At 37.7% G+C, this 144,179-nt stretch overlaps 8 protein-coding genes and 1 long non-coding RNA gene across 10 annotated transcripts; 7 read left to right on the forward strand and 2 right to left on the reverse strand.

The window, feature by feature from the left end:
- Window positions 1-3,231: 3,231 nt before the first annotated feature.
- LOC131334524 (mannosylglycoprotein endo-beta-mannosidase-like) lies at window positions 3,232-21,067 on the reverse strand. Of its 2 annotated transcripts, XM_058369572.1 has the most exons (11): window positions 20,793-21,067; window positions 18,857-18,995; window positions 11,784-12,011; window positions 11,146-11,204; window positions 10,343-10,391; window positions 9,761-9,991; window positions 9,253-9,422; window positions 8,957-9,161; window positions 6,577-7,245; window positions 5,305-5,532; window positions 3,232-4,593 (listed from the first exon to the last, which is right to left on the reverse strand). In XM_058369572.1, the coding sequence occupies exons 1-11, from the start codon at window positions 20,936-20,938 to the stop codon at window positions 3,796-3,798; spliced, it is 2,922 nt and encodes a 973-aa protein (XP_058225555.1). In that variant the 5' UTR covers window positions 20,939-21,067; the 3' UTR covers window positions 3,232-3,795. The 2 variants fall into 2 exon arrangements, with proteins under 2 accessions (XP_058225555.1, XP_058225556.1); XM_058369573.1 differs by lacking the exons at window positions 18,857-18,995; window positions 20,793-21,067 and adding an exon at window positions 13,007-13,137.
- On the forward strand, window positions 16,435-17,258 carry LOC131334526 (uncharacterized). The gene is made up of 2 exons (XM_058369577.1): window positions 16,435-16,776; window positions 16,956-17,258. The coding sequence occupies exons 1-2, from the start codon at window positions 16,456-16,458 to the stop codon at window positions 17,256-17,258; spliced, it is 624 nt and encodes a 207-aa protein (XP_058225560.1). The 5' UTR covers window positions 16,435-16,455.
- Window positions 21,068-24,815: 3,748 nt separating the features above from the next.
- LOC131332922 (protein FAR-RED IMPAIRED RESPONSE 1-like) lies at window positions 24,816-27,224 on the forward strand. Its single transcript, XM_058367231.1, has 2 exons — window positions 24,816-25,978; window positions 26,408-27,224. The coding sequence occupies exons 1-2, from the start codon at window positions 24,816-24,818 to the stop codon at window positions 27,222-27,224; spliced, it is 1,980 nt and encodes a 659-aa protein (XP_058223214.1).
- A 5,824-nt stretch (window positions 27,225-33,048) lies between these two features.
- LOC131334857 (long chain acyl-CoA synthetase 7, peroxisomal) lies at window positions 33,049-51,115 on the forward strand. Its single transcript, XM_058370150.1, has 23 exons — window positions 33,049-33,450; window positions 35,355-35,415; window positions 35,982-36,059; window positions 36,215-36,286; window positions 36,387-36,468; window positions 36,946-37,051; window positions 37,131-37,207; window positions 38,570-38,614; window positions 38,707-38,793; window positions 39,803-39,892; window positions 40,038-40,117; window positions 40,219-40,312; window positions 43,233-43,321; window positions 43,414-43,502; window positions 45,497-45,626; window positions 45,786-45,904; window positions 48,054-48,177; window positions 48,262-48,348; window positions 48,853-48,956; window positions 49,038-49,123; window positions 50,136-50,222; window positions 50,305-50,391; window positions 50,686-51,115. Exons 1-23 carry the CDS (start codon window positions 33,336-33,338, stop codon window positions 50,776-50,778), a joined length of 2,082 nt encoding a protein of 693 aa, XP_058226133.1. The 5' UTR covers window positions 33,049-33,335; the 3' UTR covers window positions 50,779-51,115.
- On the forward strand, window positions 45,911-46,848 carry LOC131334858 (uncharacterized). The gene is made up of 2 exons (XR_009202303.1): window positions 45,911-46,453; window positions 46,701-46,848. It is a non-coding gene; the product is annotated as an uncharacterized LOC131334858 (long non-coding RNA).
- Window positions 51,116-52,785: 1,670 nt separating the features above from the next.
- LOC131334856 (aminopeptidase P2) lies at window positions 52,786-63,323 on the reverse strand. Its single transcript, XM_058370149.1, has 13 exons — window positions 62,938-63,323; window positions 61,915-62,040; window positions 61,708-61,827; window positions 61,106-61,381; window positions 60,788-60,960; window positions 60,216-60,479; window positions 58,912-59,063; window positions 57,868-58,058; window positions 56,112-56,220; window positions 55,842-55,996; window positions 54,243-54,335; window positions 53,861-53,941; window positions 52,786-53,052 (listed from the first exon to the last, which is right to left on the reverse strand). The coding sequence occupies exons 1-13, from the start codon at window positions 63,247-63,249 to the stop codon at window positions 52,981-52,983; spliced, it is 2,124 nt and encodes a 707-aa protein (XP_058226132.1). The 5' UTR covers window positions 63,250-63,323; the 3' UTR covers window positions 52,786-52,980.
- Window positions 63,324-80,159: 16,836 nt separating this feature from the next.
- On the forward strand, window positions 80,160-82,193 carry LOC131334662 (hydroxyproline O-galactosyltransferase GALT3-like). Its single transcript, XM_058369794.1, has one exon. The coding sequence runs from the start codon at window positions 80,247-80,249 to the stop codon at window positions 81,210-81,212; it is 966 nt and encodes a 321-aa protein (XP_058225777.1). The 5' UTR covers window positions 80,160-80,246; the 3' UTR covers window positions 81,213-82,193.
- Window positions 82,194-87,861: 5,668 nt separating this feature from the next.
- On the forward strand, window positions 87,862-98,124 carry LOC131334661 (protein AUXIN RESPONSE 4). Its single transcript, XM_058369793.1, has 2 exons — window positions 87,862-89,160; window positions 97,619-98,124. Exons 1-2 carry the CDS (start codon window positions 87,982-87,984, stop codon window positions 97,877-97,879), a joined length of 1,440 nt encoding a protein of 479 aa, XP_058225776.1. The 5' UTR covers window positions 87,862-87,981; the 3' UTR covers window positions 97,880-98,124.
- Window positions 98,125-110,573: 12,449 nt separating this feature from the next.
- On the forward strand, window positions 110,574-114,480 carry LOC131334663 (F-box protein At1g55000). Its single transcript, XM_058369795.1, has 2 exons — window positions 110,574-111,037; window positions 113,602-114,480. Exons 1-2 carry the CDS (start codon window positions 110,621-110,623, stop codon window positions 113,971-113,973), a joined length of 789 nt encoding a protein of 262 aa, XP_058225778.1. The 5' UTR covers window positions 110,574-110,620; the 3' UTR covers window positions 113,974-114,480.
- Window positions 114,481-144,179: the final 29,699 nt, after the last annotated feature.

Here is a 144,179-nt window from a genome sequence, read left to right on the forward strand (position 1 = left end):
CTAGCTATTATAGCTAAAAACTCCAATTGGCTTAGGCAGTGGGAGATGCTCTAATAGCACCGAATTTGTTTATTCTGGGCGTAAATGATACGTTCGTTAATAACATTACAATGGGCCAGTCCGATTCAAGATTTTGAATATCGTACCGAATAATTTTGCTATTGGTGCGGTATGTACTAGTGTAATATTGGGTACCGTTTCAAAATTTTCGTTATTAATAAATATGCATTGAAATTTTACATCTAATTATAAACTAACTCTTTTTTTTTTCAAACGGAAATTCATGAGCTATTCGGCCCCGTTCCACATTTCAAAATAAGTAATTAAAAATAATAATTTTACGAAAATAATTTTTCATTTTTTTTTGCAGAGATTGAAATCTATCAAATAAGATCTATATTATATATATTTTAATTTGAATAAATCTATTATTTTAAATTTACGAATTACAAATAAATATTTTTTTTAATGGGATAAACCGGAACACCACCTCTCAATTTCACCGGTGATATTTCCCTCATCTTCCCCAAGGACCCAAACCAGTTTATTTTTTCTCGTTCTTTGTTCATATTCTGAAGAAGGGGAAAACCACTCAAGTACAGCAGATCGACCCGTGACCACTGAAGATAGATCGGTTGAAGAGGTGTACAAATCCGAAGATAGATCATAGAAGAAGTCTTCACGCCTAGATCGACCAGTTTTCCGGTTCTCCAGTCATTATCTCTGCTCCGATCTTCTTCCGTTCTCTATTTTCCCTTTATTTCCTCTATTCTTCTAATTTGTACATAACGCCGGAAACCATCAAGATGGCCGGAACTCGCCGGCACCGACGGCAAGCGCCGGAAAGTTCGATGAAACGGAATCATAGCTCTAGTGTACCAGTTTTCCTTCAAAACGGTTCGTACGGACTGGTATGGAACAAGATTCACAACCTTGGCCCGGTTGATTCGATGATTTGCTCCTCACACAATTAAACTATAGTTCATTTTTTTAGATCAGCCGTAAGAAATCGTTTTCTTGTAAATTCTCTAATTTCAATTTGAATGGTCTATTTTGACTGGATTAAGAGTATTTGGGATTTTATGGCACAGGGTCAAGATTCTATGGCACGTATAATTTGAATTTTGTACGTATTGAACCGGAAAAATTAATACAATAACCAAAAAGATAGGCAAATGATAATGCCACGACAGAATTCTTTAGTGGCACGAACATTGTTTGCATATTCCCTTTTTACCCTGGAATCACATATGGGCCTCTCGATCTCTCTCTCTCTACAGCGTCTCAGCTGTCTCCCAACAAGCAAGAAATACCGCCGTCCCGTCCGAATCCCAAACTCCGACCAACCTTTCTGGGACACAAAACCTAAATGGATTGAAGAACCTTCACAATATCAATAAAGCTCCACACTTTGATCTCTGTGTAGTTTTGTGTATTGTACCATATAATCTGGGTTCATTACTAACAAAGCACCATTTTTTTTGTGTATTACAAGAAACAGAGCTCTAACAAGTGACAATCAAAATCTGACCAGAGATGTTCAACTCTATACAACTTGTCTCCGTCTTCTCTAGACTCTAGCACCTCATTCCCCTCCATGTCCGGCTCTCTCACACCTCGTTATGTTATCCATCTCCTGAATCGCAAATCGAAACACAATCACCTTCTTTGGATGGGTTTCTCAATGTCCTTATCCTTTCCGACCTCTTCCCACCTTTGAAGTGCAAGTATGACGATATTATCATAACCCCCAGGAGAGAAATCTTGATCTGTAATCTTCAGAAGTTCCTCGAATCGGTGTCGGTTGAGAATTTCGGTCTTGCTGTAAGGGTGTCGGTTGGGAATTCCCATCTTGCTGAAGGTATCTTGTGTTGTTAGTCTGACCTTGCTCCTTTCGAATCAGAGAGCGAGATGGACGTGAGAATCGAGAAGAAAGTGTAAGATCCAAAGAGAGAAAAAGCCAGGATCGTGGTGCTTGCAAGGGTATAAAGGTCAAGACATCACAACCTGTCGTGGCATTAAAGTTTTTTGTCGTGGCATTATCTCTTCCCAAAAGATATGTCTATTATATATAGAGTATATAACAAAAAAAAAAAAAGAAGCATACCCATTCAGTACAAATCATTTCATCTGCAACTCATCCCTCGATTGCGGATAAAAAAAAATTAAAAAATCCCTCGATTTTTTATATTCTGAGTCATTTTCTTTACGTCCTTGCTTCGAAGGCTTATTGTAAATCAATTTACTAGATTCTTCCGTTTGTAATATCTCTTTATATCTATAAAAGTAAAAATATGAAACTATCCACAAATTTTAATAGAACCTAACGAATTTCAATAGAACCTAATTCTTATAAAAAAAAAATTCAATCTTAAATCGAAAGTATATCAAAACTAAACAATTATACAAGGACTTAGTAGGAAAAACACACAAAAAGAGTCGATAGAGTTCCCTAAAAATACAGTCACAACCTACAAAATGGAGTAATTAATTTTGTCCCAAATTAATCTAGATTTAGGGTTTTTAAATTGGAGTAGGCTTAGCTTTTACCTTAATCAAACTTTGAAACTTTGATTTGATAGAGTTTTCAAATAATAATAATAATAATAATAAAATAACACACCAAAACGTTGCGTTTTGAAGTGGAGTTCAGGAGTGTTTGGAGCAAACCCGCAAAGTTTAGCCTTTTATGCAGTCTTGAAGTGGCGGCCTTAAGATTGATTTGTCGGCCTTAAAGATCAATCTGTCGACATTAAGATTTTTTTTCAGAGTGAGAAGATTGATCTGCTGGCCTTCAGATCGAAATGAAGGCTGACAGATTGATTTCATGGCCGCAAAATCAATTTTACTGGAAATCTGAAAACTTCTTCAACTGTTTGTTTCGGTTCAATCTCTTCAACCCTGATCGTTTCACACTTGTCCAACACGTTCCAAACACTTCAAAAGACGAATTTTGATGAGAAATTAAGAACCATGCAAAACTATTTTAACCTCAAGCGATTGTACATGGGGTAATGAATTGATCTGATATGCAAATAAATTCAATCGGAGGGCCCGGTCTTTTTTCAGAACTCGTTTTTCAACCAGCACGAATACACTTCCAACCTTAGGGATCATTATTCCTCAAAAAAGAAAAAGAAAAAAGGGATCATTAAAAAAAATATCTGCAAACAAATAACGACAAACACTATCGGCAAACGCCGTTTAAAAAAAACAAAAAATACCCCTATCGGCAAACAAAAATAAGCAAGAAGGAAGTAAATATTACAAGCTCAAATCAAGTAAAACCCGGTAAAGAGAGTTGCAAGAAGTACAACAGTTCTGTAGAGAACAGAATGATACAGTTCCTCAAAACATATGCGAGAAGGAAATATATGATTTTGAGTTTTGATAGGGCCAAGGACAGGTCATGAGCTTCGAGAAGGCTTGTCACTGATGACCCCCAACATATGCTTTCTCGTGTTTTCATCACAGGTTCAGATAATGAATCATGTGGTCTCTCATAAGACTACGTGGTTTATTTTTACCTCTATCGCCAACGGTCCGTTGAGCCAATCTACAAAGAGTACTTAAAAGTTACATACAAAGTACATGCAATGTGGAGCATTGCAAACAGACAGCAACTTCATGCTTGGGGAGTAAGTGATTCAGTTGAAGCCAAAGGTATTTGGAAAGTTATCCAAATTCACGGACAGGTATTCCAGCAAGTGCTAGATCCAATAAGGATTCAGACTTTATAACCTCATTATTTCCAACCGTAGGAGTGCTCAAGAGTCAGTGGCATCTCGCACAAGCTCAGAGAATGGTATGCCCAGTATGGTAATTCCACCCATGAAGTGTAACCCGTGGGGTAACACCCGGAGGGACCTCAAATGATAGATTGATGGGCATCTCTTCACCCGGAGCCAACGAGAAATAGTTGTCCGAATAATGAACAGGAAGAATCCTCGTGTCTTCACCTTCTTTATGATCCGGTTTCGAAGCATGAACTGAGAAATGCAGAAAGAATGCAACTCCAACCTCAGTCCCATTCACTTCTGTCACCCTCAAAGCATTGGCTTCGTGCTGGAAGCGACTGAAGATCCTCCGAATTAAACCACCCTCCTTTTTTTCCTCAATTCTGCTATTTACAGGTTCAAGTGATGCCACATCAAAATCACCATCGCTATCTCTTTCAATGAATCTATTCTTGCAGAGCAGATTTTCTGAGTCTGGCTTCTTTGATGTGTTTCGCACATGCATTCGGATTTCATATGCAGACCCGCCGATGAATACTTGGGATGTTATCTTGAGGGGCACTTTTTTCTTCCTGTATGGTTCCAATAGTTTGTAATCTCCACCCGGTAGGTACAACCAGTAAAAGTTTCTGGATAAAATGCCGTAGTCGGATATCTTATATAGTTTGAGGAGAAGGAAGTAGACTGGCGTTTGATTTTTGGACTTTGGATAGTCCATCTCAAAGACGGGTACCGTTCTCTTAGATGGTACAGAGAGGTTCTTGAAAACTTTGTAGTATGGACATTTTCCTTCCAGATCCCACACTGACACTTCTATAGCTACATTAGAAAGTTCGTCTGATGTAGTGTTGACTACCTACATGTCATAGATAATACAGGGCGATGAATCCTCCCAATCCATAACTTTTCCTAAAACAATTGCGTAAGAGGAGAAAGAAGAGAAGACAGGAGTTTTCCAACAATACTATCCTGGTTATCATTTCTAGGATCAGTTTTCTTGAAAATATTATTTGGAACCTATTCTGAAAACAACATTAGTACTCATCACTTTCATATCCTATTACTTTTTTTGCTGTATTTTTGGAGAATATAAACATAACTTTCGTGTTTCTCGGAAACAGGTAGTTTTCCGAAAACAAGTCTTGAAAATCATGAAGACGTTTACCAATAAGTTCTCTGTGTTCTTCAATAAGGAATCCAAAACATAACTTACGACAACTGCAAACAAGCAGGAATAATTGTAGGCTTTGAACTTATACTGCCAATGACTTCCATAGTTCCATATTTGAGAAGGAAATTTCTATGGCGGTTTCTGGTTTATAAGACATTAATACATTTTCAGTTCCCACATGTTCCTATATTATTTAAGGCTTTGAGCTTCAGCAATCTCAACCAAAACCTGTTAGAACCATTTCATTTCCTTTGTCACATTTGGTATAACTTTCTCTAATGACAGATCTTTAGGCTTGACTTATCACATTGTGGTAACATTAACAAGGGAAGTACAATCCGTACATTCCATGACAATCCAATCAGCCATCAAAATTACTAAAATGGCACAAATTACCTCAATGAAATACGTGGCTAGATTCAGCTGGACATGGATTGGTTCAGCTGCAGATCGACATCCATAAAACCCTGCTGTTTGGTCATGGAGATGGTCATAAAACTGACCTCTAAGCCCCGTCCACGGGTTCTGATTTTTCCAAATCAAAACACCAGTGTATTTGCTCCACATGCGGGATGTCCACCCCTCTAATAGAGCTCGGTACTGAACATAGTTAACTAGCTGAGCCTGCAAAGATCATTTAGCTCAAGTTAACACAAGAAACAGAAATTGCATTAGTCTCCAATGGTTTGGTGCAAGGAAAAAATGTGCCTAAGTGATCTTTCATTCTGTGGTTAGTTTGTGTGCAGAAGCTTGCTAGTAAAGATAGACTCAAGCACTGTGGTATGAATGTGGATGATGGCTGTGTCCTCTGCTCCCATTTGTGCTTCAGTTGTATCAACATTGGTAGTTTAACTCATTCACAACCTCGTAAGGGTGTTGAGAATTGTTTTTGCTTTTATTGCCATAAACTTTTCCAAATTTAGGCAAATAGCCTTCAACTCTACAAGTATTTGGGCCAAGGTCTGGGGGAATACTCTCATTGGAAGCAGTACTATGCAGTTATGGGTTGAGTTGGATTATTCAACATGCTGCGGGCTGCATTTTGTAAACTGGCACTAGCAACCACCGTTATGGCACTTGATTAAAGAAAAGTCCAGGATTCTCCATAAGAAATAAAAGGACCAAATGGGATTGCTTAAAACAATTGAACAAGACATAGATATGAACTTGGAAAAAGATCAAGAACTACTACAACATATATCTCCATGTACTGGTTGGGCTACCTATCCAATAATATTACTGATTCAAGTCTTGGAGGAAGGGTGGCTACTAGAAGAGAGGGGTTCAACCCCGTCAAAGTCCTTAGCAAAGGCGGGTGTCCCATCAGGTAACCTCCTGTTGTTTGATTCCGTGCATGAGTAAGTACCCGTAAATCGTAGAGAAGACAAAGTGGGGAAAGGCCAAAAGGCGTAGTCGATGGACGGAGGAGGCTAGGTTAGCCGAAAGATGGTTATCTATTAACGAAGCCTATGCAGTTGTTTGCCAGGTTTCATTTTGTGCTTTTGCCTAGGCTGATAGATATGCGTTTCCTGGGCCAAATGTTAGGCCTGTAGCTAGGGTAAGGTTGTTTTGATGGATATTGGTTATGTTGGTGGAATAAATTTAAGTTACTAAAAAAAAGAATCACTAACCAAAAAAAAAAAAAAAAGAGGAATAAGGGAGGTTTACTTTTAGACAAAAATCGTCAAGATCAGTAGGGGTTCCATACAGCAAAATCTGATCATGAACCAAGCCTGGTTTTGAATAAGGTATGTACTTGTGGTATTCCCACATGGGGTTTGGAACTTCTTCAACATAGCCATCGGATAACTTCTTAAACAATGGAATTTGCCACCCTTCCGGAGGCATGGTTGCTCTGATAGTAGCTGCAACGGGCATCCCCACTGAGCCAACCTCAGGATTGAATCCATATTCATAAAAGTCATCCTTAAAAAAGCTCTCAGGATACTGAATTTCATAAGGGCCGTCACTGAAGTCTCCTTTTCCGTCAGCAAAGCCATCCCACATGGATCCTTGGATGTAGATTCGCGTACCATCAAGATATTGGCTAGGATCATCCAACAATGGGATGATATCTTCCTGTGAGTTTCCACTTTGAGTTGAGATCTGAAAATATGGATGGAGTTTCAGTTCATCTTTTAAAGCCCTGTTGATATCTTCTGGTGGAACTTGTTCATTTCCCCCCACCCAAAGAGCAAGACTAGGATGATTTCTCAGAAGCTTGACGGTGTCCCTTGCACATAGCAAGAAAAGCTCATGGTCCAGGGGACCATCTGGGTTTGATATTGGTATACCTCGTCCATCACAGTCCCCAGTTATCCAGAACTCTTGCCAAACCTACAATGGAAATCTCATAATGGATATGAACTCTGCCACACAAATTTCATGAAATGGACTTAAATAGATTCAACGGCAATATGCATGACAAAGTCCTGAAGATAAACACAATAAGAAAGCTGCCAGTTTGATGCAACCCTCCATAGAGGTTCCAGTTCGATAGGCTATTTAATAGTTTGCAAACCTACAGGGAAAACAGTTCATTTGGATACAAAACCAGATTTTACTCTGTAGGAACCATAAAGAACCTTGTTTAACCCACTCCATCGAGATTAGCAGAAAAAAGTTGATGGAATATAGAATTAAATGTTTCAATCAGCAGGAAAGCACCATGTTTGCAAAAAAACAAAGTACTGCGCAATAATTGTGGCAACCGGCAATACAAGAGAAGATCTATTGAAAACTGGATCCATTATCAGATACTAGATAGTAAGCAATCAAGGGAAAAATGGGTAACATAGATCGCTTATGAGGAAAAAAAAAAAAAAATTGCACCCAGCTTAAAAAAACTTTCCAAAGGTAATAAAAAGAAAGGACGGCCCATGATCTAACAATGAAGTACAGGGCATAGCATACACGTAGGTGATCTAGAGCCAATGGAGAACAGAATTGATTAATGGAAAGATCTTGTGATTCATTAAATGCATGAATGGGTTACTCACAACACTAATCATTAAATGCATGAATTGTGTCACTCACTACACTAATACATGGTTTTACAACAAAATTTCAGCTGAAAACTCACAAAGTGAAACCAATGTCTCAAGAAGAACATACAAAACTAAGAAGCCAAGGACATTTTCTAAGGTGGTACGCGTCTTTTCGGACGCCAACACTGACCAGCTTTGTATGCTTGAGGGACACACATCTCCATGATTGAGATACAAATGAGAAGAAAAATACGAAGTTTGAAAAATACATGCCGAGTTGGCATTAACAGAAGAATAATTACAAGGCACATCAATACCAATTTATCCATATTTAAACTCTTGATTCCTGAAATTTTGTGTTTCATGATTGTACTTCCATGTAGTGCAATCGTAAGTGGATTGCCCCAGGCATGCACCTGCTGATGCACTCATTACTAGGTGGTCAGTCAAGGTCTACGTGGCCTTCCCCTTGAATCTCTCTCTCTCTCTCTCTCTCTCTCTCTCTCTCTCTCCCGCATGTCAATCTCCAACAGTAATTGCATGTCAATCTCCAACAGTAATTCTTCACTTTGTTTCATTCCAATAGAATACCATTGCTAGGTGCAAGATGAAAACCTCATGCTCTAGTGTTAACACCCAGTTCAATGGAGATAAAAGCCACTTTATGCAAGTATTCTAAAAGGTTAAGTGAACCATCCAGACCAGCCCTTCAACCAGATCCCACATTGGAGGGAAAGTAGTTGGTAATGGCTTTTCTTATCTTGTTCTCATCATTCCCCAACTAGATTCAAGTAGCGCAATCACTAAAATACAGTTGAACCAGAATATCAAGGTTTTTGGCAAATTAATCTCTGTATATATAGCAGAATATCAAGGTTTTTGAAAAGATTATCCATGCTTCTGTCTACATTTTCTGGGCATTCCATAATCATCTGTTGAGATAGCTAATCTCTTTATGATGCAGGAATTAATGAAATGTCCCTCTTTTCATCGACCGAAGCCCAAGAACTCCTCCCAACAACTTAAGAAAACCAACCTATATAGAGAGACAGAGAGCTAACCAGCAGGCCATAAATATCACAGTAATGATAGAACTCTGGCCTCTCAGCCAGTCCACCACCCCAACAGCGTATCATGTTGAAGTTCATGTCTGAATGAAATTTAATGTCTGTCTCGTATCTTTTCTTTGAAAGCCGTAGTAACCCATCTGACAATATCCAGTTACCTCCGCGGATAAAGACGGGCTGTCCATTGACCTTGAACAATCTACAAAGTAGATAAAATACATGTTACACGATAGATAAAGAATTTTCCACAGTAGTGTTCCCTCAGGAAAATAAAGTTGAAGATCTCCTACCTTCCTCCAGTTACACTATCAATTTTGCTCTCAATCTTGCGGAAACCGAAACGATGGTTCCACATATCAGACTCCCCAAATCCCTTTACCTCAACACCAATTTCAACATTGTACAGCGACTGCTTTCCCATGCCATTTGGCCACCACAAATGGGGCTTGTAGAAGAACAGCTGCAAATACAGATAATTAACATTTGAACTGGGGTATTCTGTAGAGAACCAACGCAACTGGTATGATATGTCCATGTCAAGCACGCAGGTGCAGTTAGCGACATATATATATACACACACATTCCACTTCCCATAAGGACCACCTTAACTTAATAAAATGCGGACCTCCCTTTTAACTAAAATAAGGACCACCTCATCTGAAAATGACTGTATATCAGTGTGTGTATATATATAGCAACAAGAAGAAATTCCAGGAATATTTGTTTCAGTACATATAGTTAAGAGATAAGATGATGAGAATTGTCTATTAATTTCTGCAAAACGTGACTGACACTGACCTCAGGAAATGTATATTGAACAGATGCTCCAGGAGGGACTGACACATGCTCCGTTCGAAGATGTTCTACCAAGCAAAAACCTCCCTTAACTTCCGTAGTCACTTGGACGTTCAAAGAACACTCAGCAACCCGGGCACTTTTATTTACCAAACCAGTGGTTGCATGCAAATATACCCTCTTGTAATTGTCAAAGAATGATGAAACCAAGTGGGGATCCACTATTTTCACAGGCTGCACAGAAGAATAATGCATTGAAATTAAGAATAGGAGGTTTCTTACAAACTATTGTAAAACAATTTTAGAGTAGGAAGTAGGAACCACTAGGCTTAAAAGTCACACTGAGTACTCTCTTTTTTTTTTTTGCTAAACATCAGAGTTGTGCTTTTATATCTAGTTGATGGTCTTCAATACATGAAGTGATGTTCACTTTATCAGTTGCTCTAGGTGGAACAATGCTTCAGCTTGAATTGATTAGCTTGTGTAACAAGTGTAGAAGTTCAAATTAAAATAGAAAGACAGAATAACAGCATGAGCAGAGTTGTCTAATGATATTAAGCATTTCAAAGTCAAATACAAACTCACCCCAGTAACAGATATTGATACCTCATCCCATATGCCAGTATTCCTATCCCTGTGGCAGTGTTTGATTGGATACCCAGTAAGTGACGCTTCCAGTTAATCAAATTATCAAACTACAAACGCCAAAATAAAAAACAAAGAGAAAGCGACAAGACCCCCTTACACACCTACACTATTGAAGAAGAAACGACAATAGTTAGTCTAAACTTACGTTCCAAAATTGATTATCCGCTATGCTCTACAAGTCATAGGACTTGGTGACAACACGGCATCAGTGCTAAACTATGTAGCACCAACACAGACACACGACACAACACCGACACAGACACACGACACAACACGAACACCACACCAACACTTCGACACAAAATTCCAGAAAATTAAAGGCCACAACCCGTATGATGGCACTTTCAAAAATATATATGTGCAGTACTATATGTATCAAAAATTAAAAATAAGGTTCTAAATTCGACGTATGTAACAGTCAACACCATTTATACCTTATATCATAGTGTCTTTGTAATAAATAAGCCATCATCCTTCACACAAAAAATCAAACTTTCCTAAGTTTTGATTAGAGTCTACTATTGCGTATAACAACCCCGACTTGATTTGCGATCCCGAGAGTGTCCGGAGCAATTTTAGAGTGTCCCTGGAGTGTCCAAACAAAAAACATTGAGAAAAATAGGACAATTTGGATTCAAGTGTCGGACATGCATCAGGAGGGTGTCGGTGTCCCCAACAAGTATCCAACACCAGTACATGACCTTCAACGAAGTGCCCGTGCTACATAGGCTATGACTTACCTTATAGGAATCATCCAGTCCCATCCTTCAACATATTGGGCGGCAATATCTTTCCCAATCTGAAGTAAACAGAAGATGAAATGAAAATGTGGTCCATGAACAAAAACAAGATGGAGAAAATAGAGAACCTATTAATGGATGATGATATTTATGTAGAGAATCGTGCTTTGTATTGTGTCCCAGTGGGATATAAAAGTAAATGCATATGAACTCACAAATGAAACCATCAATGTGGGCTGGACAAACGGCGCAAAGTTCTTGACCAAAATAAATGCATCAAATCTCATGAATAAAAAAATCTTCTCCTCAAGATTCTCAGGTCAAAAAAATTCCACCACTACAAAGCTTTCTGCATCATTCAAATTTTAGAGAGAAAAAATAGTCTTTTGAATGTCAAGAGAGCAACCCTACCCCAACAGAAGCACCTCAGTCATCAGTTAAACTAGAGTAAATATTCTCATTATTTCTTGTCTAGGTCAGCATAACTTTTCCGTATGTCAAAGAGTGATTTTCTTAAGTCATCATTATTCACTAAATGTCCAATTGTTATAGACAAATTATAGTAGTAAGACAGTCAATAAAGTTGGAAACTACTCAATGGTAATTCATCATTAGGTATCAGGAAATGTGAACGTTACCTCATGGTCACCACCTTGACCCCCTTCAGGAGGAATCCTACCAGGGTGATCGGGAGGGTAAACTAGGACCGCAAGCAAATTTTCACCATCAGGATGCACAATATCTGTGACATCAAGAGAATGTCTTCGAAACATCCCCTTCGGCAGGACTTCTTTACGGCCATTCAAATATACCTCCGCGGAATAATTGATTGCCCGGAAATTCAGATCCACGTGCTGGTTTGCTGACTGAAGAAGGTAAGTAAATTGAAAGCGTCATACACGAGAAAACAATGATATAATAATAGATAAAGAGTAAATCAGCAGAAATTTAAGAAAATAGACCAACTACAAAGAAGAATCAAGAACTGTCAACAATGAACCCTCATATGGGAACCGATCCACATTAGGTCCTAATGTGGATCGACCACGCACAGAAAACACGCGGGGCTCACTCCGGATCCCGCACGGATAATCCAAGCCGTTCAATAATTTTAAAACAAATTTTCAAGTGGCAGAGCTCAATCCCAATATGTGTAGGTGCTTGATCCAATCTTCCAATTTCTTCATTTAGATTTCAGGACTCAGGCCACTCAAAAAATTGTTTTAAAATTATTGAATGGCTTGGATTATCCATGCGGGACCCGGAGCGGGCCCGCCTGCCGTATGTTCACGGTTGGTGCACATTAGGTCGGTTCCCATAGCTTTTTCAGTCAACAATAGACATGCAAGCTGGAAAACCTGGCCTCAATTGTAGTTAACTAGAAAATCAAAACTACAGAATCAAAACCGATAATGTACCCACCAATAAGGGTATTAAAACCAAGTTTACAAGAACTAACATCATCCAATGTTGCTTTTTCTAAAACTTGAGCTCCTGTAAACTAGTTGTTCATCTATCAAAATAAAACTTATTCCCCTCCCCAATCTTCAATCATATCGTTCTCCTGTCTTTTTGGGACTAGAAACTAAGAACAAGGTATCTTAGGATATGACACAAGTCATGAGACCTTTTATAGGGAACTGACTTACCATGCCTTCCTAAACCACTGATCAAAACATTTAGTGCACTTAAATGGAGTCTTAAATGCTTATATTGTCAACTAAGTAAAATTGTTTGAAACTACTCTCCAAATATAAAAGAATAAGAAATGGGAAGCATGTACATCTTCCAACACCTAACAGTACAAATGAAAGGTCAAAGCACATCAAGGTTAACCGATCTCCACAAAAAGGATGAGTACATCAGCTCCAACCCCATATTGCCAGCCAGCTGGAAAACTCCGCATATGAAAGTATTGCTCTTAAGCACGTCCAGCAGTTTCTTGGGATTATCCCTTATGATCTTGTTAACTCCACTGGCAGCACAGTCAAGAAAGAATGCTCAAGAAAGGAATTGACAACATAGTTGCATGAGATATGCTGCATCTGTCTTCAAAAGAAAAATGTAATGGCGACTGTATATACAACAATCAGTTGTTACAAGAAAAGAAAACACAGCAGGTACTAAGTTACCTTGACTGCTTATCCTTCCCATCACCATGGTAAATATATGAACGACATTGACACGATCCCAAAAATCCTCATTATTGAAGTGAAAAAGAGATAGAGAGTGCCATCAAACAAGCAACAGAACATAAGATGTGGTATGTGTCAAAAATCTAGCCAGCTTCAACAAAATCAAGCAAAGAAGAATACCCTCAATGGAAATCAACTACATCACAGGTAAATCCTGTAGGGAAACCGTTAGATGATGGATCTATTTGTATCTAGTGTAATTATGTGTCTTATCATGTAATTAGTTTAAGTATCTAGGACCGTAGTGCAATTATTATACAGCTTGTATATATATATTTTACGTTGAATGAAATTAACCCTAATGGGTTTTCTCGCTATTATGATTACCTTAAAACTGAACATGGTATCAGAGCGATAAAACCTGGCGACCTACGACGTTCTTCTCATTGCTGAGTGAACAGTACGCGTGAACAGTACGCGTGAACAGTGTCGTGAACAGTGCTTCGATCAGTCGGGGCTTGCCGTTGCCATCGATCAAATCTACTGCTGTCGCCGTCATTTTTTTTTTCTCGCCGATCAGATCTATTTTTTTTCTTCTCTCACGAAGTTTCAACACTGTTTCAGTCAGATCCGAAGGTATTCAGTTGATTTTTTTGCGGTTATAGGATTTTCGGAACCGTTATTTATTGCTTTTGGAGTTCTAAAGTTGCTGGGAGCATTGTTTATTATTTATTTGGCATTATTGTTCTGCTTTCAAGATGTCAGAAAAGAAAAAACAGGCTTCCTCTAGTGGCAAAAATGAGTTGAGTCATGTAGGGACTCTGGATAACCCTCCACTGGATATTTGTCCCATCAAACTGGATGTAACAAATTATTTACTTTGGTCTCGTACTTTTACATTAGCTATTGAAGTTAAAGGGATGTCTGAGTTCATTGAAGGCCCTGTTGCTGAGCCTACTACTGATGTTGAACTCAAGACGTTTAAGTCTCGTCGATCTTTAGCCATGACCTGGTAGTTTAATTCTATGAAGGCTGATATTCGTAGTCCTTTCTTGCTTCTTAACACTCCATATCAGATTTGGACTATTGCCAAACAGACTTATTCTCAGCAGGGCAATGATGCTCAGTGTTTTGAGTTGCGAAAACGACTTCGTACTATGGATCAACACAATCGATCTGTTGCTATTTACTTTGCTAATCTCAGTGGGGCCTGGCAAGAATTTGATTATTATCAGGGGTTTCAGGCAGTCTGTTCTGTTGATGCTAGTGCTTGGTTAAAAAGAATAGAGAAAGAGCGTGTATATGACTTTCTTGCTGGTCTTGATGTAGAGTATGATCCAATTAGAGTGCAAGTGTTGTGTCGTGTTCCATTTCCATCTTTGGGAGAGGCCTATGCCATTGTTGAACAGGAAAAGAGCAGAAGGGGTGCTATGTTACAAGCTCCTACTTCTGATCGTTCTGCATTGGTTGCTATTCCGCAGGGACAGTTTGGATCTGGCAGTGGAAAGTCTCAGTCTGGTACTACTGGTGGGACCATAGACCGTATGTCACTCCAGTGTGATTATTGCCACAACACTGGACATACTAAGGATTTTTGTTGGAAGTTACAGGGCCGTCCCTCTCGTGGGCGAGGCAGTGGACGTGGAGGTCGAGGTCGTGGTCTCGGGCGTTCTCAGGCTCAGGCACATGTTTCAGAGTTTGCTACCTTATCTGATTCTGGGTTCAGTATGGGAGTTCAGTCACCTTCTGATTCTGTTGGCGGTTTCTCTCAGGAGGAGATGCAAGCTCTCAGGCCTCTTATGGCTCGAGCTGATTCTTCCTCTATTATAGCTCCTCCTTCTACAGCAGCTCCTACTGCATCTTATTTTGCTCATTCAGGTATTCCAGCTAGTGCATTTACTGCCTCCTCCAATATTCTTTGGATTATCGATTCTGGTGCTTCAGATCATATGACAGGTTGTTCCTCTGTTTTTGATTCCTATTCTACTTGTTCTGGTAAGGATAAGGTTCGAATTGCCGATGGGTCATTCTCTGCTATTTCAGAAAAAGGTTCCGTTCGTTATTCTCCCTCTATCTCTCTTTATTCAGTTCTCCATATTCCAAATTTTGCCACTAACCTCTTTTCAGTTAGTAGTTTTACCCATTCTGCAAACTGTTCTGTGACATTTTTTCCTACTCACTGTATCTTTCAGGAACTGGAAACGGGGAAGGTGATTGGTAGTGGTAAAGCACATGGTGGTATCTATTATCTAGAGCATGCCCCTCATCCATCTCAGCCATCTTTATCATGTGGACAAGCTCTACGGGCAGATATGAGTTCGGAGTTCCACTCTTTCTTTGTTACATCGGTGGCACCGTAGATTGGGTCATCCCTCTTTTGGGATATTAGAGAAACTCTTTCCTACTTTAGTTAAACATTGTCCTAGGGATCAGTTTTTTTGTGAAGCTTATGAGTTTGGGAAACATAAACGCTCTTTTTATGCACCTATTAATAAATGAAGTGATTCCCCATTTATGGTTATCCATTCTGATGTTTGGGGTCCTTCTCCTATTACTTCTTTAAAGGGCTATCAATGGTTTGTTACTTTTATTGATTGTTATTCTCGTGCCACATGGGTGTACTTACTCCAGTCAAAAAATGAAGTATTTTCCTGTTTCAAATCTTTTCATAAGATGGTGTGCACTCAGTTTGATACACATATTAAAATTCTTCGGAGTGATAATGGGACTGAGTATATTGATAAGATTTTTCGGACATATCTAGATGATAATGATATTATTTTTCAGACGACTTGCGTTGACACTCCACAACAAAATGGAGTTGCTGAGCGTAAAAATCGTCATCTTGCTGAGGTCGCTCAATCCCTTTTGTTCACTATGAATGTTCCCAAATACTTATGGGGAGAAGCTATTTTAGCTGCCACATATCTGATCAACCGTATGTCATCCAGTGTTCTTAATTTTAAAATACCCATTGAATGTCTGCCAAGCAGTTGTCGGGTTACGACTCTTCCACCTAGGGTGTTTAGTTGTGTGTGTTTTGTTCATGCCCCAAAACCTTTTGGGGGCAAGCTAGGACATAAAGCCCATAAGTGTATTTTTGTTGGGTACTCTTCCACCCAGAAAGGCTATAAGTATTACGATCCTTATTCGAGGAAGATGTTTGTCTCTATGGATGTTACCTTTTGGGAAACAGAGGTTTTTTATTCTCCCTCCAAACCATCTCTTCAGGGGGAGCATCAGCAGGAGGAGGAGATATTTACTTTTTATAATCATAGTGAGGGGGAGAAGGAAAACACTGGAGAGGAACCAATATCTGTTGAAAGGGAAACACAAGATATTGGTGGTGACATTGAAGAACAACTACTTGCACAACTGCAAGGAGCTGGCTTACAGAGGTATGCTAGACGGAAAAATAGACAGTCTTCATGTGCGTTACCACTTAGTCAATCACAATCACCCACTCCAGTTCCAGATTCCTCAGCTGACTCTTCTGGTAATGATTCTTCTCTTATTCAACCCCCTCCTATGGATCCTGATAATCTTCCTATTGCTATTCGAAAAGGTGTTAGATCTTGTACTCAACATCCTATTTCACAGTTTGTTTCTTATGATCGTTTGTCTCCTTCGTACCATGCCTTTGTCTCTTCTCTTTCCTCTATATCTATTCCACAGAATTGGCAGGATGCATTCAAGATACCTAAGTGGAAAGGAGCTATGGTAGAAGAGATGACAGCTTTGAAACAAAATGGCACCTGGGATCTAGTGTCACTTCCAGGAGGGAAAAAACCAGTTGGCTGCAAATGGGTGTTCACTATTAAGCAAAAGGCTGATGGTACAGTTGAGAGATACAAGGCAAGGCTTGTTGCCAGAGGTTTTACTCAAACTTATGGTATTGACTATGAGGAGACGTTTGCTCCGGTAGCGAAGATGAATTCTGTGCGAGCTTTCCTCTCGTGTGCTGCCCACTTAAATTGACCTCTTCAACAGTTTGATGTGAAAAATGCATTCCTCCATGGTGATTTAGAGGAGGAAGTTTATTTGGATATTCCACCAAGTTTCTCTTCTCCTGCAAGTGAAGGAAATGTGTGTAGATTGAAGAAGGCACTTTATGGGCTGAAGCAGTCACCTAGAGCCTGGTTTGGCAGGTTTTCTAAGGCTATGTTGAGTTTTGGTTACAAGCAGAGCCATGCAGATCATACGATGTTCATCTGGCGAAGTAGTGGTAAGATTGCTGTCCTTATTGTTTATGTTGATGACATAATAATGACAAGCAATGATGTGAGTGAGATTCATAACCTAAAGTCTCGTCTAGCTCAAGAGTTCGAGATTAAGGACTTGGGATCATTGAGATACTTCCTTGGAATGGAAGTAGCGAGGTCTAACAGAGGTATCTTTATTTCCCAACGCAAGTATATACTTGATTTTTTGGAAGAAACAAATATGTTGGGCTGTAGACCTGCAGATTCTCCTATTGAGGCGAATCATCATCTTAGTGGAGATGTGGGGGAGCGTACTGATAAGGAGAGGTATCAACGACTTGTGGATCGACTAATATACTTGGCCCACACTCGACCAGATATTTCTTATGCAGTAGGTGTTGTTAGTTAGTATATGCATGATCCTCGTACTTCACATCTAGATGCAGTTTATCGTATTTTGAGGTATCTGAAATCAGCTCCAGGGAGGTATCTGAAATCAGCTCCAGGAAAAGGAATTTTGTTCTCTAATCATGGTCATTTGCGATTGGAGGCATTCACTGATGCTGACTGGGCTGGTTCTGTGGATGATAGACGCTCTACTTCTGGCTATTGCACTTTCCTTGGGGGTAATCTGATTACCTGGCGAAGTAAGAAGCAATCGATAGTCGCCAGGTCTAGCGCAGAAGCTGAATATAGAGCCATGGCTCATGGTGTTTGCGAGCTCTTGTGGCTCCAAACTTTGTTACTTGATTTGGGGTTTGCTGACAGTGTTCCGATGAAACTCTACTGCGACAATAAAGCTGCCATTAACATTGCTCATAATCCCGTTCAGCATAACAGAACGAAGCACATAGAGATTGATCGACACTTCATCAAGGAAAAGTTGAACGAGGGTTTGATATGTATGCCGTTTGTGAGATCTGGAGATCAGTTAGCTGATATATTCACAAAAGGCCTGGGTAGCAAGAGTTTTCATCCTATTGTGTTCAAGTTGGGCTTGATTGATATCTTCGCACCAACTTGAGGGGGAGTGTTAGATGATGGATCTATTTGTATCTAGTGTAATTATGTGTCTTATCATGTAATTAGTTTAAGTATCTAGGACCGTAGTGCAATTATTAAACAGTTTGTGTGTGTGTGTATATATATATATATATTTATTTATTTATTTATATATTTATTTATTTATTTTACGTTGAATAAAATTAACCCTAATGGGTTTTCTCTCTATTATGATTACCTTAAAACTGAACAGAAACATTCTTTCTGTCTAAGTAAACTCCATAGGTAAGCTTATAGCAGATACGCCCATTCGATGCTTGAATAGAATATTTGCAAGCAAAACCAGACATCCAAGCACAAAGTACGACATACCAGCTTACAATGGAACGTTGTGAAGAACCAAAAAGTGTAGTACTCCCTCCCAGAATCAGCAATGTCGATGATTGACTCATTTTCCAACCCGTAGAAAGGATCTGGCACGAGATTGTTTTTTACCAGGGTTGCCAAAACACTGTCAACGAAATCACCAGCCAAATCAATGAACAAAAGGGGAAAGACAAATATTGCAAATGTTTCTTCATACATGTGCATAATATCACCGCAAGCTTAAACCGAGACAAGTGCTTATTGAATCTGGATCACGGCTTCTCCTTTCATGTCCTCATTTGGTTATCGTGAATAGAAGTTCATAAAATTTTGCTAATTGAGGCGTTTCTCCTTTTTAGAAGGGAAAAAAAAACCTCAAAGGAAGAAAATTGTTTATTTATGTATCAAAGTTGGCTATACAAAGTGATGTAGCCATCCCACGGATGTCAGATGTCCCACAAAAAAATTGAAATAAGAACTTGGTACACTGAGGAAGTGAACAAAATAGATAGTAGTTAAACTAAACAAGTATTTTGCCAACTTATTGGCTACGCAATTCGCCTTGAGAAATTCAAAATGATGTATTGAAACTGTCTTTCTTTTGCTACAAACCTTTTCACAGCAGTGGTAGAAAGTACCAAAGAATTATCCAAATGAGTTAACCCAAGTTCGTGTTACAATCTCATAGGGAATAGAGTTGCAAAGAAAGTGCTGTAGCATAATAACTTAAGTACACTGTGTACAAAAGCCATCCAGCTGATTCGCATCCTCCATAATTCCACTTGCATTCATTACTATCATAGTGTTTCAGAACTGTGCACATCTATAGCACATAGACATGAAGACAGACGTAATGTGTGCATGTGAGCGCGCGCATGTGTGTGACAGAGAAAGAGAGAGGGAGCAACTTCCAAATTGCAATTACTACATAACATAATCTTTCTCTTCAGTAAACTGAGGTTACTTTTAAGAGACGAATGATGATCCCAATGAATTACTTATTGAACCCAAAATACTTATCTAAGAGTAAAATTCATGAGCAATTAGGATTTTAATTTTTTTATTTCGACCGGTGATTACTAGTGTCTCAATTACATCAAATGCGACAAAAGCCCCGTTTTTTAGCAATTACTCTAAATTAGCTTTTTAGATTATTGGCTTAGAAAAATTAAAATAAGTTGTAAAACTGTTTTTTAGAGTAGCTTTTTATAAGTTGTAAAAAACAATTAACCTGTTTGCATGGATAAGTTGTTAAATGGCCTTTTATAAACCAAATGTCTAGATTATCCTTATTCACAGTAATAAATGGTATTTTTGGCTAAATGGGCTTGGATTCGGTTGTCCGTTTATGTTTTAGCACCTTAAAATATGCGAAAAGCTTCAAATTGGAGCTTTAAATAATAACATTTTGGGTCAAAAAAGCTAGAAAAGCTAAATATTCAGTAAATAAGTTAAACGCACAATGATACCAAGCCCAATTGAAAGCCCATTAAGGAACAAATAAATAAACAAATAACCACATTCAACTTTGCTTTTTCCAAGCATTCCTTGTGAAAGGAAGGGTGGCCCAATGAGCAGACCCGAGTTAGTTATCCCAAATTAGTTACGAGAAATTCGGAATAGACAACAAGGCCAATTATTCAATACTCCCGGAGTACCAAGTGGCGTTGCCATGTGGTTATACTCCCTACAAATAAAAGCCGCACAATGTGGATCATCACTTGTCTCCCAACCACCCAAAACAAAAGTGGATAATTATATCCCTACCGCAACAATTCTTAACGGAAATGGTAGGCAACGCCCACGTGGTACTCCGGGGTCGATCAACGAGCAACACACAAAACCAAACAACATTTGCTAACAACGGCACTTCCACAACACTTGCTCACAATTCAATACTAACAAAATCGAATAGTTTCGAATAATTAAGTATCCGACTTACGTTCCGGGCACAACAGCCTCCATCCATGGCTGATCAGGGGCGGAGGGAGGGTGAGTGGTGGTGAGCTCAACTCCGGTCAGCTTAACCTCCGTCGATCTCGCCGCTAACCACCCCGTGTCGAGCTTCCTCTTCCCCATCTCCCCCATTGCTACTAGGAGTAAACCCTAGAACTAGAACAAGGGATAGAGAAAAGACTTCAGACAATTTTCCTTGCCTACTTTCTCTCTCTCTCTCTCTCTACATCTATCTATGTCTCTCTGTCTGGAAATTGGTTGTTGGTCTAGTCTGTAATTGGACGCCGTGAGATAAACGCCGTGGCGTGCAGAGTGTGGGGCCCAGAAGTTGTCTTGCCACGTTAGACATTCTATTGTCCGTTGCTTAACCGCGCTGGATTCGTTTACCCTGGACATAAGAGTCGTGTTATTACAACTATAAACAAATACTTCCACTTTATGAAGACGATTTTAAACTTAAAAGTTATGAGCTTGTTGAAATCTAAAAATATGTAATATAAATCTTGTTTGGAAGATCTCGATAAGATCTTTTATACGATGCAAAAAATTTTAAAAAATTATTTTTCATTTACTTTTATTTTTGAGTTTGAAAATTAGAAATAAACTGTTTATTTTCTAAAAATTTCTGAAACGGGGCCTTACTCACATCACGATAAATAAAAAAAACAAAAAAAACTCACTCACATCATCTTTGGGGTTCACATGCTACACACCTCCAAATGCGTATGGAGGCACGCATCTGATGTGAGAGAATTTGGGTGTGATTTTACAACCTTGTTTTGAAGATTGTTATTTGTAGCAGTTGATAATTTACTGGATTCCTTCGTTTGTAGTATCTCTTCATATCTATAGATATAAAAATATGAAGCTATCCAAAAATTTCAATAGAACCTAAGCTTTTCATAATATTTATAATTAATACTCTTAACGTATTTATGAAGAAAGCAGTCTAAAATAAAAAAATATATCAAAACTCAACAATTATACAAGAACTTATAGGAGAAAAACACACACAAGCAGTCAATAAAGTTCCCTAAAAATACACACTTTGTTTGGTTGAGCTTTTAGAAAGTTATTTTTAAGAGTTGGAGTGGTAATGAGTAGAGAGAGATAGAGAGAAAGATTTATTGAAAGGTACTCTCAAAAAGGGCAACCAAACACCGCGACAGTCACAACCTACAAAATAATTAATTTTGTCTCAAATAATCTAGATTTAGGGTTTTTAAATTGGAGTAGGTTTAGCTTTTACCTTAATCAAACTTTGATTTGATAGAGTTTCCCGATCTAAAAAAAACACAGCAAAACAGTCACAATATAAAGAATAATCAATTTCTGCCCAAATTAATCTAGATATACAACTTTAAATTGGAATACTCTTAGGGTGTTGCAATGGCATAAAAAAATTGAATAATCAAAAATTGACACATCAGTTTTTAATTATTCATTTAAGAGATTGTTAAGCTAAACAATCTTGAGGTCCACAATAATGTACAATCAAAAACTCATCCTAGTAGAGAGAGATAGAGAGAGGTGAGAATAAATGTAAGTAAGTGAGTCCATTGATAGCGATGGTAGGAGAGGGAAAGAAAGAAACAAAAAAGAGAGTGTGCGGTCCTCATTAAATTTGGTTATCTAAAGAAATTTTTTGCTAGTTTTGCTTATCAAAATGCTAAAATTTGGTTACTAGTTATCATTATGAGCTTTTTGGACAATATTACTAATTTTAAAAATCTTTTAATTTTAGTTACTCCATTAGGAACACTCTTTGCTTTTACTTAGGAAATTGATTTCTACACACTTTTTTTTTGTCTTTTAGCAATATACACACACACTTTCAACACTAAAATTTAAAAAATGTAGTATAGAAATCAATTCTCTTTACTTATTAAACTTGTCGGACTGCTTTCTGCCATCTTTCATAAAACCAATTGGTGTTAAAGAAGGCTTCAATTAAGTATTTTATGACAATTGACATCGCACCTACAAGTCTATTTTTAGAGCAGTTGCAGGAAGTAACATTGTGTAACCAAATCTATAGGGCTCTCCGGGCTCAACAATCCTTCCCCTACGATGACGCTTCCGTGACTCGAACTCATAATATTCTGGCTCTAATATCACTTGTTGGATTGCTTTTCTACCATCACTCTTAAAACCAATTGGTATTAGGAATAGTTTCAATTAAGTCTTTTATGGCATTTGACATCGCATCAAAAATGCAAATCTCTTTGCGCGCCCCCCTGACACCACCCCCGGCAGACCCCACCCCCCGGACCAAAATGCCCCCCGGCAATAATTCAACCACTCAACCCACGGCATATTCTTTTTCTTTTTTTATTTACTTAATAACTTTTATATATTTTTTCATTTTTATTTATTTAATATTATTTAAGTGTTCTAATTTTCAATCCGGTTGAATCGATGCAAAAATCTTATTTTTTTTATCATTTTGTCTTCAATGATCATAATGAAATTTTGGCTCGAATGCCTTTGAACAAGTACCCTAAGACTTATTATTTAGTTTCAGGTCTCTCTTAGGGTGCTCATTGAAAGGCCTTAGAGCCAAAAATTAATTACGACCATTTAGGATGAAATGATAAGAAAAATAAGATCTTCGCACCGGTTCAAACGAATTAAAAATCGGAACACTTATTTTTTTACTCTTTATATGTATTTTTAAATTATTTAATATTATACCCTAGCAATAATAACTTTTATATCTTTTTTAATTTTTATTTATTTAATATTATTTAAGTGTTCCAATTTTCAATCCGGTTGAATCGATGCAAAGATCTTGTTTTTTTTATCATTTTGTCTTCAATGATCATAATGAATTTTTGGCTCAAAGGCCTTTCAACAAGTACCCTAAAACTTATTATTTAGTTTCAGGCCTCTCTTAGGGTGCTTATTGAAAAATCTTAGAGCCAAAAATTAATTACGACCATTTAGGATGAAATGATAAGAAAAATAAGATCTTGGCACCGGTTCAAACGAATTAAAAGTCGAAACACTTATTTTTTTACTCTTTATATGTATTTTTAAATTATTTAATATTATATACGTGAGTAAATTTCTTTATGTTATTGAAATTTTACTCTTATTTTTTTACCGTATTAAAATTTTATAATTCCTTTATGTTATTGAATTTATTAATTTTGTATTTATTTATATCTTTTATCTAATTTATTTCTAATCACTTATTCAGATTTCCTTTTATCTTCTTATCTTCAACTATAACCACTCATTTAGATTTTCTTTTTATCTTCAATTACAACCACACATTCAGATTTTTTTATTATCTTCTTATCTTTAATTATAACCATTCTTCCATCACCCCTCATTCTTATACTAGTGTTTGCCCGTGCCTACGGCACTACGCACTCACTTCTGTAGTGCCGTAGGTGCGAGCATTTTTTAATATAAACAATGGGTAAAAAGTACAGATGACATTTTTGTAATATATTTGTAAGAGAGTGGGTGTTTTCTTAAGAGAGTTGGAGAGCACACATTAACCATTGAATCAAATCAATCTCAACCCTTTGATCAACTTGTCTTGTGTGGAGGCCCACACCCTTGTGTTTTATTATGTAGATATCCAACAGTATCCTTCCAAAATCATCATCTTCTTCCCATCACCTCTATCTCCCTGCTTATCCCTCCAATATCACCATCTTTCCATCATCTATCTCTCTCTCCCTTCCGCTGTCACGGTTCCTCCCTCCTTTTCCACACCGTTCGTAAAACATAGAAGAATATTATGAATAACTACAACTTGTCATTTTCAGATAGTTGGTCCGTTGAGAATGATGTTTTTAGTGGGGATGGCGTCTCCCATAATTTTCGTGACTATACACCCGAATTCACAACTCACCAGGTTAGTTATTACTGTTGTTCTTATGCATATTAGTTATTTAATTTAAAAGTACAGAAATTATGCATATTAGATTGGATCATGTTGCACTTATACATATTCTTTTTTTCTTGCTTATAGATTTTTCAAATTAGAGACGACATGGTAGCTTGGGTGCGAAGAGTCGGTAAAGACAATGGTATTGTTATTGTTATTAAAAAATCTGCTAGTTTAATTGGTGGCAAGTTGCCAAAGTGCATTTTTAGTTGTGAAAGAAGTGGAAAGTATAGATCAGCACGGAATGCAGTTGAAGGGCAATCATCGCAAAAGAATACTGTGACAAAAAAATGCGAGTGCCCATTTGAGCTGCGAGGTATACCAATACCTCCAGCGGGTGTCATGTGGGGTGTAAGGGTTGAATGTGGTATCCATAACCATGAAACAGCAGAATATTTTGATGGGCATGAGTACCCGTCAAGGCTAACACCAGAGGAGAAAGAAATTGTGCGCGACATGGCGGATAACACAGCACCTCGTGAAATTCTTAATGTTTTAAAGAAAAAAAATCCGTTAAACACTACATGTGCCCAAAGCATATACAACCTCAAATATACGGATAACATAGTAGAACTAGACGGTCTAAGTCCTACCCAGTTTGTCTTGAATCAACTAATACAGAAAAGATACCTCCATGAATATCGTACAAATCCATACACCAACGAAATCACTGATATTGTTTGGGTTCATCCTCAAAGCCTAGACTTATTTGTGAACTTTCCGTCCGTATTGGTCATTAATGCCACATACAAGACCAACGAGTACCGGTTACCACTATTGGAAGTTGTGGGTATCACATCCACAATGTGCACTTACTCTCTCATGTTTGCACATCTTACAAATGAGAGGATAAAGAACTTGACTTGGGCCCTGAGTACCTTAAAGAAATGGATGCTTGGAAGGGGGGCATTGTTGCCATCAGTGTTTGTTACAGATCGAGATTTGGCGCTTTTTAGCGCTATTGAAGCATGTTTCCCCTCGGCACGTCACATTCTTTGCATTTGGCACATCAACCAATGCATAATAAAGCACTGCAGAGGGGTCCTTGGTCCGTCGTTTAACGACTTTAACATGTCATGGCACTCGCTTATTAATTCTACGACCGAAGCGTCTTTCAATCAGAAGTGGAATGCCATGTGCGATGATTATAAACAACACCCGCAGCTCTTACAATACCTTTTCAATACATGGTTAATGCCGTACAGAGATAGGTTTGTGGCAGCATGGATAAATACGTGTATGCACCTCGGAAGCAATTCAAGTCAGAGGTATAGTTACTTTATGCATTGTTACCTTTACTATTTCAATTACGTACATTATTCTACTACTCTAAAGAATATTTCTGTAACTTTCGTATTTAAACACGGTTCATTATTATATTACATGGCATAGTCCACACATGCGAGGCTGAAGCTATATTTGGGGGGTACTATGTCATCCTTACAACAAGCTTTTAAGAAAATAGACAAGATATTGAAAAATCAGTTCGGGGACATTTGGAGGTCATTTCAGAGATCTATCAACATCCCCCGCCATTGGCAAATACATGATGAACTTTTTCAACAAGTAAGAACTCGCATTTCATTAGAGGCAATGGAGCTCATCAATGTTCAACTACAATGCGCTGAAGATGCATCCTACCTCCAGTTCCAGTTGTGCGACTGTACAATAAAAATTACGCACGGATTGCCATGCAGACATGATCTTGCATATTACCGTTGGTACTCCATGCCAATTCCGATTCAGAGTATCCACGATCATTGGACTAAGTTGTCCATGCGTGCGCCCATTGTGAATGACGAGGGAGAACGACCGGACAGAACATATGAAGTTATAGACAGATTACGTGGGATGGATCAATCTACGCAAGAGCACATGATAGACAGGATTATCGATATGACGGATCCATCTCAGAGCACAGTTCGAGGCCTAGCTTATAACACGGCTCATAGAGGTCGACCTACTGGTAGAGAGAAGCAAAGTGGACGACGCATTCCTTCCTTTACAGAAGCATCGACTTCATCATCTAGGATCGAATCTGGGAGACGTGGGAGGGGCGAGGGAGTTCACAAAACTCAAGCGAACCGTGATGAATTTTCAGTTCCATCCATCCGTACCGACTACATTCAGCATTTACCTCAAGCTTATCAGCATTACATTTCTCACATTAATGACGTCCGAGGTGACGGTCATTGTGGATTTAGGGCGATAGCCGCTCACATAGGGTATGGTGAAGATCGTTGGGCTCAAGTTCGAAGAGATCTCATTAATGAGATTGAACAAAATATGGATCTATATAATGCGCTATATCCAGAAATAGGTTGGGCAGACCACCTAATACGGTCTTTAAATTACTTTGAAGATTCGGCACCAGATGAGTATTGGATGGACGCTATGAGTATGGGAGTTGTCATCGCTTCGGCGTACAACCTTGTTCTGCATACATTTGATGGGCTTCCTTCAGGTTGTTTTACTCACTTCCCATTGAGATCCCCTCCAGTTCCAGACCAATAGCGCATTGAAATAGCTATTGCCCGTGTTGGGAACAATCACTTTATGCAACTTTTCTTGCAGCCTCATTACCCTGTACCACCCTATCCAATATGGTGCTGGGACAATTCATCAGACGAAACTAAAAGATGGGCTGTTCGTTATGCAACACGAATTAGTTTGTGGCAAGAAATAATGGAGACAAGACCAAGAGGGACAGGAACAGAATTTGGTGGAAACATTGATTAGAAATTGAATTTTTATGTATTTTCACTCTTCAATGAAATTAGTACAAGTTATGTTTGGTTTGATTAATTAACATTAGAACAAGTTATGTTAGTATAAGTTATATTTTAATTATTCATTTATTAATTAAAATTATAGTAAGAAGTCTTTTAAAAGTAAAATAAAAAACTACTATAAATAAAACAAAAAAAAGCTAGTAAAAGTTTTAAAAAAAAACAGTAATTAAAGTTTTTTATAAGTAAACAAAAAAATTAGGAAAAATTAAAAAAAATTAAAACAGTAATTAAAGTCTTTTAATAGTATAAATAAATTAGTAAAAGTAAAAAAAAATAAAACAATAATTTTTTACTTTTAAAAGTAAAACAAAAAAAAAACTAGTTAAAGTGAAAAAAAAAAACACAGAAAAAGAAGGGGCAAGGGTGGAAAGGGAGTGGGGCCGGGGGGGAGGCGGGGGTGTCAGGGGGGGCGCGAGAAGAGGCTCTCATCAAAAATTTATTTTTGGAGCGATCACAAAGAGTGACATTATTGAACTAAATCATTGTAGACATTCCGGGCGGCCGGGCCCAACAAACTTGTTGCTTTCCTTTGCCCGGGGGGCATACATAACATGCGGGCGAATAAAAAAAACAAAAACACGTGGGCAGTGGCAACGATTACTGCAACAAGTAAAAAGAAAACAAATAAACAATAAATCAATGTCGAATTTGTCAATAAATTGGCAAAACAATAACGAATCAGAAAGTTCAACCCCTGAATTGCTGATAATTTTTAAAATGGAAAAACCCAAGAAATGGGCAAAACAATAACGAATAGTAACAAAAGTCTACCCATGGAATAGCTAATCACTAGTGTGATGTAAAAGCCAATGAACAGGTAGATACTCTCTCCGTCTTAATTTAATAGTCAATCGTTCTATTGTACCTGAATTAAAAATTATTCATATCTTTAATTTGGTAATGAATTTTATATTTAATATTGATATTGTTTGATAGATCTCGATTAATTCTTTATTACAATGTTTTTAAACTTTAGTTTGCTAAAAAAAATATATCCAATATGAATTTTGTTTGATAGATCTACATTAATTCTTTAATACAATGTTTATAAAATCACATAAAACATTATAAATTACGAGATATAATCAACTGAAAAGTGATACAAACTCACAAAAAGAGATTACTTCCTCCGTCCTATTTTTTCAGATACAGCTTAACACCCCCCCCCCCCGCCAGGAAGACCAAAATGTCCCCAACCTCCACCCTTTCAACTAATTTTTTTCATTTAATTTCTTAATTATTTTATTTTTAATTAATTAAATTATTTTTATTTAATTACTTATTTAATTTTAATTTGGTTAACTCAAATTAATTTTCAACTAAAATATGTTTTTTACATTAAATTTGACTTTATATTTAAGGCTCCTTTCTCTTGAACTTACTTTAAATTTGAGAACTTTGTCTTATTTGAATTTTTTTTTCATATTTGTTAGTTTTGCGTTATTGATTCGTCTTGACGAGAGTAATTGAAAAAATATTTCTTTTTTTACTTTTACCCAAGTATTTTGATAAATAGATAAATAATCCCTTTTTAGCAAAATACTTGGGTAAAAGTAAAAAAAAAAAGTTTACTTTTTCGATTCTTCTCGTCGAGACGAATTAATAACCTACAAAAGTTTGGCGCAAAACTAACAAATGCAAAAAATTCAAATAAGAACAATTTTCATATTTAAGTTAAATTCAAGAGAACGAGGCCTAAGAACTTTATATTACTTGAATTTGTCTTAACAATGAATAATAAATAAAAAATTCTAATCAATAAAAAAAAATACACTGTTGATCTATGAAAATTGGAACATTTCCGGTTCAAACGGAATAAATATACTGTTTATATATTAAAAAATTAAGTATTCCAATTTTCAATTCAGTTGAACTGATGCGAAGATCTTGCTTTTTTTTATCATTTAATCCTAAATGGTTGTAACAAATTTTTTGTTTTAAGGCCTTTCAACGAGCACCCTAAGACTCCTTATTTAGTTTCAAAGCTCTCTTAGGGTGTCCATTGAAAGGAGAAAAACACACACAAGCAGTCAATAAAGTTTCCTAAAAATACAGTCACAATCTACAAAATAATTAATTTTGTCCCAAATAATCTAGATTTAGGGTTTTTAAATTGGAGTAGGTTTAGCTTTTACCTTAATCAAACTTTGATTTGATAGAGTTCCCCGATCTAAAAAAAAACACAGCAAAACAGTCACAATATAAAGAATAATCAATTTCTGCCCAAATTAATCTAGATATACAATTTTAAATTGGAATACTCTTAGGGTGTCACAGTGGCATAAAAAAAATTAGTGTTAAGTCTTTTATAGCATTCGATATCGTACCCGAAGTCTATTTTTAGAGCGATCACAATGAGTAACATTGTGTAACTAATCATTGGAGACATTCCGAGCGGCCGGGCCCAACAAAACTGTTGCTTTCCTTTGCTCGGGGGCATAACATGTGGACGAGTAAAAAAGAAAAAACACGTGGGCGGTGGGAACGATTACTGCAACAAGTAAAAAGAAAACAAATAAACGATAAATCAATGTCGAATTTGACAAGAAAATGCCAACAAATGGGCAAAATAATAACGAATCAGAAAGTTCAACCCCTAAATTGCTGATAATTTTTTTAATGGAAAAACCCAAGAAATGGGCCAAACAATAACGAATAGTACCAAAAGTCTACCCATGGAATAGCTAATAGCTAGTGTGATGTAAAAGCCAATGAACACGTAGATACTCTCTCCGTCTTAATTTAATAGTCAATTGTTCTATTGTACCCGAATAAAAAATTAGTTATATCTTTAATTTGGTATTGAATTTTATATTTTATATTAATATTATTTGATAGATCTCGATTAATTCTTTATTAAAATGTTTTTAAACTTTAGTTTGCTAAAAAAATATATTCAATATGATTTTTGTTTGATAGATCTACATTAATTCTTTAATATAATGTTTATAAAATCACATAAAACATTAAAAATTATGAGATATAATCGATTGAAAATTGACACAAACTTTCAAAAGAGACTACTCCCTCCGTTTTACCCTCCCCCCAGGAAGACCAAAATGCCCCAACCTTCACCCGTTTAACTAATTTTTTTCATTTAATTTCTTAATTCTTTTATTTTTAAATTTAATTCATTTATTTATTTACTTATTTAATTTTAATTTGTTTAACTCAAACTAATTTTCAACGATAATATGTTTTTTTACATTAAATTTGACTTTATATTTAAGGCTCCATTCTTTTGAACTTAACTTAAATTTGGGAACTTTGTCCTTATTTGAATTTTTTTCGCATTTGTTAGTTTTGTATTATTGATTTGTCTCGATGAGAAGAATTGAAAATTTTATTTTATTTTTATTTTTACCCAAGTATTTTGATAAATAATCACTTTTTAGCAAAATACCTGGGTAGAAGTTAAAAAAATTTACTTTTCCGATTATTCTCGTCGAGATGAATCAATAACCCATAAAATTTTGACGCAAAACTAACAAATGCAAAAAATTTCAAATAAGAACAATTTTTCAGATTTAAGTTAAGTTCAAGAGAACGAGGCCTAAGAACTTTATATTATTTTAATTTGTCTTAACATTGAATTATAAATAAAAAAATTCTAATCAATAATAAAAAAAATATACATCGTTTATCTATGAAAATTGGAACATATCCGGTTCAAGTGGAATAAATACACCGTTTATATATCAAAAAATATAGTAAAAAAATTAATTGTTTTAATTTTCAATTCAGTTGAACCGATACGAAGATCTTGCTTTATTTTCAATTCAATTGTTTTAATTTTTTAACTATATTTTTTGATATATAAACGGTGTAAAAAAATAAGTGTTCCAATTTTTAGTCCGTTTGAACCGGTGCGAAGATGTTATTTTTCTGATAATTTCATCCTAAATGGTCGTAATGAATTTTTGACTCTAAGGCATTTCAATGGGCACCCTAAGAGAGTCATGAAACTAAATAAGGAGCCTTATGATGCTCGTTGAAATGCTTTAAAACCAAAAATTCATTACAAGTATTTATGATAAAATGATCAGAAAAATAAGATTTTCGCACCGATTCAACCGGATTGAAAATTAGAGCACTTAATTTTGTAATCATATTTTTAATATATAAAGAGTACGGTTCAACGTGTTTTAACTTTTAAGAAAACAAAATGTTTTACTTTCAGAATCAACTTGCCGACTTATTTAATTGTATGGTAGTAGGCTAGTGGCATTTAATAAATAAAATTAAATAAATCAATAAATAAAATAGAAAAAAATATAAAAGAATATATTAAATAAATAAAAGAGAAATAAGGGAGGATGATGGGGTTGGGGGTATTTCTATCTTTTGCCGGGGGTGGTAAAAGCAACTTGCATTTTCTTTGGTCTTTTCAATGTGTGTGCCGTTCTTAATTTTAAACTCTTATATCTTCAAATTTATAATATTTTTTATATTTTTAAAAAATATGTATTTTTAAAAATTATGTATTATAGATCTAATTGAGAATTATTAAATAATATTCATATTGTATATTTTTTGAGATTCATATTAGAAGAGTTTGAAGAATAACACGAATATCGAAAAAGACAAAAAAAAGAAGAAGAAGAAAGAGGAAGTATTAAATTGGGATGGAGGGAGTGTATAGAAAAGAGAGTAAATTTATATTGATGATTGAAGACAGCCTCAATGGAGGATGGCGACAATGGAGGACTACATTGGGAGTTCTAGAATTTTTGTGTAAGAGAGGAGTCTCATGTCTCCATGTTTCATCCTAGTTTTTCAAAGAGTAATTCTATAACCATATTCACTTTACACACCTAAATACACATCTACATACTTGTGTGTGAGTGTATATTTGAGTGTTTGTTTGGGTGTGGTCTTAGAATAATTGAAGGTGTAATTAGTTTGTGCGTGTGAGTGTGCATTTGAGTGTGTGTTTGGGTGTGGTCCTAGAATAATTGAAGGTGTAGTTAGTTTGTGTGTATGAGTGTGTATTTGAATGTGATTTTAGAATAATTGAAGGTGTAGTTAGTTTGAGCATAAAAAAATTCAATAATTCAGGGTCAATACATTTATATTATAATAAGTTTTGTTAACTATCCCCATTACCGTGCATTTTTCCTTTCTAAATGTTACTAATATATAATTAAAAAATCAAGTAGAGACCGGTTTGAGGATAAAGAAATAAATGATATACTATTTGCATTTTTTAATTATTTAATAAATCCGATAGTGACAGGTCTATGTTTTTTGAGAATAAAAAAATTAATAATATAACAATGACAATTTTTAATATTGTGGTGACTGCACTAAATGTCCCGATTAAATACTTCATTACGGTTCTGCAAACCTCTATTCGTTAGGCAAAAGATTATATGTCAATAATTTTAAACAAAATCAGATATCATAACATAATATTTCACGAATATTAATTCATTTTAATTATTATTTCCCTTTCTTTTTTGTTTTTTTTATCAGAAATAAACTCGATTTAATTTCCCTTTCTCTATGTCTATGACAAAGCAAAGTTTCTAATCACGGCTCGAAGAGCAACGACCCTTATCCGAACTCCCCCCTATTTCTCACTCTTCCCCTCGTCAAGTGTGCCCATCCACAACTGTTTCTCTCTCTCTCTCTCTCTCTCTCTCTTCCTCTACGACTCTACCTGAATACCTACACGTCTTTTCAAACTTTTATTCGAGAGTTGATATACTCCATTATTACATACATATACTTCTATGAGTATATATGCATAATTATACATACACGCGCACGAAAGGTTGACAACTTTTCCCTCTCAGTTAGTATTTGGAGATTGATAAACCGAGCTACATCGATGGATTCAACGGCTCACCGACGACTGAAAGCAATTCAAGGCCATCTCCTTCCCTCCACAGAAGATCCCAGCGACCAGATTCAAACAAACCAGACCGCCGGAGAGTTCTCTATTGGTACCTCTCTCTCTCTCTCTCTCTCTCTCTCTCTCTCTCTCTCTCTTCTCCGTCTGTAAATGCACACACTGGATGTCCGGGCACACAGATGCGCGTTCGTATTATTAAAAAGAAGAAATGAAATTTTGAGTGGGATTAATCTGTCATGAAATCTGGGAGAAGATATTTGGGAAGGCAGATTTTTTTATTCTTCTTGCCCCTTGGCAGTTTCTTTAGGAAGTTAAAAGGGTGGTTTGGAGGAAGAAAGTGTGAGGCAGCCACAAAACTGATGGTCACGTCGATAAGGACAGTTTATTATTATTATTATTATTTTTCCGTTTATTAAGGTAGAAGGTGGTTTCCAGGGATTTTCAAAGGCATAATGGCCATTTTTCTTATTTTTAAAGGTTGTGGGATTCAAAATTTCTAGGTGTTGAAATTCTTGTTGCGCCATAGTGTTAAAGGCTAATGGCTCCGGCTATGGAGCACGGGTACCGGTACGCGGTACGGATACGGGTACGGGAAACGGCAAAACCCCAAAAAAGTAGGGTACGGGTACGGCGGGGGTACGGCATATATATATATATATATATATATATATAATGTTTTTCTAATTTTAATTGCATAAAATGAAATATAAACCCATTTTACGAACAAAAAGCAAAATCAGCACAAAATATGCATATCTACTGCATATCTATTAGTATTCAGAATTTCCGATACATATATACATATACATTACACATGCATACATTCGTACATATATACAAAGAGAGAGATTATTCCGATCGATAAAAAAAATATACAGAGAGAGACGAAGAGAAGAGAGATGGAGAGAGAGAGGGACAAAGAGAGAGAGGTGTTTATAAATGACAAATAAATTACATAATAAACCCACATTTTATAATTATTTACAAAAAAATCCCAGAAATTTTGAAAAAATTTCATTTTGGGCTAAAACGTACCCTTGCCGTACCCGTCCCGTACCCTTGCCGTACCCGTGCCGTACCCAAAATTACCAAAATTACCCGACATAATTTTGCCGTACCCACGCCGTACCCGTACCCGTACCCGTACCCGGTACGGGTACGGCGACATTTTCGAAGTACCCGTGCTTCATAGGGCTCCGGCATGGTGGTAAAGGTTGATCAGATAGAAAAGGCGTTGAAGCTTCTTTGAGAATCAATATGCTAGTGTTTTCTGGTTGAATGAGCTAGTAGTATTTTGAAAAGGACAAAAAGGAGACCGACAAGACTCCAGGACTTGAACCAGTTTTCCCAGAGGAATCACCTTTCAGGCAAGGCTGGAAAGTACATGTTTTCCAAAGTGGAAGATAGAGATATCTTTGCCAGAACGATTGAGACCTACTCAGACTCCCAATTTTCCTTGGATTTTCCCCGACTGGTGCATAACGCTGGTAAGCGTTGGAAAGGCCGCAATCCACCAGAAACATCCGGTACCACCAGTACAATCTGGAATACCAACAGGAACGAAATCATAGGTCTTTGGTACACTTTTGTTCTCTAAAGCGGTTTATACCAGTGATACCGGCAGGTACTGAAACAGTATTACAACCCTGCCTAGGATAGATGAGGGCTTGGTGAGGCTGATGATCTTAGAAAATGTTAATCTAAGAAACAGAGAAATGCTATTGGTTGGAAGAAGGAATCTGTTATCATTGTTGTTTCCTGATGCTGTCATTGCTTTTGTCGTTCTCACAGTCGTGTTTCCCCATGACCAGACTTTGTGCTAGCCACTTTTGTGCATGTTTCTAAGTAGTAACGTGCTTTTGCATGGAATGAGTTACTTCGATTACTGAATTCTGCTTTCTCATAGTTACGTATGATTCTCTTTAGTCTGTTCTTTCATCTTATTTTAGACTAATTTCCCGTTTGCTTATGATTATGATGGATTAATCTTTTCAGGTCAGACATACAGTGTAATTCTACCAGAAAAGTTGCAGACAGGAAAATGGAATGTGTACAGGTTGGCTATTCATGTTTCTCCTTAGTAAATTTGTACTAAATAACTTTCGCTTTGTTTGGTTTACATTTTAGAAAGTTATTTTTGAGAGTTGGAGTGGTAATGAGTGGAGAGAGATAGATTTATTGAAAACTGTGCCGAGAGTTAAAGTAACTCTCAAAATGTTAAACCAAACGGAGTGTTTGTATACGTAGTTGGGTATGTCCGTCAGACTTTTTGGACGATAGGTGATCAAACATGCTATCCAACTCTGAGTTTGGGTTCTCAGAAGTCTGTGGGTTCAATTCTCATAACCACTGTTTGTTCCTGTCGCTTTATTGTTTATCATTGTACTATGTGTGTTTCTGCTACACCACTCAGTTCAATCTGTTTCCTTTCAATGTGGGAGATGGGCTCATGAGAAGGAGTGTTCGATAACTTGATATCCATTACCGAGACCTTTTCCTAACAGCTTTGGGAATTAGTTTTTGTGTGTAATACTTTATTTCTTGTTTTGCAATTACATTTGATTGTATAAATTTAACTAAATCTTGGTATGACCATCAGTTTGTGTAATTGCATCATGGCAGATCTGCTCGTTCTCCATTGAAGCTTGTCACTAGATTCCCAAATCATCCTGAAATTGGCACATTGCACGATAACTTTGTGTAAGAAAACCATTACCTAATTCATGCATTCCTTTTCTTAATTTGAATTCTCTGCTACACAGCGTCATCCAAGTTTTTATCTTACTGAGTGGAAACATGCTTGTTGAAGTGTCTTTTTAATTATCTGTTCTCCGTTACCAATTTCTTTTGTCCAGGCATGCAGTTGAAACTTTCCAAGACTACAAATTCTTGGGTACGCGTCTTCGGATTGATGGAACAGTTGGAGAGTAAGTTGGTTATTGACTACAAATTTTCACCCCCGATTCAAAAACTACGAACCATCTCCACCGAAGTTGAGTTTGTTTGCTTTCTTGTTTGTATTTGAAGGTACAAATGGCTGACATATGGCGAGGCAGGATCTGCCAGGTCAGCCGTAGGTTCTGGCCTTTGGTGTCATGGATTGTCAAAAGTGAGTCGTACTTCTGAGTTTGGATCACTGTTTCCAAAGACCATGTGCAACAGATTTATTAACCTATAACTCTCACCTTTTGCCCATTCTTTGTATATTTTGACTTTTGATGCTGAGGAACTCGGTAGACATCTTTAATGTATTGTTAATAGTTTATTCTAAGTACCCCTTTTTGTGTACGCGAAGGACAAATTTGCTGCAAATGTCACATGGTACTCCTATATTTGTTATTGCATATGTTTGGTTTACTGTCTCCGTCCTCTACAGGTTTTTCTTTTCTTCAGCAGCAGTCATTAAACAGTTAGGGGTGATATGTGTATATTATGTTTATTCTCTCTTATTTTTGGATTGGGTAGACTCTCCTTTTTTTTTTTTGTATTTCTCTGTTTACGTTCTGTTAATATACCTTTTGTAATATAGTTCTTTGCTTTTGGGTGAAGAATGATGGTGTGATTTTTTTTCCCGGTTGTGGAACAGGGAGCTCGGGTTGGACTTTATTTTGTTAATACACCAGAGTGGCTGATTGTGGACCATGCCTGCTCAGCATATTCATATATTTCAGTCCCTTTATATGACACTCTTGGTGTGTAGTCTATGGAACTGTATCTCTGCTAGTTCTTGGAATCTTTTGAACTTTGTGACAGATTTTTGTCTTGTTCCAGGTCCAGATGCTGTCAAGTATATTGTGAATCATGGAGATATACAGGCTATTTTTTGTGTGCCGAATACACTGAGTGCTGTGAGTTTGTTCTTGTCTTTTTTAATATCCACAATCATGTTGTCGCTAATGTGGTATATGCATCTCACTGAGATGTTTAATCTTTTGCTGACCATGGTAACATGGTTTGGAGATGCCGAAAAAGAAGAAATCTGGAGAGAGGAGACCATAATCAGGGCTATGAACAGTTCTTACCAAATCAGTTTGTGAATACATTAGCTGTTTAAATAAAGTAATGTGAGATAAATCATTGCAATAATGATAAAGAAGTTAATTTTTTCATGGGGTTTATTGTTAACATTAAAATGAGGTAGTCCCAGTGAAAGCGAAAAAATCCTGTCCAAAATTCTAAGAGGCACGAGGTTCTGAGATCACAGGCTGTGAGCCGAAGGTGGTAGAGGACAAATGTAAGGGTGGTGATCAGGAGAGAGGAAATCTAAATGGGTTAATTGGGGAAACCTCTTAAAATAGAATAGTAAAGGCTAATGAAGGAATTTTAGAAGAAACACCCAACCCCCCCACCCCAGCATGCGCGCACCCAAAAAAAAAAAAAACATACACTCATGGTTCCATCTTTGCTCCATCCTTTGACCTGGCCGGTTGGGACGAGGGTGGGAAGTGAGAGCACTTTAATGGCGAGGGCACCAGAGTTGTAGGAGAGACTAGAGAGTTTAGGGCAGCCATGGATGGTAGCTGAGAGGAGTGCTTGGCCAAAGTTGTAGGACATGAACCGAAGAGCAAAGATCATAGAAAACTGAGTAGAAGCTAGTGTTCCTATGCCTAGACCTCCCTTTAGACAGGACGGTCAAGGGAGGGGGATCTAGCTCAGTGACAACTGACAAGTGGCCCTTTCTTGTGCGTTTGGAGTTGGAGTTATATGCCTATTGCCTACTCAGCAGGTCTTTATAATAGGTCTTGCAGAGTTTAGTCTGATATGCTGGGTGTCATATTCTGGAGGTTGTCAGGTTATAGGTAATCTTGGTTGATGCCCCATTTCTCTAGGACCAGACAACCTGGACAATCCTGTTGCTCTGACCTCTAGCTTACATGCCTCCTTGGGTTTGGAGTGAGGTGACTAGGCCCTGGTCCCAACCTAGGACATACTGTTAGCACCATGAGATTTAGGCGTGCAGGGGATGGCATGTTCTGCGGCTTGTGCCACTGTGGTGTATATTTTGGCTCTAGTACATCGATGCTCCTGATCTGTAATGATCACGACTTAGGAACTACTATTTGAAAGTGCATTCTATGGCATTATTGGTAATCTTTTCTTGTGTTCTCTCTCTCTCATCATTGTACTCAGCTGTATTTTTCTTTTATTTGTCATGTCCGTATAGACCTTATATTTTGAAATTGTAACATGTTTTCTTTTGATGCTTGCAGTTATTGAGCTTCTTATCTGAGATTCCATCTGTATGCTTAATAGTGGTATGCACTCCTAAAACCTCGCTCAGCTTTATATGCTTTAATGTACTTTTCTATTTCTCTAACATGTTTGCCTCCTGCTCTCTCTGTCACAGGTTGTGGGAGGGATAGATGAACACCTGCCGTCACTTCCATTGACATGTGGTGTTAAGCTTATATCTTATTCACAGTTGCTTAGTCAGGTAACTTCAGTGCTTTGTAGGAAAAGGAAAAAGAAAGAAACTTAAGATATCATGCAGGTATGTGATTGCTACGTATGCAAGTTCTCACAATTGGAACTGAAGGTTGTTTATTTTTAATGTAATTTTTGTTTATAACTCAGGGGGTCCTGGCCAACTTATACACACCTCGACTACTCCTTGGGGACCAATCCCACTGTCTGCCGGTGGGGGCCGTTTAAAGCTGGGATAAAACCCCGTATGCATTGACCTCATAAGAGTTGATATCACCTAGGAGGTTTTGAACCTGAGACCTTGGAAAATGAAATGTGTACAGTTCAGACTAATAAAAGATAGAGTGAAAACCTGTTTGTTTTAAATTAAAAAATCCAGATAAAGATGGACAATACGCGCATGTCCTCGTTAAGGAAATTAGATATGCTTTTCACTCACACCTGGTACAGTTGAAGTACTTAAACACATGATTCTAAGATCAATCCCTATCACTTTTAAATCGAAGGAAAGGGTTATTTGGCATTTTTTAGTACCTTTACAGAATAACTTGGATTAGATCTTGGACAAGTAAACATGGGGTTTCGCCAGAGATTGTTGTATCTTCTGCTAGACACTACCAACTCAGACCCATCCCCTTTTTGAAATGATGAGGTGAATACGGTGGCATTGTGGCTGCATGCTTTTGATTGGGCCCAAGTGAATACGAAATCCTATCACGTAATTTCCTGGATGCTTTTTTCCTGATCTTTGTGTTGCTTATTCATGCTAGTTACCTGCCCTGTTGAATTCTTTGTTTGGCCTATTCATGCAAGTTACCTGCTAATCTTGTATGTGCATTTCATGAACTGGATATATTTATGATCTATCTTCTTCGATACGATTCGTTGCTATTAGTAACTTTTCTTTCACTTAGAATCAGTATTAATGACCTGTCATTTTGATCATCTCTACTTCATATTTTATTAGTTTTATATTCTCGAAGTACATTTTGATTTTCCTACAATCAATTTCCTCCTAGGGCCGTAGTAGTCTTCAACCTTTTTGTCCTCCCAAGCCTGAGGATGTTGCAACTATATGCTACACAAGTGGTACTACAGGGACACCCAAGGTAGCAAACTCGTAATTTTGGAACTTTATTTTTGTATCTTGCAGCTTAATATCCCTGTTGGCTTACTGATTACTAGGTAGCAAATTCATTTTCTATTCTTTTCCTTTTTTAATTTTTTCTTGCCTTGATGTTTCCTATGGGAAAGGGAGTCGTGTTGACCCATGGAAACCTGATCGCGAGTGCTGCTGGCATGAGTCTTTCAATCAAATTCAATTCCGAGGACATGTGAGTTTTATTCCAATGTGTATTTATTTTGCTGATTTGAGATCATACTATACTTTCTTTTCTACCAAGGTTAATTAAGTTCTCTGTACGTGTTTTTACAGTTACATATCCTATCTTCCTTTGGCGCACATCTATGAACGAGCTAACCAAGTTTTGTCTCTATATTATGGTGTTGCTGTTGGTTTTTACCAAGGGGTATGTGATACAATAGGAATCACATCTTTATTTTGTTTTGGTGTATGGAGCTATTAGTTCGGATAATTATTGCCTCTCTTAGTGAATGCGATGTTAGAAGCGAAGGAACCAAAATCTTATTGGCATTCTGCTTATGAAATCCTGTTTGGACTATTATACATGTTGAATGCGAAAACAACTTAATGTTTGGGTTCTACGATTTCCCCTGTTGCTATTTCTAAAAGTCACAGGTAGTTTTATGTGATCTGTCTAATTCCTAAAGCTTACAAGTTACAACAATCTTTGCATCTTTTCTGTTGTTGTTGTTGTTGTTGTTGTTGTTGTGTGTGTGAGATGCTAAAGAGTGGTTTAAATATCTCAAGTCCTACATTTAGAGTTGAGAAACTATTGAATCTTGAAAATTTGATCCCTGTGTAGGTTTGTTGGTTGTACAAAAATTGAAAGCTAAGGAACAAAAACTAAAACATGTCTAAATTCATCATTTTGAGGGACACATTTTTTCTTCTGTTTTTAGGTTTCTGTCCCTTAGCACAACCCGGTTGGTAAGCTCAACATTGGCAGGTTATTTGCTAATTATGCAAGAAGTGTTGAATGTGACAATCACGTAGATTATTTAGGAAATGTCTTAATAGGAATTTAATGTCCTTATAACTGAGTTCCTGACAACTTTTTGATGTTAACAGTAGTTGCTGTTGTTGTTAGCAAATATGGTACCATGTTCCATATGATGAAATCAAAAAAGATGGAGTACATGGATACTTAGACACACATGCAGAGAGGGGAGGGAGGGACTGGGCTTGTGGATGAAAAAAACCCCACAAACAGCTTATGTTTCGGAAGACATCAATCTACAGAGAGTTTTGCCAAGTGACGCTATCTACCCCAGCATTGGGGTGTGGTCTCTTGGATTTCCATCAAAAGTGGTCTTCTGAGTGCTAGCCCGTGCCTACGGCACTACGCATCCCGGTTTGAAGGGGATGGCAGTTGTGTGATTTAGGTAAAAACCATGGGCACTTAACCGGGAAGTGGGAGGATGCACTACAGCCTTTGGATCAAATGAATCTACGCCGTTCCAACAACTTGTCCCCACACCCTTTTGTTTTATAATAGAGATTATGAGACATCAGGGCACAGTTAATTGGTACTACGCTGTTACCTGGGATGTAGATCATTAAGTAAGGAAGAACAATTCGGAAACGTGGTTCGCCAGATTATGTGATCCGATATGGGTTAGGATTGTAGATTTACAAATTTGATGTAGTTGAAATGTGAGAAATTTCATATCCAGTAACATAATGTAGAATTTTAAAATTTGTTTGTGTGAAATCTGTACTCTGGGAGCATTAAGATAAGACCCTTTGTTTGCCCAAAATTTTGTCATGTACGAACTGGTTCATTTTGTGTTCTACTTTGTAGTCCGAAGGAGAACGTTTATGAAAATTTATAGGAATAGTTTTGGTTCACTTCAGAAATTTCACCTTTCTGAAACAAAGTAGACCATGTTTAATGTGTGTACAGACTGTAGGTCGATTAGCTTTTTTTGGTAATTCTTTGTTGCATGTGCAAATGTGACGTGGAGAATGATGCTCACCATCTTTCACATTGTAAGGCAGCAAGGGGGTCATGAATTTGATCCTTACGATGTACGTATTGGGCCTTCCTCAAGGTGTAGCCGACTTCTCACATGCTTAGTGGGGCTGTGGGTAGGAAAGAGGGGGAGAGAGGCTTGGCTTTTGACCGCTTTATCCTCGTGCTGATCATATCGGTGCCGCTTTATGCATTTCTAATGGGATTTTATTTGGAGTTAAAGGAATCTATGCATAGTCTGACCAGTCGTTTATCAAAATCTTGTATAGTTGGCTACTATTTGTTCTCTTTGAATTGGTATGCTCATTATCAGTGTTTCTTGGGGGTTCGGGGATAGACCTAACTGGGCCAATTTTTCGAAGTATGTAATTCTTCTGATTCAGATTTGTAAGCGGCATCCTTGTAGTCTTTTGGGCTCTTAGATATCTTTAGGAAAAATGTACATGGGCAGCAACTACTCATGTTTTTGCAAAAAGAACTACTCTTGCTTCCAGTAAAAAATTATCTCCTTTTGAGGGCGGAGGGAGTAAGGTACAAGTGGAGCTACTTGACCTCATTGTCTTTGATTTTTCACAAGAACATTTTATATTTTGTCGTCAAAGTTGGATATTTGATCCCATGAGAAATCTGTAAATTGCACCAACTTCCTTCAAATACATAGGAATTCCTAGCGTTCTTTTCTTTTGGAGAGTTGAAAATATATTGAATAAGGCAATAATGCAGCGTTTTCAAACTATAATACTCCATCCGTCCCATTTTGTTTGTCCCTTTTGGGAGTTCCAACTTCCAACTTTTTAAGGGGGAATGTGTCCTCAAAAAGTTGTTTGTGATTCCTATTATTGTCCTTCAATTCTAATTTTTAAATTTATTTTTATACATTTATGAGGGTTAGTTTTGAAATTTGAACACTTTTTTGTTTGACTTTTCGAAAAGGACTTACATTTTGGGACATCCCAAAATGGAATAAGGGACCGACAAAATGGGGCGCAGGGAGTAGAATTTTGGGACCAGTTGTGAAGCAAATTATACTTACGAGTGTAGATCTACCTTGTCATTAACCTCGTAATTTAGTTATTTATTTGGATTAGTAAGTACAAAAATAACTTACATATGGAATTAATTTTTAACCCCACTAACCAAAAGTCTTGGTTCTGCCCTCCTGTTGCCTTTAGTTTTCAGGTTTCGTCCACTAATTTAATACCTCGACATGAGCATGTGCTTTTCATTTACTTCACAGGGTTATTCTTCTGTGAATTTATTGTCCAATTTGTTTATTCATTGGTGTTATGCTTTGGATAATGTTTATGTACGGAACAGTCTCCCTTATCTGCAGGACAATTTGAAACTGATGGATGATTTGGCTGCTTTAAGACCAACACTATTTTGCAGTGTTCCCCGCTTGTACAACAGAATATATGCTGGGTATGTTGCTGTTAAATGTCACATGCTACGTAAGTAATTCAGTCAGTGCTATTCTGCATGGTCACCCACTTGTTTCTAATTGCTTTTGGTAGGATAATAAATGCTGTAAAATCTTCTGGAGCTTTAAGGGAGAGGCTATTTAATGTTGCTTACCACTCCAAGAAGCAAGCAATAATGAGCGGTATGACCCAAATTTGCCTTTGTTTTTAAAAGCTTATTAGCTTTTAATTTTTTGATCATTTACAAATAAGAGCAGTGAAAGATAAACGAATTGAGATTAATAGGAAATCATACTCCATATTGCGATACTCCCTCCATCCTTCAGCAAAATTGTCTACCATCCTTTTGAAATGCAAGGAGCCTTTTGATTCTTCCTTGGTTGACTTGTTGCATTTGTAAAAATTTAATTCACTTGGGTGCTTAAACCTTGGGCCCAAATATTTTGATACTGGACATTAGCTTGTGACTAGCTGCATACTGAACCCATCATCGTATACAGTTGTGGTCGGAATTTTTGTTCACAACAAATCTTTTATGGATTGCAGTTTGTTAAGAGTCGTGATGGAGGTGATCCATTGCTTGTGTTCATCTGAGAGAATAGGTACCGCTTGATAAGCTGGGGTTATTTAATTTCTCGTGTCTGAATAGAGATCGTTCTCACTAGAATTAGTTGACAATGCACAAGTCTAAAGACATCTAGAAATAGGAGATGTAAGAGCTAAAGAGCACATTCAATTTTCTTAGCTCATACAACTCCAAATTACACCAACAAAGTTCCCATGCATGCCATTGCTGTGACTCAAAAAAGTCCCACATCGACTGGATACCAAAGTAATATGAAGTATTTAAGCATGAGGGCACCCTTACTTCAATAGATAGCTTTGTGGGTTGAGTTCTACCCAAAACCAAGTAGCATGGTATTAGAGCTAGGTACCAGGGATGGCTAGGGTGCCTATTTCTACCCTGCACGCAACAGGTGCTAACGAGTGCTTGAGTGAGCACGCTGAGTGTGAGGGAGGGTGTGAAGCGAAGTACCACATTGCATGATGCAGGGTGTAGCATCCCACATTGGCCAAATATAAAGCGTGTATATTATATATGTGAGGAAACATCAGCTACTACTAAAGTAACTTGAACTTGAAGTTTTGGTCATTGGCCAGAATGTGATGGATCTTGACGAAAGTGTTATTGTGGGCGTTTGGGTTTTCCTAATCTTCACCTTAACTGCAAAGTATTCAAACTTGCAGCTTGGTTCTACAACCTTGTTAAATAACATCATGTTGTGTAGCATAATTGAAGTGATATCGTCTCCTTCATTTCAGTTTGTATGCTTAAAATCATTATGTACAGAGAGGAGGGTTCTTTATGTCAACAGTTACTGTCGTGTCGGGTATACGGGGAAATTGGACCTCACATACTGATATTTACCTATGTATCAGCTGATACATGGTCATATCAGCAATACTAAGCGTCGATGTTAATGATCTCTTCTCTTGTGGCTTGACTGCTATCCTTTCACCAAAGAAAATCGTACTTCGGGAAAGGCTATAAGGGAAGTTCCCCTAACAAAGCTTACTTGTGTTCTCCAACTCTCTTGAGTTATGTTTAGGATTTTGTATCCCGATACCAAATTGGAACCATGATAGATGGAATTTACTGCCACTGCATGTTTATTGTTTACATGTTCAAGGTCTATTCATTCCTTGCAACACATGGCATTTCTGTTTGGCTTTGGGATGCTGCTTATTGTACTATAGTGGACAACAAATATGTATGCAGAACCCAGGTTTGGATTTTAAGGATTAGTTTTGTCTTAGGATTAATTAGCAGGAAGAAGATTAAGACTGGGGCATAACAATGTAACTGACTCTCGTTCTTATTTTAGTTTCACTAATTTTGTTCCGGCTAACTCTCCACATTGGTGGGATTGCACAATTCTCGTCTATTTAGAAGGAATTAGTAATAATAGTATGGTAATGTTCAAAAGAGACAAACTACATGGTAGACCAGTTGGTTATAGCTTTACTCTACCATAGAAAGTTTGCATGGAGCCATGGAGAGAAACCCATTAATGCACTGAATGACATTGCTACCCACTGATTTCCTTTCATGTTTATTCATCATGCATTCTGCTTTTGTTTTTTGGTTTCTTACATTCTCTTGTAAGTGTTTTAGACCGGAGGTCATCGCCAATGTGGGACAGGTTGGTATTCAACAAAATTAAAGCAAAACTTGGTGGACGAGTCCGTTTTATGGGATCTGGTGCTTCGCCTTTGTCTCCTGATGTCATGGAGTTTCTAAGGATGTAAGTTGATTAATCTTTTGACGACATTGCATTACTACTTTGTTTGATGGGTTTGACATTTTTTTTTAGTGTTGTTGGTGCATTACTACTTTGTTTGATGGGTTTGACATTTTTTTTTAGTGTTGGTGGTGACTGGTTGTCTTTCATCCCTATTTGCAGATGCTTTGGCTGTTCCATCATTGAAGGATATGGGATGACTGAGACTTCTTGTGTTATTACCATTATGGAGGATGGTGACAATTTGACTGGGCATGTTGGCTCTCCAAATCCTGCATGTGGTAAGACTGTTTACTAATGATCTTGATAAAGGAGAAGTTAAATAGTTCATAACACGTTATTCATTCTTGTTGGCTTGTTGGTGGTGCTACTCAGAGTACTAACATCACTGACATGCAAAAAAATTGAGGAAGCCGGAAAAATGAACATGAACATGAACCAATGCTGTGAGAAAATGTGTCACGAGCAGCAGAGATTGGGGATGCTTTTAGAAACGACAAGTAATAGAATACTTGTTTCCAATCCTAGGAAGTAACTTTATGAGGCATTGTTGAGCAGTTCAGTTGAATCTATTTAGCATCTATACAGAGGAAAATATATCAGTGTTTGAATGGTGATTGTTGTTTTTTACTCCACTCATTTTGAAGGCATGAAGTGTTAGTTTAGTGCCTTCCTTGGCCTTAACCGCCCCTGCTCCTCAAATGGTTCATGATTCGTCGAAGGGTATTTTTTTCGCCTCTCATCGCATCATTTTTGGTGAGGAATATTGCAATGTTTATGTAGTGAGCCTGGGCCACATCCGTCAGCTGTATAGTATGGTCATACATCAGGTATAGCCTCACTCTAAATTGAAAGTAGATCCACGATGTATAGGATTATTTTACATCTTGTCAATTTTTTTTATGACACGTGGATTGGTCAGCAATCCACATAGATGTCGTTTGTAGTTTCTGGTTTTAATTTGCTCCATATTTGGAAAGTCCCAGTTGTTTTTGTAATATGATTTTACTGGTATTCAAGAGACTTGGGTATGAACTCATCCAAGAGTAGCTAACAAAACATTTAAATTCAAACCAGGTAAGACGATATACAGCACTTATGGAAGAGGACACTTGTGCTGTAGTGGTAGCTGGTGTAAGTTCCTGTGGAGGCATTTCGCCAACAATTGGAAATTTAGTAGTTTGTATATGGAAAAGTGCAACGTAAATGATGTAAGAGATGAACTTTTGGTAATGGAATGATTCGTAGGTGGGTCCTATTTGAGTAGTGATAATTGTTAGATCACCCGTTGTCCCAAAAGCCTAAGCTGTTTAGAGATAAGCCCGAGATATATATTAATCTGTTCAACCCTGTCTTGCCCGTGGAGATGCAAATATGCATTTGTATAATGTTGAATACTGGCTTTATGGTTCAATACTGCACTGCAACGTGTTACATAATGGTCGGATCCGCCATCAACGCACAGTGATTTTCTGTACCACCGTTATGCTGCACCATAACTGAAACGGACCCCATTAACGGCTGTTACTTAAAACCATGGTATAGACTGAACTGATGAATAACTCAATTAAGAAAAGCAAGGAATGACAGGCTATTCTTGTCATTGCAACACTGAATAGTACTCGAGAATAGCAACCTGTGCTAGTTGGGTTTGTATTTGTGTGCCTTGGTTGTACATTGAAGAAATAAGGGGCTCACGAAGGGATAAATTTCATGTCATCGATTGAACTTTTGGGTTTAGGGGACCACTGATACAACAGCGTACGAGAATCCCAAAATTTATGCCTTGTTTGGATCACAATTTGAAAAAAAAAATTCAACTCAAAAAACACTCATTACCCCTACTTCCAATCATTAATCTCATTTCTCTCTATCTCTCTCTACTCACTACTCCTATCTCCAATCATTACCCTATTTTATCTCTCCACTCATTATCCAAAAATAAAACTCAAATTTTTTCAAAACATCATCCAAACAAGGCATGATTGTTTGAGAATCTCAAAAATTGCAAGTACATGAACACATGATGCTGTTTCATAGTATTTTAGCCTACGCAATTGGGTCATAATGGAAGGACAAGCGTTTGATAAAGAGAGCAAGAGAGAAGCAACATGGCAAGATGTCTCTAGCATGTTGCTTCTCCTCCAGAGAGTACAGAGATTGGAGTTGGAGACCATATTCTGTTTTTTTTTTTTTTTCTTGGGTTTGGAGCATGGAGTATCTAAAACCTAAGTTACGTGGTCTCATAGTTCCTCGTCAGATTTGGCTGTGTGCGATTGCAACTGGAAGCTTGATCCTTTACTTTTTGACAATAGTCTTGTACATGATATTAGCTCAAGAAAGATTTAAGCAGAACTTCAATTGCAACTCTTATATTCTCGTTGTCTGCCCCTGGCATTGTATTAAGTTGATATCATTGTAAACTTTCAGAAGTAAAGCTTGTGGATGTTCCAGAAATGAATTACACCTCTGAGGATCAGCCCTTCCCTCGTGGAGAAATTTGTGTCAGGGGGCCGATTGTTTTCCAAGGCTACTTCAAGGATGATATGCAGACGTAGTCACCTTCCGCATGACGTTTGTTCTTGTTATTTGAATTTGTGAATACTGAGTTCACCTAACTCGTATGTAAATTTAACAGGAGGGAAGTAATGGATGATGATAGTTGGGTGCATACAGGAGACATTGGATTATGGTTACCTGGTGGTCGCCTAAGGATTGTTGATAGGTAACATCTTATGACCCTATTTTGTGGGATTGATGGGACACTGCCTGATAGTGTATAAAATTGACACCATACTTGTACTCTATAATCTGATGTCTGGAGCCTGGATGCCGGAGTTTGTTTTCTTAACTTGTTTCAATGACTTGAGCTTGAGATTTTCCATATCCAATGTCAAAAAATGAATGACTGACTGGTCACTTCAAAAGACATGCACCATGATAACTAAAGAAGGCAAGCTGAGCTGTGTCTGTTGAAGCATTGTTACTTCTAGGTGGAGGAAAATATTCTTGGGGTGGAAGAAAGGCCATTGAGGCGTTTCCATGTCTATTTGAAAAGAGTATTGTACATGGTTTTGAGGTGAAATCTAGGAATCATTTTACCTAGCCTGTCTTTAGACACGCTGAGTTTTTTCTGAGATTGTTTTTTCCCCATAATTTTATGGACAAATCTTCTTTCTAGTCACTTGGCTTTACCTATCATTGAGGACTTTTGAATTGTTTGTCTCAGGAAAAAGAACATATTTAAGTTAGCACAGGGCGAGTATATAGCACCAGAGAAGGTTGAGAATGTATATGCGAAGTGCAGATTTGTCTCGCAATGTTTTATATATGGTAAAGAGATGGAGTTTATTATGTTGATAATCCTATAGTCTTACTATTATTATGTCGTGCTGACCGTTTTTGTGATCATAGGTGATAGTTTGAATTCATGTCTAGTAGCTGTGGTGTCTGTTGACCCAGATATTTTGAAGGATTGGGCTGCTTCTGAAGGTATCAAGGTATTTTCCTGACCCTACTACTACTTTTGATCGATTGCTCCTTTGAGGCTTCGATTAAATGAATACAAAATTTTTTTTTAACATTTATTTTTAGAAACTTGCAATATGTTTGTGCCAAGATTTGAACCCATGACCTCTTGGATACTCACCAAAACACTTAATCACTAGCCAAATGAACGCAAAAATCAAGGAGGTTATTTGGGCCCTTGTGCAATTTTGCTTCTGTTCTTTTCCTTTTGCAAACTTATAAGTTATGAACACGAAACTACATTTTTATTCCGGTAGGCACCTAATAACTTCATAGACTTCATTTTTTAACATTGCATGTAATGTCGTAAGCAGTACAGACAGATGCAGTATAATTAGTAATAAAATTGTTCTAACAAACGCGCAATTTGGTCTCTACATAGTTTACAGATAATAAACCACGGTGCAGAATGAAGGCATAACCAAGTGGCAAGGCTTTCCCTTTACCATGATTGGGTAATGGGTTTGATTCTCATCGTGGGTTGTTACATGTACTCGAGGTGGAAAAACATGTGTTTAGAGCTTTTCTGATGATTGTTGGCAACAATAATACTCCACTTAAAAATGATCCCTGTTGGAAATTGTCCCACATCTGTTAATTATCTTCTCCAAAACTAGTATATGAGCCTGGGCAACCTCTCCACTCATTACGAATTGGTATCAGAGCTAGGTTTTTGGAGGCTTTTCCCCTTTGTTTGTGCCATAGTTGCACTTTGTTTCGTTGTGATCCGTGTGCTCCGGATCCTTTGTTGACCTCTCCACGTGCGAGTTGGGGCTTGCACGTGAGGGGAGTGTTAGAAATTTTCCCACATCGGTTAATTATCCCTTCCAAAACTAGTATACGAGCCTGGGTGGTCTCTCCACTCATTGGCAATTGATTTTGAGTTGGATGTTTTAGCAATCCCTATATCTAGAATTCAATTAATAATTCTGTTATGACTCTGGAATTATGCTCATCACAATTTTTTTGTTTGGGTTTGCTCAGTATGAAGATTTAGGACAACTATGTAATGACCGAAGAGCAAGGGCTGCTGTTCTTGCTGACATGGATGCTGTCGGAAGGGAATCTCAGGTAATCTCTACAACTATGATCATCTTCAATTCTCTCTCTCTCCTTTCAGTTATTTAGTTTGTTCGATGTTCTTTCCCTATAGTTGAGAGGTTTTGAATTTGCAAAAGCTGTTACTTTGGTGCTTGAACCATTCACTTTGGAGAATGGTCTTCTCACTCCGACATTCAAGGTAGTCTCTCTCTCTCTCTCTCTCTCTCTCTCTCTCTCTCTCTCTATACTTAAATGTACCTCACTTGGTTGTCAAGACCATGGGTAATGAAACTAGCATTTGAAGACTTGTGGAGGAATTTACAGAAGGAAAGGAAAAGGTAAAGGAAGAAATGATGTGGTAAAGAAGCTAAAGTTTATCTTTGCTTTCCCTATCATCTTTTTCCCTTTGAGAAATCTCTCCACAAATCCCCAATCATAACAAAGCCTATAGTCGGTTCGTTCTTCTTCACCAGTTGCTTTTGATTTCTTCTAGATCAAGAGGCCTCAAGCGAAGGCATACTTTGCCAAAGCAATAGCAGATATGTACGCTGAGATTTCTACTTCCGATCCAATGCCGGCCCAATAAATGTCGCGCCTAAAGGTCATATGTGGAGGGGGAAAAGGATTTCCTTCAATAGCGTGGATCTGTTATTCCTTCCGCCTCCCACTTATTGAAGTTACTGATATGATAAAGCTCCTGGAGATGAAAGTATGAAACTAGTTGTTCATTGGTCTTCTTGTGGCATGTTCTACTCATTTGTGATTTGTTTATCCTCATGTTTGGCTCCAACTTTTATTGCGGTTCCAAATCTGTCGGTTACGTAGTATGAATCTGTAACCAGTGGCGGACGCATGATTTGTGTCTATTAGGGCCCAAACCACATGTATTTTATATAGATAATAAAAAATATATTTCATTAAAATATATTGCTACTTGCGGATGTCCAAGGAAGAGAAGACATTGTGTGTGTGTAGCCGCCATTCTTATTCATATGAAGGATGTTTTCCACCCACGTATAGGAATATTTAGAGTTGGGTAGGGGTCCGGCATCTCCTGCAACCCCCCTTGTGTCCGCCACCAATATTACCATGCAATGAAGAACTTAGTTATTCCTATTTCATGTAACCATGTGATGAAGAACTTAGTTATTCCTATTTCATGCAACCGGCGATTCGAGTATTCTCGTCCCTTCTAAGAAAAGCTGGAGAAAGCTAGATAAAGGGTGTAAATCAAACTGATCTCTTGGTAGTTGAAAAGAGTTTCTGTATTTATAGTTTTACCTTGTATTTATGGAGCAAGTAATAGATGCAAGTTTTTAAAATAGACGTTTTGTAAATGTCTTTTTTGTCCTCACCACGACGCCTCTACAAATCTTTTTGCCTTGCAGAAACATAAAACCATCTCTGATTCATTCATTGGAAAAACAAAGAAGAGCAGCTGATTATCGAATCTTGGTCTCCCGTTGATCTAAATCTTTTGTCTGTCAAATCGAATCGCCATACGATCATATACCTCTTGAAGCTCATAATTATTGGACTTTGATGAAGTAATTCTAATTACAACACTGAAATGGTGCATACAAGTTGTCGAGTCCTGGATGGTGTGTACACACTCTTGTAGCATCCCAAATATACTTCGAATCCAAAACCCATAAGGTCAACAATTGTGTTAGTGCTACAAACATTTACACATATAAATACACAAATTCACTCACTCACATTGGGTACGGAGCCTACACAAACTGCAAACACACCGTGTGGACCCACACTCAATGTGAGTGAGTTTGTGTATTTGTGTGGTGTGTGCAAGTATTTGTGGTTCTAGACTTATTGTAACGTCAAATCCTCCAGCATAATGGTGCAATTACATCTCCTTTTCTGAATTTTTTTTTGCTAGTACTGTCGCCGGCTTCTAGTTGGCAGTGGTATTACTGCTATGGATTTCCAGGAGCTCAAGTGCTATGAATTTTTCAATAATCTATATATGTATATATGCGGCTCCAAATAGAATGGTTATTTAATTTCTTTCTTTTGGAATAACCTTGTTTGTTTCAAGACTTTAGCTTGCTTAGTTTTGGAGTATCTTTTAAGATCTCGTCTTTGGAACTACTTGTACTTTTGTCTAAGGTGCCCCTTGGGCTAACTTTTGGTGTCGTTTTTGCAAGGTGTTTTTAGTTATTTTCTCCTCTCTTTTTAATAGAATTAGGTCAAATTTTTACATCACATCATTCGTTTCGACAAAAAAATTGAAAAGTAAAAACTTGGACATGAAAAAGTAAAAAAAGACGGTCTTTTAGTGTCTTTATCATCATATTATGTCATTACTCTACCTTTGGTTTCTATTTTTATATTTTTCCGGTTCCACTCGCCGCGACAGACAATGTGACGTAAAAATGATGGCAAAAAGCTTTAAAAAGAAAAAGGGGTAGCTAAAAGGTAAAATGTTATCAGTTTCTGTAACAAAAAGAAATTTAGTCCAAACCCAGCCTCAAAGGATGATTTTACTCAGGAGGAGGAAAGGGTAAAAAAGAGGGGCATGAAGCTTACCTCTCTAAGTTCAAAAAAAAAAAAAAAAACCCTTGCCTCTCTGGGAAAAAAAAGTAAATGGAAGACTTGGAACATTTCGTGTACTTGTTACACTTAGATGAAATTATTTCGCCAAGAAATGGCACAAACTAAAAAATATTCTTATAACAAAATGCATACAGAATGATTCTTGTAATAACTGCAAACAAATTCGGTACCTTATCTACAAACAACTTGACTACAATCACAGACGGTATACAATTTAGGGTTTGACAAGTGGTCGTGTGTTGTTCCAGAGCCATTGACGTGCAGAACCATCCAGCAGAGGTGAAACCTGTAAAGAAGGAATTAACATATATAAATCTTAGCTATATATTGAGGAAGAAGAATTCCCAGTTCCCTTGCACCTGAAAATATGTAACCGAATACCGAGACCTAATCTCCTCTTACCCCTTTGCAAATGCATGCAGAAATACAAGGGCAAAAATATTTGTTATGCCCCAGGTTATAGAGAAGAGAGGAAGTGACATGAACCATGCAAAGTATCTTAAATACATGCCTATATGTTTGCTCATTAACACTAGCAACAAGGCCGTTTTTGTTTTCTTTGAATTATTATTCGCCTTTTTTTTTTTGTTTTTCCAGTTTACTTTTCAGGTGCTTCTGGTCCAGAAGAATCTCAAAACCTGCAATGTTTGAGAGAAAAGTTGACTATGACAAAAAAAAAAAAAAAACGCACAAAAATGAAATTATGAAAAAAAACAAAAATAAGAACCAAAAAGCAAAACTCAATAGCATAATTTCAAAGTGACCTCTTCACTCCAGATTGCAACACATGTCTGAGTGACCTCTGAGTTGAAGAGAATATATGGCACATAATACTTTGGAGTCATTCCCATGAGCAACCTCCCAACAAGAACATGAGCACATATTTTTCTTGGGTTTCACAAGGAAAGACTCTCTCCTCCACTACTACTACGATGATTTCCAGGTTTTATGCATTTGATTGCATCAGAGACTCCTCAGAAGCCAGGGTTCGTGACAAAGTTAGACCCTTTTCCAGATTAACTAAGCAAGGGTGTTGATGCACATTGGAATAACAGTACAGATGATCAAAAACAGTTTAACAGATGTATGCTTACCTTCTCCCAAACTTGTGAATGGTAATTATTCAGCCATTCAACTTCGGCAACAGAGAGCAAAGATAAGTCAACCAACTTTGCCTGCGCAGAAAACCAACAGAAATGTTTCATAAAACATAAGCATCCAACGTGAACTTAGTATTTAGAATCCTGATCTTTAAATAAACTGAACATGAGACCTAACTGGAGATTAAGCACTAAAGGGATATCTCTCAGAAGGTTAAGTGGAAAACTTAAAGACACGTCACCACAATGAAAAACTAGAAAACAGTCATAGTCTATAGGCAAAATTGAACAGTTGAATACATGGCAGCAAATGTAAGAACTAAGATGTGGAATCCATAAGAATAGGTGTACTCTACCACGCATAAAGATACAATACCTGAATGGGAACAAATGTAAGCTTTTCAAATCCCATATACCCAATTCCTCCAAATCGATTTGGCGTGTCTGCCTCTTCCACATAAAGGAGATTCTGCATCACAGAAACAGCTCAATGAAGTACTAAAACAAGATGATAGGAAGAAAGCATCACATTTAACCAATAGTACCCAAAAAAAGGGGAAAACTTCACCTGCACCCCTTTGGTTTGCTCAATGTGCGGATAAATCCCCTTTAGCTTTCATTTATTAGCACAAAACTCCCTGTACTTTACGGAATAAGGGCCTGTTCTCACTAAAGTTTTGTTTTAATTTTTTCATTTATAAGTTTTTGTTAGATTCACGTTAAACTTCTTGGATTGGCCATTTGTGAGTCTAAGACGTTAAAGATTACGACCAAAAGCAACAAAAAAAAGTTCATGAAAAGATGAAAAAATACTGAACAGATGTCTTTTTTGTCATTAGTGTCGTCCTTTATGAACTTTTTTCACCTTGGGCCCACATTTTCATATATTACTGATCCATCTCCTCAAAACAAATGATTAATTCCAAAAATTACGACGAAAAGCTAAACAAAAATTGCAAAAAGCAAATAACCAGAGCAACATATTATGAAGAACAGTCCCTTAAATACACCGTTACGAAATCCATTTAATCATCTAACACTACCTCTTAGTCACACACACTAAATGAGAGTGGTTCATCTTTTGAAACAAAAAAAATTCCTCGTTGTTCTAAAAATTTACAAGGATGCCATTATCTTCTCCACCCAATTTTCCTGTTTCTCTCTAAACAGTTTAAAAGCTCTCCCTTTGCTACCTAACTCTCTTCTACAACCACAAATTGCCTCATTTTGAAAGGTCTCAGACCTTGCCTTAGCCCCATATAGATAGTTGGAGTCGTTGGAACCAATACGGACAAACAATTGGATGAGGCAGCCTTAGCAGCCAAGTTCTCTCTTTCTCTAACCTCTGTTGTTTTCTGTTCTTCCCTTCAGATCACCCAAATTTGATAAACACCAACCTTTTTCATCTCTATATAGAGCGAGAAAATTGGGTCGAGTTAGCGAGATTGTGGGGAATGGCAATAGAGTTGTAATTAATGGTTCTTGTTCTTTTTTGTATATCTTATGTCCACATACTAAGTTCAGAAGAGATGAGGAAGATGAGTGTGTTTAGGACAATTACTTGTTAACGTAATGTGACTGTGCGTTTTACACCACAAAGCACAGGGAAGTATGTGCTAATATGAAAGGGAGTCTACCACAAATCAAGCAAACTACAAGGGGTGTAAGTGAAGTTTGGCCAATAAATTACATAGCAAGAAGTAGACACCAAGAACCCAAGAATACCCAAGCTCACAAAGGATATGGACATAAACCTAACAAACGAACACACTTGGATTTGGTCGTGTTCTATATGTCCAATTGTCACATACCAAAATTTTTGTGAAGGAGAGCTTCCCCTGGTAATGTGGAGTATTTCAAATGTAAACTGACAAGCCAATATGTACATTGCACTCAATAAAACTACCCCATGGATATATAATTGTACTTGAGCAATTTTTAGTGCAATATATTATAGAGCAGAATGGCACTGCACCTCAATCCGAATGCCAAAAGCATGGTCTTCGTAATAGCCAGGTTCATTGCTAACAACCATGCCTTTCTGCAAGGGGGTCATATTCCCAAATCGAAAGCTGATACTTTGAGGGCCTTCGTGGACATTCAGCGCTGCTCCTACACCATGGCCAGTCCCTGAAATATGGAAGGAATACACATGCAATGAATTTACGTCCATAAGATTTACGAAAATATAACATCCCAGTGAAATATTGTCGTCATAGAAGGAACAGAAAGGGAGGCAGCATACCATGTCGGTAATCGAGTCCAATCTTCCAAAGGAAAGAACGGGCAAAAGCATCCAAAACAAAACCCGGGGTATTTTCCGGGAATACTGCCTGATCAAGAGCAATATGGCCCTGCAACCAGAGATACCAGAAACCACCGAAAATGTTATCAGTAATCCTCCATGGTCCAATCCAGCAAAAAAGCTGTCCATTACCAGCCAGAATGCACCACAGTATAGTAGTATACAATAAGGAGACACTTCTTGAATAAAGCAACATCAAAAAAGCATTTGGAAAAACAGTACTGCATGTAGCGGCTCACAATTACAAGGTAGTAGGCAACATCTGGAGATCACAGCCTCATAGAGGCAACTACAACAACTGCGGCTCACTATTACAAACTTCAAAATTACAACAATCATTTATCCAATAAATTCAAGTAATTTTTATCTTAGTTTGTATTGAAACAGCTGCAAAGCATTCCTGGGAAACCGGCAAGAAACATAAGAGGAAACCAAACTCCTACTGGCTCAACCAAAACCTACAGAAACTCAATAGAAACACCAGGAGATATCCTGAAACGATGTGTCTGTTGAAAGGTAATGTGTCGTGAGAACTTTGATGCAGCTCAGCCTTTAGGGTGAAGCGTATGTAATTCATCTAAGGAAAAATATAACCTCTCCCTTAAGATTTTTAGCAGGTTGACTCTATTGTTTCATCCCATGTATCGTTTCTGTTACTAAACTTGCCATCCTTTTCTTTCTTTTTCTTTTTTTATAAGTAAGCAATTGTATTAAAAAGAAGGCATTAAGGGAATGCCGCCCGTATACAAAAAGCGGGCCACCTACACAAAAAAGCCCTATACACCGACCACTATTCAACAAAAAAGCTCAAACCAATCTAAAAATTGATCAATAGAGGGATTACATTCTCCCTTGTCCCAACTATACAAATTGCTAAGCACAAAACTTTTGATTCTAAATAAAGGCTTTTCGACCCCTTCAAAGCATCTTGAATTTCTTTCACGCCATATAGTCCACATCACACAAAGAGGGATCATGGCCCAAACACGCTTCCTTCTCTTGCCCACTCTAGCCCCACTAAACTTGCTATCCTTAGAACTTTAATTTATACCATTGAGCGTTGGCCTTTATTTTCAGATTCAATACCCCTTTTTTGTTGTCCTGATTACTTTGGCAACTAGCTCTCAGAAACACTAAGAAGTAAATATTCTCAAAACTAAGTATCAACTAACTTTTATCCCTCATCAAGCTTTCTTCGACTTCCAAAAGGCCCTAAACTTACAAGCATAGGCAAAAATAGGACTCATACTAACCTGCATAGCAAGTGCTTTATTTACTTATAAATAAAAAAATATTACCTCAATAACTTAGCTTTTAATAGTTAGCTTCTTCACAATCAGTGATACCAAAAATAAGAACATGTTTTCAAGAAACAGGAAGTGCACTAAAAATTACAACCTTGACTCCCTTCCAACAACCATCCCCCCACTCACCGTTGTGCAGCAGCAGGCCAGTATAGAGGACAGGAGAGTTTGGCATAAAGGCTGTAAAGGCTCCAATAGAAAGCAAGGCAATGGTCCTAAGCAGTGGCCCTTGGAAAATCTCACATTCCCTATTCTCTACTTGATCCATTTCGCTATTGTGTTCCCCTTTAGATTTTGAAGGCACTTTTACTTTGAGAAACTGTGATCTCTCTCCCCTGAATATAATTAATTAGCCCACATATACGGACAAGGCACGACTATAAAACTGGCACCTGTAGAACTCGAGTGAAACATTCTTTCTGCCGTGTAGAGGGTTCCCCAAAATGTACTGTCCTCGTAACATCAGTGGTTCCATCAATATATTGAGCTCCACTATCTAATAGGAAGAGTGACTTTGCATCCACAATGCTACAGCTATCTTGCTCCGGCTTGTAATGTATAATAGCACCATTTGCACCAGAACCTGTAACATCATTAGAAGTTTAGAACAATAGTCAGCAAATTTGACGAAACAAAAAAAGTGTGAAATTGGAACAGTCAGAATTCTATGCTGATTAAAAATTTAGTCACCCAAAATTCTATTCTGATTTAACTTCTAATTAAAGTGGTTTGCATCACTTTCATCTCTATATGAAAGTAGCTGAGGTAACTGAAGTTTTTGATAAGATATGCAATCAAGTCATTACTAGAATTCTAGAAACATTACTAAACCCAAAAATTGGTTAGTATTTTGAAACACAAACACAAACACAGAATTATCTTTGAAAAGGCTAATTTGTGTAAATTTGTAGCCAGAGTATTTCAAATTTTAGATGGCTGTTTCTGCGTCATTTGAGCAAACAAAGAAACAAGAAATTGTGCATGCACGCACGCCCAGGGGTGTGTGTGTGTGTGTGTGTGTGTGTGTGTGTGTGAGAGAGAGAGAGAGAGAGAGAGAGAGAGAGAGAGAGAGAGAGAGATTTTCAACAGGTACATTGTGCTAATTTCAATAGAAGTTGCAATTAAGCATATTTAACCGCTATTTTCTTCAGTATTCAAGCCAAGATATCATTAGTACATCTTCCAACCCAGATAAACTACTTTCTAGGAAACAAAAGTGATTTCATTGTTGACTTCTATCTTAACTCCTGCTTAAATTGTCGAAATCCAGAATTTTCACTGGAAAATGGCCGAAATACAACACAAGTAGAATAACAAGTTATTTCTGTTGAATAGTAGTACTACTTTTCAGCCTCGAAATTCAGAAGGAAAAAAATGTAAAATTTGGGTCGCCTATCTATCATGAGAGTAAGTGGTAGATGCAGAAGTTGATATACCACTTATTGTATCGAAGCTAGTATCAACAAAACCAGCTTGCTTTGAACGAAATTCCAGAAGTTTGTCCGCAACTTCTACTTCTGTTAAAACCACGCCCATGTGAATTTCCTCCTCCAGCCAGGCCCAAAATTGTGCTAGAGCAGCTGCATCCCTGCAAATGACAAAATACCATTGACATAGTTGTCATTTTCTCCATTTTTAATTCTTTTTTTTTTTTTTGGGTTGGATGTCAAGTAATATATAGACAAGGTTAAGATTGGTTGGGCTTAATTTATGGAACATCAAAATCATGTTCTCAAACAGGACTTAGAAGGTGGAGAAACACCATTAACGAAGCCTAAATGATACTTAAATGATCTTAAGTTCTTAAAAAACTGATCAAATTAGTGGTAGAAAAAATAGCATCATAACACATCATACGTTAAAGAGCACTTCATGCTATATATACACACATACACCTCATCCTTGAACTAGTTAGAGGAAACTTCCTATGATCTTGAAACAAGAAGTGTCTCATGTTTTCAATAAAGAATTGCCACCTCAAGCTTCACTTTGCCTAGAGGAATTTTGCTAATTGTTAGCTCATGTTAGAGATTATCCAATGAAGAAAATGAATAAGATTCATGGACGAATGGAAGATAAAACATCAAAGAACATTTAAGGAAAAGGAAGATAAGTGGGAGAGATTTACAGTGCCACTTGTCAACCTTGTGTATATCTCAGAGGTGACAAACTAAAATGTGTTGTCAGTGCTTCTTTTGCAGTACACAATTCTAACACTGGATCGTATCTTGGCATGTCAGCAGAAAGGTGAAAAATATCAGATATCCGAACAGGTCATGGAATGGTTGTGGAAATTCTCCAATCTTTTACTTAAACTTTTTGTAAGTATACACTTCGTGGACAAAATAGAGGGACGTGTAATGAAGTGAAGAGAGAGGGGCTTCAGCTTGTTTCAATTTTAGAAGGGAGACAACAGGAGGTTACTTATTCTTTGGAGGTTCATGTATCGTGCATTTCAACTGAGATAGATGAGTGTGGTGTGAAATAAAAAAACCGAAGTGCTGAAATGTCTGCATAATTACCTTGGACTCAAAAAATCAGTGAACAACCAATAAGGCATTAACTTTTTTTTTTTTTACAGCTTAAATGTCAAAGCTTGAATTTGTTTACATACATAGTCCAATATCGACCTATCATGCTTAGTAAATATTGGCTTGAAGATGAAAACCATCAAATAAGTATTAGCACAGTGATCAAATAGTCAGCATGAAAATCAGGTTCCAAGGAAGTTTCCGTTTACCGTAGATGAGAGCTGCACATTCCTTCTAACTCAGCTTGATTTTTCACAGCCTTTCCCATAGCAACAGGGGAAGTCCTACAAATAAAAGCAGGTCCCCCAGATTGACCATTGTAACCATCGTAGGATATGGATATATTTCTGTTATTGTTGCTTTTATTTCCAAGGCTTCCAAAATATCTCTCACAGGCAGACTTGTATGTGTTCACAATAGCAGCATTAACCGATGATGTATCCAACCAAAGTTGTGCCCCTCTCATTGCCAAACTACAAAGGAAATCATGGGTACATGATTAAACACTGGGTCAACCCCTTGTGTGTGTAGGTTAAGCAAATGCAACGAGGATAATTTGCCTTTACAAAAAAATTCCTGCTTTGGCAGACTTTTGTCTGCACATCATGGACAACTATAACCTTTCCATTCTCTTGATAACCAAATGGACACTCAAAACAAAGTTGGATTACTTTGTTCTTATTCCGTGTTTGAGTCAGACACAATAAGCATATGTTGGAAAACATGGAGACAAAGACATGCAATTTCACAAACCAACATAAATTGAAGCTCCCAAGCTCACCTTTCTATCTCTGAAAGAATTGATTCATATGGTCGCAACTCTACGCCTGCATTCTTCAAGTACTCCATAACATCTAGGGTAGCTTTCGAGTTATCAATAAATAATTTTGCTCCATCCATCTCCACAATTAAGTACGCATACATAACAGGTGAATGCGGGACATCATTTCCTCTCTACAAAACAAGCTTAAACCATTATTGGCACACACGATAAGACAAAACCTACAACCATTATGAAAAAATGAGAAAAAACCCTCTAGCAATAATGCCAAGTCAAGATTACTAAAGCAGGATTGGAAATGTCGGTTAGAGAGATTACCAAGTTCAGAAGCCACGCAATTTCATCAAGCATAGAGATAACAATTGCAGATGTACCAGCATCTTTGAGTTCAGACCTCAGGGAAGACAATTTTGCCCCCACATCAACACCAGCATATTTTAGGTCATGGACTCTTATGGGTCTGCTTGGAGGTTTCGGCCTTGAGCCTTTCCATATTTCATCCACCAGATTTATGTCAAACAAGTAAACCAACTCATGATTTTTCTTAGATATGACCGCTTTCAATTCCTCTGCAGCACCAGAAGAAAAAAGAAACTGCTCCCTTCTCAGAAACAAATAAGGTGGCATCAGACACAAGCAAGGGATACACTATGCGAAGACTAAGCAATAGACTGACAGCACAAAAGAAATAGAAAATGTGGAGAGAATGGTGAGGAGAGGATAACGAAATTGATCATGCAGGGCTGAGAGTAAATAACAATTTCAGTGGAAGCGACCATTAATCTACGTGTATCGGAGAAATCATAATTCTCCAATCACCTAAATTTAAACAACATTTGTAGTCACATACTTTTTGCAATACTGTGCTAAGTTGTCAATGAATATGATCAACACAATATTAGAATTTGCCTGCTACTCACAGGATCGATGCCGACTCTGCAACCCGGAGCCAAAGTATCATTAAGCCATTCACCAGCGGTAGGCACTCCCATATTACCAGCCCGCATGAGAATCCAGCTAGAGCTCAACTGTTTCTCTGCCTAATCATATTGTTTAGAGAGAATTATCAACAAACCAAACAAGGATCGAAATTGTTAACAACTTAACACCACACTCTTCTCTCAAACCTGAAGAAAATATCGTCCGTCCGTCCACAGAGCTGCTTTATCCTTTGTGACAACAGCAGTCCCAGCACTACCAGTAAATCCTGATATGTAGGCCCTTCTCATATAACATTCAGCTATGAATTCACTCTGAAAGCCAAAAGCTATGATAATAAGGACTGGTCATAGAATACTTCCACTTGGAGGCGCTTAATGATAACTTCAATAAAAAAAAAGACATTCAAATCAGCCCAACTTACATTTGGATGTCCCACAAACCAATGTTACTCTGGTTCCCCCATGCAGTTAGGTAAATATTTGGCTGGCATTGAATATAACACCAAACAAACAGTCTATACTACACCTAATGACCTAATATATGCATATACATACTACACTAAATATATGCACACACACATATATATACACTTATACATGCATTGAATGAAAGATAGGAATTGACATTAATGGTCAGAGATCACTTCGAAGCCATTATACGGGGTCCTTCAATCTGGTCAGAGATCACTAAATCACAAGCTTTCAATCATTCTCTCTCTCTCTCTCTCTCTCTCTCTCTCACACACACACACACACACACACACACACACACACAAGCTCAAACACAGCAATGTCTTGAAACCCAGACTGTTCAGAATACTAGAAAAGGAAGCGCTCTCTCTCAGAGTAGTATATTCAAGCAAAAAATAAAATGTATCAAAATTTGAATTTTGAGTTGTAAAATGAATGATCATAGACAATATACACAATTTAACTAGACAGAATTTTATAAACTAAAATTCAAAATCTATAGAGTCCCATCAAGCTGATTTTTTTTTTTCTGTGAATGTACTATGTACTATTAAGTGGGCCCTCAACGATTCGGACTATAATATTAAACACACGGTAGGCCTACCACGGCAGTGGTGGAAAATCCACCGTTACCGCCGCCCACGGAAAGAACAAAATGCTTTTCATTTTTTACTTTATTTTTTGGGAAATAATTTTCTCACCAATAAAAAACCAGAAAAAACAAGCTGTGAATCAGACCTGATGGGCGTCCTGAGAAGGGATGATGTAAGCATCGATGCCAATCCCTGGCCTCGAGAAGAGCTCACGGAGGGCTCGAAGCTTGTCGTCTCGCTCCGAACCGGCGGCGCGTTTCTTTCGGAGCTCCGACGAGGGCTTTGCGGTGACGGAGCCAGAGCTACTACAGCGGGCGACGAGAAGGGGGAGTTTGGGGGAAGGACTGGGAATCGAGGGACTGGTTTTGAATTCAGAGAAAATGGGTAGAGAGAGAGAGAAGAGGCGGAAGCAGCGGGGGTGTCGAGAGAGAGAAGATGCTGCTGCTGTGAACTCCATCGTTTTTGCGCTGAGAGAGAGAGAGAGAGAGAGAGAGAGAGAGTCAGTTGCTGCTGTGGAAAGAGGAGGATGATAATCCACGAAACCACGTCGTTTTCTGTGGATATGGTGGATACGAGTGACGCACCGTTTGGTCCAGTGATTTAAGGGCCTGTTTGAAATTTATGAAAAGGAAAGGAAAAGAACAGAAAGGAAAGGAAAGAAGAGGGGAGGAAAGTGCGGAGGAAAATTAGGTATTTTTTGTTTTGTTGTTATTATTATTATTTTGGTAATGCAGAGTGTTTGCACATACTTCAAGACTAATCTCTATAGCCCTACTAGCCTTTGGCACATTCTTATGGGAGCCTTGGGGTGGCCTTTGGGGAGATTCGAATTGAGGACCTTGGGGAGCAAACCCTGCCTTAACCTGCTGAACCTTCTGAACCAATTCCTTGGGTTTGTTATTTTGCTTCTTGTTTTCTTTCAAGCCAAGGCAAGAGAAAATTATTTTTCCTTCTTTTCCATATTGTTTCTATAAATTCCAAACAAAACTAAGTTTCTTTGTGTCTATCTTGAACTTTGGAGTAAAAAAAATGATCTGAATGGCTTATGTAAAAATTAATTTTAGTTTTGGAGCTGTACGTAAAATTTAATTTGATCGGGCATGATTTGCGGTATGAACAAAACAGGTTTCTACTAGAGAAAATGGCATATAGCCCATTTTAATTTTTTTTTATAGAGAATTGCAATTCTTTCCTTTTCTCCTTTTTTTTTTGGTCGAACAGAAAAAGGTTAGAGCTAGAGTCTCGAACATCATCAAGGGCTAAAGCCAAAAGCCATTGGAGAAAATCGTACCTCTAGTTCATCATCCCATCACCCAATAGGAATTTCTTGGCTACATAATGTGCTACCTGTTAGTAATATATTTTAATTAACGGGGTACCTGTAATCTTAACGAGAGGAGATTAATAAGTATTTAATATCATGAAACTCGTAATATAATTAAGATTAGGATGAGAGTGCAATAATAATTCTGTAGTGGGGTGTATTATAATTAGTGAAATAACAAATAGAATCCTGATGAGATTAGGGTTTATAATTTACGCTGGGAGCTCGGACTTATTACTCCTCCTTAGGTCCTATCGTAGCCCTATATATACACGTTATGCTCTTTAGGTAAGATAGAAGTTTTCTATTATTCACGAAATAGAGAGAGACTTAGAGAGAGCAAACGGATCATGATAGAGTTCACACTAGGTTCGTGTTCTAGACGTGCGGGGAATACGTAAAAGATTGTAAGGTATGGTCGAGCAGTATTCATGGTATGGTCGAGCAGTATTCATGGCATACAACAAGGTGTGTTGTAATAACTTCAACCAGCGTTTGCGACGCGGGAGTTGTGTTAAAATCCTAATTCCGCCTTGTAGGGTTTTGCATTTTTTTTGTTGTCTAATTCGGACGCATTATTACTGGATTCTGGAAATCGTTTTCCAACACTACCCTTAATTATTACAATCACATTTCTCATTAGAAAAAAGACAGAAAAAATGCAAAGCTAACTGGATACAAGCCAAAATAATGGTATCACAATCAATGAAGATCGAGAACCGTTGAGAGCTTGAACAATCTGAAGTGCATCCCCTTCCATGATAACCCGAGTACAACCCCAACTCAAAGTAGTTGTGAGAACTAACTGGAATCCCAAAGCTTGCTAACCGAAATCCCAAAGCTCAAAGTAGTTGTGAGAACTAACCGGAATCCCAAAGCTTGCTAACCGAAATCCCAAAGCTTCGATAACTCGAGGAGTAAGCGGTCCCTTGAAGGTGGCCATAGATGCACCCACCAATGTTCCATCTTTATTTCGGGCCACCAAACCCACACCACCATTGCCATCGCGAGAATTCAGTGCGCCATCAACAGTAATTCTTTGTGTGATCATCAAAACCCACACCACCATTGCCATCGCGAGAATTTAGTGCGCCATCAACAGTAATTCTTTGTGTGATCATCAAAGGGAGGTTGCCAGGTTTTCCACTGATTGCCTTCAAAGAATTCTTGATTTCTATTTTTCCATATCAGCCAACAAATTAACGATGCAAGAGCTTTCCCATCCCTGCTATCCACCTCAAGAATCTGTCCCTATGGCGATGACATCGATCTCCACCATTGCCGAAATCCCATATGTTTCCAGTTAGATGCAGCATTGGCGGGGAAGTGCTTCCACAAATCTCAATAAAAACTAATGTTTGCATAGATGTTTCCTTAATGAGTTCTATAAAAATGGGAACGATTCCTATCATGTATCAATTAATTTTTGTTTTGATCGGCGAAAGTCAGTATTGTTAGCAGCGGTACTAGAGATAGGATTTGAACTTGGAGATAGCACCTAGAAGGATTAATATACTCCATCCGTTTCAAAAAGAATATTAGATAGTCAATTTGAGACCTAAACAAATAATATGTTTTTACTCAAATGAATCCAAACTTCTTTTCAAAAATTAAAAGAATTCATTCATATCTAGTATCTTTCCGGAAACAATTTTTTTAAACCAAACTATATTTTCTAATTAATTCTCGTTTTGCAAACAATACAATTTTTTTTGGGATGAAAGGAGTATTTAACATCAAAAATATATATGCGTGTTAAATTAATTAATCAAACATAATACCCAAAAGAATGATGTATATGTTTTCATTTGCTAATTATCATCCATCAACAATAGTAAAAAAATAGCCACTAATTGGTGGGAAGTTGCAAAACAAAGCAATGAGGCCACCTTAAAGGCTCTGCCATGTTTGTTAAAATAGTTAGGTTAGCATATTAGAAGAGGAGCTAGGCACATGACACCTGACCTAAATACACACCTAATGTCGTTAGACCAAAGGCCTCTTGGCATAAGAAAAAACAATAGAGAATCCAATTGGCTATACCATTAGCAATAGGTATCCGGTCTTCCGTGCATGATTGAAGAAAGCACATTGATTCTAGATATTCATTCACAAGAGTCAGTAGCAAAGCCATAATTTAGGTTTGGGAGTGGCGTTGTTTAACGAAGTCTATTGGTATTGTTATATATCTTTAGTAACAATATGAAGTGAAAGATTATGTGTAAAGTCAGGCTTTGTCAAGAGCCTTATTTTTTGTTAAAATAAAATAAAGTGAGTCTTTATCCTGGACCTTTTGTTTAGAAAATAAAATAAAGGCTTGATACAATTCTCCTATGATCCATAAATGAAAGTTGTTGAATTGCTTTTATAAAATTTAAACCATTTATCTTTTTTTCTTTGGTCAATCGCAACCATTTATCTTTCAAATTGCTATTTTTTGTTATTTTTATTCAAAAAATCAAGGTGTTTGGATACTGGTAAGTAGTTAATCCATTAGTGTACAAAATAAAACTTTTGTCATAATCAGGCCACCCTGCCCCACCAAGTAGCTCCGCCCCTGAAGAGAGTGCATGACATAGAAGGAGGTTTGATTAACATTCATAATTTACAAGATTAGATTGTTGACATCTTCACTAAGCCCCTCAAGTTAAGAACTCTCCTTAGAGTTACTAAACTAAGTTTAAGACAGGATGTTGGATCATAAACTTGTTTCAGTGCTTGTCTCAAGAGAACTTGGAAGTCAAAGTTGAGCCCAATATACACGCCCAAAGTTGAAAGATATGCTTGGAGGAATTATAAAAAAATCCAACTTCTGCAAGATCTAGAAGATCCTGGCAAAAAATGCTAGATATATATTTTATCTAGCTTCTAGAAAATCTAGATGATCCTCATCTAGTACGAAAAATGTAAATATTTATGCCAAATCACATGCGTAAAATCTAGAATCTACCTTAAAAAAAACATTGTATGAAAATATCGGTAAACTAGAACCATCTATGAAGTAGTATAAATTGGAGTGGGTTCTAAGTATGCATTTGAACATTGAGTTTACAACTGAATTAACTTATGTTTCTATTTTTTTCTAGTACTGGTTGTGGGAGCATGTCCAAGTCACAATGCCCAGAGATGATGCAACAATTCCAAGGCTTGCGAAGTAGGACTTAACAAAGATGCAGAAACGTCTTGGAGACATCCAATTGAATGATATTGAAGCTGATAAGGTAACAAATATATAGTGTTTGTGCATTAAATACTAATAAAAGTAGATTGCAGAGAACATATATTCTTAGCTCTGAGATACGAGGGATGAGAGGTGGTGCATTTTTGGTACACTTTGCTTATCTCATTCACAGCATTCTTAGTTTGATGTGAAACACCCTTCTAATATTGTTGCTTCTTCTCTAAAAGGTGCAACAATCCACATTGAAACCTACTATGGCAGATTGTCAATTGTACGAGATGAACCAAGGTACTGGAGAAAATAAGAAGGGGAAGAGAATGAAGAAGATGAAGGAAGTGATAATGAATAGGATCGGAAGAGAGTGATGAAGGAACCAACGAAGAAATTGAGAATGAAGAAAGGCAAGAGAATGAAGAAGGGAAAAAAATGTGTTGACATGTTAACCCGAAACGACACGACTCGAACACAACAATCTTGATCAGAGAGAGGAGAGATACCCACAAACACTCGCGAATTCCCTTTCCATCCCATTTCAACCCAACATCTATATACTATATGGGAGAGTTGTTTTTGAATTCGTATATTTTGGACCTTAGGATTGGTACATATTTTTTCTATGGCTGAGATATACAAGTAGATGAGCTAACGATATATTGGGAAAGATTAATAATTTTTCCATACTTTCCTCGATGAAAAAAGGAAAAAAAATCGATTATCTTAATCTCTCTCCTCTCCCTCCTTTTAAAAAGATCTCTTGATCTTCAAATTCTAAATTACCAAAAAAAAAAAAAATCTTCTAAAAAAGATCTCATGAACCCAAACAATCTCTCTCTACCCTTTCCCACCTGTTCTCTCTCTCTCTCTCTCTCTCTCTCACACACACACACGAAAACCTAGACCCTAATTCTGTCTGCCATGCCTTTATACAAACCACTATTCTTCCCCCTTCGTCTGCTATTAACCTATTAACCTGTTCCAAATCATTTTACCCTCAAAAGCCAGATGAATGCACGGTGATCTAGGGCTGGTTAGAGCAATTACATTTTCGGATTTTGGCAAGCCGCCGGTGATTGCATGATGGTGCACCTGGGTAACCACTCAAATGTTTACCTTTCTCTTTGAATGTCAATCTCACGCATCTCATCTCCTCTTTTTTCTCATTTTGACTTTATATTTGTGAACTTCCATAGCCCAAGCTCTGGTGTGATGGTGTGATAAAATGAAGCTTTAGGTACGTATTTTAGAAAACCTACAGGCACTTATTTGATTTTATTCAATAAAGATGTTTATCCGTGAAGTGCATGCACTCGATGTGCTTGACAAAATGCAGGAGAGATGCACTCATGCCTAATCTACTACCCATCTTGCTAAATGATTTCATAAAATATTTATAGTCTTGCCTTTATACTAGTTATTCAACTATCCTCATCCCGATTTCTTATTTGTTTAATTATTGATTTGGTTCCTTTTTGCTAATGCTAAAATTAGATGCATTGTTGGGTCTTATTAGGTTTGTTTTCCCCTCTCCTTTTCTCAGGAATTATTCGGTGACCGTATGGAGACCTAATTGTGTATTGGTTATCGGACATATTTTGGAGCTTAAGCAAGGTAGAACTTTACAATTTATCTTTTGTTGTGGTCCTATCTTTGCCCTGTTTTTATCTATACTAGATATTTGGCTTCAATATGGCAAAATATGCCAAGACTTGGTCTATATCACCCAAACCTTTACTATTGTCAACATGCATCACAAGAAAAACTCATCAAAAATCAAATCGCTATATTGGCTCCAGCATTCCAAGACTTGGCTCCAGCATTCCATTCTGGAAGAAAACCAAATATGCTATATTGTTAACATGCATCTCAAGAAAAACTCATTTAAAAACCCAAATAGCTAATACAATTTTGCATGTTCGACATATTGTGTTGCATTGCTCTGATGTATCATGCCATTCAAGTCAAGAATGAGATTACTACAACTAGCAAAGTGAAACCGCGTTCTACAAAAGTGATTTTTTTTTTTGAGGAAACAAAAATGAACCTAATAGGAAAATATTGTTAACATGTATCATGCCATTTGTATTGCATTGCGCTTTTTTATTATGTTTATATGAAACGAGGGGTTTGTGTTGCAGGTGGGAGATACTATATGGAGAGCTAAGGGAAAATATGGCAATAGAGATGGGTGGGCGGGTGCACGAAGATCATACGTGGTGGTTTTCAATTTCTATGCAAGAAGAGTGTGAGACATGACGTCTGAGTCTTTGAATGAGTATAAAATTTGATTATTAATTGTAAATACTGGATAGGTAATCGAATGAGTTAACTGTGGGTTAAAAGGGGTGAGAATCTAACAGGAAATTATGATGTAAGATGGTTTCATGGTTAAAAGGGACGGTAATTGATTTATATTTGAAATTGTTCCCCTCTTATAATGCTCAAAGTTTGCATTGATCAACTGATTGTCAGTGCAAGTAGGGTGGAGTGCAATTGGCCTCCTTTACATACTCCTATACAAGTAGAGTGGAGTGCAGTTGTCCCCGATCAGCCATCCCGAGGTCCTCGTCTCGGTCGCCTTCTCCGTTTGCTGAAAACCCACCAAAACCGTTCACTACTTTTCCGATCGAACTCGAGCTAGATTAATCGCTCCCCTACTTTCTCCTAAGTATATTGTTGTTCTAAAAGGTAGTTTTGATGTTCGAAATCGAAAAGGAACGGAATCGGTTCGTTCGGAACTGAAACCAGTTTTGCCGCAAGCCACTTCTTGAACGTTATGATTTTGAATCATTTATATAGAAATTACACTTACCCCCTGGGTTGTTTAGTTATTAATTTCAGCCCAACTAATATGTTTTGTCTTTTTCTTGTTTTAATGTCCTATAAGAAATGATAAGAAAAAAAAAAAGGTTTCATGATGACATTACTTTTGTATAGTCCTAATAGTAATATGATAATTACTATAAATAATAATCAGTCCTAATTGTATAAAAAATAAAACAATTTGTTTAATTACTTTAGATAGTTACAAGATTATTTTAAAAGAAATTTAATGTAATTAACGAGTACATTGTCACGCCTTCGATTTTCAACATAAATAATTGTAACTTTAGATAATCAAAATTTTCATGATAATATAAATAATACCCAAAAGACATTACAGTTCCCAAATTCAGCAAACCTGTTTAATAGTTACATCATTCCAAAAATAAAAGATACAGTACAATACGATTTATTTTACAATAATACTAGGACAACTCTTGAAAATAACTTTTGACAGTGATGTCCGCATGCACACCAAACACTCCAAGCCAGTGCCCCTATGTTGTACCTGAAATAATGAACGGTTGAGCAAACCACGCGCCCAGTAGAGAATTCTATGCTCAAGCTATATGGAAATGTGATGAATCATGCACCATGAATGAGTGAGTATTGACAAATACGCCCAAAGTACGAATGATTACCAACGAGTTGCACGCTTTAATCGAAGGATTCTAGATTTCACCTAAATGTCACTAACGGATTTCTTCTCAAACTAAATACATTAATAAACTCACGTCAATCCATGTTAGTCTATAAGCCATTCCAAATCATCTTATTATTCTTCGTACGATACCACAATCTTTCTCGTGTCCACATTTATCATCTCCAAATCCTTTTATTGCAAAACCTTTCCTTTCTTTTAATCAGGTATTTTCCATCAATAATCACTTGGGTCACCTCGGATCTATTTCCCTCGAGCGTAGGGTCACCCCAAGTCTATTCCCTTAATAATAATCACTTGGGTCACCTCGGGTCTATTTCCCTCGAGTGTAGGGTCACCCCGAATCTATTCCCTCAATAATAATTACTTGGGTCACCTCGGGTCTATTTCCCTCGAGCGTAGGGTCACCTCGAGTCTATTCCCTCAATAACGACCACTTGTGTCACCTCTCACACTTTTCATAATCGTCATCATTTCATAATCAATTTTATCATCAATCTATAGGTTGTACCACAAAACTTCAATCAACCATTACATGATTCCACAAATGTACATGTTCATACCTTTTCATTAGTTTACATATTCGCATCTTATATAACGTACTAAGCTCATATATATAATCCTATAATACTCTATTCATTTATTTCTATGCTTGAACCTCATAGGACGAGTGCCAAAAGAATTGAAAGATTCGACGAATCATGAGGACACAAGTTATTATATCATCTTAATATCATTTGGACCACTAGACATACTTATATCCACCCCTTACATTTCCCACAATGTTTCTTATGGTCTACAGTATGCCCAAACACTCTATAGTACGTGTTCTTCCTACCAAACACCAAGTCATGTCACAATATATACTCCGACCAACCAAGTGCACAAATACTACACGAGTACCACGTTTACTTAATCCTACACTTTTCTTTCTTAAAACGGGTACTAAGGATTGGGAGATAATCAACGAATCATTGGAGTACGAGTAATATGTCATTGGAGTTTAGGATGGTTTAATGGTGTTTAAGAGGTGTTAGAAGTGATCGGGGGTCAAACGGTGAAATATGAGACAAAGTAGCGAAACTGTTCATAAGCAACAGGTATCGATACCTTGCAAAATGGTATCGATACCAATGGATCAAGAAACGTTCCAGACACAAGGGTATCGATACCTAGGATGAATGGTATCGGTATCAGATGATTTTCTGGGTTTGAAACACAAATGTATCGATATCTATGCCAAATGATATCAATACCAGCCCAGTTCGAGCAAATTTTTTGCAAATTTTTGAAATTATTTCCAACAATCAAACTAACAATTTCAAGCGCAATCAAAGCACAAATTCAACTCATAGGCATATAGAAAGAGCAAGAAATCCCTATCTCGAAGTTGGAGAGCAAACCCAAAGAGAGATCGAGCCCATGCAAGCCCTTGACTCCGAAATCTTGAAATCGACTGAAATACACTTTCTCCAAGCAAAACCCACCATATTCAAGATCAATAACGCGTAAAGAAGGTAAAATGGAGGTGAGTTTGTGTGGGTTTCGTGAGGTTTTAGTTGGGAGCAAGAGGGAGAGGAGCCGAGAGAGAGAAAGAGAGAGAGGTCGGAAGATGAGAGAGAGAAAGATAGATGGGATTTTTAATCCTCTACTCCCACACACACACACACACACACACCTATATATATACTAACATATATACTAATCACCCTTGCAATCCCTCCACTAACAATCCTTTCATATTAACCCCAAATCAAATAAACTCAACAAATTTCATATTTTTTTCATTTATAATATCGAATAAACCTTTTAATAATTTCTGAAATTACGGGTCCTTACATACATTGTAGAATAAATTAATAATAGAAGACCCAAAATATACCTTTACTAAAATGTTTGAGTAGTTTACTATAGTTATAGATATGTGGAGATGTTACTAAGTAAGACAATATATTAGATCAAATAAATTAATAGATGTGTTAGTTAAATAAACTAAACTAATTTACTTGTTCGTCAAAACTAAAATACCAAAGGCATCGGCCTAATCATAAAATATTATATGTTTACTTACTCACAAAATATTACTCCCTCCGTCCCTTATTTATAGTCCGGTATTCCATTTTGGGCTGTCCCTTAATAAGTGTCCATTTTGTAAAGTTAGTGGGTAAAAGTTGGTGAATTGTCTATTTTGTCCCTAAAAGTAGATTCCATTTTAAAAAGTAAGTGAGTAAAAGTGTAATGATGATGGGTAAATAGGAAAAGTGGAGGAAAAAGTTGATGTGAAAGGTATAATGATGATATCTTTTTAATAAGTAGGAATTACGAAGCAGGACACTTAAAAAGGAACGGAGGGAGTATTAGATATGAGCTTTCCATCTCATCGAAATGTATTATGTTATGAGTTATGTTTTATTTGATGAATTATGCTAGATCGAACATAGGTTTATGGGATGGTTTTGAGTAGTGAACACATAGACGTGGTTAAGTAAAGGATAAAATGGTAAAGTTGATTGAGGATATTGGGTGCTAGTAAAAGACCCTGGTACAGGAAAGAACTCTGGGCACAGGATTTGAGATACGGTAAAGGATCCTAAATAAGGTACAATACCCAATGTGTGTGTGAATGACGGTAAATGATTTCGAGTACAGTATTTTAGAAAACGGTGAAGGATCCCTGAATACGGTATAGTACCTAGCATGTAGATTAGGGGTACAGTAAAGTACCCAGTATTTAAAGTTGGGAGACGGTAAAGAATCTTGACAAAGAGATAGTGCGACCCCTAATGCTGAGTTGTTATGGTGAACTGTTCCTTTATTATGGTTGTAAGCGAATCTAGACTGAGTACATCATTTAGTAGTATTCGCTTAAAACCCTGGTGCAAGACAAATAAATGAAGAGTTATTTCATAGGACGGTTAAAGTTGGTGGATGTGGGAGGAAAGGATCTCGTACATAGGATCCTTAGATTTCATGTAAGTTGATGGATAGTAAAGAAAATTAAAAGACAATGGCTATTATTCTATACCTTCTATGTATTATCATCGATTAATTGTTATATTGTGGAACTGCTAACTATAGTGTATGGGGTTAGACGGTTAGTAGGGTTGAAATTATCTACTGAGTTTTAAAACTCATTATAGTGCTGTTGGGCTCACCTTTCATGCCAGGTAATAAGGAGACTGAAGAATTGAATCCTCTACAAGATGGTCAGTATCAAGTTGAGGATCTCGTAGCTAAGGAAGGGAAATTTGTAGAGTCTTGGATGTTTTACCCTTAGAAGTTTTGTTAATTTGAAATACTGTTATTGGGAAAAATACTTATTATTTGATTTCCAAAAGTGTTATCATATTTGTCAAATTTTATTTTATTTTTGTTGAGTTGTAAGACAATTAAGTAGTTTTGAATTTAGTATTTGAGATTTTCGCTGCTAAACTCTGTTTAATAAAATTTCATTTTTTAAATCAATTTTATGAATTATTAAATCAATTAAAAATAATTTAATTAATGTGTTCAAAAATCAGGGCGTTACAACATAGTAATAGAGCCTCGCCTTGGGCAAAGTGGTGGGTAGGATGCGCTTTGCTGCCACGGACCCCAGGGGAGGTTGCTGGGCCTGTGCAACGAGGACGTTGCATCCCTAAAGGGGGTAGATTGCGACACTCCACTTTTCGGTGGCCGGTGGTACTACAGGATAGCAGGCTCCATCCGGACGAGAGGGAACAAGTCATGGTTTATAAGAAAAGATCCCTCCTACTTGTACAAGGCCTTTTAAAGCCGTAAGGGTGGACCAAAGTCAATAGAAACTTCATAGTTAAGCGTGTTCATCCTGGGGTAGTCTAGGAATGAGTGACTTACTGGGAAGTCTATGGGCTTTATGCGTCCAAAGCGAAAAATATTGTACAAAGATGAAGCGAGTCGTTATAGTTCAATTCCTATAAGCCCTCTCTCCCAAGTTCCCTAAGATAGCGTAGATTAAGATTAATGAATGGAAAAAAAAAAACTGATTGTTAATAGCTTTGTTTTCTTTTTCTTTTTCAAATTCACTTATTGTACTTGCACTATTTTTGTCATATAGTTGTAGGTGGAATTTTAGTAGCTGGAGTACTCGATGATGGGAGCAGAGCGGGGGCATTGTTGCATGGTTGTTTAAAGGTTCTAATTGTCTTCAGGTATGGGCAATGCGATAAAGGCCCATGTTAGGGTTATTGTTTTTTCGCATAGTTCGAACTGTTGGACAAGGTATTGAGAAATTGCAAGTGAGTCCAGTATTTATTTGTGTATGCTTGTAACGCCCCGACTTTCCGAAAACAATATAAAATAAAATCTTAAGAAAATTTGCTAAATAAATATAATTTTTCAAAATAAAGTTTAGCTATTACAATCACAAGATAAATTTACTGATTCAAAATATATTAACTTCAGAGCTGACTCTAGGCTTGATACAAATCCGAAGAATACTCGATCTTCGTTCCTGATATTCTTTCCGTGTTGAACTGCAACATCCTTGAATCCTCTCCATTGAATCCTGCACCCACTGGCAAATTGATCGCCGAAGCAACCGATTTGCCAGGATACAGACGTATCCGTGAGTGATAAATCACCCTGTAACACCCCGTCCCACATCAGAAGTCTACATGGATGATCTTGGGCATATAACAAATCTTGTGGGCTACTACTAGTACCTTGTGCTTAAGCTTTTAGGCCATGTGGTGTGGCTTGTGGATCAAAATCAAGGTACTGGGCCAGTGGTCTGCTCGGGGCGTTACAGGTGGTATCAAAGCCAGGTTGTACACGACCATGTGGGCCTTGGAGTTTGGTTTGATTTGGTTGTTGGTTTGATTTGTATTGATGATAATAGTGCTCAACCCCTCGCGAGGGCGCGAGGCTATAAAGTTGGGGAGATTGTAACACCCCGTCCCACATCAGAAGTCTACATGGATGATCTTGGGCATATAACAAATCTTGTGGGCTACTACTAGTACCTTGTGCTTAAGCTTTTAGGCCATGTGGTGTGGCTTGTGGATCAAAATCAAGGTACTGGGCCAGTGGTCTGCTCGGGGCGTTACAACCCAGTAGAATAATCCAACCCAACTACCCCTCTTACTCTACAGCTAGCAAGCAACATGATAATAAAGATGCGAAAAGTAGAACAGAGATTCACAAATATCAATTTATTACTATTCATTATTCTAATGTGAAATCTAAGATCTCCTCCACGGGATCTTTCCTCCCCAACCGCTAGCCATGCTCGGTCCCATGAGATTCCTTCCCTTTGCTGTCGCAGATACACCTAAGTTATGTACCGAGTATGCATCCCAATAACTACAACAAGAGGAAAGCTTATCATGCTTGAATCACGACTAGAGTTCGCTTATCTTATGTACCACTTCACAAACCACATCACAATCACCACTGGACACCCGCCAGTATATCAATTCATCACTGGACACCCGCCAGTCTATCAATTTATCACTGGACACCCGCCAGTTCATTTTCATCACATCTCAAAATCACGCATGCAGGCAATCTAAAAATAAAAACTTTACAGTTTATCCATTATCTAGCATCGTCTAGATGAATTCTATTTCGCAATACCATCTCATATCTCTAGGGTCCAATCTAGCATTTAAATCAAGTATCGGCACAATATGCAATTAATCAATAATAATTAAAACAATTAATAAGTAATGAAATCACGCAACTTTTTATGGATCGGTCGTTGTCCTTAATCTTGTATGGTCACAATATCAATGATAAAGTAAGAGTTTTAAAAGAAATTAAAAGGAAAATTTTCTGGGTTCTTATTAATTAATTCTAAGATAATAGATTAATTAAAAACTAATTTAAATACATTAATTAGATAAAAATATTAAAATATTTATCATGACCTTAATAAGAGTCCTAAAGGTCTTATGCAACCAGTTGAGTGTCAAAAATTGGGTTCGGAGGGCCGCAAGATTATTTTAAATAAAAAGATTTAATAAAAATTGTTAAAAGTAAAATAAATGGATAATAACTTATTTAATGAATAAGATAGGTCAAAGTTAACAACATTTCATCCTTGGAAGGTAAAAAGTCTAAATAAAATTATTCGAGAATTTATAATAAGGTTTATAAGGTCGTAAGGTAATTTTAATTGAAAACACTGTAAAAATAATAATAAATAGTAAATTAAATTTAAAAAATATGAAATTAACAAGATAACATCTTTGAGGTGTGAGGAATTTAGAAAAAATAGTTCGGGTATTAAAAATATTGTTTGGAAGGTCGCAATTATTTTTCGTTTATAAAACCTTGAAAGATAACGAATAAATAATTAATAAATATCTAAATAAATAAATAAATTATGATTTTAACAAGGTATGATCTTTGAGGTGTTAAAAGTCTAGAAAATATAGTTCGGGGGTCAAAAACAGTGTTCGGGAGGTTGCAAAGTTGTTTCGAAACGTTTAAAACCAACTCAATCTACCAGATAAATTAAACTGATATAATTAATACGTTTTATACTAAAATGGTATTACATTGTAAAAAAATAATATCAATTCAGTAGTTTTGCATAATATTAATATCAGAAAGATTGTAAAAGAAATATCATAAGGGTCATCTTCTTCGTAAATAATTACAAATAAAGTATCAGGCTCAAAAATAATATCATATTGGTGAATACGGCAGAAAACGCGCAGCGAACCATATTTTTTTCATTCAGGGCATAGGGTTAAGCATATAAACACTTAATATACTTGGAGAAGAGATTGGATAGGATTATAGTGCCTTGAATCGGATCGAATTGATTTAAAAACGAATCTTGAATTTTGGAGAAGAAGACTTCGGGTTCTTTGATCGGGAGACTTTGGGATCGGATTGAGGCTTGTTTGGGGATGCTACGAGTAGTAGGAAGAAATTGGAATGGTCGAATTGAGTTTCGGTTGGGTCTTGGTACGAAACCCACCTTTCTCTCTCTAAAACTCCATGGATTGGAGCTTGATTTTCTCTGGTTTTTCTCTCTCTTTTGGACTGGTGAGGCATGGAGAATATTGTGGTGTAAATTTCGTGGGTCAATGGGGAGGGGTTATATAGGTAAATTGGAAGAGGTTGGATAATAGTGAATTTAATGGAGTTGGGTTCATGGAATTTGGAATGGACGAATTTGGCTTGATGTTAGGGTTAGGGAGAAAGTAGAGACTTAGTAGGAGATGAAGAGATGGAAGAGGTGTGCATGCATGCAAATTGAAAAAAAATAAAATAGGATAAGATAATTATATTTGCATATATCTTTTTAAGAAAAAGAATTAGTTTTATTATTAATAATATTTTTTAAATAATTAGTCGATTACTATAGACTATATGATTAAAAATAATTTCTTTATTAAAAAAAATTAGAGCAAAAATTCGGGTCGTTACAATGCTGATTGTTTAAGGAGTGCCTTCAAGTACGAACATGCGCTAGTAATTATATATGAAAAGACAAGATATGCTTAATTTTTGTTATAGGACCCATTATATAATTTTTTTCCCCAAATCAAAAGAATTGAATATCTAATTTCCTAATCACTTGAGTTTCCATGCTAAAAAAATCTAAAATTGAAATAAATTCATTTATGCTTATTGGAATTTAAATTTTCATTATTTAAGGCTTAGTTTTTAGTTTAACATTTACATTAACACTTATTCTTTAGATGTTGGTGCCTTTTATTATTTTAGCTGAAAATCGTACAAAATTATTTAATTTTGAGACATGTCTAGTTGTGACTTAAGGCATTTTTCAATGTATGATTTGGCTAGTTTTATCATTTCTGTAATTATGAAGGTATTGAAAATGTCTTCAATTTTGTTAATGAATTAAATACGTAGTTCATGCACAACATTGACAAGTATATAATTTTTTTGTACATGTTGAAAAAATCAAAGGATCTTAATGTATAGTGTCAACTCGAAGATGACACGATTTTAGGTTGGGTTAGATAGTGTCAAGATATTTGATACGCTTATCTTAACAGGTGATTTGCTACAAATTTGAAAAGACACAAAATCTGAAATAACACGATACAATTCCTACCCCTAGAATTAATAGAAATGCTGAAGTGTACGTGAGTTGACAGAGAGCCATTTTTGTATACAAGTTGTGTATATGAATTACAAGCAGACAGAGAGCTGAAGTGTACGTGGGAGTATTTGTCATTAGGTGCCTTGACTTAAAAAAACGCATCTTTAACATTGGTAATTGTAAATAAATGCAATCATGATTATAATACAGTATTTCTTCATCTCCACGTTATAATAGGTCATTAGGTGCCGTCCTCGATCGGGACCTTGACTTAAAAACGCATTTTTAATATTAGTAATATACATTGTAAATAAATGCAATTATGATTATAATACTGTATTTCTTAATTTCCACGCTATATGTTACCTTCCATGCGGACCATGCCCTCCCATTGAGGGACGGACCCAGCATAAAGCACATAAGGGTCACATGCCCCCATTGAATGATGGAATTTTTTTCCCTGCGGTTGACATTGTGGACTGGTTTGTGTGATAATTCTTTCAGTTTCGTTTCTCCTACGTCTCTCTCCCTCTGTCTCCATACACACTCCTATAATAAAGGCTTTTGATTGGACTTCACATGCTCTCTCTCTCCCTCTCTCTCTCTCTCTCTCTCCATACACGTACAACCCATTAGGGCTTTTGATTGACTTTCTATTTGCAATTGAATGTTTTACTAATATTTGGTCAGAGATGGATATATTGTATCTATATATATTGTTAAATTTTCTTCAAAAAAATTGTACATTTTTTTAAATGTAAGTAAATAAAATTGGATTTTTTTACTCAGACGGAGTACTTTGTTAAATAGACTTGGACTCTTGATTCATCTTTTGATCGTCTGGAAGATTTTTATTTACTTTTTTAACTCAATGATGGGTATCATGTATGTTTTTTTTTTTTTTTTTTCTGGTCAAACGGAAATTCTTATCATGTATTTTTAGTTTTACATGATATTCCTTAAGGTTATGTGTCCCCATTCTTCGTAAATTTTGGGTCTGCCATTGTTCCCAATACCATTTCCGTTGTAGTACTATTTTTCCCAATTGTTTTATTAGAACTCTTGTGGTGATGTTGGTTAAAAATTTAATTGTTTTTTTGTTATTTCCACGTTAACTTTCTTTTGGGATGGAAGTTTATGTAGTTGTCTCAATGGTACGAAATCGCCTAATCTCGGTGTGAATGATCTACTTAAGCTGCTTTTTATAGGACCCGAAAGGAGAATAGTTGAAATGCACCTAAACTTGCTCATTAAAGATATTCCATGATCTTTCCACTACTTACCCTGATAGAAAAATTCATTAGGTCTACTTAAGAGATTCCATGATCTTTCCACTACCCATATATATAGATTATATCTCTCTTCTAACCAAACTCTTTAATTTCTCTCTTTATATTTCACACCCTTTGATTTCACATAATACCATGAAGGCCACAATGCCAAATGACAGGCAATTGATCATCCTCGCCTCTATCTTCTTCATTCTTTTCCTCTGCATCTTAGCCTCAACCAAAGTCAAAGAAATCCGATTCGAAAGTTTGCTGAAGTATGGTGGATTTGCTCTCTCAAAAGCACAATTCCATTCACACAACTCATCTTTACCCAATTCTCTCGGAGAAAATTCGTCGTCGTCGGACGACATCCGAATCCTCCTCGGAATTCTAACCCTTCCTGAACAATACGATCGCCGCCACTTTCTCCGCCTCATCTACGGCACGCAATCTCCGGTGGGCGCGAAAGTCGAAGTCAAGTTCGTCTTTTGCAATCTAACCACAAAAGATCAGAAATATTTAGTTGCGCTAGAAATAATGCGCTACGACGACATTATGATACTCAACTGCAAAGAGAACATGAACGAAGGCAAGACTTACACTTACTTCTCGAGTTTGCCAGAGATGCTGAACGAGGAAAACAAACCATACCCCCCTTACCACTACGTGCTCAAATCAGACGACGACACGTACTTTAGGTTGGCAAACCTAGTGGAGTCATTGAGGGTGCTGCCGAGAGAAGACTTGTACTATGGTTTTGTGATTCCATGCGAAAGCATGGACCCTTTTAACCAATACATGTCTGGAATGGGATATTTGGTTTCTTGGGACATAGTTGAGTGGATTCGGGTTTCGGACATTCCCAAGAGTCGCCTGGAAGGCCCCGAAGACATGGTTCTCGGCACGTGGCTTCGCGATGGCCATCGGGCGAAGAACAGGTTCAATGCAAAATGGTCAATGTACGATTTTCCGGAGCCGGCCACACAGTGCACGCACGAGCTCTGGCCAGATACGGTGGCGGTTCACCAGTTGAAGTATCTGGACAGGTGGTTTCGTACCTTGGATTACTTTAATGTCACGAAGGCTTTGAAGCCTTCCAAACTCTATCATATCCCTTAGTTACACTATCTTGACCTTGTGTAGCCGACCCTAACTCTCTCCCCCTCTCTGTTAACCCTTTTAATTGGATATTGACAAGTGCTTGATCTAACAATTCAATTTTTCAAAATTTAATTGCCTAGCTAGGGTGAACACCATTATTCTCTTAGGAGTCTCTTCAAAAAAGTAATATCCTAGCAATTTATCACCATTTATTGCTAACTACATAATTGTTTTGGTAACCTGGAGAAACATGCCAGTGCCAAGCTGATTTACGTATCAATTTTGTTCTTTCAAGTAACCTATGACCAACGACTTTTTTCCATTAACCAGCATTACTTTTTTTTCCGCTGTAATGTGAACTTGACCGGGGCCTCGGGGCTCTCTCTAGAAATTTCCAAACTCGCCAACAGCCCTTCTCTTCCTTCCCCTCCCCCCTTTCTCAGGCGGCGGGAGAGGAGGGATCCTTCCCCTTTGATCTCTCTCCCTCTATTCTCTTCTCTCCACCGTCGAACTGTCTTCTCTCTCAATCCCGCCACTGAAGTACGGACGTCCATTGGGAAATTTTTAGCCAAATTATTTTTTGGCGACGTTTCGAGGCTTCGGTTTCAGTGATTGTGGGTAAAATGTTGTCCACCACCGTTCTTAGCCTCCACCTTCTTAGATCTGTGACCTAACGCCGTCTACCGCGTTTGCTAGTCAACCACCTCCCAATGATGTGATCCTATTTTGTGAAGCAGTGGTCGTGGTTACAAGTCTATCAAGGTGGTTGCGAAAGAATGACGGTGGATGTCTCGGTGGTGCTTCTTTTATTTTCTTATTTGTTTTAATAATGTCCTCATTTGGGGGGTTTCTTCTCATTCTGTAGGGCGCTTATACGCTCTTTATGTTGGAGTGTCTGATTTGTGGACTCCCAACCTTCTCCTATGGGAATCTTTTGATAAATGCTACCTCTCAACTTTTGGCAAAAAAAAAAAAAAATGGAAAAACATATTTGGGAAACAACTTTCTTTGCTACACTTTGGTCCTTATGGTATGTGAGAAATGATTATGTGTTTAATAATGCTGTCATTAGAGTGGGGGAAGTTGGGGAGCTTATTAAAACTAGAATCGCGATGTGGGTGAAGTCAAAGTTTAATATTAAAGTATATACGGTGGAGGATTTTAAGGGCTATCTTGATGGAATCCGTAAGGTGAAATTATAGTTCTTGTTTATAAGGTGTTATTACATCTAATTCTCTGTTAGATGCTTGTTTGTGTTTATGTTTTCTTTCGAGGTCAAGTAAGTGTTATGTTTTTCTCGTTCCTTCTTGATCTACTCTTTTCGAGCTTATAAAAGTTTCGTTTGCCGAGAAAAAAAATAATAGTAACTTATTTAGTCCAACATATAACATTTTCACCCTCATACATTCTTCTAATATCAATATGATACCCTACAAAATTAGGTTTATTTATTCATCTTAAGTTCTTCATGGGCCTCATTGTAGCCATTAATGTCTAGGGAAGATTAGGTTTATTTATTCATCTTAAGTTCTTCATAGGCCTCTCTCATTATAGCCATTAATGTCTAGGGAAGATTAGGTTTATTTATTCATCTTAAGTTCTTCATGGATCTCTCTCATTGTAGCCATTAATGTCTAGGGAAGACCAGACCAAGCCTACTACTAGTGTATTTATAGGATTATGGGATTATTTATTGTGCTGACCAATTTAGATGCCTCCAACCCACATCACATCTCTGAAAATTCCTAAAAAATAGTACTAACAAGCAGGAGTAGTGGATTTCAGGCTATGCGTTCTTTTGCACTTAATTTAAAATGAGTTGGTTTGTCATTATTTGAAATTTTTTTACATTTGTTAGTTTTACGCTAAGCTTTTGTGGATTATTGATTCGTCTCGATGAGAAAAATTAAAAAAGTAAAAAAATTGTACTTTTATCCAAGTATTTTGAGAAATAACCATTTTAGCAGAAAAAGTAAAATAAATTGAATTATTTTGAGAAATAAGTAGTTATTTCCCGAAATATTTCGATCTAGGTTGATCTGAAGCGAAATCTCAGAGCCAATTGGAAGCAAGTCGTAGAGCAAAATCGGAGAGAGAGAGAGAGAGAGAGAGAGAGAGAGAGAGAGAGAGAGAGAGAGAGAGAGAGAGAGAGAGAGAGAGAGAGAGAGAGAGAGAGAGAGATTTGACAATTTGATGTTTGGGGGTATAAAAATTATATCGCACTCCAGGGTAGAGTTTGAGGTAAATAAAATTTGCGTCATTTCATAATGCGAATTATTTCCTGTTTTCCTAGACCATAGGTAAAAATCCTATGTTTGAATATGTATGTCATTGTTGTTGAAAAAGTCACCAAAAGAAAAAGAAACAAAGCAACGAAGTTATGCAAACTTTAATCAAATATGAAGTCGTATTTGACCAAATTAACCATCTTCCATGACTACAAAAGATAAATCCTTGCATGTACAACTTAATGCCATCCTAATATAGAAATCCTTGCATTGTCTCGATCGTGGCGTACCAAGTGATATATATCTGCAGTGGGCGAGATTTATTACATGATTGGATCTCTGGATGGCTTAGTGGGGGTTGCTATTTCCCCTACTCTTTCCTCCACCGACTACATGGCCGTTGTACGGGAACTTATATATGGACACGGCTTCAAGTGGGAGCTAGTCAATCCTAGGGATGGTCCGTCTTGCCACTGTTGATGAGAAAATTTTCTATTCAACGGTTATTATTTGTAACTCCTCTCTTATATAGTTTGAGAAAGGGTTTGTGGTTGTCGGAGGCTACGGGAGTGTGTTGTCTACCCCTTCTCCACTCCCGGGGACTGTACCACGGTCTATTCGGTTTACGTATATATATGCTGTCTATGTTGCCTTGGTTGGCAAGATAATCCTCTCGAAAAAGTTCATGAGGATCAAACCCAGGATCACTCTAAGGGGTTGTTTGATATCTCATATTCAGCACTTAAAACTGAAACAATTAAGTAATAATTTATTAAGTAGGTTTGATAACCACATTTTACATTTCTTAACAGATTAAGTGTCACTTAAAATATAGTGTAAAAAGTTGATAAAAATTAAGTAGCTTTGAGCTACTTAATTCTGACTGAATTCTTATATGCTTCCATTCCACCACCACCACCACCACCACCGTCATCACTCAACCACCACTACACCACCATCACCACAACCGCCACCACTCCCACCACTCTACCACCATCACTACTTCACTACCACCACAACCATCACTATTCCACTACCACGCTACCGCCGCCGCCACCACCACTCCACCACCATCACTCCACCACCACCACCACCACAACGCTACCACTACCACCACCACTACTCCACTCCACTCCACCCTCACCACTATCACTTCACCACCACCACCACAACCATTACCACCCACCAATAGTACACTCCACCACCATCACTCCACCACAACCACCACTACCACACCATCCCAACCACGCCGTCGCCACCGCCACCACTGCACCACCATCATTCCACCGTCACTATCACACCACCATCTCTCCACCGCCACCACCCTCACCACTACTATTCCATATCCACCGCCACCACAATCATAAAAATTAAAGAGAATTAGAACTAAAATTTATTCATTAATTTTAATTTAGTGCTTAATATGTTTATCAAACAGTTCTTCAACTTAAAAAATTCAGCATTCAACTTTCAGTACTTAACTTTTCAGCTTTCAGTTTCAGTTTTCAGTTTTATCAAACAGCCCCTAAATCCTCATCTGAGTTTAGCAGTATTTGGCGGCTCTGACTCTGGTTCTTCACCCTACTCATTGTCGCCCTCCTATTCTACTTACATCATTGCCATCTTCGGATTCTTCATAATCCTCAACTAGTTTGTTTTGGTTAGATTGAGGATGGTTGCATTTAGGGAATGACCATATATTAGGACGATGCAGTTTCCCTTAAAAAAAAATTCATTAACAATTTGAACCGAAACTTCCCAGATGTTTCTCTCATCTAGTAATGTGAAACTTTTTTTTTTTTTAGGTAGTGGCCTTGGGAATGTGCAGAATCTGCCTGGCTATCAGTAAACCTGAGCGCTCATGTCTCTATCTGGAGTGCTCAAGAAAACTTTGCAGAAGTAGGAGAATTAAGGTCACGGTTTTTTAATTTCTGATGGTCATTTTAGGGGAGGGGTGGACACCTAAGGTTGGGTATTGGAAGAGATTGTAATTTTTTTTTTTCCATTCGTTAATCCTAATATAAACTATCCTAGAGGAATTGGGGGAGGGAATGAAGCTTATGGGGATCGAACCCCGCCTATGTGCATTGGAATATGTAGGGAGGCCAACTACATTGCGTATTGGAAGAGATGTTCGAATGGTATTGTGTTTTTGTGTATCTATCCATCACTGAATGTTTTTCATCATTGAACTACTTTCTCATACTAACTGATGATTAGTAGCTCAATTATTTACTAATCTTGATTTCTAATATACGATTTTCTTTTTCTTGTAAAATTTGTGTTCACAACCCAGCCTATTTATATATGCATGGTTTCTTCCCTAAATACACACACCTCCACAAACAAAAAATACTAGTCGTCCAAAACATAAAGGATTGTCTCCATGTCGTCTCATCCATGAATTGGGGATGGTGCTGTGCAGTGTTGTGCGCAGCGCTGTGTTGAGCACCTCCGAGCCGTCGGATCGTGCATCCGACGGCTCGGATCTCATCTCGGTAATGAATGGCTCTCGATCGTTGGTTGTTGAAATGAGATTCGAGCCGTCAGATGCATAATCCGAAGGCTCGGAGGTGCACAGCACAGTGCTGTGCACCGCACGGCACAGCACAACACCAACCCGAAGTCCCACATCCATGACATCATTTTCTATTATGTTTACATCTTATAAATGTTTGATTCACCCATTTTACCCTTATTAAATTTGAATACAACCACAGCACCAATCCGAAGTCTCTCATTCTTCTTTTTTATGTTTCGCAATAACAGGCCATTCAAATTTATCATTTTTGTTTGCCAATGTGATAAAGTTATTTTATATTGTATATTTATCGTATTTGTTTACCTTTGTTTATAGTAATTTATTGCATCCAATTAATGTTAAATCAGAATCGATTTTGATAAATTCATCACGATTGTTTTGCATATATTCATGGTAAATGTATTATATACAAGTATGCTATATTCAGCTTCAACAAATTACGATATAGTTGGTTCAACACCAAAATCAACAAAATTATGGTCAATTAAAGAGGAGTAATACATTTTCAACTTATCATACTGTACCAATAGAAAATCTATCATGATTTATGGTCATGCCAAAGTTCTCATAATTGATATATACCGCAACTGTGGGTAATACAATATGCCAAACTTATCATAATCGATTTTTTTTTTCTTTTCTGAGATGCGTAACCATGCCTTAGAGAGTGCTTCGTCTTCCTTATTAGTCCAATTCGGATTCCTTCCCCTTTGTGGTACTTGACCCTTTTTCTTGTTTTGCTTCGTAAAACCTTGCAAATCAATATTTTGGGATGATTGGTGAGATGAAAATTGAGATTGTTGTGAAGAAAATTGTTGAAATGGAGTGAATAGGAATATTCTAAATTTACAAAATATTGAGAGATGGATTCGAAATCAAGGTGTAGAGAGTTAATTTGGTGAGAATTCAATCGGTGAGGGTTTAACTGTTGAGAATTTAGTTTTTTTTTTTTGCCATAGTTTATATACATTAGTGAGATTTAGCGGAGGGTTAGTAATCTTTCATTTTGAAAAATTCCTTCCAACGTTAATTTTGTTTCCATGGAGAGGAGGAGTGTTTTTGTTGCAACAACTCATTTTGTTTTTGAAAACCTCACATTTTATCCTAGAAATTCAAAAAACAAATAAAATTTGGGCCCACATACCTCTCTCCCAACGTCAACTTTGTTTCCGGGCAAAAAGGACATTGCTTTGCATTTCGAAACCTCACATTTTATATCAAAAAAAATGAAAACAATTTTTGTATTTGAAAATTGGATCCACAAAATTTAATAAGTACATAAAAAGGTGGCTAAATGTATAAGAGAGGTATGGAGTGGTAGTTTTGGACTAGTATTTTTAAATCATTGGAGTTACTATTTTTCTCTTATTCACACGTTTTTCTATACTCCATAAAAATGGAAAGTGCACTTTTTTTTTTAAATCAGGATGGGAAGTGCACTTTTTCTCTGTTTGGAACTTAAGAAAAGAAAAAGAAAAGAAAGAAAAAGTAAAAAATTTTCCCTCCTATTATTTGGTTGAGAGAAAAAAAGAGAAAAATATTTTGAGAATAGTAAATTTTTCCTTATTTTTTTTAATTTTCCTTTAATTTAATTTTATTTTACTTTATTTTTTTTTTCTTAGGTTTCAAACATAGCCAAATCAGGATGGGAAGTGCACTTAATGGTCCCTCTCGGCCCCGTTCCAGAAACCTTCTTAAAAAATAAACAGCTTATTTTATATTTTTAAATTTAAAAATAATGTAAATAAAAAATATTTTTTCAATTTTATTTTACATCGTATAAAAGATCTCGATCTTTCAAACAAGATTCATATTGTATAATTTTAAATTTCAATAAAATTATAATTTTTAAATTTAAAATTATCTTTTTAAAAAATAATGACTTTTTTCCCGTTCTGCAACCGGCTCTCACTCCCCGCTCTCTCTCTCTCGTCCCCATTTCCACCCACCGAAGTCCGATCTGAACAGAGTCTGCATACCCTCCTAAAATCCTCCACAATCTTTCCAACCCAAACCTATGGCACTCATAACCGAAGAAGAACCACAAGCCCCACCACCAAACCCCGCCAAACCCTCACAAAGCCCACCTCCCCCTCCCACCCCCACTCCCACTCCCACTCCAAACCCATTCACTTTCTGGTTCCACTTCACCCTCCTAGTCTCTCTCCTCACCACCCTCCTCGTCTCTCTCTCTACCCTCTCCCCACAAGACCCCAAATCCTGGTTCCTCTCTCTCCCCACCAACCTCCGCTCCCACTACTCCAAGGGTCGAACCATCAAGGTCCAAATTACCCCTAACCTCCCCCCCATTGAAGTCTTCACCATCCAAAGTGGCCCTATCAAGTCAGACAGTGTGCTCTTTGTGCACGGCTTGGGATGCAGTTCTTATTCTTTTAGGAAAACCATTGAGTTTCTGGGGCGGAGAGGCCTAAATGCCATTGCCATCGATTTGCCCGGTTCTGGGTTTTCGGATAAATCAATAGCGGTTGTGGAAGAGGGATCGGGCGGGGGTTTAACGAGGGTTTGGGAGGTTTATAGTGAGATTAGAGAGAAGGGTTTGTTTTGGGGGTTTGATCAGCTGGTTGAAAAGGGGCATGTGGATTTCGAAGGAAATGATGTTAGGGTTAGGAAGAGAGAGGTTGTTAAGGCTATTGAATTGGGTAGTGAAGAGATGGGGAGGGTTTTGGGGCAAGTGGTTGATTCCATGGGATTAGCACCTGTGGATTTGGTTTTACATGATTCGGCATTAGGGTTGGGCGCGAATTGGGTGTTGGAAAATCCGGGGTTGGTGAGGAGTATAACACTTCTCGACACCACATCGATTTCCACGGCTTTGCCTTTGTGGGTATTGCGAACGGTGGTGGTTAGGGAACTTGTTTTGGGGTTTAGGTTTGTGTTTGGGAGGGTCCTTGAGTTGTGCTGTTCAAAACCGGTTGGTGGGGGTTCCGACTCGGAGGCTCATAGGATTCTTTTGAAGGGAAGGGATGGGAGGAGATCGGTCGTGGGGATGGGAATGAAGATGAATTGTAGTTTTGATTTGGTGGAATGGGGTAGTTCAGAGGGGGTGAAGGGTTTGCCGATGCAAGTGGTTTGGTCTAGTGGTTGGTCTAAGGAATGGAGCGAGGAGGGCCGCAGGGTTGCCAGTGCGCTCCCGCAGGCATCATTTGTCACACATTCTGGTGGACGCTGGCCTCAGGTGATGATCATAATTCCTTTTTTCTTCCCCATTTCGATTTGTGTTTGTGATCAATATTATGAATTCATATGATTGACTGCATTTTGTTGCACTTGCCGATAATTGTTTGGATGATATTACATCTTTTGTTTTCAATAAAATGATGGGTTTGATGTTGCTTCTTTAAATTGTCATCCTTCCTATACTTGGGGGTTTTTATGACTTGTAATGGGTTTCTGGACTTAATGCTTCGCAAATGCCAGTTGCCAATGAAGCCATTGTATGATAGGAGGTACTGGTTGATTAGGTTCGAACGCTAACTTTTGTACTTATACATGATGAATTTCACATATGGAAAACCTCTGCTGGGTATGGAAGTCTGGCATATTTTGGCCCTTTGGGAAAGCTCTACGTGCAATACTCTGTCTTGTATTGGATTACAAATTATGGCCAGAATTAGGAAATACAGATATTGGGCTATTGCAAGGAGGAAAATGGTGGCTTGGCTTCTACCGTCTAACATGGAGTAAGGGTGAAGTATGGGCAGTCCCTGTTTCTAACAAAAGAAAACGGTTAGCTTTAATATGGTTTTCCCTGTCATTACTCTCAGAACCTCAAATTGAGAAAGGATGCCTTGCCAGTCATGTTTTCTGACATAAATTAATCAGCGAAAGCAGTAGATGTAATCTAATAATTTTAGGAGGCTGAAGTTCCTTTAAAACAGTTGAAGCTGATAGTTGGGATAGATCAATGGAAGTTTCAGTGGGATGCCATAGACACCTTGCTTTTTGTTTCTTGATCATTTGGCTGTGTCATCGCCTTGCACTTACTTCTCATCAAAGGAAAATATATTTTTCACCATTTCAAAATTGTCATGGAGTCAGCCCTTGCTTTGTTGATGATCTCACCTTTTGGAGGTTGTATTTTCAAACAAGAAGTGCTTCCCATAAGCATATACATAGCTTCAGGATCTGTTTGTTGATGTGTGAATTAGTTGTTTGTTGATGTGTGAATTAGTTACTTCCAGAACTTCGTTGGCCACAACAACGCAAGTATTGTGTTGGGCACATGTTTTTTATTCTGTTCATATGTTTCCGTTTGTTCCAGCAGCATAATATACGTGTTCTGTGTTCTATTTTGTGTGAAGAATGTTTTCCTTTGTTTTTCTTTACATTTTTTCTTGCTCCTATTACTTTAACACCATATATTAGCATAGACCCTTAAGAAGTTGACATAAACGAAAGCCCATAAAGAAAGACACAAAAAGTATTCTGTCTTCCTTGTTCCATGTGGAGGTTCTGATCTCTTGCATTTGGTTTCTATTATCAACATTCTGCAAGGCTCTTTCTAGTGTGCTTTAGATGGAGACAAATGTCGTTCCAATTCCCAAGCTTCCAAAGAGGTTTGCTCTAGCAGTGATCATGTTTATAAACAACAAATAATAATATCACGTCCGATGGAAACGACACGATGAAAACTATCAATAAATTCCCTTCCTTTTTGGTAAAAACCAATCTCGGAATTGCATGTTCATCTTTAGGTTTTTGGTCGAATTCCTATTTCATTGGTGGATGATTCCAAGTCATATGACAGGTACGCATGAGTGCACGACCACGAGTAAGATATGCCGGGTGCAACATTTTTGGTGGATTCGTATATTTATGATTCATGACAGGCTTACTGTCCCTCAAATATGACATAGATTACCTTTGTTGGAACTATTACATGGCCTTCTGTAGAACTCAACTTTCAAAAAGCTACCACTTGAGCTGAGGGTGCCTTCACACTTTTATGTAATACACATTACTTTTGTAACTGCCTAACTGGCGATACAGCGCTTCGTTTCACTATTCTCCCTCGCGCCCTGCAGTACTCCAGCTCTAGAACATGTTGCGTACTCATGGTTAGGACTTAAACACCAAAAGCTAGCGCTTGAGGTGAGGGTGCCTTCGCACTTTATATTGCACATTACTTTTCTAACTGAGTTATGGCTTTGCTTTATAAGTAGACCTTCCCTCGTGCACAACACGCTGACTTGGCAGTGCGGGCCTGGGACATGCACCATGCACATTTCTGGAGTACTCCAGCTTTGGAACATGTTGAACAGTCATGGTTAGTACTAACCCACTCCAAAAGCCAGCTCTTGTGGTGAGGGTCCACTCTGTCTTATATATTGCACATGGGTTTTTTGTATGCAGGCAATGTGAGACTTGCTTTGTAGTAACATGATGCGGCACCTGTTGATTGGTTAAGACAAAGAAACACCCACTTTCAAACCTAAAACAAAGCCTATAGAGGTCTACATTACGCGAGAAAAGTTCTTAGGCTCCATTCGGTTCACTTGCTTATTTGCTTAAGGCTGCGTTCTTTTATACTTATCTTAAAATAAGTTGGCTAGTCATCATTTGAATTTTTTTTGCCCTTGTTAGTTTTGCGCCAAACTTTTGTGGATTATTGATCCGTCTCGACGAGAGGAACAGGAAAAGTAAAAAAAATTTACTTTTACCCAAATATTTTGGGAAATAACCACTTATATCTCAAAATAAGTCAACTTATTTCACTTTTTTTGCTAAAAAGTGGTTATTTCTCAAAATACTTGGGTAGAAGCTATGAAGCACCGACACCTCTAGAGGTCGAGGTATCGCAGTGTCGGACACGGGGACACCGCGGGGACATGTTCCCATAATTTAATTTGAATTTTTCACGGGGACACCGATGGGGACACGGCAGGGGCCAAATTGCAATTTAAAAAAAAGAGGGGCCAAACTGTAATTTTTGAAAAAATTGGGGGTCAAACTGTAATTTTTTTAAAAATTTTTGGGTGCCAAACTATAATTAATTAATTATTTATATATATAAATAAATAAATATACACATGGCGTGTCCCCCGCCGTGTCCGTGTCCCCATTTTTTTAGAATTTCCGTGTCCCGGTGTCCGTGTCCGTGTCGGTGCATCATCGGGTAGAAAAAAAAAAATTACTTTTCCTGTTCCTCTCCTCAAGACGAATCAATAATCCACAAAAGTTTGACATAAAACTAACAAATGCCAAAAAAAATTCAAATAATGACAAACCAACTTATTTTAAGATAACGCAGCCTAAAATAAACAAAAGCAAGACTTAACATAACCAAAAGTCCTTTGGCTACTCGTTTACTTATATGCTCGTTCTAGTTGACAGGTTGAGCAAGCTAGCATAAGGAGTCAGCCAAACTATCTCAATTGCTTAAGGCTGACCAAATGGGTCCTTAGTCTAGAGAAAAGTGACCATGTGATTGGTGAGAGTGTTGATTTTTAGAGTTGGGTTATTGTTGGCTGCTTCTTTCACTTTTTATTTGGGAGACAAGTGTATTTTCTTCAGAATGCTGAAATAGGACTAGTAGTTGCTTATATCTGGATGTGATCTTCTTTGAACTGTTAGGATTTGGTATTTTGTATCCAAGAACTAGCGTAGCCCTTTGCAAGGGTAAGCCTTACATTCGCATCTGTTATTTTCCTTCTATTGCTTCTCCTCGCGGAATCTTGAGTACAGTCTCATTGTCAGTGTCAATGTTCCAAAAAGTATGCTTAGGCATGGACGAAGCGACATGCAGGTCATTAGATTGAGGTGAGGGTGGCAAAGTGCAGGTGAAGCACATAAAGCGTGCACCTTGGGGCTATGCGCATGAAGCGCGCGCTTTATTTTTGACTTTGCAAGGTCTCTCATACTTAATCAGAGCCGGCTTATTTTGGTGTATCCAACCCTTAATTGGGCCCAATGCACAAAATCAAAGCTTGGCTTGTTAAAATCCCTGAGCCCCGTTCGTTTTGGGATTTTGGATTTGGATTTGGATTTGTAGGTAATAAGTGTAGAGATATTGAGTAATGATTGGAAATAGGGGTAATGATTGGAGAGAGATAGAGAGAAAAATGAGAGTAATAATTGGAGAGAAATAGCATAATGATTAGAATCCAAAATCCAAAACCCTTAAACGAACGGGGTCTAATATTTCTCCATTCAGCAGTCTTCTCTCTTCTCTCTTCAGTCACACTTCAGAGCTTGGCTTGGACTTCTATGTTCAATCACAATACAGAGGTTACTCTCTTCCTCCTCATCTTCTTCTTCCATCTCAGTTTGTTCTGGTTTAAAAACTCTATTCTTCTCCTCGTCCTCATTGTTATCATCTTAAACTGTATTCTTCCGTCACACTTACAGGGGTTGGTTCTTCTTTTAATCTCTGCTCCTCGACATCTTCTTTTGACTCATATGCTTCTCATCTCTTGATGAAAGAAGATGACACTTTTAGTGATTTGGATGATTACCAGGCATGCATGGCAGCAGAGATGACTGTTATTTGACTACAATACTTTATTATGTTTCCAAAGCTAAACGTTTAGACATTAGCATTTGATAGATGGATGGATGTTATGCTTTTTGTTAGTATGCACTCTTTCCTTTGAGATGTTCTCTATGTATATGTTAGGTTAATCTTTATGAACTTAGTTACACTGTTAGCCCCCATGTTTACAGTAATAATATATTTAACCCTAGAAAAATTTACTAAAAATTACACATATACGTCCCGTGGTGTGCCGCATACGTTTCTAGCCATGTTCCCCCGCATGTCCCCATGTCCAATACGCAGACACGGCGATCTCTAGGAGTGTCGGTACTTTATAGTCTGCGACCCTAACGTACCATCGATCAAATGGTAGGCAGTTTGCTTTTAGCTACGAGAAGTTCTCCTAGATTAGTTTGATTCATAGTTTTATATTGTTTTCCTAGATCAAGTGTCTCTGAAAAAGTAGTAGAACTATGATTGAGAGCATTGTTGGGTGGGCCCCTCCTTGTTGGTGGGTTTCACAAGGGACTTATAATTAGGTCCAAGAAGTTACGGGTTATCTTGTCATTTGATAAATAGCAAAGGGGGATCTTGTAATTACAAAGGAAACTTAGAAGAGACTTTGTCTCAATCGTTTTCTATTGCCACAAAAACAAAGAGCATGAGAGAAAGGAAGAAAAAAAGAAAGGGTTTTGCGCCAATTTCAAGCCAAGATCCGATGATGAGTTCTCATCCGATCTTGATGAACTTTTAGTATCTTCTACAACTTGACGAGCTCTAAGCATTGATCGGAGCAGATTGTCAAGTTTCTCTTGGAATCTAAGGGTTTGGGATACCCGTGACCTAAACTTGTACTCTTTTGTTGTTTTGTTGAAATCCACCTTAATCTCCTCCTCTCGACTTGGGGGTGGGGGTGGGGTTTCAACCAACTTTGCTTGGGAACAGAAAACAAATGGGTAAGAGAGCTCTTAAGAATAACTGGGTCTATCGACTTAGGAGGAAGAGAAAAGCTCACAACCTTGGTACAAGGCAAGGTTGACTGTGAAGGGTTTTGGCTAGAAAAAGGGGATTGACTTGAAATTTTTCTCCCGGTGGTGAAGATGTTGTCTATACCGGTTGTTCTCAAGTTGGCCACTAGTTTGAATCTAGAGATTGAGCAACTTATGCAAAGACAACTTTTCTTCATGGTGACATGGAGGAAGAAATTTACATCGAACAACCGGGAGGGTTCAAAGTCAAAGGCAAGGAGAACTTGGTTTGTAAACTAAAGAAGGACTTGCATGGGCTAAAGCCTGAAGTAAGCACTACGACAATGGTACAAGAAGTTTGATTCATTCATGGTTGAACATGGGTATAAAAGGACGGTGAGCAAAGCCTGACATATGTGGATGATATGTTGATCATTGTGTGTTTATGAAGAAATTCTTCGACGGTGACTTCATCATTCTATTGCTTTATGTGGATGATGCGTTGATCGTTGGCCATGATGCGAGCAAAACTGAGAAGTTGAAAAAGAGCTTGGTAAATCCTTTGCTATGAAGAAATTGGGTCCTGCAAAGCAAATGCTTGGCAAGGCTAAAAAGGTTTATTGAGAAGGTGTTAGAAAGGTACATTGAGAAGGTGCTAGAAAGGTTTAACATGAGCAAGGCTAAACTGATTGGCACTCCACTTGCTAATCATTTCAAACTTAGTCCAAGCAAAGTCCGGCAAGTGAGAAGGAAAAAAATTGAAATGAAGAATGGTCCATATGCATCGGCAGTTGGCTCTTTGATGTATGCTATGGTATACTAGGCCCGACATATCTGATGCGGTTGGTGTGGTAAGTAGATTTCTTTTTAATCCAGGGAAGGATCATTGGGATGTAGTAAAATGGATTTTCCATTATCTCTGAGGTACTTCCAAAATTTGTTTATGTTTTGGAAATGGTAGGCCTATGTTACAAGGCTATACGGATGCAGACATGGTGGGGAATGTTGATTCCAGAAAATTCACTTCGGGCTACTTGATGACTTATTCAGGGGAGCCATATCTTGGCAGTCCAAGTTACAGAAATGTGTAGTGTTATCTACCACTGAGGCCTAGTACATTGCAGTGGCAGAGGGTTGTAAGAATATGCTATGGATGAAGCTTCATTAAGAATTGGGCTTTTAACAAGAGAGGTATGTTCTCTATTGTGACAATCAAAGTGCTATTTCAACTTACCATTCACGATCAAAGCCCATTGATATGCGATACCATTGGATTCATGATGTGTTGGATGGAAAATCTTACAACTTGAGTTAGTTAATATGGATAAGAATGGGGTCTGATATGATGACTAAAAGTTTGCCCAAAGAGAGGCTTTTGTTTTGTTGTCCCCAAGCGGGGTTGGTTGAACCTCCCACCTAAGTCGGGAGGGGGAGATTAAGGTGGATTTCAATAAAACAACAAAAGAGTACAAGTTTAGGTCTCACCAAAGTTAGTATCCCAAACCTTTAGATTTCGAGTGAAACTTGACAGTCCGTTCTGATGAGTACGTAGAGCTCGTCAAGTTGTAGAACATACTGAAATTTCATCAAGATCGAGTGAGAAATGGTTGTCGAATCTTGGCTTGAAGTTGGAGCAAAACCCTTCCCCTTTTTCTTCCTTTCCCTCGTGCCTTATGTTTTCCTGGCAGTAGAAGATGATTGAGAGTTGAGACAGAAAGTCTCTTTTAAGTTTCCTTTGCAATTGTTGACACAATTACAAGATCCCCCTTTGTTTATCAAATAACAAGGTAACTCATAACTTCTTGGACCTATTAATAATAGGTCCTTTGTGGAACCCACCAAAAAGGAGGGACCCACCCAACAAGCATTTACTTGGGTTTCATGGGGTACTACATGAATAATATAGTTATTAAAGGCAAAAGGATGTGGTGGGTCGTGTTTGAGGTGTACACGAATCCTTGCTGTGAATTAGTGTTCAATCACTTGAAGTCTCATTGCCATTAAGTTTGCTTCTTCGGCGTTAAGCTCAAGCTGATTGTGTTGAAGTAGGCAATTTCTGATTTGATAAGTTAGCATATTGACATCTATCATGGTTTATGGTACTTTTAACTCCAAGGGGTTGACGTGGTAGTCATGGCCTAGGACTAAGGAATTTGCTCCCTATTAAGTTCTCAAGTTTGAAACCTCCTAGGCGCTATCAACTCCTTTGGGGAAAGTTCATATGAGGCTTTGCTCTGGCTTTAATTACCTTAGTGGATGGTGGGATTGGAAATCCCAGGATAAGTTGAGGTGCGCATAAGCTTGCTTGAACATCTCAACAATAACAAATCCGATCTAGTCCCCATCATTGTGGGAATGGGCGGGGAGGATTAGACCTAACTTTTGGCAATATATACACAAAGTGGCTGCTCTCAGAATACCACTGAAACAGTGACCTCCCTATACCTCCAAGAACTGAGGATATTTGTCTAATTGAGTTATAAAAAGAAAAAGTCTGTGGTGCACGGATGTTTGTCTACACGTCACGGATGTTTGTCTACACGTCTCATTTAATTCCACGTCCAAGGACTCAGGGACACGACGAAAGATTCATGTTTCTTAACCTACTGGCTCATACAGCATTTCATGTGTAATATGCGAGTATTTTTGCGTAATATATTGTAAACTTAATAGAGACACGAGTTTGTTTTGGATGTCCGGTTACACATGCCAGACACATATATGTCCTTACCCCGATGTGGAGTATCCAATGCGGGAGCTCCGCCTTTACGAGAGTCAATGTAACATCCGTCTATCATGGACCTTGATACTGCCTAAGACAATCAAAATGGAGTCACATACTTGGTTGTTATCCTGAAATTATGTGCATGTAAATGCAAATACTTTTCATCCAAGCAAGAAATGTGGGTATTCTCTGTGTTGATTTTGCAAATATGCATTTAGGATGATTTTTGTTAAAATCTGCATTTGTAATGACTCCAAGACTCGCACTTTTTGATGCCAGGGAAATGTCGTTTTTCTGTACATTATTGGGAGTTCGAAATGTATGTTTGACTCTGATAATTTTTTGTAAATTGGCTGATATTTCCTGTACATGTAAGTTAGCTATAGAAATGTTGGGTTCCAGTTATTGTATCTTGCATATTATTGCTGTCAAAATTTTCTAAAAGCCGAATGCTTTTGTGTTTTAGGATGATGCAGCTGATATAGCTGAAAGCATTTTTCAGTTTTTGTCCGCATTGCCAAAGTCAGTTAGACAAAGCGATGAAGAGCCAATACCTGACCATATACAGAAGATGATCGACGAATCAAGAGGCAGTGACCATCACCATCCCCACCCTCATCATGATGTTCTTGGTGGCCATGAACATGATCACGGTCATGGTCATGATCATGCTCACGCTGCTGGTTATATGGATGCATATGGACTTGGTCAGGGATGGGCAAGTTGAGGTCTTTCACGTATGGTTTCTCTTTTTACCGCCGGTGATGATTTTTCTGTCTATCCCGGAAGTTTGTTAATTTGAACGAAACAAAGTTGTGTTTAAAGTATGTTGTGTATTAGGGTTTTGTTTGTAGTTGATATTTCAGGATCCAAATCATCTTCTGGTTTGCCAATCATTGAGGGTCGATTTTTCTCAACCTCTTTGTAGTTTTACTCTCTTCTTTGTATATATTCTGATGCTGTTGGGCAAAATTTAGCGCACATCATAGTAGGGGTTTAGCTTTGGATATTGGTTTTTTTTTTGGGACCCCTGGAGCTTAGATTTGCGTAAAATGATTTGCTGCTTTGAGTTATTGAATTATGATATGTGAAGTCAGAAGCGTGATCGTGGTGAGAGCACCGTAGGTTCCACGGACATCCAACCTCTCCAGCAAGCCAACCAGAAGATGATTTGGATCTTGTAACTAACCCCCTCTTTTTCTGCGACTATCCAACCTCTGGAGATCTTCTCCAGTAACGTCTAGCCTTTTCTCTGTCGTCGTTCCCGGCGTCCTCTCCAGCTAGCCAACCATGTCGCAACAATCAGCCAACAGGTATCCCAGTCGTACAAGACTTCGGATCATCACAACGTTAGGAGCAGAAATGGAAAAACTTCATGCCGTTGTCAATTGCCGTTTCTTATTTTCAGAATCCCACCCCGCAATCTTCCGATCTCCTAATTTCTCGCTGGACACTGTATTTGCAAAAATCTCAAACAATTTTTGTGTGGAGGGAAACTATTTGTAACGCCTCCAATTTTGGGTACGTTAAATGAGGCATTTATTATATAATAAAGAGAGTCTGGCTCATTATTACATCATAAATACATCATAAGGAAAGGGTACATTTATTCAACAAGAAAGGAAACTAGGGTTCCTAACACTACTCTGCTTGCTCTTCCATCCTAGCAAGCTCCTCTGCTCCAAAAGCTTCCACGGTGTACATCTTATCCTGTTCATCTAAGGAGTCTGACACATTATACCAGCGTCGCCACCTATATAATATGTCAGGGTCACCAAAAGGTAACACCGTGAGCTACAACGCTCAATAGAACAAACTCATACCCGCTAACCCATAACTTACAAACAACAGGTTATACAATCATCGATTTCCACATGATACATGTATATACAGCTAACAATGACACATCCACATTCGTTAATCATCTATCGTTGGTGTCCAAGATTTCCGTGTTTCTCCTACGCGACTCATCGTAGACCGTGTCAACATTTCAACCTTTCAAAATCATTTGTATTGGCCCCGCACCGCGGATAACCAAGCTACACACCCAACCTTTCAAAATCATTTGCATTGGCTCCGTACCGCGGATAACCAAGCTACACACCCAACCTCGGTTCCGCCGTTCCGGTCTCCCGAGTATCCTCACAATGGTTCCGCCGCACCGGGTTCCCATTGGCACACAATTGCATTGGCTCCGTAACGCGGATAACCAAGCCACACACCCAACCTCGGTTCCGCCGTTCCGGTCTCCCGAGTATCCTCACAATGGTTCCGCCGCACCGGGTTCCCATTGGCACACAAAACACACACCACACAACGGGCTACCATGTCCGGCCACATTGCGGTTTCCAAAACATTTCATCTTTTTAAAACACGCCTTTTCGTTAACCACACCCTAGGTGTCATGTTTCTAACTTTCTCGATTTCCGTGTCACGTTTTCATGCATAGACTCCGCGGTAGGACTTTTTTACAAACATAAATCATTCATTGAAATCTTGAAACTAACTAGCAAGATCATCCAATTCTATATTAATAATCATGCTCATAACCATTCAAAGATCAAAATATGAATACTTCAATCAAGCGTTAAAATCTTCTTTTTCGAAAATCGTTCTATCTTACTTTTTGAGAAATTCGATACAACATATGTTTATTTAAGACAAAGTCATTTATCTAACATGCTCATACCTCCATTAGTGAGATAAACTTATTGACAATCATGCATTTTAAACGATAGATAACCTTATCTACTTGAAACTAAACAATAGATAACCTTATCTACTTAAGGAAAACAATAAGGATATTGATACTTTGAATCAATAGCATTCTATTATCTAACGTACGATTCTATACGTAGAGTTTAGGGAACAAGGGGTTATACTTATACTTAGGGAAGTGAGTAGAGAAAATCTACATGATCGTAATGTCATTTCAAGATTTTTGTAAAACGAGCTTGCTAATTATTCTTAATACTTTAACTTGCCTTATCATAAACAAAAATGACTAAAGTTATACTAGGGAGAATGAGTAGAGATTTATCTACCTTGATCCGAAACTTAGTCGGGGCCGAATAAGCTAGTTGGAAGATTTTCTACGGGCGGTGAACTTGCAAATCTGGACCGAACTTTGGATGGCAGTAACTTGGTCAATATTTGGCCGAATACGATCGTTATTGGGTCGAAGTTGAAGCTCTCGAAGTGCTCTACGACTTTCGTGAAGGAAGTTGATCCTAGAAACTACTTTAGGTAGGAGAAAAATGGTGATAAAGGAGAAGACAGTATGCTGTCTGGAAATAGAAATCCGAGATTTTTACTGAACTTCGGATGCCGATATCTTTGTCATTTCTTTGCCGATTGGGATGGTTCTTGGGTCTAACTTGAAGGTTTCGAAGTGCTCTACAACTTTTCCGAAGGGCGTTGGTTCTAAAAACTAGCCTAAGCAGGGGAAAACTGAGGATTTACGAAGGGCAGTAGGCTGCCTGGAAAAACAGAAATGGTTTCTAGAGAGAAGTGAGAGCAAGAAGTGAAGGTGTGAGTTGAATGGAAGGCATGGGGTGCTATTTATAGCCAACACTTGAGCTCCTCCTCCCTCCTCTATGGCCGGCCCCCCCTTCTCTCCTTCCTCCCATGGATTTGCTCCATTGTCATGTCCAATCAAGCTTGAAAGCATGCCAAGTCTTCCATGACTTGTCACTTCCATTTGTAGGCCAAATCTTAGGTCATCATGAAGGGTTTTGGACTTGTCAAGTCTATGGGGAGGTTGCTTGCAAGAAAGAATATAATCATGGGCTAGCTTTGTACTTTGGAAGACTAGAATGGGTTGGCATGTAGTCAAAAAATAGGCTTAAGGCTATAAATGTTGCTTGTGTAAGTAATCAAAACTCATGCACACACTCCACCCCACTCTCTCCATCCGGCCTTTCTCTCTCTCTCTCTCTCTCTCTCTCTCTCTCTTGTATCTATATACATCCAAGAAAATCTAGAAAAGTAAGTCTAGGATTTTAAGACTAGAACATAGGTGTGCATGCATGCATGGCTAGTCTTGCTTCTTTTGGAAGTAAAATGATGGGATTCTTTGTATGACTTGTCTTGTCATGCATATTGGCAAGTCAAAGGTCTATTAACCAAGGGATAGAAATTCCCCTAACAATTATGGACCAAGGGGTAAAGAAATATTGGTAATAATTTGATATGACTAGTCATGAGAATCTATTGTCCAAGGGATAATATTTTCCCTAACATTTATGGACCAAAGGTTAAAGTTTTCCCTTGCCTTTATTATCCAATAGGTAGGGTAAGTAATGATGCTAGGTAAAGTGAAATGACTAAACATAAGAATAAAATGATTACTCCTATAGTCTAATGGTTCAATAGGGTTCGGAGGGTTTCATAAGGCTCAAAGACGGTCAAAAAGGCCCATCTAGGGTTAGGAAATTGTAACTAGGTGAATCGGTGGTCCGGTTCCACCAACTAATCGGTTGGATGCTAATTCTACTTGCCAAGTAGGATTTCTAGCCAAGAAATATAATTTAAAGATTTTATTTAACTCACTAGAAAAAAATACAAGTGCTTCTACAAGCATACTTGTCTTTAGAAAATGACTAGATTGCTCGGCGTGAAAATATATAATTTTATAAATCTCAAATCTAATTATGACGGATTATTAAAATTAAAAAGAAATTTTTAGTAGCAAATCCAAGGAATTAAAATAAAATTTAAATATTTAATGAAATTTTTATTTACCAAAAATCAGGGTCGTTACAAACTATCCCCCTTAAAATAATTTCGTCCTCGAAATTGGTGCGTTGCTTCGGATCATATCTCGTCGCTATACTGGTCTTTGGAATCATCGTCTATCACCCTTAAAATAGGAGCAGGTCACCACCAATCCTTTAATAGCGTGATATTGAGGTGATCACCTTCGTCATTTGAGGGTATTTCCATCACGTAACCTTCGTAGACTAGGTTGACAGCTATTCTTCCTTCTAAAGTGCTAACAGGTTCAACAGCGATCTTATGGGTTCAGTTTCTAGGTATGCAGTGATAAACAGTTTAGGAAAAACCTTCCCATTCCAAGGGTAGATTCTCGATTGGAAGAGGATAGAATACGCTACATGGGTATAGGTACCCTTGCAGTGTTGATCAGGCTCGAAAATTAGGATTTCAACTTATGACTGAACGGAGAGGGGTGATGTCAAGGAATGAAAGAAATGCCCCTACAAAATCAGGAAGGACCCTATAGGTATGTTTTAAGCCAATCAGCGATCTAATCAAGATTCGAATACTCTGGCAACCCACAAAATGCTTTGGCATCACACGGCTACTGTCTAAGGCTCCGGCAGGTCCTAGAAGTATCTCGAAGTAAGACGACAGCGTTTCAAGCATCTCTCACAATTTTCTGCATGTTTTGTTAATCAAATTAAGCCTCATCACTTGCTTAACAAGACGGGGTTGAAGTTGCTTCAGTCGTTGAACAATTTGCCTCGTAGTACGCCTTTGATGAAGTTTCCATCGTAGATACCAACGCCAAATGCAAAACTTCTACCAATCATCATGCGGACTCGTATCCCACAAGCATTTTCTTATCACGTCCCTATCAAATCAGCATGCTCCCCACCTAACGATATTAAACCCATTTCTAAACTAGGAAACAACGGATCGCTTGGGCAGAATCCCTCCATTATCGTACAGCATAAGTACTCCATCCTTATTCAGGGGGAATCGAACATCTGCAAGCAAGTCCTACTATATTCTACAAACTCGGATATTATTAGCAAAGGCATTGAAAGAACCTATGCAGTCACGGGAAAATAAACCTGGGCGACATTGACTTCTGGCAATAATTTCAGAGGTACGGCTATCTTGAAAACAAAATTTCAAAAATCCAAGATAATCCTAGATGTCGGGACGGGAATGACTGAGTTAAGCTGCCCTCAAGTAGCGCAAGCTTTTGATAAGGAATTGATGATACCTGGTTAGTTCAAGGAAGGGTACCCATCTCCTAAGGAGATTAGTTTTAAACAGATTTGAATGATCGTACCATAAGAATGAAACAAGGAGTTTTTCCGAAATGATTTGAATATCATCAAGAGATGATATGAATTTATTGATTACGGACGAAATGGAATAGTTATCAATGATTGAATGGACCAATCATCAAATCTTAGTTATTGCAAAATGACATTGCCGATCATTATCGAAAGTGTCAATAAAAGTTGTATCAGAAGAAAATGGTTGCTATGATTCTCAAGGTTCAAAACTCAAGGGTTAATATCAAGAGTTACGAAAAATTCGAGGGATAGCGAAAGGTTATCCAACAAGTCATAACGGTTAGGATCAGTAACACCATGGAAGGTACTACTGAGTTGAATCGCTAGCCAATAAGGTTAGGTCACAAAAGATACCTAGGATTACGCCACTCTTGTTAATAAGTGTCGTAAAGAGTTAAAATGGATGATTTCATTACTTGAAGCAATGAAGGTTTTCTTCACAAGGATGTCAATTTCAAACAGAGATTTGAGAGAAGCAATGTAGTTAGGAAATAGTATGGATATAACTAGTCGATTGGTATATACTTCCTACTAGGATCTAGCTGGCGGACGTAATTGTCGTTCCCTTCGAGCATTCCCAATTTAAACGAACTTTTCGACCTCAGTGTTCCCAGTTTGCGTCCAGTATAGGTGGTTAGCGTCCGCAGCCCTCGAACAGTTTTCACGCCTTCCTTTGTCGGTTTACGATTCTAAGGAATCTCACGGTGTTAGAGGTTAGAATGGAAGCTTTGGGAATAATGGTTGATCTTGTTGGCTTCAGACGTTGCGTTGGGATGCTCTTTTAACTTCTGCATCAATGTCACATTTGTTGCTTGCGGTGGCGGCTTTACCGTTGGTGCTGGCATCTTGACTTGCTCTCGTAGTCCTTCCTTTTTAGTATTAGAAAGGAGTTATTCACAATCTAGTTTCCTAACGGCGCGTAACTCGAAATCGCAAGGTTCTTACTCCTAGTGAAAGGGCTATGAGGTGAGAAAAGACCATCGAGATTTTGAAACGCGAACCAATTTTCAAAGCAGCAATGGAATAGGATGCAATTGAATTCAGCTATGGTTCCGGCCGCTTAGGCCTAGGATTGGTTAGTGCTAAGAATGGTTACAATAGCTTAGTTAGACCTATTTTGCGTTTTAAAGGGTCCTCCGTTATCGTATCCAAATCCGTGGCGCGTATTCACTATCTACGTGGGAAAATCGAAAGGGGTTTTTTTTATTTTTATTTTTATTTTAAAACAAATGGTGTAACTTTTTAAATGTCAAAAGCAATTTTATCACGTAGTATGCAACCGTATGCAACCGTACTCTTTAAAATAAAGCAAGTTTTTCATAAATAAAAGGAAATTACAATCATAAACATAGAGTTCTACTATAAGGCAAGTAGGGACACGTACGTGAATAGAGATTAAGAAACATATAAGAATAAGTAGTAACTGAAATAAGCCCTTCATTAATAACATAGGAAGAGTACAGATTTAAACAGATAGGAGTGATCCTAATTTTCGACATCCTACATCCCGAAGGATTACAATCGGCCTAATATATGTCTAAATGGCGTCGTTGGTTTCGGGTCTCGCCCATCCTCGAGATTCTCTACCATCTTTCGTTGTAAGCTTGGCGCAACTGACGTTCGTACTCTTTTATGACTGCGGCGAGTGCGACGGCCACGACGAGAGTCCCGTACCAGAAGGTGTTGAGACGGTTATTCACGGCGAACCACCGTGGCATACCTATTGTGACTACCGCACAAAATATAATGAGGGCGAAGAGTTGCAACCATAAGGTTTGGATTGTTATGGTTATTTCGGCTCGCTCGATTTCTCGGAATATGGCGTCTTCCGGAAATCCTTGTCGTCGGGTTGCCATGGCTCGGCTCGGTTCGGTAGGATAGGAGTTGGAGGGGTTATGATGGTGAGGGAGATGATGAAATGAAAGTGGTGGTGGGGTATATATGGGGGCTGAAAAGGTGGGTGGAGGAGGGAAAAGGTTGGAAATTTAAATTTGAAGTTTGAAATTTGAATTTTTGAAGGTTAAAATTTGAAGGTTAGGAGGGGCGTGGTTTGCCGCGCCTAATGGGGTTGTGCTCGGCACTCGGTGCTAGGTTCCGCTCTCGTCCCTTAAGAAGCGTGGGAAAATATTTATTTCAAGAACGAGCCGCAAGGTTTACTAATACCAAAAAAATATTTTCGAGTTTCTAAGTCCCACATTCGATTCTTGATTTAAGTCATCATCCAATTGTTCGGGAATTCCCAGCTCGGCCGTATTGCCAATTCCGTGCCTTGCTTCAATCCGAAGATTGTTTTGACAGAATTCCACCCAATTTGAGACGGTAAACTTAAACTCAATTCACGTTTGTGCAACGGTCAAATTATCTCGTGGTTCTACCCATTCTACCCATGGCCGAGGTTTTGAACCTAAAGCTTTTATACCAAGTTGTAACGCCCCCAATTTTGGGTACGTTAAATGAGGCATTTATTATATAATAAAGAAAGTCTGGCTCATTATTACATCATAAATACATCATAAGGAAAGGGTACATTTATTCAACAAGAAAGGAAACTAGGGTTCCTAACACTACTCTGCTTGCTCTTCCATTCTAGCAAGCTCCTCTGCTCCAAAAGCTTCCACGGTGTACATCTTATCCTGTTCATCTAAGGAGTCTGACACATTATACCAGCGTCGCCACCGATATAATATGTCAGGGTCACCAAAAGGTAACACCGTGAGCTACAACGCTCAATAGAACAAACTCATACCCGCTAACCCATAACTTACAAACAACAGGTTATACAATCATCGATTTCCACATGATACATGTATATACAGCTAACAATGACACATCCACATTCGTTAATCATCTATCGTTGGTGTCCAAGATTTCCGTGTTTCTCCTACGCGACTCATCGTAGACCGTGTCAACATTTCAACCTTTCAAAATCATTTGTATTGGCCCCGCACCGCGGATAACCAAGCTACACACCCAACCTTTCAAAATCATTTGCATTGGCTCCGTACCGCGGATAACCAAGCTACACACCCAACCTCGGTTCCGCCGTTCCGGTCTCCCGAGTATCCTCACAATGGTTCCGCCGCACCGGGTTCCCATTGGCACACAATTGCATTGGCTCCGTAACGCGGATAACCAAGCCACACACCCAACCTCGGTTCCGCCGTTCCGGTCTCCCGAGTATCCTCACAATGGTTCCGCCGCACCGGGTTCCCATTGGCACACAAAACACACACCACACAACGGGCTACCATGTCCGGCCACATTGCGGTTTCCAAAACATTTCATCTTTTTAAAACACGCCTTTTCGTTAACCACACCCTAGGTGTCATGTTTCTAACTTTCTCGATTTCCGTGTCACGTTTTCATGCATAGACTCCGCGGTAGGACTTTTTTACAAACATAAATCATTCATTGAAATCTTGAAACTAACTAGCAAGATCATCCAATTCTATATTAATAATCATGCTCATAACCATTCAAAGATCAAAATATGAATACTTCAATCAAGCGTTAAAATCTTCTTTTTCGAAAATCGTTCTATCTTACTTTTTGAGAAATTCGATACAACATATGTTTATTTAAGACAAAGTCATTTATCTAACATGCTCATACCTCCATTAGTGAGATAAACTTATTGACAATCATGCATTTTAAACGATAGATAACCTTATCTACTTGAAACTAAACAATAGATAACCTTATCTACTTAAGGAAAACAATAAGGATATTGATACTTTGAATCAATAGCATTCTATTATCTAACGTACGATTCTATACGTAGAGTTTAGGGAACAAGGGGTTATACTTATACTTAGGGAAGTGAGTAGAGAAAATCTACATGATCGTAATGTCATTTCAAGATTTTTGTAAAACGAGCTTGCTAATTATTCTTAATACTTTAACTTGCCTTATCATAAACAAAAATGACTAAAGTTATACTAGGGAGAATGAGTAGAGATTTATCTACCTTGATCCGAAACTTAGTCGGGGCCGAATAAGCTAGTTGGAAGATTTTCTACGGGCGGTGAACTTGCAAATCTGGACCGAACTTTGGATGGCAGTAACTTGGTCAATATTTGGCCGAATACGATCGTTATTGGGTCGAAGTTGAAGCTCTCGAAGTGCTCTACGACTTTCGTGAAGGAAGTTGATCCTAGAAACTACTTTAGGTAGGAGAAAAATGGTGATAAAGGAGAAGACAGTATGCTGTCTGGAAATAGAAATCCGAGATTTTTACTGAACTTCGGATGCCGATATCTTTGTCATTTCTTTGCCGATTGGGATGGTTCTTGGGTCTAACTTGAAGGTTTCGAAGTGCTCTACAACTTTTCCGAAGGGAGTTGGTTCTAAAAACTAGCCTAAGCAGGGGAAAACTGAGGATTTACGAAGGGCAGTAGGCTGCCTGGAAAAACAGAAATGGTTTCTAGAGAGAAGTGAGAGCAAGAAGTGAAGGTGTGAGTTGAATGGAAGGCATGGGGTGCTATTTATAGCCAACACTTGAGCTCCTCCTCCCTCCTCTATGGCCGGCCCCCCCTTCTCTCCTTCCTCCCATGGATTTGCTCCATTGTCATGTCCAATCAAGCTTGAAAGCATGCCAAGTCTTCCATGACTTGTCACTTCCATTTGTAGGCCAAATCTTAGGTCATCATGAAGGGTTTTGGACTTGTCAAGTCTATGGGGAGGTTGCTTGCAAGAAAGAATATAATTATGGGCTAGCTTTGTACTTTGGAAGACTAGAATGGGTTGGCATGTAGTCAAAAAATAGGCTTAAGGCTATAAATGTTGCTTGTGTAAGTAATCAAAACTCATGCACACACTCCACCCCACTCTCTCCATCCGGCCTCTCTCTCTCTCTCTCTCTCTCTCTCTCTCTCTCTCTCTCTCTCGTATCTATATACATCTAAGAAAATCTAGAAAAGTAAGTCTAGGATTTTAAGACTAGAACATAGGTGTGCATGCATGCATGGCTAGTCTTGCTTCTTTTGGAAGTAAAATGATGGGATTCTTTGTATGACTTGTCTTGTCATGCATATTGGCAAGTCAAAGGTCTATTAACCAAGGGATAGAAATTCCCCTAACAATTATGGACCAAGGGGTAAAGAAATATTGGTAATAATTTGATATGACTAGTCATGAGAATCTATTGTCCAAGGGATAATATTTTCCCTAACATTTATGGACCAAAGGTTAAAGTTTTCCCTTGCCTTTATTATCCAATAGGTAGGGTAAGTAATGATGCTAGGTAAAGTGAAATGACTAAACATAGGAATAAAATGATTACTCCTATAGTCTAATGGTTCAATAGGGTTCGGAGGGTTTCATAAGGCTCAAAGACGGTCAAAAAGGCCCATCTAGGGTTAGAAAATTGTAACTAGGTGAATCGGTGGTCCGGTTCCACCAACTAATCGGTTGGATGCTAATTCTACTTGCCAAGTAGGATTTCTAGCCAAGAAATATAATTTAAAAATTTTATTTAACTCACTAGAAGAAAAATACAAGTGCTTCTACAAGCATACTTGTCTTTAAAAAATGACTAGATTGCTCGGCGTGAAAATATATAATTTTATAAATCTCAAATCTAATTATGACGGATTATTAAAATTAAAAAGAAATTTTTAGTAGCAAATCCAAGGAATTAAAATAAAATTTAAATATTTAACGAAATTTTTATTTACCAAAAATCAGGGTCGTTACACTATTACTCTCATATTTCAGTCACTTTGAATCCCCAAAAAATGTCAGAATCTTCGTTCCCAGTTGGTTGAATAGTCGGTGAGGGAGAACCTAATAGATTCAAGGTACTATATATACTCATATTCTTTTTGTTTTACAATCTATCTATGTTCTTCTTTTTATTATTATGGAGTGTCTATTTTAACAAGAGTTATCAAAATTACATATTTTATATTTTTTCTGTGAGTTAAAGAAATATACAAAAATATAATCTAAAGAATTACTAAGAAAAGCTAAACAAATGTTTTGAAATAAATATCCAAAGAAATACACCAAAAAAAGTTAGAGACGATGTGGCCTACCGGTGTAAGTTAGTACAAATGTTTTAGCTAAATAATTGAGCAAGATTATTTTGTTCTTAGTCAATTTATTTATTTATTTATTAGTTTTGTGTCAATTTTTTTGTGAATTGTTGAGTCGTATTGACGAGAAAATTTTTAAAAGCAAAGAAATTTTTAACCAAACTATTTTTTTTTAAATAAAAACAAAAACAATCCAAAAAGCCTGTATTTAGTGATTTTTTTTTAGTATTGATTATAAATTTGTACTTTCAATTTCCTCCAGTTGAGACAAAAGGTCAACACAAAATTAACAAATGTAAAAAACATTTAAATAAAAAAAGGGAGACTTAGCCAAAAATTCCCATATTTACATTTTTTGAGCTCAATGACAAGTAGCTTTTGCAATCAAAAATAAAGACAAATGTGCTCTATGAAAGTGCCTAAAATTCTAGGGTATCTTATGAAAGTGCCTAAAATCCTAGGGTACCTTATGAAAGTGCCTAAAATCATAGGGTATCATATATATGAAAGTGCTTAAAACTCTAGAGTACCCTATAAAAGTGCCTAAATTATTAAAACCTTATGAAAGTGCCTAAACATATTTTGGCCTTATGACTAAAAAATTCAAAAAGTTGAAGGACCTCAATTGAAAATCATTTTGCTAGTGTCATTCCTCTGAATGAAAACTATTTTACCGTCCCTATAACTAATTTTTAAAAAAAGTAATAATCTGGTTCACTTATTTAGTCAAAATACCTCTAACTTCGGCTCCTTTTATTTCAATGTAAAATATTTTTTCAAAAAACAAATTTCAAAATTTTATTTTTCAGTATTTGGTTGGCATAAAAAATATTTTTAGAAATTGAAAAAATAGTGTAGAGAGGAGGGGAGACTTAAACAGTGAAATTCAATTGAGAAGAGAGAGAATAACGGAATTAGACGTGGGTTATGACTAACGATTGAGAAAATTGTGCAATAAGAATTGTAGTAGAAGGTAACAGGTTCATTCTAGAAAATAACTTACGGAGGTTCTAAGGGTATGTCATTTTCATTCGATTAATAAAAAATATTTTACATGTTTAATATTTTTCTCATTTCTGTACATTCCGATACCATAAAATAGGTAAAACATCTTATCGAAAAATATTTTACACCAAAACTCGTTGTTCTCATCTTATTATCATCCATGAGTCAACTCACGTTGGATTTTGTCAGCAATGACACGTATATACCCATCAATCACAGATCCAATCATATTTCTCTCACATATAATTTTTGCTACGTGGGTTTCATATATGAGTCCACGTGTACCTAACATTTTTATACATATGTGAAAGAAGTGTGGTTGTACTGCGACAAATTGACGTCTGACTGGCATTATCATTATTACTAAACTAAAATGGAATGTTGTGGCAACAAAGACGAGAAAACGACCACATCATCCAACCGCTCCCCGCCCCCGCCTCCCTGCATCTCGAAACACCCCCACCCAAACACGGCAGCGACGTCGCCGTCCTATCTCCGATGGATTACGATTTCGAAGCCCTAGCATGCAAGGACGTCCTCCGGACCATATTCGAGGCCCTCCCTCTGGCCGACCTAGCCCGGGCCGCCTGCGTGTGCCGGCTGTGGTTCTTGTTGGCTTCCGATCGCGAGCTGCAGACGAGGGCCTTCAGATCGCCGTGGAAGCTGAAGGAGGTGGTCGGAAACCCCAGCTCCGCTGCATTCTGGAGAGAAAATGGTCTCGGCCGGTTCGCGATTTCGCACCTGTTGGTTCGCGGGGACTCTGTGGCCAGCCTCGCCGTCAAATACTCCGTTCAGGTATACTTACTCTCTCTCCCTTGACAAATTGTTGTCTTGATTCGTTATAAATTGGAAAGGTGAGGAAATTAACCCCAAGGATGGCCTGGTGGTCAAGATGTGGGACTTGTTTGTTTGCTCTCTTAATGATCTAATCAAATCCCTTGGGTCCGTTCATACGAAGTTTTTCTCTGGCTTTAATTTGGGCCCGCTTGTTGACGTTGGGATTGGTCGGGTGTGCAGAAACTGGCCCGGACACCTTAGCGTTGTAAAAAAGGAACTTTCTTGATATTTGGATTGCAGAATTCCTTAGAAAGTAAGAAAATTCAGTTCCAAGAAATCATATCTTCTACAAAACGTGTACTTAGGCACTGTTCTTATTGTTTTGGTATTATTTTTGTTATTTTTGAATTGTTCTTAGATTCACGTTAACCTTTTTGGATTGACCATTTGTTTTGACGGAAGGATTTTGAAAAGTAAATTAGTGAACGGAGTGGCTTTTGAAAGAGGTTAAAACTAAGTTTTAGCTTTTGGACTGCTCTTATCCAACTTGAAGCAGTTCAGTTAGCATGGCAATTAAGTTGAGTATGGAAAGGACAAATATTTGTTCTCAAACTCAACTAAAGAAACCTCCTATGTTCCAATTGCTTTGGTTGTCAATCCATTTCCTTCAATGGTATTAAGAGCAAATTCTATCATCAAATGTGAGGGAATTACTCCATTCTCACCTTCTCAACCCCTATTGTGTCAATGCTTCGGTTGTCAATCCATTTCCGTTTTCGATGTTTAAAATTAACTATACATGTTGTGGCATCAACCGATTTAGCCTAAAACCCTTAGTATCTCAATCTTATCTCCAAAATTCAACTTTGAGGTTTACTCCACATCATCAATCAACTGTTGAAGCTGTTTTTGTACAAGTAGCATACAGGATTCAAGTGAGTTTGCTGTACCTAGTATATCATCAAGGAACAATTTGAAGCTATTTTATGTACTAGTAACAAATACCAAGAGATACACTGTAAGTAAGAGCAATCTATAATGGGCTGTGTTGTAAAAATCCGATGATACGCGATACATACCTTACGGCTCGGTGCGTTTAGAGGTAAATCAACACGTATCTCTGAACGTGTCTTATAAACAAATCTTACAGTAACACATACAATAATATACATATCGAACTGTATGGTTTGTTAAGAGCTAAACCTGTTACTTATCTCCTTACCTATCTTATGTAGTTATGTTTAAGTAAATATTCTTGCACGAATATGTGATCTTTTTCTTTGCAGAAATGTTACACAGTTGAAGTGCGAAATTTGCATCATGAAAGTTTTTATTCAATCGGTGCCATTAATTTTGTGAGCTCTTCGTTCTAAGTTTTTATTGATATGTGCAATAAAATTTACTATTCTGTATTGGGCATAACTTGTATTTACGCTTGTTAACGCCTCTTGTGATACTTGATTTGTAACCCAACATGATACATATAGTTAAGAAAATGATACTAGATAGTCGATACTTACCCCGTTTTCACAACCTTTGATATTACTTGCTGTTCCTTATGTTGTCTTAAGCCTGTATGCTTCACTCATACAGTCATTGCCCCTATTTTGGTTTATTTTGCTTATTTAGTATCTAAGTCCAAAGCAGTAGTTAATGCTGTCACAACTGACCCACAAGTGTGTTGCTTTATGGATGAGTAAACCTATGAGGATGGGATCTGTGTAACTGTGCTTTCTCCATAACACTGGTTATTGGTAGAGAGTTACCAAGACACTTTTCCTCCAATGGTCTTGACACTAATTGAATCTAGAGAAGGAGCACAGTGATGTTGGAAATCACAAAGAAAGAATTATTCTTATTCATTGTAATTTCAACTTTGTTCTATGTTACTACTTGTAAAATGTGTAGCAGCGACCCTTCAAGCGTGCCTTGCGCCTTACATAAGGCTCACAGCCTCACGCATTGGGCTCATTAAGTCTAAAGTTTCGGAAACCTCAGAACTACTAGCTCTCATGTGGAGCCAGTATTCAGTTGTCGTCCATGTGATTTATGAACCATGGAACCCCATGCCTCTATTTCCTCTGGAAACCTATCATCTTTATTGGTATAGCAAGTCGTCCCATTTTTTCCCCTCTTCTTGTGAGCACAAGTCCCCGTGCATTTGTGTAGGCCTTCTCAAAATATTATACCTCCTTCCCCTTTGACCTCTTAAGAAATTCTCTCTTTTGTAGCTGCTATGAGCACCTTGTTTGAAGTCTGTAACCTCTTCTAAAAAAAAAAAAAGCATTTATGAACCTGAAAGGACCAAACACTGTTGCAGCCCCAGAGCTGTTGTGTGAGATATACATTATATATTGTCTGAGAAATATCTGCCCTGGTTGCTCAGTGGGCCGAATGTTGAGTTAAGCTACTTCTATTGGTATCTAGTTGCCTTTTCACTTTTGTTTCTTGAAATCATGTTCTCTTCGAATTGTGCGAGGCTTTTTTTTTTTTTCGAACCCTAAAATTAAATGACCTCTTTCCTTGGTTGTTAATTTGGAGGCAGGCATGGCATTTAAAGTTACTGTTTCCTTTATCTGTAGGTTATGGATATAAAACGCTTGAACAATATGATGAGCGATCACGGCATATACTCAAGGGAAAGGTTGCTAATCCCTGTGAGCAACCCAGACCTTCTGATTGGGGGCACCTGCTACATTGAGCTGGATGCCTATGCTAAGAGGGAAGTGGCGGTTATCTATCTCGAGGGTGGCCCTGACCCGAAGGTCAACTGTCCCAACAGGGCATCCTCTGATCAAGGCAAGAGAAGGATCATTGACTCGCTGAAGAGGAGCATGCAGGTTGATGATGGAACTGCTCAATATTACTTATCAATTTCAGACGGCGACCCCCGTGCTGCACTTATGGAATTCTCGGAGGATCTGAGGTGGGAGAGGCAGGCTGGATTGGCCTAGAATGGGAGTACAATCAAACAGTAAGGCTCTGTTTGCTTGACCAAAGTATTGGTGAAGTTATATTCTCGCATTGGATACGTAGTCTATTAGTATATATTTTGATCTTGTAATGCATGCCATGTGGGATATCATGTCTGAAGCGTATATAATCCTTGATGCAAATTTCCAATCCAAAGATAGGAATATGTGGTCCCTTTAGATTTATGGTCCAATCAGATGTTTTAACTGGACAAATGAGGCCTTACTGGAGAAGCTTGGACTTGTTTGATATTGCTGAAACACGGTGAAGGAAGCTGGGGGAATACTATTAATGTACCGGAACTCTCTTGTGCATCTCCATTCTGTAGTGTATAACTTACCCGTGGAAGAATTATAGTATATCATTTGGTTGTATGCTACCCATTAAGCTGGATTAAGTTCAAATTTCTGGCACTCCTTCTGTTCTGTTGTAAAACCTGAGATGCAACTTTTTAATCAGTTAAATTTCGAGAGACTGATCTTTGTCAAGAACTGCTTTGTGGAATTATCAGTTGGTGTGTTGGATTGAACTCCTGTGGTTAATAGTAACTTTCAATCCACTCTGTTGTGTTCGCACCGGAAACTCTTCTAGGAGAAATTCAAATCCGTTCGCTTCGGATATTAATCGGTCTTGGTTTGACATGGTTTACGCGTTACTGGTTCCTGCCCCATTTATTTGTTCTGTTGGTTACGAAGAAAACCCCAAGGCAAGGGCGCTTTGGACCCGCCTCGCTGCAGAGTAAATCAGAATGCTTGCAACTAGGCATGAGCAATCAAGTCGTTGCGTGTAGGGACAGAGAACAGAATCCCCGATTTATTGTTGATTGCATTTGACGAAATGGCTGAGCTAGTTGGATGGGTCGACTACCTCAGTCTCTATTTAATAATAGGAGGATAATTTAAGATCGCTCAAAATTCCAACCCCATGCCGTGCAGGACTCAGTTTCCCACTGTGATGATTTACAATGGCAAATATACATGTTTATATGAGTAGAGGGATGGCACTGTTTTGGATCAAAGATCAATAACAGTGATGGCTTTGAGTGATCTTTGAAAGACAGAATAGACCAAGATGGGCTAGGCCCAAACGATTGCTAATCATCATCATTATCAATAGTATTGTCCCAATAAAACCATCTTCAATCGTTACCTATTTTTAGTCCCAAATTAAAAATTTGAGAAAAAAAATATCAAAAATCCATCTCCAATGCTTATCTACATTTTCCACTTTCTCTGTTTCTTCCCAATTGTAACATATTTTTAGAAAAATCAAGATACAAAATCCTACTGTACGACCATACTATTTACGGAGCAAAAGCCGTACAAAGAACAAGGAATATAATGAAGAAGATTAATCACCCATTGATGCTATTAGCACAATTAATATACTTAAACACCAGTACCAAAAACAAGATTTGGCTACAGAAGAACACAAGAGAGAGACTAGTTTTGCCTACAAAACAGAGAGGAAGAAAGGTTTATTACCAGAATTTGTTGTATTTTTCATTCTTCGGGAAGCGAGCGAGCTGTTTATTGATGAAATATATTATGATCTACCTCCAACGGCAACAATTGATTCTAATTTCAAGCGCAATGGACAATGGATGAGCGTCGAGATACATGCGATCAATCGTTGTAGGTTCCATAAAATGAAGGAGAGTTGATTAGATTCGTGAGATGGATCATTGTCGATTCGTAACAAAAGTAGGAGAGATGATATTTAGGTCATGGGAGATTGATTTATGATTTTGTAACATGAGAATAGGTAAGATTTATAGTTGTGAATGAAGCAAGGATGAGAGAGAGAGAGAGAGAGAGAGAGAGAGAGAGAGAGAGAGAGAGAGAGAGAGAGAGAGAGAGAGAGAGAGAGAGAGAGAGAGAGAGAGAGAGACGCTTCATTAGGATATTTTACATTTCTCAATACATTTCTTTTCTTGTTTCATTTCTTACTTTTATGATAGTGAAATTTTCTTTGCCGATAAAAAAAAAAATTGGTAGGAAAACATAAGGGTACAAAGTGCACCAAGTTAAAATACGACATCAAGGTATATACTTATTAAAACATTCTTCCATATCCATTCACATTGCAATCCAAGACAATCCAAGATAGTACAATGAGTCCAGTTCAAATGCATTGCAACCAACATAAATAAGACCTCGTCATATGCAAAAAATTAGAATTTTGTCAATATCCATGAGGAATTTAAGACGTGCGTTTGATTCTCGTCATCCTTCTTGCAAAAACCATCAACCGACAGTGTTCGATGTTTCTCGTCATCCTTGTTGCAAAAACCTTCAACCGACATCGTTCGATGTCTGGCATTCTTCGCCAAAAAAGCCTTTCCCTCGTTGTCATTTTTTACTAAATAATCAAACGCCCTCAGCAACATCAATTCACCGAAGTCCCTCATTTTCATGACTTCTTCGTACAATATGATAGGAGGAGGAGATTTTTCACAAATAATAGTTCTCCATGTTTTTCTTCTCCCAATTATCTACTTGCCCTTCGAAATTTATCTGACTCAATCCTAATCAAGTTGACTTTTCAACACAATAATGTGACATTAAGTCGATTGCCGTTAATTTCTTTAAGGCCATCTTTGAGCAATTGCCCCAAGTTGTACGGATAACTTGGAGAAATTATGAACATCTTGGTCGGGAATTCCTTCGGATGAAACTCCAGTACTCTAGGGACTGGTTGGTTTCTCAACTTTCTCTTGTAATACCACTTCTGGAGTAGTGGAATGTTTAATCGAGTCTGATTCAGGAATCTTCTCCTCAACTTTGACAGCAACAGAAGCCTTAATTTGCAGAAGCCAAACAAACAACGAAACAAAAAACAACGAAATAGTTAGGAAGATTATATGAATAATTGGACAACATGTATGAATAAAACGCATTGCTAAACATGCATGGGCCTGATCCGAAGAAACCAAAGGGCTTGCACTACTCTCGCTGAAAATTTCTTGAAGCAGAGAAACCACCAAAACTTTGGACAACTGGGATCCTCGACTCGAAGAATGTAAACATCCTCGACTCAAATTACAGAGAACGGCTTTTTGAAGCATATAAAGAAAAACAGCAATGATATATGCACAATTTTAAAACACATTTCTGAACACAACTTTGTTCGGAAGTACTGTTGGATGCACTTGGATCCACATGTATCTAAGTATCCAATGGTTCTAAACACAGTTTTATTCATAGTTGTGTTTTGCAGTTGTATGTGTTCCTAGACTTTTTGTAAAAAAAAAAAACACACCAATGATACGTGCACAACTTTAGAACACAATTCCCGTTGAAAAATCCGGACACAACTGCATGTTCTTAGACTTTTTGAAACATATTATCAGATAAATCAAAATACAAAATCCCAATACTATTTGGGAGCTGATAATGCCAAAATCCAAATTGTTCCCGCCAAAACATTAATTGCACCTTTTATTGAATGACTTAATTGCCCTCCTCTAGTACCCTCAACTAATTTTTGTCATAATTCGTTTTTTACAAATCTGCTCATTGAAATCCCTTGAACTTAATGGGTTCTCCTCTTTTAAACACATCGGAGCTTCAACGTTTTGCTCGAGAGCTCGGCTTGGCATTCCAAATTTCTACTGTTCTATTTTTTAATCACTAAAAAATAAGAACACTTGTGTCTTTAATGAGTTGGGAGATCCTTCACCTTCTGGGTAACTGGGTTACTGAGTTGCTCTCAAGAAACTCACTCTGTAAGAAATGCTTGTTCTTTATATGAGTTTCCCTCAATTTTATTGCTCTGCCAGGATGGAGCGTTTTTTCTAAGTATTTTATTTATAACTTTTCTTATCTCATATGAAAATTTAAAATCTTTTTTCTAAAGTTCTCATAATATAGATTTGATGAGCAAGAGTCATAATTATTTCAGAATTTTGTTTAGTTATCATTGTAACCCCGACCTTTATACATAATTGTTATGCAAGTAACCGATAATAGACTAACGAAAAGATAAGGAATAGCAAGGAATGAAAGCAAAGTCACGAGTTACAATACATAGAAGTAGGATTTACCTTCAAATTCCTGACAGCATCAATGGCGTGCTGGTACAACATAAAGAAGTTGGATTAAGCCTTCCATTTCCTGACTGCCTCAATGGCGTGCTGGTACAACATAAAGAAGTTGGATTAAGCCATCCATTTCTTGATGGCATCAATAGTCGTAACGAACACAAATGACAACCAGCAAACAAGCATAATATAGGAAAAAGACGACCACAGCAACTGCGAGCACAACCAAGTGTCAGATAGAATGCATATAGAACAACAATCATTAGACAAGTTAGTACTTTCTGTGCTTTCAAGCTAGCGGAATTCTAAAGGACTTGGGGATGGAGCCAAACCAGTCTCCTTCATTTCCTTGAGCTTGCAGGCATAAAATGGTGTTACATAGTAACTTTTTTCATCTAGAAGAGAGGTCACAACCTCATGCATCCCATAATCTGCATGGGTTGAGGGAAGAGACCCGTTTTTGTCATTGCTATAATTTGCATGGCATGCACAGCCCTTTTCAGCCAATGCAGTGAATGCAAGTATAGGACATATGAATAGGGCAATAAGCCATAAGAAAACTGGAATAGTGATTTTAGCTATGTCTCTTGCAAAAAGGTTGAACAAAGAGGGGATAGAGAATTTTGCAGTTGTGATTAATCCAAAGATTTTCCATCATTATGATGAGAATTTTCAGGCAAGTTTCTCAATCAGCCAAGCAGGGACGGAGGGAAAGGGGTGCACGTGCCCCACTCGAAACTAATATAATTTTGTTATATTTAGCATAATTATGAAATTAAGTGTACTACTATACATACACATTTGCATGTATCGCGAAAATATACATATATAATTAATTTTATGTTTCAATTTTGTCATATGGGGCATTTATACTTGTTGGTTTCTGAACTATTTGTCTATTTAGATCGATTCTTTCTTAATTATATGTATTTTTAACCGTCTAATAGCGATATTTTAAAATAATATCATTAATAAAACTATATCGACTATTCTAAAACTTGTCAATGTCATGTAAAACATACTCTCAAATTTTGTTTGAAATTTTGTACTCATTTTTACATAATTTAAACGAAAGTATGTGTTATAGATTTCTGTAGTTTGTAATGCATGCCTTAATTGTATATGATGTTATTATGGTTAAATGGAAAAATAAATTTTTACCACTATGATTAACAAAGTGTCCACACTAAATAACATTCCTGAATCCGTCCTTGCAACCAGAGCTTTAATGTACTGAGGAAGCATAGTTGAATTTGTACCGGTTCAAAGGCTGCGCTAGCTAGCTGCTTCATTTCTTGGTGCGATGCCAGAGGTTGTGATATGTAAAGCATGATGGAAAGAAAAAACCATATGGTCTTTTCGTCGCCGGATACTTCTTTCTCCATTGTTTGAACATTTCCCCCCTCCTCCATGAAGATGATGTATAGAATTCTATCATCCTCTCTAAAATTTGCTACCAGTATCAAGATGCCAAACGAGTTCCAATTGTCCTCTCGGGTACAAATTTTCCTGAAGCAGAGAAACCTCCAATCAATGTCCCGATAGGTATTAACTCGACTTGAACTACAGAGAATGACTTTTCAAAGCATATAAAGGAAAACAACAATACACAACTTTAAAATAAAATTTTCCACAACTTTGTTCAGAACCGTTAGATGCACTTGGACCCACATGCATCTAAGAAACCTCCAATCTTTGTGCAACAACAATATACATATGATATATGCACAACTTTAAACACATTTCCGGACACAACTTTGTCTGAAACCGTTGGATGTTATTGGATCCTATTTTTTGAAAAGTGAAATCAATTTTATTAATAATGAAGTAAACAGTACAAGACAAGGGAAGGGATAAAAGACATCACGACGGGCGAATGACATCGTCCCAACTATGTTGATAGCCCATACGCTCGACAATCATATGCCAACCCCAAAACCCCATGCATCTAAGTAGCTGAGAATATTAACAGCTTTCCCAATAGGTATTAAGACCTCAACTTGAATTACAGAGAATGGCTTTCCAAAGCATATAAAGAAAAACGTCAATGATATGTATGCACAACTTTAAAACACATTTCCGGACACAATTTTGTTTGGAACCGTTGGATGCAGTAGGACGCACATGCATTTAAGTATCCGACGGTTTCGAACACATTTGTGTCTGAAGAGATGTTTTAGAGTTGTGTTTTTGGACTTTTTGAAAGAAAAACAGCCATGATGCGTGCATGATTTTAGAACATAATTCCCGTTCGATGCATCATCATGTTTCAAGATGATGAAAAATTCCGGACGCAACTAATCCTAGACTTTTTGAAAGAAAAATCACTGTTAAATCAGGACAATGAGCTAACATGTTTGCATCATCATTAAAGGGCTCATACCCCAAAATTTTAATCTACATTTCCACTCTCTCCGTTTCTTCCCAATTGAAACATATTATCAGAAAAATCAAAAAACAATATCCTACTGTACGACAATACTATTTACGGAGCAAAACCAATACAAAGAACAAGGAATCTGATGATGAAGATTAATCACCCATTGATGCTAGAAGCACAAAATACTTAAACACCAGTACCAAATACTAGATTTGGCTATAGAACAGAAAAGGGAGACTAGTTTCGCCTACGAAACAAAGAGGAAGAAAGGTTTACTTGAATTCGTCGTATTTTTTGTTCTTCAAGAAGCGAGCAAGTAGATTACTGATGAAATATGTCATGATCTAGCTCCAACAACAATTTATTCTAATTTCAAGTACAATGAACTTAGGAGGAGAGTCAAGATTGATGTAATCAATCGTTGTAGTTTTGTAATAACACGAGATCGAATAGGTACTATTTATAGTTGAGAGAGAGAGAGAGAGAGAGAGAGAGAGAGAGAGAGAGAGAGAGAGAGAGAGAGAGAGAGAGAGAGAGAGAGAGATTTTTTCAGTTTGTTTGATAGGGTACCATGTAGTATAGTGCCCAATTCAAGCCGTTTGTATCGAAAATCATGGGTTCAAATTTCTCCTTGACTCCTACAGGTCCCTATTTTGGGGTAATATCGTTATCACGCCAGGGTGACATGTCAATTTAGGCCCTATTCCATGGGAAAGAATTTTTCTTGTGGGAGTTGGTTTCCCTCAGTGCCCTAATAAATAGGGACTGGATCGATCACCTCTAGCACTATCTTCATTTGGAGACCTTTTCAAACTCGATTTTGTAGATCACATCAGGGTCTCAAAGTATTGATCTCAATGGTGTTGATACATGTACAAACACCACTTGAACGTTTGGTTGAACATTTTTTGGTTGGTAAAAAAAGTGTGTATTATATATAGGCTCTCCTATATAGTATATATAGTACTTTCTCAATGACCGAATTTATTGAATGTGAACTCTAACCCTTATGTAAAATTCTATTTTTTTTTTTTATACCTTTGGAATTTTTGTGAACTCTAATATTGTATTTGCTAAATTTAATCACATGCAAATTTGACAGTGACATGCTTGTTTTTACATAAAAATTTAAAACCCATATTTTAGCACTGATAATGCATTGTCAACAACTTTAGCAATGTTGTGAACCTGATCAACGAAGCCAATCCAAACTTACACCCCCAAAGCGTGATGATAAATGAAGCCCATCATCTCATGGATCGGACCAACACCACGATTGGCCATACCTACCGAACAGCCAACCAGTGCATCGATTATCTTGCTCAATGGGGTGCTGAACAAGATGTCAACCTTGTATTCCTTATGGAAATGTCCATTGCTATGAGAGAGTTTGGGCTTAGAGATAGCCTGAAAATTAGGCAAATTTTTGACTAGGCTTAGTAGTTATTTTACTTCCTTGCACGCTATGTTTATTATATTGATACTCTTGATGTGGTACTTTGTTTCGTAAGTTTTTATGAATTTCCATTTGACTGAAAAAAAATAAACAACTTTAGCAATGGATTGATAACAGATTTTGCAATAGATTGGCAACAGATTTAGCAAATAGATTAATAAAAGCTTTAGCAATAGATTGATGACAGATTTTAGCAATAGATTGACACTAGCTAGATTGTAATAACGGCTAGGTTGTAAATTTAAATTTGAACACGATGTTGAAGCTTCTGTTTTGGCAGTTGGATAAAAAAATATGTTGCAGTGAATGACTCTGGCTACCATAAACTCATCAGCCACTGGTATACATTTTATATTCTTTGTTTCATGTTTCATGTTTTTATTAGTCGGAAAATACAAAATAATTTTTAGGTCAATTGTTTCTGGAAACTTTCTTCCAGCAAATTTCTAAAAAACAATTTTTGCAGGAAAAGGAAATGTTACTTTTTCGGCCATTTCCATGTCATTGTTTTCTCAAATACAAAAAAAGCGAAAAATTGCAAACTCATAATGAGAAGGAAGAAAATAGGAAATAATTTGTTGGATTGAGCCATTTGTCAGATCATTCCACGTATTATAAACTACAAGAAATCAGGTAATAGGTGATGAAAAATGGTGACGAAATTGATTTTCGTCGCAAATAGTACACATCGGCGATGAAAAACTAATTTCGTTAACAAAATTGGCGATGAAATACTAATTTCGTCTCTTTTGGTAACCAAATTGGTGTTGAAATTATTTTTCGTCGCCTTTTGTAACAAATTGGCGACGAAATTAATTGTAATTTTGTCGCCAATTTGGTTACCAAAGAAAAAGTAATTTCGTCACAATTTGGTTACCAAAAGGCGATGAAAATTTCATCGCCAATTTTGTTACACGAAATTAATTTTTTCACCAATATGTACTATTTGTGATAGAATTAACTTACCATGTTATTCATGAATACATATAATTTATGCCGCAAAATTTATTGAAAGGTTACACATAAAAAATTAATACAAGTTAAGAGACACAGTAATCCCCATAGACCTATACTGAACGAAATAAATAGAAAAGAATAAAAGAAACCTAGTGCTTGACCGATTTCTAGTCCTAAAATAATGGGTTGCCCCAAGCGTAGGGCTGAGACCGATGTAGCACAATATCCAGTAAGTCCGGAATCGAATCCACAGAGACAGTAATGTGTGCTGGCTAAAAACTCGGGCTTAACTAGTTTAACGGGCTCTTAGGTAGCCACCCTTTGTTGGTTGTTGAGATTAACTAATACTAACAGATAACTTGCTCAAATAATTAAAGAGAGAGGCACGGTCGTAGGGAATCCGGCGCTCGCTACCTAATCAGAATCCGCTCGCTTTTCAAGGTTCTAAAAACGGTTAAATTTAGGGAGAATTGGAAACTCCGAAGGATGCGAATCCTAAGGTTGTCGGTCCCGTACACAGCAGCGAACAGGTTTTGGTCCCCCGTTCCTGCTCACATGAGCCCAGGCAATGCCTCGAATTCGTCCAACGGACGTAGTTTTCACCAACTAAATTTATTTAATTGAATTAATGTGCAGAAAATTGCGAGATGAATCCTAATTGGGTCGCGGCGCGCCTTTACCCAGCGACCAAACCTCAGAAAAACTACTCACTCATTATTAAAAATAAAAAGAAAGAAAAATAAACTTTAACTTGCATCATGCTTGGAAACAAAAATTAAACAAAGGATTAAAACTAAAAAGAGAAACACGAGCAACTTTAATTAAGAACAAAACGTGATACGAGTTACCGGAAGATGTGTTCTTGAACAAAACTTGAAAGCTTCAAAAGAAAAGAGCTCTGGAAAGAAAGAACGTGAAAAGAAAGCTGCTCCTAAAAAGTACGAACCCTAAAAACAAAGTTCTCCGGAGTATTTATAGGAAAACCCCTTAATTCGGAATTTAAAGAACGATTAAACAAATATTATTTTCGTTGCGGCCGTCGATTAAACAATGATTAATTCCGTAGTGGCCGTCGGTATCGATCCTTGAAATGGGAGTATCGATGCCGTCATTCAGTTCTTCCGTGGACGAAATTAATACTTAATTATATCGATACATGCAATTTAAGTATCGATACCCAAGTTCCTGTTAGCCTTTGGATCACTCTTGCAACTCATTGTATCGATACTTTACACGGTAGTATCGATACAGCCCGCTACAGTGGCCATCTTTTGATCCTTGCATGGGTTTTGACCACCCGACATGCAAACGACGTCACCCGACGTTTACGCCTCCGCTTTGGTCATCCCGGCAACGTATGAAACGGCCTCGAAACCACTCATGCCAACCTTGGCGCTAAAAACACCCTATTACCTGTGAAAATAATAAAAACACAAAACCAAAACACAGCACGGCATCAAGTGAAAAATGGAATAAAACGCGCCTCTAATGCGCTAATTTGCCCTACTTAGGTGCTCATATCCAAGATATCACGCACCTATCACCTAGTACTCAGCTTTTAATGGGTAAATTTCTTCTCATTTTTCCAAACCCAAGTCTGAATATAAATGAATTTTTGATTATTTAGTCAAAAACAATTTATTGTAAGTTAATTTTTTTGTTTATTGTGTGTATTTTTTTCCTAACATGTATTAGAGCCAATACTAATTTTGTACCAACAAGATAATGAGGTTTAATAAATAAATTTTATGTTTTAAAGTTAATTAAAAACATAACAAATGAAAGAATAATAGATCTCCTCTTAGTTATCAAATTTGATAGTAATGAAATCAAAAAATACTATATAAACACACACACACACACACACACACACCACGGATCAAGTGAGGGATCCCTCACTTTGTAAAATGTGGGACTTTCATTTCCCGATCAAATTTTAAAAATCCAAACCGTTCAATGTGTGCAGAACGTGATTTTAAAGGTCCTCGTGAGAAATCAGCAAAAAAAATGACCGGGAAGGGTTTCATCCGAGCAGTTTCTTTTGAACCGTTCAATGAAAACTGCTCGGATGAAGCCCTTCCCGGTCATTTTTTTTGCTGATTTCTAGCGGGGACCCTTAAAATCACGTTCTGATCACTTTGAGCGGATCGGATCATCGAAATTCAATCGGAAAGGGGAGTCCCGCATTTTAATAAAATGCGGGATCCCTCACCGGAACCTGACTGATATATATATATATATATATATATATATATTCCCAATACATTTTGAAAAGTATGCCTAGTGCAGTTGGTCAAATACATGCGCCCATGGGTATGGTTAGATGAAAGACTCAGGTTCGAAACCCAGGAGAAGCAAGAAGTTGATAGTTTTCATCACCAATGGTCAACTTGTTTTGTCACCAAAAGGAATAATCGGCGACGAATTTATTTTTTTCGTCGCCGAGCTCTCTTGCGACCAACCTTCGCCGATGAATTTGGGCGATGAATTTTTTCGTAGCCAATTTATTTGGCAACGAAATCTAACCCTTTGACGACGAAAATTTTCCAACTCCAATTATATGTTTTCTTGTAGTATATTATGGGGCAAACAGGTCTGCATCTTTACTACTCCTTCCGTCCCTTATTTATAGTCCGGTATTCCATTTTGGGCTGTCCCTTGATAAGTGTCCATTTTGTAAAGTTAGTAGGTAAAAGTTGGTGAATTGTCTATTTTGTCCCTAAAAGTAGATTCCATTTTAAAAAATAAGTGAGTAAAAGTGTAATGATGATGGGTAAGCAGGGAAAGTGGAGGAAAAAGTTGATGTGAAAGGTATAATAATGATGTCTTTTTAATAAATTGGAATTACGAAACAGGACACTTCAAGAAAGACGGAGGGAGTATCTAAGTATGTATGTCGTTTCATCATTGATTGTGAAATTTGAGAAAATGAGCTTATTGATCGTCTATAACCTTTCCATTTAGCACTAAATTGAATAACCTACAACTATGTGTAGCTTAAATCATCTTATGAATATCTATAGCATGTCATATATATAACTTTTTTGGTATGGTCATCACAGATCCAGAAACGAGTGCAGTCTGCCTATGTTTATGAGCCTAAACAATTAGGTGCCAAGAGACGAGCGATTTGGACACTGAGTCAGATTTCTCAACTTTCTCTTATAGTACATTTATTCAAGAAATACATATATTCAGAAATTGTTCAATTTGTAAATACAATCTCGCTAATACCATCACTCAAACAAATCTCTATCCAAGATTCCGCAAACTCTCAAAGGCTCTTCAGTAGTATTCGACTTGATTAAACCAATTCACGAGCAATCCGCTTTCTTTCGTCGGTCAGTGATTTGTACTCCATAGATTTTCTATCATGATGATGAAGATTCCACAAACTCTCAAAGTCTCTTTAGTTGTATTCAACTCGACCGAACCAACTCATGAGCAATTCCTTTTCTCTAGTCAGTCGGTGATTACTCCAAAAACATCAACCGACACCGTTCGATTTTTCTCGTCATCCTTCTTGCGAAAACCTTCAACCAACACCGTTTGATGTCTGGCATTCTTCGCCAAAAACGCCTTTCCCTCGTTGTCATTTTTGACTAAATAATCAAATGCCCTTAGCAATGTCAATTCATCGAAGTCCCTCATTTTCATGACTTCTTTGTATAATAATGTGACATTAAGTCGATTGTTGTTAATTTCTTTAAGGCCAACTTTGAGCAATTGGCCCAAGTTGTACGGATAACTTGGAGAAATTATGAACATCTTGGTCGGGAATCAATTCCTTCGGATGAAACTCTAATACTCTAGGGACCGGTTGGTTTCTCAACTCTCTCTTGTAATACCTCTTCTAGAGTAGTGGAATGTTTAATCGAGTCTGATTCAGCAATCTTCTCCACAACTTTGACAGCAAGAGAAGCCTTTGCAGAAGCCAAACAAACAACGAAACAAAAAATAACGAAACAGTTAGGAAGATTATATGAATAATTGGACAACATGTATGAATAAAACGCATTGCTAAACATGCATGGGCCTGATCCGAAGAAACCAAAGGGCTTGCACTACTCTTGCTAAAACTTTCTTGAAGCAGAGAGACCTCCAATCATTGGCCCAATAGGTATTAAGACCTCGACTCGAACTACAGAGAATGGCTTTCCGAAGCGTATAAAGAAAAACAACAATGATATGTGCACAATTTTAAAACACATTTCCGGACACAAGTTTGTTCGGAACTGTTGGATGCAATTGGACCCACACACATCTAAGTATCCAACGGTTTTGAACACAATAGTATCCGTAGTTGTGTTTTGGAGTTTTGTTCCTTGACTTTTTGAAAAAAAAAAAAACGAACGATACATGCACAACTTTAGAACACAATTCCTGTTGAATACATCATCATGTTTCAGGATGATTGAAAAATACGGACACAACTGCTCTTAGACTTTTTGAAACATATTATTCGAAAAATCAAAATACAAAATCCTACTGTATGCCAATACTACTCCTATTTGGGAGCTCATAATGGCAAAACCCAAATTGTTCCCGCCAAAACATTAATTGCACCTTTTATTGAATGACTTAATTGCCCTCCTTTAGTATACCCGCCATTACTTCTCGTCATAATTCGATTTTTACAAATCTGCTCCTTGAAATCCCTTGGACTAAATAGGTTCGATCTCCTCTTTTAAAACACATCGGAGCTTCAACGTTTTGCTCAAGTGCTCGGCTTGGCATTCCAAAAATCTACTGTTCTAGTTTTTAATCACTCAAGATATTGTGGCTTTAACTATTGTATTCTCTAACTGAGTATTTGGTTTCCAGATTGAAACAATAAGCTAATACTTTGATTCTCGGGACCTATCGTATATAAATAAATATAAATGTATATGCATTTCCTTTCATATCCTGAAGACTTCAACACTAGTTGTCTTCTGATGTTGTACACGGTTTTCATCCCTTTACCTTATGTGACTATGTGAGAATTACAAGGAAGAACACTTGTGTGTTTTTAATGAGTTGGGGAGATCCTTCACCTTCGGGGTAACTGGGTTACTGAGTTGCTCTTAAGAAACTCACTCTCTAAGAAATGCTTGTTCTTTATTTGAGTTTTCCTCAATTTTATTGCGACTCAATTTTATTGCTCTGCCAGGAGGAAGAGTGTTTTCTAAGTATTTTATTTATAACTTTTCTTATCTCCTATGAAAATGTAAAATCTTTTTTTTTTTAACTTCTCACAATAAAGATTCGATGAGCAAGAGTCATAAAAATTGAGGAAACAATTGAGGGCATCAGTGAGAGTTCAATTGATTTAGTACTTAAACAAAGAGATTGGAATAGAAAACTTTATCAAATACGATACTATTATTACTAATCTCGACATTGTTACATCTTGATCGTGTAAATGAAGATGAGAGAGAGAGAGAGAGAGAGAGAGAGAGAGAGAGAGAGAGAGAGAGAGAGAGAGAGAGAGAGAGAGAGAGTTACCATCTTTCTTGGGAGAACCTTTTTCTTCTGTGAACGGAAGAGCGACATTTGATCAGAAGGAGACCTCTCTTGTATAACCTCTGTTTTATTACCAAAAAAAGAAAAACTTATGTTAGTCATAGACATAAAAAAATGAAACAAGTAGATAGAGAGTTTGGGATATGAGAATTACCGGGGAGAGGGACTTATTCGAAAACCCTCTGCTTTTTTTGTTTTTGCGGGTTCTATTTATAGTGGCAATGGAACACAATATATAGTTGTTGAGGTTTTCAGCACAAATTTACCTTTTAAAGTTTTCTATTGTTAGGGCTATCAAAGCACAAATTTTCCTGCTTCATTTCTTGGTGCGATGCCAGAGGTTGTGGTATGTAAAGCATGATGGAAAGAAAAAATCATATTGTCTTTTCATCGCCGGATGCTCTTTCTCCATTATCAAAACATTTCCCCCCTCCATGAAGATGATGTATATGATTCTATCATCCTCTCTAAAATCTGCTACCAGCATCAAGATGCCAAACGAGTTCCAATTGCCATCTCAGGCAAAAATTTTCCTGAAGCAGAGAAACCAATCATTGTCCCAATAGGTATTGAGACCTCGACTCCAACTACAAGGAATGGATTTTCGAAGCATATAAAGGAAAACAACAATGATATAGGCACAACTTTTAAAACAAATTTTGGCCACAACTTTGTCAAGAACCGTTGAATGCACTTGGACCCATGCATCTAAGAAACCTCCAATCATTGTCCAACAACAACATATGATATATGCACAACTTTAAAACACATTTCTGGACACAACTTGGTCCAGAACCATTGGATGTTATTGGACCCACATGCATCTAAGTATCCATGAACAAGGGCTATGATGAAGAAGATTTATCACTCATTGATGCTAGAAGCACAACATACTTAAACACCGGTACCAAATACTAGATTTGGCTATTGAACAGAAGAGAGACACTAGTTTGCCTACAAAACAGAGAGGAAGAAGGTATACTTGAATTCGTCGTATATTTTTCGTACTTCAAGAAGAGAGCGAGTCGATTATGTATTGATGAAATATGTCATCATCTAGCTCCAAAGACAACAATTTATTCTAATTTCAAGCACAATGGATGGAGGAGGAGTGTGGACATTCACGTAATCAATTATTTTAGCTTTCATAAAATGGAGGAGAGATGAGAATCGTGAGATGGGTGATTGTAGATTCGTAATAAAAGGAGGAGGAGATGATATCCAAGTCATGGGATTAGAAACAGGATAATAGGTACTATTTATAGTTGTGAATGAATCAAGGATGAGAGAGAGAGAGAGAGAGAGAGAGAGAGAGAGAGAGAGAGAGAGAACTGGTTTTTCTATTTGTTTGATAGGGTACCATGTAGTGTAGTGCGCAATTCGAGCCGTCCATCTCGGAAACTATTCGTTCAAATTTCTCCTTGGCACCTATAGGTCCAGATCTAGAACGATACCGTTATCACACCAAGATGACATGTCAATTAGGCCCTATTCCATGGGAAAGAATTTTTCTTGCGGGAATTGGTTTCCCCTAGTACCCGAAAAAATGGGGAGCAGATCACCTCTAAATGCTATCTTCGTTTGGAGACCCTTTCAAACTTGATTTCATAGATCACATAAGGGTCTAGAAATATTTGGTCTTAATTGTTCATTTTGTAAATTTAAAAATTATTTTGGTAAAGAAAATATTATGGGACATTGATACATGTAAAAACAAATTAAGTGTTATATTGAAGAGTGGGTAGTTTAAGTTTAAAATCATATTTACCGTCTAAAAAAGTATGAGTAGTTGATTTTTTCATTTATCTTCGATCAAAACTACTTTTTTTTTAAGAATACTATTCTGTGCAAAGTCTATGAAAGGTGCGGTTGTGATCAATATTTTTTAGGGATAATTCCTGGCCTATGGGTCGAAGATGCGTAGGACATGTTGTGCGACCATTGTCTAACACCAATTGGTCGTTAGCCCTCACAGCCTTAAATTTTGTGTGATAGTATGTAAAGTATGATGGAAAAAAAAAAACTAAATTGTAATGCTTCTTTCTCCGTTGTCGGAACATTTTCCCTCTCCTTCATGATGAACGTGATGTAGATGATTCTATTATCCACTCTGAAACCCGCTTTGAGCTTCAAGATGCCAAACCAGTTCCAATTACCATCCACGGCGCAAGTTTTCCTGCAGCTTTAGCATCGAAAAACTTTCAATCATTGTCTCAATAACTACTAAGACCTCGACTCGAACTATAGAGAATGGCTTTCTGCAATGAACATACTTGCAAAGAAAGATCACTTTTTCAGGACAATGAGTTAACATGTTTGCATCATCATTAAAGGGCTCATACCCCAAATTTTAATCTACATATTTCCACTTTCTCTGTTTTCTCTGTTTCTCTGTTGCATCATTAAAGAAACATAGTTCTAGAAAAATCAAAGGGCAAACTGCAGATGACCTCCACTTGGTTTGGCCATTTTGTAGATGACCTCGTTGTATTTTATTCGTGACCAATTCAGCTCCTTATGAATTTTGAATAAAGTGCAACTCCAACTCCGTTAACAGAAAATACTAAATGAGTATGGTACCCTAGTATTATTCTTTGGATAAGTTATCTATGCAACTCTCTCTCTCTCCCTCCAAAGAAAACGATAATTAACAAGAAAATCAATTCTAATATTTTCTTGGTGTGTTTTTTATGAAATCAATCCAAAATAAGCATAAAATTGAAGCAACTTTCGAACTTTAAATCTTGATTATTGTCCGTTGTTTCTTCACTCGCAGAGAATCAAATGAAATGAAATCACTTTCGATAGATCTCAGTCCAGAACAACAAAAATGAAATTATGAAGCTCAACTTATTAAGTCTAGATAATTTGCCATCACAAGCAAGAAATCGAAGAGGACCAATTCTGCTTTGAATTCTTAAATCAAAACTCTAACTATCTGCACAAACTAACTAGTATGTAAATATGTACACAAACCGTTGGACTTGGTTTAGATTAAGGATGAGATTGTAGAGATGAACAGTGATGGGAAATAGAGGAAAAGGGTTGGGCCAGTTAAGATGCCTTACACTCTCTCTCTATAGTTTTTGATTGGCAAAAGAAATTTTATTAATCTCCAAAAAATTACAAATATTGAAAAGACAATGGTAAATGATTATGAAAATTTATTAATCTCCAAGGCTACCCAAAGTGTAGGCCAGAAACCGACAAAGACCCTAACAACCAAAAAAGACCCCATCACCCCTTACCCTCTGTTGTGTCCTACGTACTACTCAAGATGGGCTCACTAGCAAGGGAATTCCCAATAGTATATCTGTCTAACATTCTTACTTACTGTACTGATATTGCAGTTCCACAGAAACACATGAATGATATTGATTTTCTTGAAAATATATTTTAACACAATTTGTAGGAGACGTTTGTGGTATGATAGAACCATAGTATTTCTATGTTTTGTAAAGTTGTATATCTTGCAGTCTCGGCTAGCAAATTCTCTACTGACAGGGCAGACTTGGCGAACATGCCGTTAAGATTCTAATAAGAAACATATTAATTTGAGCCTAGTCGAAGAGCCAAAATTTTAAAATTGTACATGGATTGCAGAATTACGACAGCAATACTAGTTAGATCACAACACAACAGCTTGTCTTCTTCATTGGCCCGTTTGCGAACAAATTTGAGCCTTTTGGGTTGAATCCAATTATCCAACAGTGTTGGAAACTGTGGAAAGTCATTGAAATTACAGTTTTGCTACCAATCAGTCAAGATTACTCCATGTATTATGTGGCAAATAGGTTTGCATCGCTTTTTTGTCTAATTAAGTATGTGTGTCGTGTCATCATTGATTGTGAAATTTGAGAAAAAGAGTTTATTGAGCACCAATTATATTTACATTTAGCACCAAATTAAATATAGTACAACTATGCATAGCTTAAATCGTCTTGTGAATATCTATAACATGTTAACCTGTCATATATGTTCATAACATATCCAAAAACAGAGCGTTGGTTGCCCATCTTTATGAGCCTAAACTATTATGTGCCAAGACAGAGACACATTTTCGGATTTCTTGGCTTATGCACTGAAATTTATAGTTCAATTCGGTCTTGGATCGTATAGAAGATTCAACAGTAACTTCAAGTTTAAAGGCAAGAGACGTAATACATTTATTTCAACATGTACATTTATTTAGAAATTGTTCATTTTGTAAATACCATCGTTCAAACAAATCTCTAGATTGCTTAGCAAAAAAAAAAAAAATACAAAAAAAAAAATCTCTACATATATAAGATTCCGCAAACTCTCAAAGTTCTTTTTAGTAGTATTCAACTCGGTTGAACCAACTCATGAGCAATTCATTGCGTTGCTTCCTTGTACTAGATTTTGTTTGAAAAATTCTCCCATTTTTCTTATGACTAAACAAATTCCTCTATCCCGTCTTTGATTTCAACCTTTTTGCAAGAGAAATGGCTGAATTCACTTGGCATGTTATAGAAGATCAAAGCATACATTGCAAGTAGGAATATGATCTCCATCGCCACTCTTCCTACTTATGTTGTCCAAGCGAACTCACTGGCCTTTCCGATGCTAAAACCATATCCGACAGCATTTATTATGAAGAGTGCTGCCTACACACAAAACTCATAAGCGGTGTAGCAACATTCAAACTTCATTTTCTCCTTGAAGTACCTGTCAACCAAAAGAATGAATTGCTAAGTACATAATGGAAAGGACAAGATGTACAATTTTAGACCTCAATAATTGGTTAAGACATTAGGGTTCGCGAATTTTGTGTCGATGTTTTTTTGACATGTCTCTTGCAAAAAGGTTGAAATCAAAGAGGGGAAAGAGGATTCGTAACAAAAGAGGGAATATATAGAGGATCATTTGTATATTTATGGTTTTGTAACATGAGAATAAGTACTATTTATAGTTGTGAATGAATCAAGGATGAGAGAGAGAGAGAGAGAGAGAGAGAGAGAGAGAGAGAGAGAGAGAGAGAGAGAGAGAGAGAGCCCCATTTTTTCTGTTTGTTTGATAGGGTACCAAGTAGTGCAGTGCGCAATTTAAGTCATTCGTCTCGAAAACCATTGGTTCAAATTGCTGCTCCTCGGCTCCTACAGATCTCTGTTCCGGCGATACCGTTATCATGCCAGGGTGACATATCAATTTAGGCCCTATTCCATGGGAAAGAATTTTTCCTATGAGAATTAGTTTCTCTCAATACCAGAAAAAATAGGGAGCATATCGATCACCTTTAAACACTATCTTTGTTTAGAGACCCTTTCAAACAAAATGTTGTGGGCACGCCACCCCGGAAATTTTGTTTGTGAAATTGGGTGCGGCCCTTTTGTGTTTGGAAAAGCGCGGCGAAACGCCTCGATTCAGAGTCGCCACTCGGGTTTTAGCGGTGAAAGCACCCAAGGAACCGAACTCGAAAACGTTTGCCACGTTTGTTTGATTTTGGAAAAGGCTTGTAGACTGGTCCGTCGTCACCTTCGATATCTGAGGTTCGGGAGCCAGGTTACGAGAAGGGAATGGTTTTATGGCACCCCCTCTCGCCCAATCCGGAGATCGGTCTCTACTCGGGCATTTTATAAAACGTTTGCATTTTTCTCTCATTTGATCATTTTTTAGCCAGTTAGGGCGGGGGAACAGTTAACGGGGGTTAAAACTATAACAAGTTGTGATTTATGTGGCAAAATGTTTATGGATGACTTGATTGCAATGCTAAATATAGATTGAGAACAAGCACTGAGCAAACTGGACAAATTGCAGTACGCTGCCCCGCAGGGGCATGAGCAAGTTCTACCAGCATGCACTGGTCGAGCCACTGCATGTTGGTTAGACTTGCGCACGCCACAGCAAGACTGGCGTACTCCACTTATCTGGTTTCACAGTCTTTGTTTGCAACCCTCTGGGCTCTGGAAAAGGACCAGCGCACACCCAGGACAAACCATGCAGTTTAATAGAACATAACATATACATTTACAGACAAGAGAGATGGCTTCAAGCCAAGAAAAGTAGCATAATACCCCAAAAACAGTGTGGGGATATAAAAGGGGCCAAGATTAAACTAAGATGCAAGAGCCAGTCACTGGATCCTAGTTTTAACTGCCGTACGCCAGTCATGGACTGCCGTACGCATGTTTGACCCTAATCCAGTGCTTGGCTTTTGCATCATCTGGGCTCTGGAACATGACTAGAAGGATCCCAGAGGCCTTTTGAATAGACAAAGAGTAGGCAATAACTACCACATCTAAACAGTTCTAAATATACAGAAAGCAGTAAACTGGTTATTTAGCATGCTAAGGTGATCGACTGAAATGAGAGATAACAGAAATGAGGATCCATGATCCCCACGCCAGTAGTGCTCGTACTGCCATGACTGGCGTACGGCATATATATACTGGCGTGCGCCAAGGTCCATCTCATACGTTTGTCGTATTTTACCAGTTTGAGGCCAGGACTAGTATTACTTACTAGCCTGGGCCTTACTGGTTCCCCTCAGGGGCCAAAAACAGAAAGGGACACAAAGGTGGTATACCTTTTTGTTTGAGGATTGAAGGTGGTATTGAACTTAAAGCTTGGAGATGGAAGCTTAAATGGTGACTGGATATCAGTAGGGTGGGTAGAAGTGGGTTGTTTTCCTTTCTCTTTCAATGGAAGAAAAGAGATGGAGAACAAGAAAGAGGGAAGAAGAGAGCTTTTTCTTCTTAATGAGGCTAACCCCTTGTGAACTTGGTAACCCTTTGCAAGAGTGTGAGAGGGGAGTATATATAGAGGAGAGAGGGGTGTAACCAGCCAAGTAATGGCTGGTTAGATTGGTTGGTTTTTGGAGGGAAAGCTTGAGAGGGAAGGAAGGGTGATGGGGTAAATGTAGGAGAGTGGGGGAACATCCCTGGCCGAATGCAATCATCAGGGAGCTGTAGCCCATGTCAGGGTGGCACAAAAATCTCGCCCAAGTGGCTGAATAAAGTTGATTTGACTGGGCTAGACTGGCGTGCGCCATATATGGACCTGCGTGCGCCAATTATAACTGGGTCAACGGTCGATGACCGACACGTGGCACATGACTGGCGTGCGCCAAGAGATCAATAGCGTAAGCCAGTTTGGGTTTTGCTGGGGCTGTCTGGCTCTGGTTTGAAAGGTTTGAAACGGGTTTGAGAAAGGTTAAGGGCGCTCAAAGCTCAAACACACCTTTGTCCTCAAACTGTTTTCGACTATAATCATCATTGGGGAAATAAAGGATCGACAAATAACGTTATCTGGACAGTCCAGAATGAGGTGTCTACAGATGTCATAGATCACATCAGGTCTAAAAATATTGATCTTAATTGTTCATTTTGTAAATTATAAAATTATTTTGGTAAAAAATATATTATGGAAAACTGATACATGTAAAAACAAATTAAGTGTTATATTGAAGATCATGTTAAGTTTAAAATCATATTTACTGTCTAACAAAGTATGAGTAGTTCGATCATTTTTTTCATTTATCTCCTGCTTCGTCCCAACCTAACCGTCGAAATAGGTTGAATTACCCCGAGCGTAGGGCTAGGTCATTGTCAGCATAATATCCGGAAGTCCGAAATCGTTCCCACAGAGATGGTCTTTATAGCTTGCTAGGATTTTTAGATGTAAGGGTTTGCGGCGTTTAGACGGGCAACTTTTTGTTTTGCTTTGAAAGGTGAAAAATGCTCTTATGAAAAAGACTAGAAATGAGTTTTAACTAGATCAAACAAGCGGCAAGGCATTGGAGTTCATAACGCCCGTAACTTAGGCCAACTAACCATTCTCAACGAAAACACGGTTGAATCGCACGGCATAGGCTATCAACCGGGAGATTTTGCTATGAAACCATTAAAGACGAGAAATTAAGTATGGAGAACCAGCGAGCTCTTTTATTCTCTTGGCAAACACGAGGCGAGACATAGCTCACGGAACCATATGTGCAAGCATATGGTCACCGGAGGTTAACATCGACAAGTTTTGTTACTTAAAAAGTGAACCACGCTCATTTTCCATACTGAACCTCAAGTATTTAGTTGAGAAAGGTAAGATTAACATAAGTCACATGACGTTAATCACTCTGTAGCCAAGCCCAATCAACTACTCATGCATATTAAGAAGACTAGAAAGCATGCTAGAATTGACAAACATTTTTTAACCAATAAAACCGGAAATAAACTTGATTTTATATAGGATCCAAAGCATATGAACAACTTTAATACACGAGAAATTAACATAACATAAATACCTTAATGGTTCTTGAGAAATTACAACTTGAAAAGCTTAAGAAGACATTAATGGAGAAAACCTAAAAGTAGTAATGTGCTAGATCCTCAAAGAGGGAGAGAGGTAGTCCTATTTATACACAAAGGACTTTCTCTCTCCTCAAAAGTCAGGAAAAACCCCAAAAAGTAACCCATAAAAAGAAAGTTTTCATAAGTGAAAAGTCTGAAAAAGTAAGAAAAATATCTGCACGAACAAAAGGTTATCGATAACATTACTTTAATAGGCACCCAAGGAAACAATGTTATCCATAACATTGATCAAAAGTTATCGCTCTCCTTGCTTCTGGACAAATTCTGGACCAAAATGGTGAAAAGGTATCGATTACTTGAACAGAGTAATCGATAACTCAGGGTCAAGAGTGCTTGGTAGAACAGGAATGGGGCAATGTTATCGATAACTTCACTCTAGTGATCAATAACATTCTGCAGAAATGAAGATCTAGCTTGCTGAACTGGTTGAGCTTCATACAAGACTTTGTCTCAAGGTCCACGGATTTGGCGGCACCACTTCTATGGTCTCGAGTGGTTGGACACCAATGTACTACCCGAACATCCTTTGGCACGCAAGACCGCCTTAATCGCTCGTTTTACCTGAAAGGCTCAGCAAAACACCTTACGTGCAAAATTTGACTTTAGCGATCAAATGAGCATAGAAACGTTGCAAATCGAAGGATTTGAGTACCCAAGATCTTACAATCTGGTGTGCGTATCATCTCCAATCAAAACTACTTTTTTACAAGAATAGTATTTTTCTGTGTGAAGTCTATGAATGGTGCAGTTGTGATCCATATTTTTTGGATCTGGGGGTGCTATAGTGCAGCCCCGCACTACATACATAGTGCGGCCAATCTGGCCGTCCATCTCAGCAATGGACGACTCGAATTTTCATCCGAACAATAGATGGCTCGGATTTGAATGGAAGAACTTGGATTAAATCCGAGCCCTTCATATCAAAATAGACGGTCGGATCCGCCGCTCTACACCGTGTAGTGCGGCTGCCGCACTACAGCAACTCCCAATCTATATTTTTTAGGCATAATTCCGGGCCGGTCCTATTTTTTAAGTTTATAGCCTGGAGGATCGTCCCCCAATAATTCTATGCCTTACTAGATCCTCCTCCAAATAAGTCTCATGCGCTCTTCTCCCTCTCTCACTACCATGTGCGCATTTAATGCCTTCACACACTAGTCTCTCTCTCTCTCTCTCTCTCTCTCTCTCTCTCTCTCTCTCTCTCTCTCTCTCCTTTTTTTATTTAAAGCTTAAAATGTAGCAATGTTTATAACTTTTATTGTTTCATGTCTATCTATTTTTATAAAATCTTTATATTTGAAATTTAGCGATAGAGATCTACCTAAGGAGACCAATATTTTGAATATAAACTAGGAGACCAATATTAAGGACGAGATTGTTAAGATGAACAGTGATAAAAAATTGAGGAATAGGATTGGGCAAGTTAAGATGCCTTACGGTTTGTTGTGTCCAACTAGTCAAGATGGGCTCACTGGCAAAGGAATTGGAATTCCCAATAGCATTTCTATCTGACATATTTACTTACAATATTGCAATTCTACAGAAACACATATAGGAGATTGATTTTCTAGAAAATTACATTTTAACAGAATTTGTAGGAAACATTTGTGGTATGATAGAACCGTAGTATTTCTATGTTATGTAAAGTTTTATATCTTGCAGCCTCGGGGAGTAAATTCTCTAATAACAGGGTGGACTGGACGAACATGCCTTTAAGATTCTAATAAAAACACATTCATTTGAACCTAGTCAAAGAGTTGAAATTTCAAAATTGACCATAAATTGCAAAAATTATGACAGCAATACGTTAGATCACAGCACAACAGCTTATCTTCTTCATTGGTCCGTTTGCAAACAAATTTGAGCCTTTTGGGTTGAATTCAATTATCCAACAGTGTTGGAAACTAGAAAGTCATTTGAAATTATAGTTCTGCTACCAATCGGTCAAGATTACTCCACGTATTGTGTGGCAAAGAGATCTGCATCGCTTTACTATCTATGTGTGTCGTGTCATCCTAGATTGGGAAATTTGAGAAAAGGAGCTTAGTGAGTGCTTGTTACATCTTCGTTTAGCAGTAAATAACCTACAACTATGCATTGCTTAAATCGTCATATAACCTGTCTTGTATGTTTAGAATTAACAGATCCAGAAACATAGAGCAGGATGACTATTTTTATGAGCCTAAACAATTAGGTGCCGAGAGATGAGCGATTTAGACACTAAGTCGGATTTCTTGGCTTATATGTGCACTGTAATTCATAGTTCAATTGGGTCTTTGATCATATAGAAGAGACGTATCCAATTACATGATGCAAACGAGCTCCCAAACACCCGTAAGATTACATTCATGACTCATGACTCGGGCTTTTTCCTTCCAGTTTATTTATCCTCACTTGAATTAATCAAAATTGAATATATCATAATTCTGAATATTTCTTTTGCCACTTTCTGCCTATCAAGAAGAGAAATATCTGTGTGTTGCTCTCCTTCATCGTAGGAGATATAGTAAACCAGAAAAAGAAATATCTACGTGTTGCTCGTGGTAGTTAATATGGAGCAGTAGCATTGCTCACAGTCAATATCATAAAATGTAGGTGTCCGACAAAATCAAAGGTGCCTTGCCCGCTCCACATTGTCTTATTCTGCTTATGCTTCTGCATTGGTATCCGGTGCAGTGTAAATGTGCCTTACAAACAAACCGTCTCGGGCAACCACTGCACACACCTCCACTACGGCACTAAATGTATGCCCATCGGAGCCCTTCTTCAAAATGCCAAAATAGATTCCGAACAAATTGATTGCAACAAGTAGCAGTAGCATTGTACAGTTGTAGCACGTCCAGAACCCCTTCCCGTGTGGCCTCCATATGAGGTTGAGCACAAATAGAATGGCCATGAGAACCCAGCAAGCAGATTCCCAATCAACCGCATGCTTGATATTTTTGGTTCCCCAATATATGGCGCCCACATGGACAGAGCCGGCTTATAGGGTATGCCAGGGAAGCAACCGCTTCCGGCCCCCGAATTTTGGTCCAAAATTGAGGCCCCACTGTAATGTAACTTACATATTAATATTAGAATGTTTCCAAATAAAAATACAAACCAAATACTTGGTTCAATGGTCACATAATATTGTCATGTTATTGGGAGTGTGTGGTTTGACTCCCATGCATCTCCATAATTTCAATCATATTTTTTACATTTATACTCATAATTGTATCCTTAGTTTGATTTTTTTGTTATTTTTTGTACTTGTATCATTTTTTAAAGAAATTCGTGAATATGTAAGGGGCTCAATATAGGAAATTCGCTTCAGGCCTTCAAAATATATGAGCCGGCACTGCACATGGAGGACTATGAGCAGTCCAATCATCACAAAGTTATAACAGCTACATATGGAAGCACAAGGTTCGAAAATCAAGGACCAAGTTATTAAGGAAGCTGTGAACCATATAATGCAAATAAAAGTTTTCCGGATCTTGTTTATGTAGTATAGGATGGTTGTACTGCATATATCGGATATTTTAATTATAAACACATTGTGTTTACAATTAATTTAGAAGTTAGACGTCCACTGAAAACAGTTGTCGCTAGGACAACCCATATCGAAGCTCGTAAGGAGAGAAAGCTTTGAGTGCGGAACCTGGGGATTGCCATGGAACCAACAAAGATAATGAAGGTGGCCACGAAAAGGTCAGCCTCCACAACCCTCCAGTTGAAAACATTGCTGCACCTGCGCCGATGTTGAACATAACCTGCCCCTTCAGGTTTGCCCCACCTTGGAGCTTGAGAGAGACGAGGTATCGTGCTGGTGAGCAATATTGGCATGCTACTACCAACATTGTTTTGGAGGCCATGTGAGTAACACTGGATTGCAACCCATTTGACACAATTATTTGAAGATAAATGCATTTCGACTCATATCAAATGATATCCAATCAACGTGATTTTTGGCTTGGTCAACATTCTCGACAACCTCTAAAAAGTGAACGGTTCCGATTATTGTTGTTGGCTCTTACAAATGGTCCAAACTGGACCGGACTGAAGGATAGCAATTACTTCAGTCTTTGTTAGCCAACTCTGCTTTGATGCTAGAAGCACAAAATACTTAAACACTAGTACCAAATACTAGATTGGCTATAGAACAGAAGAAATATATCATGATCTAGCTCCAACGACAAAATTTTATCCTAATTTCAAGCACAATGGACGGAGGAGGAGAGTCGAGATTCATGTAATCAATCGTTGTAGGTTCCATAAAATGGAAGAGAGATGAGATTCGTGAAATGGATCATTGTAGAATCGTTCGTAATAAAAGGAGGAGGAGAGATGATATTCAAGTCATGGGAGTTTGATTTATGGTTTTGTAACATGAGAATAGGTAAAATTTATGGTTGTGAATGAATCAAGGAAGAGAGAGAGAGAGAGAGAGAGAGAGAGCCGTTCTTTGGTTTGTTTGATAGGGTACCACATAGTGTAGTGCGAAATTCGAGCTCTTGGAAACCATTGGTTTAAATTTGTCCTCGGCTCCTACAGATTTAAACGGTGCACTACAGGTCCCTGTTCTGAGGCGATACCGTTATCACAACAGGGTGACATGTCAATTTTAGGCCCTATTCCATGGGAACGAATTTTTGCTGAGAGAGTTGGTTTTCCTTAGTACTTGAAAAAATAGGGAGCAGATCACCTCTAAAAACTATGTTCGTTTGGAGACCCTTTCAAACTCGATTTTGTAGATCACATCTGGGTCTAAAAATATTGATCTTAATTATTCATTTCGTAAATTTTAAAATTATTTTTGTAAACATTTTTTTGTGGGGCATTGATACTTGTAAAAACAGATTAAATGTTATATTGAAAAATTGGTAGTTTAAGTTTAAAATCATATTTACCTTTTAACAAAATACGAGTAGTTTATTTTTCCATTTATCTCCGATCAAAACTACTTTTTTTTCAAGAATACTATTTTCTGTGCAGAGTCGATGAATGGTGCGATTGTGATCAATATTTTTTAGGAATAAGTTGCATGCGTGTCTGTCCCTCTCTCACTACCATGTGCGTATTTAATGCATTCAAACACTAGTCTCTCTCTCTCTCTCTCTCTCATTAGATACCATGTGCGTATGTGTGTATTTAATGCATTCACACACTAGTCTTTAATTTCTTACACCAAATTAAAGTACTCAATTAGCACTTTAATTTGGTGTGTATTTAATGTGTTTTTTGGGTTAGAAAATGCACGGATTCTAGTAGAGAACATTTAAAGTGGGACGGAAGGAGTATCTTTAGTTCATTTCCCCAAAAAATATATCTTTAGTTATTCTCTCTCTTTATTACCCATCCGCTTAGGTTGTGTGCTTTCAAAATATAACCTGCTCTCCCTCGCCAGTGCCGATCCTGAGCTTAAGTCTAAGGTGTGACTACTTAGCCTTCAAACCTTGCCTTCAAATAAGGTTGAGAAAAACCCCAAGCGTAGGGCTGGGTCGTTAGTAGCATAATAACCGGAAAGTCCGGGATCGTACCCACAGAGAATTCGAATATAGCTTAATTGGATTGTAGGTTTTATATGGTAGATTGCAGCGTTCAAGACGGCCAACTTGGTGATGCCTTGAAACGGTGAAAATTGCCAAGGCAAAAGACTAGAAAAATGCTTAATAAACTAAAAGAGGCAAGTCTAGGGATCGTCTAACCCTTGACTTAAGTCGTTACCGGTTCTCAATTATAACTCAGGCGAGAGTCACGACCGCGTGCTCACGCCCGGAAGATTTAGCTTTAAAAGACTACGTTTATCGAAAGATGTGATTAAACGGAATTAAACCAACCTATTTTGCTAATGTATCTAACACGTAGGAGGCCACGAGCCCTCGGTATGTCGCTTGCCAAGACCGCTTGACTAAACGACATACTAAGGAGTTAACGCCCCTCGCTTAGACCAAACTGGCTAGGTTAATGAAATTTTGAAAACCAAGATTTTAAGCCCGAAGGTTTGAGAACCAAATAACCACCTAAGTACTCGGAAAAGATTACCCCGAGACTTGGCCTATCGACTACTCACACATAGCTAAAGTATGGAAGAAAACATAAAAACGAGACATGACTTTTAACCGATAAAAACGAAAACAAACTTGATATTATAAAAGATCTAGTCCGTAGGAACAACTTTAATAAACGAGAAATTAACAAACGAGAATTACTTACTTGAGTTCTAAGAGATTACACTTGAAAAGCTTAAAAGAACATTAATGGAGGAAAAATTAAAGCTAATAAAGAACTAGATAACAAACAGAGAGGAGAGACCCCTATTTATACACAATGGGTTTCTCTCTCCTCAAATATCTAAAAACATGCTATTAAAGGCAAGTATTCCATAAATGGAAAGCCCAAAAAGTAGCAAAATATCTGGCCGAGAGCTCTCCGTATCGATACAAATTATGCAAAGTATCGATACCACATCGTTAAGCTGAAAAGGCCAATCTCCCGTAACAATCCCGTATCGATACAGATTATGTCCGTATCAATATGGGACTCTCTGCTTGGAAACCAACGCGTATCGATACGGCCATAAATCCGTATTGATACGGGGAGCTTATCTCTGGTTCTTCAAGCCAGCCTCCCAGTCTTGACACCCGACGACCGTTGGCTTGCCCGATGCTTCTCGCCTTCGTTCTTTGGTCACTTTGGTACCAGTTCCACCGGGCGATGATTCTTGAATTAACTTGGAGGTTGGCTTTGCACTCAAAATACGTCTTTTAAGGGCGTTTTGCCTGAAACACTTAACAAACTACCTTACGAGCAATATTGAATAAAAACGACAATTAAAAGCTAAAAACACTTCTAACTAACGGACTTAAGCACCACGATCAAGCAATCTTAGGTGCGTATCAGTGACCGCTTTAGACTTCTAAATCACATTTTCAAATTTTGAGTGCCACTTCTATTTTGATACCCGTTATAAAAGTAAAGTAAACAGAAGTACTTGTACTTAATCTCCATGGTCCACCATATACCAATAACCAAATACAAACCTGGCGTCTCTCTCTCTCTCTCTCTTTCTCTCACATAAAACTTTCCTCCCTCTTCATCATCGACAAGTGCTAAGAACACAATCAAATGGCCAACCAGCGTGGTAATCAGATATGGTATGGGCTCCATATTGGTAAATCCGCACACTAGACAAAAGATTGAATTGTTGTATATGTCTAGGTGTCATGCTATTGTGGTATGAAGCAAGACGGTGGTGAGATGTGTTTTAGATCATATACAGTTTACACATCATCATTAAATGAAGCAAAACTACATGAAGTATAATTGCTCAAGTTCTTGAAAGATTTGATATTGTGATTATGGAACTGTTTAGACTGATATATTACTTGTCTAAGCATCCATAATCTTATATCGAGGAAATCTATGGATAAGAGTGATTGAAGTACCAATCTATTGATTTGATAATTGTTTTTTAAAGCAAAAAAAAAAAGAAAAAAGATTGGCCATTCGAGTTTTCGATTTCAGTTGCAGTCCAA

The sequence above is a fragment of the Rhododendron vialii genome, chromosome 7a (genome assembly GCF_030253575.1).
Source record: "Rhododendron vialii isolate Sample 1 chromosome 7a, ASM3025357v1".
Lineage (NCBI taxonomy): Eukaryota > Viridiplantae > Streptophyta > Magnoliopsida > Ericales > Ericaceae > Rhododendron > Rhododendron vialii.

Excerpts from the sequence above, each read along its gene's own strand:
- LOC131334526 (XM_058369577.1), top strand. The coding sequence starts at position 16,456 with ATGTTACCTTTTGGGAAACAGAGGTTTTTTATTCTCCCTCCAAACCAT. Across the intron at positions 16,777-16,955 it reads TTCCTCAGCTGACTCTTCTG|AATTGGCAGGATGCATTCAA; the intron begins GTAATGATTCTT and ends TCTATTCCACAG.
- LOC131334857 (XM_058370150.1), top strand. The coding sequence starts at position 33,336 with ATGGATTCAACGGCTCACCGACGACTGAAAGCAATTCAAGGCCATCTC. Across the intron at positions 33,451-35,354 it reads CGCCGGAGAGTTCTCTATTG|GTCAGACATACAGTGTAATT; the intron begins GTACCTCTCTCT and ends TAATCTTTTCAG. Across the intron at positions 36,060-36,214 it reads ACATTGCACGATAACTTTGT|GCATGCAGTTGAAACTTTCC; the intron begins GTAAGAAAACCA and ends TCTTTTGTCCAG.
- LOC131334661 (XM_058369793.1), top strand. The coding sequence starts at position 87,982 with ATGGCACTCATAACCGAAGAAGAACCACAAGCCCCACCACCAAACCCC. Across the intron at positions 89,161-97,618 it reads CTGGTGGACGCTGGCCTCAG|GATGATGCAGCTGATATAGC; the intron begins GTGATGATCATA and ends TTTGTGTTTTAG.
- LOC131334856 (XM_058370149.1), bottom strand. The coding sequence starts at position 63,249 with ATGGAGTTCACAGCAGCAGCATCTTCTCTCTCTCGACACCCCCGCTGC. Across the intron at positions 61,382-61,707 it reads GCAGAGTCGGCATCGATCCT|TTTCTTTTTTCTTCTGGTGC; the intron begins GTGAGTAGCAGG and ends AGAAGGGAGCAG. Across the intron at positions 53,053-53,860 it reads ATTCACAAGTTTGGGAGAAG|GTTTCACCTCTGCTGGATGG; the intron begins GTAAGCATACAT and ends CCTTCTTTACAG.
- LOC131332922 (XM_058367231.1), top strand. The coding sequence starts at position 24,816 with ATGGTAGCTTGGGTGCGAAGAGTCGGTAAAGACAATGGTATTGTTATT. Across the intron at positions 25,979-26,407 it reads GGAAGCAATTCAAGTCAGAG|ACATGATCTTGCATATTACC; the intron begins GTATAGTTACTT and ends ATTGCCATGCAG.
- LOC131334524 (XM_058369572.1), bottom strand. The coding sequence starts at position 20,938 with ATGGGGGAGATGGGGAAGAGGAAGCTCGACACGGGGTGGTTAGCGGCG. Across the intron at positions 5,533-6,576 it reads TTGACGATTTTTGTCTAAAA|GCTCAGCTAGTTAACTATGT; the intron begins GTAAACCTCCCT and ends TGATCTTTGCAG. Across the intron at positions 4,594-5,304 it reads TAGCCACGTATTTCATTGAG|GTAGTCAACACTACATCAGA; the intron begins GTAATTTGTGCC and ends TATGACATGTAG.
- LOC131334663 (XM_058369795.1), top strand. The coding sequence starts at position 110,621 with ATGTTGTGGCAACAAAGACGAGAAAACGACCACATCATCCAACCGCTC. Across the intron at positions 111,038-113,601 it reads CCGTCAAATACTCCGTTCAG|GTTATGGATATAAAACGCTT; the intron begins GTATACTTACTC and ends CTTTATCTGTAG.
- LOC131334662 (XM_058369794.1), top strand. The coding sequence starts at position 80,247 with ATGAAGGCCACAATGCCAAATGACAGGCAATTGATCATCCTCGCCTCT.